General features: G+C 46.1%; 1 long non-coding RNA gene across 1 annotated transcript; it reads left to right on the top strand.

The window, feature by feature from the left end:
* Positions 1–74,442: 74,442 nt before the first annotated feature.
* On the top strand, positions 74,443–137,958 carry LOC118239270. Its single transcript, XR_004771091.1, has 3 exons — positions 74,443–75,090; positions 136,437–136,542; positions 136,899–137,958. It is a non-coding gene; the product is annotated as an uncharacterized LOC118239270 (long non-coding RNA).
* The last annotated feature ends 6,221 nt before the right edge of the window (positions 137,959–144,179 follow it).

Here is a 144,179-nt window from a genome sequence, read left to right as displayed (position 1 = left end):
TGGCCCTTTTTCCAGGCCTGTTTCTGGGGAATCCAGGACCCTGGGCCCAGACTTCCCTTTTCTTAGGCCAGGACTCCAGGGCCCACATGACACTTTCACACATGTGTATAATTTCGTGGTTTATATTGGTCGTTTTCTGTCTTTAATTAAATTCCTTTTTGGAAAAAAAATCTGTCTTCACAAAACCAGGGGATTAACTTTTTGTTAAGTTTTGTTTTTGATTTTTGTTTTTTGCTCTGTCTGTGCCATGGTTTGGGGCCTTTTGTAACTGGTGTTTATGTTGGGAGCAGGAAGCACCTGCCTAAGCTATGGGAGGGAGGTGCAGTGGGGTACAGAGTAAGGTGACAACTCGAGACAAGGCAGGTGACAGAGCCAGTGAGAATTCCTGTCCCTTGAGCTTATACAATTTATGCTTAGATGCCCATTTTAAGGAGACTCTCAAAGCATCAAGACCCCCAAAACTCCCATCCCCTTTGGCGTCCCTCCTCCCTCATCCTGTGTGGTCAGATCTCAGCCTGGATGTTCTACCATCAAAGGCAGAAAGACAAAACTGGCCTGTCATGCTGTATTTGTCTTGGGAGAGCTTGTTCCTAGGAGGGCCTCCTTGTGCCTCCCCAGCCAGGAATAGCACAGAGTCTACATGATCAGCCCGCCCACCTGCCTGCCCGCCAGACCTTCTGAATTGCTTGTTTTTATTAAAATTCTTTTTGCACGCGCAGCCCTGGGTTGTATGTGGATCTTGGATGAGGCCGTGTGTAGGACCCGAGGAAAGGAAGGCCACAGGCTTAGTTGGCCTGCCATCCCAGGGTAACAGAGAATGGAAGCCCATGAAAGAAACCCAAGAGTGATGTCCAAGAGCTGGACAGGGCATGACACTAGAGCCACAACAGGCAGGTGTTGGCTGGGCCTGAGCCCCCAGACTCCAGAGGTACTAAGCACTAAGTGCCAAGGAGCACCATAGGAGCAGGAGAGTGGCACCCTTCCTCAGAGCGACCTCTGCTCCCAAGCAAGCCAATCACAGAGGAGGTATGGCTATTTGGGCCCTTTCTAGGGTTTCCCATGTGCTTGTATGGTTCCTGGATCTGAAGTCCACGTTCCTCGGGACTTTGGGTGTCACTTCCCCAGGCCCAGACATTCCTTGTTTGGGCTTGGCGGGGAGTAATGGTCCCAGACTCCAGAGTCAAATGTGTTTTGTATTGTTGGGCTTATGCACAAAAAATGTCTCTACACATCACTCAGTCCAATTTACCTGGAGACTGATTTCTTTCTTACCTCTTCATGTCTACCCTCCTGGGCACCCAACTCAGTGCTTCTCTAGGGAAGGTCCTAGGTGGGCCAGAAAAAGCATAGCAGACCATGGCATGAGGACTTCTCACCAAAGTGGATGCTTTGAGTCAAAGGGTCAGGTCTCTGTTCCCAACCATCTGGGTTGTGAGCCCCTGCTGGTGTGATCCCCTATACAGGCCTACCAGCTGGGGTAGAGGGTACAGAGTGGGGAACAGTCTTCAAGTCAGGAAATTGCAAATGTTCCAAGATTCTCAGCCAAATGTACAGTGTGGAAAAGTGTGGGCTCCAAGCTGGCTCCTAAGGTGGAGGAGAGAAGTAGTGGGGTCAAGATGCTTGTCCCAGGCGTGGACCCTCCCCTTGGGTAGAAGAGGTGTGTAGGCACAGCCATTGTGTTCTGGTGAAAAACCATGTAGAGTCAGCACCTTCCCCACCAGGCAGTCCTGGTTCCTAGGAGAATACTGCAAGAGAATCCTGGTTCTCAGTGTGTGAGGAAACTGAGGTACAGCGAGATGGAATATTTGGGGTGTGCAACAGAGAAAGGGCAGTTTTAGCACAGGGGGATGGGGTAAGGGAGATGGGCTTGGTGTGATCCTTCCCCCATCCAGGAGAGCTGGGGCTTTGAGGGTCCCCCATCTAAGAGAACTTGGGTTTTGGGGTCCCACATGCAGGAGAGCCAGGATAATGATGTGATGAGGTGAAATGGTATGAGGGGCACAGGCAAGGGGGAGCAGCTGCCAGACAAGACTTTGTCTTTGTCCCTACTTAGCAGGCATGTTTCGAGCAGCAGGGTTTCTTTCTACCTATCATCAGGAATCAGCAAGGCCCTCCAGGCACCATACTGACCTGGATACAGGCTGGGACGGTGCTGGCCTGGCCTGGGAGAGATTTGTGTGCCACCAACACCACCAGCTGCCTATCCCCTTCCTCAGGTTCCTAGAGCCAGAGCCAGGCTTTAGAGCATGCAGCCTGCCTGATGGCAGCGGGGTATTTCACTGGGGAGGGGGTTGGTGAGAGCCTCTGCATTTGGAACCTATTATTTAATCACTAATTTCCTCCTCCCATCAACCCCTTCCACTTCGTCTCAGCTTGGTGCCCCCACCCCAGATTAAATCTCCATGTGGTGCTTTGCAGTGATCCCTGACAGGGCTTCTGTGCTGGGAGGGGGAGAGAGTAGCCATACTGTGACCCAGAGCTGCTTAGTCTGCAGGTACAGAGAGGAGACAGAGTGGTCCAGCCCTGGATCCAGGACTGGAGGGTACCATGGGGCCCAGACCATGACCCCAGGAACTTGGGTTTGAGCCATGCCTGCCCAGGACATAGCTGCTATCCCCAGAAGCCAACACCCAGAAACTTCATTGCCTCCAAGCCCCACCTCCTTGAAGCTGAGTGAGGGAGCCAGCCTGTTTTCAGTAAGGATGGATGCAGTCCCTTGTAATGTACTGAGGGCCTTCCCCCACATCCTGCCCAGGCCTACACCAGTTCCAGGCGTAGCTCCCCTTAGAGACTCCCTAGTCATTGAAGAATGGATTAGACCTGGAGATGGAGGAGAGCACTGACCTCAACACAGGTCTCTTCAGGACACAGGAGTGCTGAGGGGGTGGTGTATTATTCCTCTCTTCACAGCCCTCTCCATGAGGGGATCAGAAAGGGCATTGGCATCAGAAAAGAGGGAATGAGAAATATTCACTTGGTACCTCATGCGTACCTGGCCTTGATCACATTTGGTAGTATTTATATCATCATCAGTCACCATCCCCACGACTATCATCGCCATTATCATCATCGCCATCCTTACCACAACTACTATATTCACCATCACCCTAAAGCCACCCCACCCCCAAACCACCACCACTGCCACCACCATCCTCTTCCTCGTTCCACCTTCACCATTATTGTAACTACCATCACCAAATTGTCACTAGCCTTACCTCACCATCACTATCACCACCACCATCGTGCCATCCCTGTCACTGCTGTCAGCAGCAGGAGAGCAGTGGTACCAACCTTTGTGGACTGTTTCTGTGTGCCAAACAGCGTCCTGAACTCTTTACATTGTCACCTCACTGTGACCCTCCAGTAGATCCATGAAATTCTGTTTACTAATGCTTACTCTGACTGGGCACACTTAGGCTCTGCTTGGTAACTGTGTCAGAGTCAGAAGTGACAGGAACAGACTCTGATGACCACAATTTTCCCAGCATCTCAAGGGCTTCAAGCCAGGGATCTCATGAAAGAAAGTTTGCCTTTCTTTCCCTGAAGACCCAGAAATGTCTGGTCAGTTTAAGGACATACAGGAGAATCTCAAGACAAACTAGGAGGGGGACAAAAGAGTCCTTTAGCCTATGTCCCCATGCATAGCAAGTCCCCCCTTCCTCCCCCCACCCCAACGCACACTAATTTCTTCCCAGGACCAGCTCATCCTGACACTCTTTACTCCTTCTCTCAAACACATTCCTTTGAGGTTAAGACTCATCACTTGCCCTTTATTTATCTTCATGTTCCTAGAGATGAGACTTTGCTCTCCCACCTGAGAAATTCTTGAAGGGAAACATAGCAGGAGGGGCAAGGATGAGGTGAGGGTTGCAGGATAAATGGGCTTCTACTCTGCACTCCATTGCCTCCCACGATGTGGGAGTGAGAGCCCAGAGGGCAAGGTCTCCTCGGTCTCTCATCCACTCACCATACCCATCTCTGTTTGCCAGCGGAGCCTGTGAACAAATGATGATGGCTACAGTGAAGACAATGGAGAAGACGGTAGCGGTGGTGATGGTGGTGGTGTTGGTGATTATTGTGAAGAAGATGATATGATTATGAAGAATATTATGATTATGAAGAAGAAGGTGGTGGTGGCGGTGGTGACGATGATGAAGATGATGATGATGGTGGTGACAATGATTATGAAGATGATAATGATAATAATTATGAAGGTGATGGTGATTGTTTCTTAGCCTTGAGCACTAACTAATAGTCCTGGTACAAGATGGGCCTCATCTCCCACTCCTGCTGTAGATGCTTAAGCTAGGTACTTTCTTCCTGAAAGGAAGCTGAAATCTAGATTTGATAACTGGGGCATAGCTATGTGACCAGGTCCAGAGACACCCAGCCTGGACTTCAAAGCCAGGTTGAAGAAGACTTATTCTGAGGATGACAGAAGCAACCTCTAGTGCAAGGAATAGCAGTGATACAGGGAAGTACCAGAGGCTTGCAGTTCCTAAGGTCTCTGCAGCATCTCTGATTGTGCTCTGGATTCCTGGGCCTGTTTTTTATATCCTTGTGTGCAATTCTGGGCGAAGCTGAGTAGTCTTTCTCCGCTTGGATCGTCCTGACTTGGATTCTGTCATTTTGGGGTCTCGGAGCCTTTTTTCACTGGCCTCCCACCTGTACTGTTTCCCATTTAGCCTGCAATCCATACATAAACAAAGCACTAAGTTGACATTCTGCCTGGCTCCAGTGCTGGCCTCTTCTCAGACATGTGTGGTTTCCTACAAGAGCCTGGGGTGAGAATGAAGACAAGTGGTGTCATGAACAGATGGCCTTTTGGAGGTCAGAACCAGAACCCAGCCCTACCCTTTCACAAGAGGTAGAGCCTGCAACCAATATGAGCCACTGTTTTCAAATCAGCATAGCAAATGCTGCTCCGTACTAATTGTTGCAAAGGTCCATTGAGATGGCTAATCACCAAAAAGCCCCTGAGGGAATGTTCAGCTCTTAATGGCGCTAGCATCTATTCCTCTAACCACTGTCTCTGGTTTCCCTCCCCTCTGCCTATTCTCTTTGCCATAGAAGCTTCTTGTTGTTCTCACTGTAGCTGGGTGAACCCTTGCTAACCTTCAACAATCCCCATGACTCTGTGGTTCACGGGACACTAGAGGGGAGATGTAGGTTGCATATCCTTTCCCCAAAATGCTTGGCAGAGTTCCAGACTTTGAAGCTGTTAAAATTCTGAAATATTTGCACATATGTAATGAGATACCTTGGGGACAGAAGCCAAGTCTACACACAACATACATTTACACTTCATAGGCTGTAGACACATCAGCTGTAAGTAATTATATATGATATTTTAAATGACTTTGTGCATGAGTCCAAGTTTCATGGTATGGGATTTTCTACTTGTGGCATTTTGGCACAAAGAAAATTTTGGATTTCTTTTCTTTTACTATTTTGGATTTTAGATCTTTGGATTAAAGATTGTCAATACTTACAAGCAGAGATTTGAAATCCTCTTTCACAGTTGACTCTACCTTCCTGGAATTCTATCATTAAGACAAGAGCATGCTTTAGGTAGGTGCTAATCCAGAGGATGAGTGGGCAGGGCTTGAAGCACACAAAACAGATCTATCTGAAGCTTGGAGCTAAGGCCAGATGATCCTCAGCTATACAAGTGAGAAGAAATGATAATAGCTTTAAACCATTGACTTTTTGAGATCATTTGTTATGCAGCATCCCTGAGACAATTGCTGACTGATACATTCACTATTGAGGAGCACGATGATAGATAATACAGATGCTATGAAGACTTATCATTTATCTACTACTCTTCCTTTCTGTCCTTACATATGAAAACTCCACCTGGATCCCGCACCTCTGTACACGATGTCCACATTTCAGGTGGCAAAGCAGAGGAAAGGTCAAGGGTGAAGGGTTAGGGCAAAAGCTTGCAAAGAACACCTATTGGTCTGTTGCTTGAGTAGGCTTCCCCAGAAGCTCCTTGTACTATATATTTTTCTTGTTCTGCTTGTGTTACCCAGAATGATGTTTTAATGCCACTCAATATGCTAGGAGTTCTAGTAAGCTTCCTTATTTCCAAAGTTTCAAATGTGTTCATATGGAGGCCAGAAGAAAAGTTTGGGTGTCATCTACAGGAATGCCATTCACCTCCTTTTGAGATAGGTCTCTCTCTGGCCTGGAGTTAGCAGTTAGCCTAGGATGACTGGCCAGTGAGACCCAGAGATATCCACCTAACCAACACTGGGATTTCAGATGCATGCCACCATACTCAGCATTTGTGTGTGGGTTTTGGGGATTGAATTCAGGTCCTTGTGCTTTAAGACAAATACTGTATGGGCTGTCTCTACAGCCCAGAATCTGGTGACTGTTAATGAACCTTGTGGCTTCCCTGAACAGACCAGAGGTTCTGCTGGTGAGGGAGTATAGGTGCCCTGGATTTACCAAGAGCCTATTACTATAAGGTTATTGCTGAGGATTCACTTTGCTCTGGGATACTGACCTGGTGCTGAGGAGAGAATAAAAGACAGAAGATAATAAATGGTAAACATGCCCCTGCTGAGGTCCTGCTGCAGTGGGCGTGGCTCTGCCAAATGTAAAATGTGTCTGGGAACCATTCCTTCTCAGTTCTTCTGCCCCACTTTCCCTTTCCAATCCCCCATAGCCATGAGATACAGCCATGATAGTGAAGGTCTACTCCCAATAAGTTAGATGCAGACTGACCAGCTTCAAAGCCCTTTCTTTCCACTCAGAATAAGTATCCTGGCTGCTGCCTGGAGCAGCTGCTGTCCAGAGGCCAAAGGTCAGAGGTCCACCTTCCATCACTCAAGTGGAGACAGGGCACTTGGAGTTGCACCAAACACCCCGTTCCTCACAGTGGCTTGGTTCTGATCATGAATGAGACCTAAAACAAAAGCGATGGGTCTTTCCAGATGTGGGGTCCACTTCTAGATCTATGTTTTCAACCTGTGCGGCATGTTCCTGCTCTGGACCCTCTGTCCTCTCCTCCTGCCTCCTTTGTTCTCCAATCCTAGACTATCACTTCCTCCATGCCCTCAGATATAACCTACAACAGGCTCCTGCTTTCTACTAAAGCAGCCCTTCCCTGTGCATCAATGCCTTGTAGTGAATGACACAGACATTTCAGTAGAAAGGCACAGGCTGAAAATAAACACTGAGCTGAATAACTATATGCACAAGGATATTGAAATTCTACCACCTGTATTGGTGGCCATATCTCTCTCTCTCTCTCTCTCTCTCTCTCCCTCTCTCTCTCTCTCTGTGTGTGTGTGTGTGTGTGTGTGTGTGTGTGTGTGTGTGTGTGTGATGGTGCTTGTGCAGGTACATGTGTGTGCATAGATATGTGAAGGCCAGAGGGCAATTTTGAGTATCATTCCCCACAAGTCTACTTTGTTGTTGTTTTTGAGAGAGTCTTTCACTGGGACCTGGGGAAGTCCCAAATCCACTTCTCCCCTTCTTTCTCTCTTCTCAACCCTAGAGCTATAAGCATGAGCCTCTAAGTCTTTTTTTTAAAAAAACAAACAAACAAACAAACATGGACTCTGGGGATCAATCTCATATTTTTAAAGTAAACACTTTACAGATTGAGCCATCTCCCCAACCCCTGGTGGTCATATATTTCAGTGTAACATGAGCAAGGCCAGGGAAGCCTACCCTAACTAAAGTGCTACTTAGTCCTAAACTGGTACAGGGAAGGAGGGCAGAGACTGGGGGATGCAATCAGCTCATCATGATGTCTTGGTGTCTGCTGTGCCAGGCGCTGTCCTTGGTGCTGGGACCCAAGGCAGGAACCAGGTGTTCCTTGGGTACTGTCCTGGTTGAGAGGCATCCAGAGCAGGGCAGGGAGATTACAGAACCCTCAGAAAGTCACCAGTGGTACACAGTAGGAAGAACTCATGGGAGCTGAGTTTGTCTGGATATGCTGTAGTGGGGGGATGAAGGAGCCCTATTAGAGATTAGGCAGGACTTTGTGGTCATTTTAGGAATCTGGACTTTGTCCTGAGAGCCAAGGACCAACAGTGATGAGAGGCAGGGGGTCATATCTAGGGAACAGAGATAACAAAAGTTGTGGCATAAGAGATCAATGTGATGCAGGTCTGAAGCCCCAACAACATTAGGTTAGGAAGTTCTCTTTGCCTTGCGGTGTGTCATGTTCCCAGCAAAGCTAGGAGTGAATGGACAAGAGAAGCCAGTAAGTCAGCACAGCTTCCACAATGGCATGAATCTTCTTTAAAAAAAAAAAAAGGAAGCAGAGGCCAGAGACCCCAATCCTCCTTCCCAACCCTTCTACCACTGTTCCTTGCTTGGGGCCTGGCTTAATGTTTCTCAGAGGGAGACTGCAGTGGGCATGGGAACACAGGTATAGACAGGAGACCTGGACATAACTGAGCTCCAGGCCAGAGTGGATAGAGACAAGACCAGATTGGGAGCAGGGTTAAACATTATAGAGCCCTCTTCCCTCCAAGCCTGCCCACCACCCTCACATCCTGCATCCCCTGAGTCTGCTGACCGTCTTCTGTCTCTGGGTTCCCTGAGGAGCCTTAGAGACTTTCATTTAGAAGAGTCACCGCATTATGGCTGGATGACATATTCTGGCTCTAACAGTAGCTATAGAGCCCCAGCAGCTCCCTATGGAACACCTACCCCTAATTTGCATTCCCCCCTCTTTTCTGAAGCCAGACAGAATCACACTTTTTTAGGCCCTTAGTTCAGGGCCTCCTGCAGATCCCTGCCCGTGGCCTCCATCTGGCCTTCAAGGCATGGCTTCATTTTCTTTGGCTGTCTTCTTTTCCTCTTTCCACGTACCTGGTTGGTTTCCAGGATCAGCTGAGGTTCAGACTTGACTCCATGGAAATAGAGATAGACACAGTCCCTTTTTATTTAATTTAGTAAAGAATAAGAAAAAGAAAGAAAAGAGAATTCTTGGCAGCGGTGGTACCTTGCAAGCCAGAGCTAGGAGACTTCACGAAGATGCTGGAAATAGCCAGCAAGGTTCTCCTGTCCTACCTCCAGTGTCCTCCCCACCTCCTCTAAGGTCTCCTGCTCTGGCAGACTTCAGGCCTCACACTGCCCTCGGTCTCTCACCTCCCAGGCGTTTCCTTGCTCCCAGAACCCCCCTGCCATGGTCATAGTCCTTGCCAAGTCCTGGCACTGACACATGGCTCAGCCCCTGCCTGGGGCCCTCTCAGCTCCAGCGACCTCTGGATGCCCCTCCCAGGCCCACCACACACCGTGGGCTGTTCCAGCCGAAATTCCCTTGCACCGTGGAAAGAGGAAATGAGAGCAGGGGTGGGGGCAATGGATGGCGGAAAAAAAAGAAAACGAGATGGGACTGAGTCCTGAAAGAGGGAGGGCTGAGGGAAGAAGAGGAATCCAGGGTTGGCTCCTAAGCTGCGGCTGCGCTGGGGCTGTGGTGGGAACTTGTTGGACAGACCCTGAGGAGTCCAGTCCCACCTTCCCATGGCAATGTCCAAGGTCTTGCTTTGGCCTGCCACTTGGGCCTGGTTCTGCCCTGAGTTTTCAGGAATGCCAAAACACCCAGGGATATCTGAACTGCTGAGGAGGCAAGGAAGACTGTGTGGGCTGGACGGGACCAGAGAGTGGGGCTCTCACAGGAAGAGCCGAGAGAGAGTCATGTGTCCTTGTTGCTTGGCTTCTCTCTTCACTCGTTCTGGTCATTTCCTCCCAGATCCTTCAATCCAACTTCCCACCCTTAGGGCCTTTGATACTTCATTGTCCTCACTCCCTGCCCTGGAGAGAGCTGTAATTGCTAAGCTTCACAAGGCCTTGTCCCTCTGTAAGCTTGTGCATGTGTGAGTGAGACTGGGGGAGGGTGTGGTTCACTTATATATTGGTATGTTGGTACACAAGTTCCTGTGGGCTTGCATGCACATGTGTTCATGTGGTAGGGGCATAGGTGTTTTGCCTTCATGTATGTACGTGTACCATGTGCATGCCTGGTACCTGTGAAGGTAGGTCAAGAGAGGGTGTCAAATCCTTGGTAGTTGTGAGTCATCAGGTGGGCCTCGGGAACCTTTGCAAGAGTAGCCATCTTATTTTATTTTATTTTTTGATAAAGGGGCTCTCATTCTCATTAGGTTGGGCTTGCTGGCCAACAAACCTTAGAGGCCCTCTAGTCTTCCTGTTTCCATCTCTTCAGTCACAGGTGCACACCACAGATGCCTGGCTCTTTTAGGTGGTGGCCAGGGATAGAACTCAGGTCTTTGTGCATGGGCACAATCATTTTATCTGGGGAACCAGTTCCCTACTATGTGCTTTCTAAAGTGCACCTACTATGATACTCCTATGAGGTTTTAGATCTGAGACAATGGTCTCATCACCCACCTCTGTTCCCAAATACACCATTACCTGACATGTCTGCCCCGTGGATGAGAACAGGGTATGCTTTCTCTTCACCCTAGAGAATGGCAAGGTTATTTCATGCATGGAGCTGACACTCAGCTGAGGGGCCCAGAGAACACGGCTTTCCACCAGCAGCTCCCTCAAGTCTTCCAATGAAAATAGCTTCAGGATAAAGTTAGATGACTAGCTTCATCTTTGGGTTTTTTTAAAAGGCTTTATTATGACATAATTTACATGCCATAAAATTCACTCCTAACATCAGTGTCATTAGTGACTTTAGTAAATTCACTGAGTTGTGCAATCCCCACCACAACCCAGTTCCAGAAGTTTCTGTCACCTGCTCAGTTTTCCCAGCATGAGGAGTTTCCTTCCTGTCCCATGTCTTCATCATAAATAGGATCATTTTCTACTGGGAGAGAAATGTAATTGAGTCGTTTTCACCTCCATGTAAATTAATTGACTGCATTTATTTTTTTACAAACTCATTAAGTAAATATTTGGTACTGTTTCTAGTATTGGTGTTAGAATCCTTAGCCGGGAGCAGGTTTCCAGTGCTGAAATGGCTACAAGCATGGGGATGATGAAATGGCTCAATCAGTAAAGCCTTTGCCTCTCAAGTTTGAGGACCTGAGCTGAGCTCCAGCACCCATGTGAGAAATTCTAGTGTGTTTGGATGTGCTTATATTCCCAACACTGAGGAGGCAGAGACAGATTGATCCTGGGGCTTCATGGATCCCAGCCTAGCCTATTTGCTGAGTAACTGGCCAGTGAGAGTCCTTGTCTGAAAAATACAAGATGTATACAATGGAGGAACAACAGCACACACTTTCCACCCACATGTCTTTAATCTGTTGAGATCTTTTCTCCCATTTTAAAAGTTGACTTACTTTCTTATTGTTAAGTTTTAAAGCTTCCTGTATATTTTCAATAACAATACTTTATCAGATATTTTGCATAAAATGGTCCTTTTGTAATTATTTTCCCCCAGTCTCATTTTTGACACAGCTTTTTTTTTGTTTTTTTTTTTTTTTTTTCAGAAAACAGTAAGTCTATGAAGCATTTCTTCCATAGACTGGTGTTACATTTTGAAGGTCCCAAGATCGTCTATGGTTTCTTCTCCATTATCTTCAGGGATTCTACAGCGGACAGTTACCATTTAAGTCTCTGAGTCATTTTGAGCTAAACTGGGGTGTGTGTGGAGTGATTTAGATAATGAACCATCCTCTCCCCTTCCTCCTGTTTTCTCATGAATGACCACACGTCCCAGCACTTTGTTGAAAAACCTTTGCTTTTTTTTGCACTGCCTCCTTATCTTTGTTAACATCTGCTTGTCATTTTTTCATCATGATGACCCTGTCTTGGTTATTGTAACTTTATATTCAGTCTTTCTAAAAAAGTGTTTTATGTGCATGTGCATAGATGCGGCCACATTTGTGCCAGGTGCCAGAGGCAGCCAGAAGAAGGCATTGCATCCACCGGAACTGGAGTTACAAGCAGTTCTCAGCACCAGATAGGGGTGTTGAGAACTGAACCTGGCTCTTCTGCAACAGCAGCAAGTACTCTTAACCACTGAATCATCTCTCAGGCCCACTTTATGGTGCGCATGCAAGCCCGTTGGTGTCATCTTCAGATGCCATCTTCACTTCTAATGCTCTGTTGGCTTTCTTGGAGCATCTGTCACTCCATATAAATTTTAGAATTGGGTTATTAATATCCAGGAAATAGCTCGCTGGTGTTTACATTAAGGTTGTATTGAGTCAAATTCAAGGTCAACCCGGAAACCACTGGCATCTCGAACATGTCTCTCTACCCACAAATACCTCTATTCTCTTTTAATTGTTCTGTTTCTGTGATGGCTGTTCTTGGTTCTCAGCTTGACTACCTCTGGAATTCACTAAAACCCAAGTATCTGGATACAGCCATGAGGGATTTTTTTCTTGATATGATCATTTGATGTTGGAAGACCCACCCTAAATCTTAGCAGCACCTTCCAGTGGCAGCCTGTGTAAAGGACACTAAAGAGGGAAGTTTTTGCTTTCTGCCTGCTTGCCCTTATTCTCTCTAGTAAGCCCATTCCATCAGAAACATTAGAGACAACTTTGGGATTCCAGTAATACTGAAGACCAACTGAGACATCCAGCCTTGTGGACTGAACAAATACTGGATTCGGGGACTTTCCATTGGGAGACAGATATTATTGGACTAGCCAGAGTACAGCCTTAGACATTATAATAAATTTTGTGTATATATACTAATTTCATATTTATATATTTCACATATATAAATCTACATATTTATATATTCATTTATGTATATGAAATAATGTATACATATAAATATAACACACAGTATATATATTGCTCCTGTCAGTTCTGTTCCTCTAGAGAGCTTGACTAATATGATTTCCTTATTTTCTCATAGGAACAGCCCCCATACCAGGTTAAAAGAAAATCTAGCTTCCTTCTATGGATCAGCTCACTGCTTACGGCTTTGGAGTAGACTGTATCTACTCCAAAATTCATGTTGAAGCATAACCCTCATGGTGGTGACATTAGAAGATTGAGCCTGCCAGGAAGGGCAGTGAACTCCTGCAATCCTAGCAGTCTGGAGGCAGAGACAGGAGTGAGTTCATTACAAGACTGTCATATACCTCCTGACAAAGAGCCAGGTCCTTTGGAAGAAGCATCAAAGTCACAGTGGCTCTCCTCCACGATGGAGGCGCAAACTCCATTGTCCCTCTGCAGGATGCCACTGCCATTCAAGTCTCTTGCAGGCCTCTACACCTGTTTTGCTCTGTAGTGTACAAAGTGTTTACTGGCTCCTCCAAACCTCATCCTGCAAAACAGAACTGTGGTGAGGTCTGCAGCTGTCCTACTCAGGCCTGTGGGGTGGCTTATTCCCTGGAGGCTTCCTGCAGGGTCACATGCATTTATAACGTTCCCTGGGTGTTTGGGCTGTGATTGCTTTTCATCTGTGTTGACTCTGCACTGACTCTGCACATTCCCTGTGTCTATTACCTATTAGTCACTGTGTTGAGAATTTTGAGGAAATATGAATCAGCGGTAAGGATTACAATGTGGCCTTCTTCAGAACTCTGAGTCGGTCTACCTGTCCATCCATCTAGTTAACTCTTCAAGAGGGTCAGATTTCAGTGAGTTTGGATCAAGAATCCTTCTCTTTGCTTCTAACTCAGCTCTCTTGATCTCATCTTCTCTTTCCCAAACCAGGAACTCAGCTTCAGGGTACCAGATGTGTTTCCACCTGTTTAAGGGTTATCTTATGTGGTATTTTGCCTAGAAGAAATAAGGTCAAGGCAACAGAAATGTGGTTGGCCAAGAGACACCGGCCTAGAGAAGAGAAAACTCTGTCTGGGAGGTGAGGGAGGAATGCTGGCCAAGCTCCTGTGTCCACCTCTAATAGGCTGGGATGTCCCAAGAAACAGCCCTCTTTCAGGGGACCAGGGTGTCCCCAATTAGTTCTCCTTTGTCATATGGAAGCATTCAGTCTCAAGATCATCCTCCTGTGGTAACTGTAGATTTTACTGTGAGTCGTAGCTAGGGTTCAGGTTTCCAGTGAAAGCGTCAAGACTTACAATCCCAGCATTTGGGAGGTAGCTGGAGGAAGGTCAAGAGTTTGAGGTTATCCCTGGCTACACAAGACCCCTGCATCAAATAAAGTAAGACAAAGCAAACAGACAAAAGATGCAAGACTAGCAGTTTCATGGGCTTAGGAAGCCCTGCGGTGTCAGGTAATACATTTTGTGGAAAAGGCACGGGATACTGAAGACTTGGCTGGGAAAAAAGAAAGGAAGGGACTAACAGGGGACATGGAGAGATCGAAGAGACATGGTGCTGAAAACAAGAAAATCCAGGAGAAAAGGAGAATGAGAAGGGAGTGTGCCAGAGGGAGAGTGGGAGAATGTTCTGAACCACTGTGGTGGTATCTGCAGAAGCCAGCCAGCCTGGGGAGAAGTGGAGGGGTGGCTGGGGATTCTACTGTCTCAAGTGACACATAGAGGTTCCAAATGTCCTCATGGTAACTGCTGCCCACGCATTTTACCACTCAAATCCCCCTGCCCACCCAAGTATGAGATACAGTGATGCAGTGACATTGGGATACCACTAGGTGGCCTCTGGCTCCGAGCTTAGCAGGGGAATTCCTGCCCCTGTAACTGGAGCCCATTTCCTATTTCCTCTGCTCCCTGTAGAAGATAGGATGGAATTGCAATGAAAGTGCCTCAAAATAGAATAAAGCAAGCATGCAGATAGACTTTGTGGGAGCGGTTATTGCATGTCAAGACTAACCGTTGCAGAGGGTGGAGGCTGGCCCCAGGGTTCCTCTCTTAAAGCAACAAGTAGAGTTGGAACATGTGAGTCCAACCTTGGTGGCAAAGTTTAGGTCAGTCTATGGTCAGCACCAAGGATATTAGGTCAATGTTCGCTTGAGGTCAGGGCTGGGGATGCAGTTCAGTCAGTAAATTACTTGGGAGACAAGCCTGAGAATTTGAATCCAAACCCCAGAGCCCTTGTTAAAAGCCAGGTATGGGGTGTGCTTGCGATGCATATGCTAGGGAAATGAAGACAGGAGGATCCCCAGAGCTCACTGTCCAGCCAGCTGAGCCTAATTGGTAAACCTTAGACCCCAGTGAGAGACTGACCCTGTCTCAAATAAAAGGCAATAGCTTTGGGGCAATGACGCCCAAAGTTGACATTTGACCTCCACATGCACATGCTCCTGAGTACATAACATGTATGCACATGTACACACACATAAAAAATGAATGGAAATTTGGAGTGTACCCTCTAAGGGGGGGGGTGTTGGGAACAACAACAAAACAAACAAAACCCCCAGAAACCAGGGATAGGTCCTGGAAAGGGTAAGCCTGTAGTGAAACTTTTTGAAGGAGAAACCTGGGAAGGTGGAGTGAGACTTTGAGGGTCTTAACAGAATGGCAACACACAACTACGTTTAGCGATGGTGGACTAATGTAAAGACACCACAGTCCACAATGGTTCCTCTTGGTCAGCATTCAGCTTGTCCCCGGGTACAAGGTGACGTGCCTCCTGGATAAGAGGGCAGAATGCAGATACCTGTTGTGTCTGGCCATGGGCACCTCTCCACACATCCCTGGCCCCTAGTGCCCCAGGCCCTGTGTCTGCACTTGGTCTGCCAGGACAGGAGCTGGCGCCGGGTGTGGTGGACACAACCTGGAAACAGGGAGCGGCCGTGGAAACAACATGAATCTGGCACATGCCCACAGCCGCTCCCAGGCTGCAAAAGGGCTGGGCCATCTCTGGGGAAGCCAGAGCCTTGAGACACAGAGCCAAAGGGCTTATTCAGCTTAAGGGCACCTTCAGGAGACCTCACTAGCAGGTCCATTGATCTACTGACTGCTGGAGACCTAAGGTCCATTCCCCTGTGCAACCTGGCACTTTCTACTGTGGTCTGTAGTGTGCATTTTAGCTGTTTTTTCAATACTAACCACTGAAAAGCATTGCCTTTGACACCTGACCTCTTCCTTCTATGTCTGCCAGCAACCTCTGGCTTCTATGAGAGGGTGGCTTCACCAGCCAGTCTAGGGCTTTCCCGAGAGACTCTACCTTCATCAGCATGGGCTTCTCTGAGAAAGTTCTTTCCCATTAGTAGGAGGAAGCAAACATCCTGAGGAACTGATCCCCAAGAGGATACTTCCCTCAGGAGTCTCTATTGGCATGGACTATCACTGGAAGATTTTCAATAGGTCTTCCAGGACATTACATCCCAAAGTGTGAGGAACCCAAGAAATGCTCCTAGCAAATGTAAGATCCTGAGGATGCCTCTACAGTGAGGCAGAGTGGGGTCCTCCAGGAGTGTGGGGTTCCTGAGGGTCATCATCCTCAGCTGACTGGGAAACTCATGACAGTTCTTGCATAGTCAAAGCAGAATGGGTGTACCAAGAAAGAACTGGGTCAGGTTCAAGTCAGAGGCTGCTAGTCCAGAGGCCATGGCCACAGGTCTTTGAAAAGGAATTATGGTCAATGTGATCATGCATGCATAGCTGTGATCATGGGAGCAGAGATGCCTGCTGGTAGCAGGAGATGGTATGAAGCTGGAGGTGATGGTGGTAACTGATAAGGGTGTTGTTTTAGGCAGTGGTAATGATGGTTACAGAATTATAGTGATGGGGCTGGAGGCTCAGTAGTTAAGAGAGTAAATGGCTCTTGCAGAAGATCTGAATTTGGTTCTTAGCACCCATGTCTGGCAGTTTACAATTGCCTGTGACTTCAGCTGCAGGGGATCTAGCGCCCTCTTCTGGTCTCTGGACTCATGTACACCACACACACACACACACACACACACACACACACACACACACACACACACACACCCTTTTTTTTAACCTACAGTGCTGAGCAAAGCAGTAGTAATGGTGGGGGTGTGAACTAGAGTGATGGCATTGATGGTGCTTTGCATGGGGATGAACTTAGATGACAGCCATGCTAGGGGTCCCAAGAGACCTGATAGAGAAAAAGAGAGAGTGAGTCCTGGGAGCAAGGGGAAGTAAAAAGTTTAGGGAGGAAAGGATATAGGTATTCACAATAGCCAGGAGAGAATCTAAGTCACAAAGAGGGAAACAAAATCTGTATTCAAAAGTGGTCAAAATTGGGCCTGAAACTGGGACACCAAAAATGGAATCCAAAGATGCACACCTCAAGGAGCAAGGGAGGAACAAGCAGATGCCAACCACACCAGAGGAGGAGAGAAGGCTTTCAGTGATGGAGCCTGGCAAGGATGGGTATGATGGTAAAGAAGGTGAACCTCAGCATGCACACTCTAGAGAGGTCATATGGGCCAGAGCCTGGCGCTGCACCTGACCAGACAGGAAAGATTGACAGCTCTCTCACCCCTCAACCTGTTTCCAACTGGGAGGGTGGGGCTGTGGAAGGATTGTTAGAAGCAGTCAGAGAACATTTGAAAAATAGCACATGGTGTATCCTGGGTACTCTGACTCAGTTTCTCTAGGGTGGGGCCTGGACATAGGTATTTTGAAATAAGTTCCCACGTATTTCTGATCTAGACACATTCTCTCTCTCCCCCCCCCTCAGACCTGTGGGACCTCCAGCTATTTTCAGAAACCCCACTGCTGCACCCCATCCTGAGGTTATTTGCAGTAGAGGCAGGAGGATTATTTCCATGACATCAGCTCTCCACCTGCCACACCCAAAGGGTCTTGGATGGTTTGACAGCCATGACATGGAGCCTGGGCCGTAGCCAGGGCACACATGCCTATTTCTCAACAAGGATCCAATGCTAGGGCCAGAGAGGAAAGGGGAGGTATTGCCATCCAGTACTTCTTGTCCCCGTACAACTCTGCATAGATTCCTGGATGCCCTTGAGAGGAACTTCGTGGCAGGAGGGTACAGAATGGGGGAGGAGGTTAGGAGCGCTGCGTGAGTCTGAGAAGGAAGAAGGCTGAGTGGAGGTTGATGATGAGGGGAGCTGGGTCAGGAGAACCCGGGCCAGGCCTACTGTCACTTGGAGGAGGTTGTGCTGTTGAATTCTGGGCCTTTCTGTGTCACTCTCTGGTGAATGACCTTGCCTCTAGGCCAGTTCTCCTGACTTTGTCTTCATGAAACCATCCCAGGTCCCAGGTCCCAGGTCCTACAGGACTTCTTGTTTGCTAGACTCCTGGCCCATAACCTTGTTGTTTCCCAACCATCTCACTAACAACAGATCTCAAAGCCCAGGGCAGATCCAGCATGGCCTCTGCCCTTCTCTGGTCCTGGACTCCTAGAATGCCACATAAAGCTTGGAAGAGTATGCATTCACTATGTGAGTTCAAAGCAAGACAAGCGTGAGTGAGTCCCATGGGAAGCCAGGGCCCTGGAGTTCAGTCTCCATTGTGGCCCCTTTTCTGGCTTTTAGAGACCTAACTTCGGAATGGAGACATGAGTACAGCTAATTCCAGTGACCCTTCTCTCCATCAGGCTATGCAGAACCTGTTCCCTGGTCCTACAGTAGTATCTGAGACCTCCTGCTACAGAACAGTGAGCCAAGTGCCTGGCTCAGGCAGCCAGAGGCTTCTCTGAGGGTCTGACTGGTCTGTGTGCATTCCCTGAGACCTGACGAGGAGGCCACCTCAAGACACTTGAAAAGGGTGAAGATTGGCACATCAGGTGAAGGGAGTGACTACAACTGATTAAAGGAACCTTCCCAGAATGGAGGGAAGTAAGGCAGGCCTTGGGAAAGGGGTCCATGGACCAGAATGGTCTTTGAAGGTGGGAGAGCCTATGGTGAAGGAGTGGGTAGCCTATGGTAGAGGCTGTGAGACTTGCTTGTTTTGAGGAGGAGACAGGGATTCCAGAGATTGCTGGGACCCAGGTCCAAGAGTTGAAAGAAAGGGTGTAGTTGGGGGACTCAAAGCAGTGACAGCACCCATGGAGCTTTGTGCCCTATATAGCTCAACTTCCTCTCTGGCCTGTGGATCCTTGGGAACTTGAGGTAAGACTAAAAGCTCTCCCAGGTCAGAGAAGGAGTATGAAGACAAAGCCACTTCTCTGCTAGGGCGTGAACGGTTTCTTAGGTCCTAGGTCCCCTCTCTATCTGTGGTCCATTCTACTGTCAAGGACTCATGTGTGATTATGTGGTTGCTTAGGACCGGAGGGTGGTGTGGGTTCTGGGGAGAGAAGAGAGTCCCTGCCTCCTGCCCAGTGCTGTAGAAACGTTGTTAGAAATCCCTGCATTGGGGCTGGGGAGATAACACAGTGAGATGCTTTTACTCAAGCAGGAAGACCTGGGTTTGATCCTCAGACACATGGGGTGAGGGGACAAGCCAGGAGTGGGCTGGGGAGAGGGGTCAGTGGTTGAAGTACTTGCCATGCAAACACGAAGTCAGAGTTCAGACCTCCAAAACCCATGTCTTAGTTTGTTTCCTGTTGCTGCAATAAAGACCATGACCAAAAGGAATTTGGGAAGGAGAGGGTTTATTTGGCTTACACAACCCAGTCATAATCCATCATTGATGGAAACCAAGGCAGGAAATTGAGAAAAGCAGGAAACTAGAGCTAGAAACTGAAGCAGAGACCGTGGAAGAACCCTGCTTAATGGCTTACTACTCAGGGTTTGTTCAGTTTGCTTTCCTGTAAGACCTGGTCCCGACTGCCTTGTGGTGGCAGTGTCCACAGTGGGCTCACCCCTCCCATATCAATCATTAATCAAGAAGATTTCCCACAGATATGCCTGCAGACAGGTCAGTCTGGTAGAGGCAATTCCTTAAGTGAAGTTCCCTCTTCCCAGATGACGCTAGTTTGTATCAAGTTAGCAAAACTCTCTCACTACATCACAGCATTCAAATGTCAGGTGGGCCATAGTTACTATAGCACTCAAAGGGCAGAGGTAACAAATCCCTAGAACAAGCAGGCTGGCTAGGCTAGCTTTAGAGGTGACCTCTGGTTCAACTGATGCTCCTTGCCTCAACAAATAAGGTGGAGAGTGATTAAGGAAGACATCCACCTCAACTTTAGACCTCTATGTGTATCACACACACACACACACACACACACACACACACACACACACACACACACACACACACACACACACACGTCTTATTCAAGGGACAAGTGCAAGTGGAGAAGCTTCTAGAACATTAGTCCCTAGCAGCCTCAGATCCACACTGAGATGATAAGACAGGGTACCTCTGTCGTGAATGATTGTGTGAACACAGGCCTTCTCTGAGAATTTGGAACCATATTTTCACTTCCTGTGAACTTGCACAGGACACAAGTCTGCCCCATACTTCCTCTTGCCCTTTTGGGCCATTCATGGTTTTATCATACGGGAAGCAGCACTTAGAAACCTAGAAGCATACACCACACAAAACTGCACAAGGACCCTAGGCATGTGTTGAGCAGTTTCATCTGTGATATCTTGAAACTGGAAACAACCCAAAGATCCACCAGCAGGTGTGTGGGAAACCCTCTCTGGTATATCCAGTCAGTGGTTAAAAAGAAGTGAGCTACTGAGTCATGCAATAGCTTGCACAGGTCTTGATATAATTATGCTGAACGAAAGAGGTCAGGCCCCTAAATAGTACAGTGCCTTATCCCATTTACATAAAGCTCTGGAAAATGTAAACAAAGTCATGGTGACAGAAAGCAGAACCAAAAGCAGGGATGAGGCTGGAAGGGATGGCTCTCTGTCTTCAGCACCTGTACAGGGCACACTATGCAGCAAGCAGGCAGTAAGCTGTCCCTACAGCCACCTCGACGATGACAAGACATTGTGTGATAAACCTTAAACTACTAGAATCCAAGGAGGCCTGGCGAAACAAGCCTGACAGACAGCTCTAAAGGTATCCTGGGGTAGTTGGGTCTAGACTGACCTTGAGGACTAAGTGAGGATAACTGTGCAAACGAGGCTGGGATGGGGAGGAGTATTCCAAGTGTGTGTGTGATGAGTACAGAGATAGACTAGAGGGTGATGGTGGTGCCGTGGAGGTTCCCTGAGCTTGCCTGTACCATCATAAGTGATGTCTACTCTGTTCCTAGTCAATTGGAAGTAGAAAGAAGGATGCTCAGGTTTGCAAAAATGCCCCAGCCCTCACCTGTCTCCCGCAGGCTGAGTGTGACTTCAGAAATCACGCTGGAAGGTGGGCTCCTCTGGACTCCATTATGAACCCCATTGAACTCCTGCACTGGGATCTTCATGTGTGGACAAAGCTGGGGAGAAAGGAGTAAACAAGGCTAGCAAGGGGAGGGGGCTGTTTGCTGAGTGTCTTAGCTGACCGACCTGAGCTGCCCTGATGGTCCCTAAGGGCCACAGGAATGAATCAATCTGGGAGAGTGCAGACCTTGCTGGGCTCTTTAGGGACAAGCCAGCTGTGCTCCTCACACACAGGGTGGCCTTGTGCAGCAGAGACAAACCATGTTGCAGGCTGTGTGTGGCCACAGCCGACCTAGCTCATGACCTGCCCTGAGTCCCCCCTCAGCCAGATTTCATGAGGTACGGCCTCTCGCCAAGGCAGACTTGCCACCCACCCTGAAGCATCAGAGTCCTCTGATACTACAGAGACCAGCTGTCCATGGGCAAGGAAGACCCACCCAGTGGCTTTGTCCTGACATGCCCTTCCCTGGTGGATTTACCATGGTTCCCAAAACCACTCTCCCCGTCTACACAGACATTCCCTGTCATCTATGAGCTCTACCTAATCAACAACCAGCAACAAAGAAAGGGAAATGGCTGCCACTGAAGTACCTGCTACATCAGCATGAGAACCTGAGTATGGTCTCTAGAACCCCTGTAGAGAGAAGCAGAGACAGGAGGATCCCTGGGGCTCGAAGGCAGACAGTTTAGCTGACTTACTAAGCTCCAAGTTCAATGAGAGACTCCATCTCAAAAATAAGGTGAAAAGCAATAGAGGAAAATACCTCAGTATGATACTGCTCTATAGGCATATGTACATAAGCCCCTCCCCACGCACACTCCAGTTACCACTAGCCCCATCCATCCTGTGTGGCTGGGGTCCTGCCCCTATGCTGTTCAACTCCTTAGTTTTTGTTTTTTTAAAGTGGAATTATCATTCTAAGGCTATGAGCCCCTCTTTCTCCATGGCTGCTGTTTGGTTAAACTAGCCTTAGACAGACCCAAAGTCTCTGTCACCGGAAAAATGGTTCCCTGAAGCTTTCAAGGGCAAGCTCATAAACCTACCTGGAGATCCTTCTATCTGCCATCTCCCTGGAGGTTCATCCTGGTGCAAAGCTTGCTTTTCCAGTCATCTCCTCACCCCAGGGAAGGCCAGAGTTGTTCTTTTCTATGGCAATCTGTATGTGGAAGGGCAGGCAGGACCTAGGGGCCATTTGTCTGCAAAGTGGATGGCTGTAGAAAGCTGGGCACACAAAGCAGGGCATACGCTCCTTGTGGAGGAGTTTGGCCCTGCCAGTTCTGACAGAGCTTCTGAAAGCAAGGGCTTGTGTACCTTAAGGAAGGAAGGCTTTATCTTGGCTCATAGTCGAGAGTACTGTCTATCATGGTGAATAGGGCACAGGAGCTTGAGGCAACTAGTCACATCATATCCTTATTCAGGAAACAAAGGGAAATAAATGCTGATGCTAAGCCTGCATCTGTTTCCATGCTGATCCTAAATTCCATCAGCTTGGTAGTCAAGACTGACTATCATACCCTGGAATTTCTTTTCCCAGCTCCCTCTGTACACACATAGACAGGCACAGTTCAGCCGTTGTGCATGTCTCTCCATAGGACACAAAGTGTCAGAAGGTTTAGTGAAATCTGACAATTCATAGCATAGTATAGGCAGACCCACATGTGGCCTTCCATTTGTTCTTCTGGAATAAAGAAAATGGGATTAAGCTCTTTGTGAGCTAAAGATGTCAGGGATATCAGGAAGATGGATTAAACAGTGTTTGTGGCAATACCAGAATGGTCCCTGGAAGAGAATCTTTGAGCTCTAGCCATGTCAGTTGCTGTGGGTAGCCCAGGTTTGGAGGCTGGGAGATGGAAAAGCCCTGCCCCCACCATGCCACACTCAGAAAAGGGAGGATACTGCAGAAAAAGGTCTTGGACCAAAAGTTTTTCCACTGGTGAATCAGTGGAGAGTGGTAACAGGAGCCAGACTGGCCTGACCCCAGCCACCTCTGAGTCACAGCTGAGGTCCCTTGCTAATCTTAACCCCTTGAGATGGCATGTTGGGACTTGTCACCCTGCCTTGACCACCAAAATACCCTTAGGATTGATGTAGCTCTGGAAAGGCTTGGCTCATGCAGGCAGGAGCCAGAGAATGGAGTGAGGGTTGAGAGAGCCGCCCTGGGCTCTGTTCCCCACAGACCCATGACCTTGAGCAGGATGAGCACCCTGGTCCCAGGCAGATCTGGCATGCTCCCAGGTCAGAGCTGAGCTAGGCCCTGGAGAAAAAGGATCAGGGCTAGAAACTACAGGTAGCCTTAGGCAGGGTCTGACCCTACCCTTATCCCAGAAGTAGCTCCCCAAGTACTCGCCCTTCAAGGATGGGCAGAAAGTGACAGCCACCACGGTTTTAGGATCAGATGAGTTTATGTGCTGTGTGTGGTTTAGGACAAGTTGCTCCCCAAGTCCCCTTCCTATGGTTCAGACACACAGCCAAGGCTTAAGACATTAGACTCTGAAGTCATGCTGCCTGGGTGAGGAGTTAGGTTCTGACCATGGCACCCTGGAACAAGTAATCTGCTCTCACCAATTCTGTCTGCTTGTGTGTGACGCATAATGATAACACTCCACTCAGAAGAGCATTGTGAGAGGTGGGGAAGCATACATGCAATGCTCAGGGCAAGCCATGGCACATAATGGAGCTGTGGGCTTCACTGGTTCTATAAGGAAATTGAGGACACCAAAGATGACAACTCTCAGTCATTTTTCCTCCAACCAGCCAGCGCCTTTTCCTGTACAGTGTCGTCTTAGATGGGTTAGACAGCTCCTCCCATAGAGAAAAGGAATTGGAGATGCACAGCTAAGGGCTGGCAGAGCATAGGTGAAGTCTGGGAGACTTGGTGCAGGAGCAGAAGCCAACCAGGTGCTGAGGCTGGGGACAAAGGGCCTCAAGCTGTCCTTTGGGCAATAGCCTGAGTCCTAGAGGGCTGGGAGAAGCCAGTGCCCAGCCTGTCTGAGTCCCAGGTTTCCACCTCACTCTGAACAGAGATCCTACCCTTTACAGACCTTCCCTGGGTTCTAGTTTCATAGTTATAGTCTGATTAGCCATCATGGCAAACTATCTGAAGACTCTCGAGTAGGGCTGGGAGTGGCCAGTGCCTGCCCAGTGCATAGGTAGCCTTGGGTTTGATTCCCAGCACTGCATAAACCGGGTTGGGGTAGCACACGCTTTGTTTAGAACACTGAAGCCCAGAAAGACTGGACTAACACAGGTCAGCCACACCTCTGGTTCCTCTCCAACTCAGTGCTATAGCCCTATTGTCCCAGCAGTCCTTGAAGCTCGGCAGAGAACAGGAGCCCTCTTCTACCTGGGGATGAGTGTGAGGATATAAATTCCCCACCCAAGGAACTTGGAGGAGGCCAGGAGGGATGAAAGTGTCTCCTCCTGAGAGATGAAATAAGCATCTCATTCTTGGGGGTGTGTTGAGAGTCTCTCACCTGGGTGGGTATCATCATCATCACCTTTCCATCAGGTGAACCCTGGAGCTCATGGAAATCTCGGGTGCCTGATGAGAGATACTATGACATGGGAAGCAGGTACTGAGAGTGTAGTGTTGCAGAAGACTGGAGCTGGCAGACAGTTTGGTAGTGGGGAGTGGGAGAGAAAATTACAGTGCAAAAGGAACTCCAAGTTCCTCACAATTCTAGGTGGGACCCCTCAATAGCCCCCCTCCCTGAAGTTCAGAAGGCTTCCAGACTACAGGAGAGAGCAGCTAAAATGGAAGGAGGGAGGGGGGATGAGCAATCCCTTGACAGAGAGAGCTTTGACTGGGGTCAAGGGAACAGCTGGGAACGCCACAGGCACATCTGGCCGCCGGACTAAGGGAGGGTGTGCCTGTAGCCGGCTTGGAGCCAGGGACGTGGTGGAGACAGATAGAGCCCAGTTTACTGTCCAGCGGAGGTGTTGCGACAGGAAGGCGGCTGGGGAGGAGGAGGTTCCCCGGGCGGAAACAATTTATCTGGGGCACGAGGAGCAGCTGGAGAGGGAGGCCAACACGGCTTGCTTGCTTCCAAGGCCAAGCAGGACGTGAGGAAGGACTGACCCGTGCCAAAGTGGGCCAGCAGAGCTGCCTTCTGCTCACGGCTGTGGCTCCATCAGCCACAGAGAGAGAGAGAGCTGGGCCTTCTTCTCTTCCCCGTCTGGGGCTGCCTTCTCTCAGGGACACCCCCTAGACTGCAGACTTTGTCTGCTACCGAGAGCGCAGTGAGCAGCCACCACAGGTCCAAGATGGAGAAGAACTAGCCGGGCCAGACTTCACCTCACCTCTACTCTTAAAACCCACTGGTCAAACATTGGAATGGTGTCCCCTACCCCCAGGAATGTCTCCCCTCTGAAGGGATTTCATGTATCTCATCTTATCCATGCCTTAGGAGACACTTGGGCCTCTTGGAAGTCAGGGACCCTGCCCTTTCATCTCTTTGTATCTCACTTGAGACAAGAGAAAGAAATGAGCAAGAATGGAACATCTAATACATGTCTTTTTCAGTCCTTGTGCCAATCCTGAGGAACATCCACTCCATGTTTAATATGAAGAAATTGAGACTTAGAGATGAACAGACAAGCCTAATGTCACATGAGCTAAGGTAAGGATCTGTTGATCTCAAAGCTCAGATCCAGAATCCATAACAGTGCCCCTGTGCTTTAGTAAAGTCAACAGAAACCATGCTACAGAAACAAACAACCCTGCATCCTACTAAAGCAAAAGTTGGTTTCTCTCACTTAAGATTCACTTGTTTATTTTTAAAGATTTTAAACATTCTGTGCAGGCACTTGTACCTGTGTGTGCTTATGTGCACCTGGGTGCAGTCATTTGGAGAGGTTAGAAGAGGGCATCGGATTCCCTGGAGCTGGAGGTACAGACAGTTGTGAGCTGACCTTGTGGATGCTGAGAGCTGAACTTTGTTCCTCTGCAAGAGTAGAAAGCACTTTTGACCATTGAGTCATCTCTCTAGCCTCACAAAATCTGAAGCTGAGCCTACCAAGACAATCTTCTAACATCTTCTTTTTTGGGCTATTCTGAGACAAAAGTGGCTTTTCCTGTCACCTCACTCATTAGGAGCAGGTGACAAGCCAGGTCTCTGCTTAGAGCTATCCTTTTGATTCCACTCATTTACAGCACCCCATTAGCCAGCCTGGGCACTGCAGGAGTCCCTGTACCTCTGATATGCTTACATGATGCAGGACCTTTGGGGGCCCTTGGGTTTTACAGCAATCACCAACAGATACTATGCTGACCCCCATCAGCTGAGGAGAGCTGAAAGAATCCTATGGGAGAATTCAAACAGGTTCAAGTCCACATTCTTTGTTTTGTGTCATGACCCAGAATGTCTCAGCCTTAGTCCATGAGGTTCTACCTGAGTGGGGGTGTGTGGACTTGGAAGCTCTGAGCAACCCAACGGCGATAAAGACCAAACACAGGCATCTTGTCATCTTTAGAGAGCTCTCAGTTCCATATTGTGGAACTAGAGTCATTTCTTTATTAGCCATCTTTTCTGGTGTCTCTTAACCATCCTGCTAATACCACGAGGCAACCATTTCTCTCTTTGTTCCCTCACTGCTCTGGCCGCTTGCCTCTTCTCCTAACCTTCTGTCCTCAACTTACTCACACACCTCTAGCTCCTCCACCCAGGTGAGGGCCTATCCAGATGCTTAGGCACATACAGATGCAAATAAGAGGCATATTACCCTAAGGCTATGGTAAACAGTAGTAGCCTTACTGGCATTAACAATACAATAGTGGGCTGGAGCTTTCCGGTGTTCCATGTTTAGTGAAACCAAAGGTCGGATCTCAAAATATTCCATAGCAGAAAGGTTTTGGTCCCCCACAATTCCTCTCTCTTAAATTAATAAAAAGAAACCTGTGCTTCTGCATCAGGACAGATGACTGTGCCTGTTTTAGGAGGCTCCCTTCAACCTACCAGGGGTGCCCATCATGGAATCACGCATTCCGTCATGCGTGTTCTGTCTTAGGATTCCCTGAAGGCAAGGAAAACCGTACCCATCTTTGGCTGGAACCAGTCTCTGTAAAACAAATAAGGTTAGTGGGGGATGGGCCATAGTCCCACTCCAAGCGTTCCGAATCTGCAAGAAACCTCCAGGAGAATAGCATCTCAGCTTGGCTGCAAACCTTCTCCTGTGGATGAAGACAAGTAAAGGTTTAAAATGGCCTTTTTAAAATCTCTGTGGCAATGCCTCTAGTGCCTCTGATACGGACCTTATTAAAGTTTGCTCCCTAAAACATACTTCTATCCTAAGGCTTGTAAACTGCATGTTACATTCCTGTAAGAATGAACTCTGACTTCTAGTTTCTAATAACATTTGTATAACACATATAGCAAAATTATAAACATTAACAATTTCATCATGAACATACATTAGGGTGAGTTACAAAACAATCAAAAGACAATCACAATCTGTAGGGTGTGAACAATTTCACAATTGTAAACCCTCTTTTCTTTATTCCCTACCTGGGACTCAATGCCCCTTGAAACTTATCTATTTTTTGCTCAAAGTCCGAAGTTCTAACATCAGGTTTGTAATATCAGTCTTTGAAAGTTAACTAAAAAGTCTTTTGTCCATGTCTTGTTTAAGCATTGTGAAGGAGCTTCTGTCGCTTTGGGTTATGCCAGTATCCGACTGTCCTAAATGGGTCCTTTCTCCCAATGGGAAAACTGGCAAAACAGTTTTGTGTGTCTGTTTGTGGCAAGAAAGCAAGCTGTTTTTTTTTTTTTATCAAGTTCTTAGTCTGCTCCTGGATGAGCACTCACGGATTCAGAGAGGTGAATGTAGTCCTCTGTAGAGAAGCTAGAACTCTGGAAAGTATCTTGAAACTGGAACTGGGTGTGTCTGCCTTCTTCCTCCGGCTGTTAGTCGGATGTCCTCAAGGTTCAGGAAATACAGGTCCAGTATTTCACTCCAGCTGTTTCAGATGGTCTCCTGTGGGCCCAGGTCCCGTTTTTCTCTGTTCCACGAATCTCACCAATCCTTCCAGTAGCCAGCAAAACTCGTTCTCCTCCTGCAAGAAAACACAGACATGCCCTCGACCCCCAAAGAATTACGGGGCCTGGTCCCCTCTATTTGTCTCTCCATTTGACCTGAGCAAAATTTGCTCAAGTTCCTTTATGCCAGAATCTGACTGCATCAGATTGCTCATTGGCATCCATATTTAAAAAGTTTAAGATAAACAGTACATTCTTTAATGCACCATGTGGAGACTGGGGGCACAGCTCCCCTCTTTTTATCTTAGAAGCTGTGTTTTTAGGGCACTATGGGCCTCCTCTCTTATTCCTTGTTCTTGGAGATATATAAGGAATACATGTTTTTTGATTAATTTTTCATTAAGCACAAAATTGCTGGAAAGCTTTGCTGGTATATCCAGACCCATTATCTGTTTTTATAACTTTTGGCACCCCCATGTAAGCAAAACATCTTAAACAGTGACTTATAACATGCCTGGTGGCTTCTTCTGTTTGTGGAGTGGCACATTTTTAACTTGCCAAGCTCTGTAATGTGAGTCACATCTATTCGCCATAAATGGTTGGGGAGCAGGCCTTGGGGATTCATCCTTAAATTAGCCATAGACATATTGTGGACATATTTCCACCACATTGTTTGATGATTTGACCAGCAGTCTCTCTGGTTAAGCCAAATTTCTTACTTAGACTTTTGCTATTATGATGAAGAAAGTTACAAGCCTGTCGAGCTTTTTCTATTTGAGGCAAATCAACCAATTTTGTTAATCAGTTAATTCATTCCCCTTTGGCTAGTAATCAGGGAAAGGCCTATTTAATAGGTTCCCAGTATGACCCATGAACATGGTAATTCTCTTAGGTGAATAACATTTTGAATTTGCTCAAATAATACTTTAATCTAATATTGGATCCTATGTATGGAATTGTCCCTATTACCTCAAGAGCTTTAAAGACATAGTGACTGTCAGTATATAAATTAAATGAATTATTTACCAGGATCTGAAAGGCCATTGCAACAGCTCACAATTTGATTATTTGAGCTGAAGCCAGAGCTGTCTGCTCTATCTATTCCTTTCTATTAATAACCTATGTAAGTGACTCTCCCAATAGAACCATTGGTAAAAACTAACATAGCATATTTTTACAGGACTGCTTTTTACAATTTTGGAAATACAAAAGGATGCATTATTGTAAATTGTAACAGCCCATGAGCTAGAAACTGATTATCAATTCTTCCTGAAAATCGAGCAAAGACAATCGCCCATGACTCATTGTTCTGAAACAACCAATTAAACTGTTGCTTAGAGTAGGAGACATGTATCATAGTTGGTTCTCTCCTAAAATACTTCTTAGAATCTATATGGCATTTCTGTACCATGTGGGCTAATGCTTTAAAATAAGGGCTTAAAATATTTAGGCTGTTGAAGCATAGTAATGGTTCCTTCTGCCATAAAACAGAAGTCGGACTATGCTTTGTGGGGAGTACATACGCTTCCCATGGTTTTGCATAGTCAATATATCTGATGATGCTGAATCACCTCCTCTAATTATAGAACTTGTCTACCTTTTTAGTTAGCTGTTTGGGTACATCTGGATCATTATCTCCTTATAGAATCTTATTTAAAGGATTTAAATCATCATTAGATGTTCCAAAAAAGGTACTTAACCAATGAATATTTTATAACAATTTTTTTAAAATTCATTTAAAGATTTTAAACTATCTTTCCCAATTGCTATTTATTAAGCCTTAATTTCTTTAGAATACAACATATGTCTTTAACAATTTTTTAGATTTATTTAGAGTTTCTGAGTGGCCTTTTTAAATCTAACCTTTGAGGCCGACAAGCTGATAAGACCTCATTTGCATGTTAGCCGACCTGCCTTAATTTGCATTTGCAAAGACATAATCAAGCTGTGAACCTAACAGGTTAGCTCTCTCCTGAGGCTTTTCATAAACCCTTTTAAAAATCATGTATCAATTTTTATTTTCTAGATTTTCTTTTTTAACCATAAAAATTTAGGAAGATCCGTATCCTCTCATCTGTCAAATTTTACAGAATCATAGATTCCTCATGTCTCTAAGCTAATGCTATAGGCTTTTGCTAATTTTTTAATTGACTGTCTCCTAGGGCTGAAATCATAATTTTTCCTGCTAAGACATTGACTGACTGACTGGATGCTCTTTTTGACCATGTTAAAGTGGTTTTGATATTTTTAAAACTATATCCAAGGCAATGTAAATATCTCTCTAATCATATCCAAGGCAATTTAGGCATTTCCATTCATCCGCATTTATAAATTCACAATCACATCATGCATCCAGGTGTGGCCACACCATTCATTTATAGCTTTCATACATCTCACATTTCTCCTTTTGCCTAGGTTATGATCAATGTTTTAGAAAAGAAAAATCCCTAATTGAAACTTCTAACATAGTAGCTATAGTCAATCATTGAAATATGATCATTCAAAATTTGAACAATTCTAAGCTTAAATATGTTGCCCTTTCTTCTCTATAAGTCTCAAAAACAGTTTCTGTCTGCTGTATCCATAGCATTTATATACATTGACTAGCCATTAGCCCTGGCGGCATTTCCCAAGGCTGTAAGTTATCCTGAGGAGGCAGGCTGTTGGCTGCCCCATCAGCCATTTTGTCTAGCCTGCCGCAGACGCCTGCACGAGGTGGCACCAAGCCGCTGGCTGAGGGCCTGCAGACCGTGGCCGTTGCCATGGCTGACCTTGGCCTTAGCTCGACTATGCCCTCTGGGCCGCTGAAAAATCTGCAGCTGTATTTTGGGCACAAGCCTGATCCCTTATTTTCTCTTTTGTTGGGACTCTGTCTGACCTGGTGCTCTTCCTGAATATATCCAAAGCAACCTCTAGAAGGCTCTGTGCATTTCTTCCTCCCTACGCCTTGCTTTCTGTGTTCCTGGAATAACTTATTTTTAACTGAATTTCCTGTAAGGCAGGCACCATCGCTAATCCCTGAGTGTAAGCTAGGTCCATATCTGAACAATTCTTAACAAACTCGCCATATCAGTCCTCTTCCTGTGAGGCCTTAGCATGGTCTGGCATGCAGTACCAACCTTCTCATAAGCTAGCTGGTATATAATCAAAGTTCCAACACCTGTGTCTCTAACTTTTTTGTATAATGTCCATACAGGCCTAGAAACCAATTCTGAACTAACTCCCTAGGTCCCTGCCTGCTCTCTATAACAAATTTCCTCCTCCTGACCGTCAGGCCTTGGTTACCCATTTTCAATTTCCTAGAGGTGAGGCTTCTACAGCAATATTCCCTATCAGCCTCTGTTGGTCCATACTGGACATAAGCCATTATTAGTTCCTGGAGCTGGTTAAATGGTATTGGCACATGTGTCCTGCTATGTTCCCCTAGCCACTCTCTCTGATCCAAGGAAACCTGTAAATTTCTTATCTCCTGTAAGCAATTTCGCTAAAATTTCCAATTCTCTTAGCTCATGTTGAATTTTACCATTGAGTATTTGTCTTTCTGTATTTCCAGCTTAAAAAGAAAGAAGGAGGCGAAGACTCTCCATTTTGGTACTTATTAATTCTCTCTCCTTGCTCATCCCAATCATTTGTCCTGTATATTCTTTACTATCCAGCTGCCCCTAAGTAGGTGCAGAGATTTCTGTTCTCCATTACATTCCTAGATAACTCCTGAGGGCCTGCATGTATGCGAGGCCGCATCTATGTCTTCCCAAGCCCCTGCACAACTCAAAATGCTGCATCATGGCGGTGGCTTTTGCAATCGGGAAGGATCCTTTTAAAACTTTTATACTCAAAAATCTCCTGTATTTGCTTTTATTTTGTTTTAGCTCTCCTAGCTATTAAACTATACCCAAGTAAATATACAATCATCTGACTAACAATTACCTGCCTGATTTCTCTAACTATATACATTTTTATTTTCAAGGCTAACTTACTTCTCTTTTCCATCTGGCTAACATTCCTGTTTTATATTTATAATTACCTGCATTTTTCATTCCGGAGTTTGACACATTATATTTTACTACTTTATCACCTGACTGAAATTTCAGTCTCACACCTACTGTGTGCATTCTCTCTTACTTTAAGGGTTAAATAACCCGCTTTACCTATTCTCATCAGCTGCTGGCTGACATTTTTTTATTTGCCCATCTTCCATTACTTTAAGGGTTAAATAACCCGCTTTACCTTCCTTGTCAGCTGCTGGCTGACATTTTTGTCTTATATATATTTTGTGCACATTTCTGCTTTAAGGGTTAAATAACCCGATTTATCCTTTTTTGTCAGCTGCTGGCTGATGTCTTCCTATTTTATATTACATATATCTGTTTCCTATTTCTACAATTATATACAGTTTTATTCCTGACTTAATGCTGTTCACTCACCACATTCAGCCACTTCTTTCTTCTTTTTCCTGCGCGTGCTTCTTCTCCAATCAGTTCGCCTGCGACAACTATCTCTTCGAATTGTCCAAGCCTCTGCCTTGTCCGTTTCTTCGTGGTGTCCATGGCTTCTTCCCTCGTTCTCAGGCCCCACGTTGGGCACCATTTTGTCATGGCCCAGCATGTCTCAGCCTTAGTCCATGAGGTTCTACCTGAGTGGGGGTGTGTGGACTTGGAAGCTCTGAGCAACCCAACGGCAATAAAGACCAAACACAGACATCTTGTCATCTTTAGAGAGCTCTCAGTTCCATGTTGTGGAACTAGAGTCATTTCTTTATTAGCCATCTTTTCTGGTGTCTCTTAACCATCCTGCTAATACCACGAGGCAACCATTTCTCTCTTTGTTCCCTCACTGCTCTGGCCGCTTGCCTCTTCTCCTAACCTTCTGTCCTCAACTTACTCACACACCTCTAGCTCCTCCACCCAAGTGAGGGCCTATCCAGATGCTTAGGCACATACAGATACAAATGAGAGGCATATTACCTTAAGGCTATGGTAAACAGTAGTAGCCTTACTGGCATTAACAATACAATAGTGGGCTGGAGCTTTCCGGTGATCCAAGTTTAGTGAAACCAAAGGTCGGATCTCAAAATATTCCATAGTGGAAAGGTTTGGTCCCCCACAGTTTTGTTTGTTTGTTTGTTTGTTCTGAGGTCCTGGCTGATCCCAAACAGTCTATGAACTATTGATTCTCCTGCTGCCACCTCCTGAGTATCGTGATCGTAGATGAGCAGCATAGTGACCAGGTTATGTGAGACTGGGGATCAAATCTAGGGCTTCATGCATGTTAAACAACTACCAACTGAGCCATGGTCCAGTCATGTTTTCTTACTTATATTTTAAGGTTTTTTTATTATGTGCATGCAGGGATGTGTGTGTGTGTGTGTGTGTGTGTGTGTGTGTGTGTGTGTGTGTGTGTGTGTGTGTGTGCATCTGAGTGCCATTGTCTGCTGAGGGCAGAAGAAGACACCATTTTTTCTTCTGTTAGTAACATCTTCTGGTCACCACCTACCTGGAGCACCTCCAGATCTCTCAGCAACTGGTCCTTCTTGTGACCTAATCCATGACAAGGGCATCATGCCCCCTACCCTTGTGTTAGTATGTGGAATATGGAGGGAGACCCCTAATTGTGAGAAGATAGACCAATGCTGTGATTGAGCTTATCCTCAGCCATGAGAAGGCCTCAGTTGCCTTTTCCTCCTCCTCTTTCTCTTCCTCCTCCTCTTCCTCTTCCCCCCTCCTCTTCTTCTATCTTGGTCCTGCTTCATAGCCACATCTTGATCAATAGACCTAAAGACACCTTGGGATGCCATCTTTTCTGTTCAGATAGGTACAGGAATGGAAATTTGGCTCACCTTTGGCCAGAAATTAGTTTAAGAGGAAGTGTCTAGATCTCTACCAGCCATTTTGAGACAACGGGGATAAGCGTGATGTACAAGATTGGCAGGCCCAAAGGTTGGAAGAGTGTAGTAAAATTCCTTCTGCTTCTGTCCACTCCCCTCTGTGGTCCCCATCTGAACATGCTTACCCTCAGTCACGTCCCCAGGACATAGAAGTGATGAGATAAAGGGGTAGATTATTTAATCTACTTTAATCCAAAAACAGTTATTAATCTCAAAATATTTTACATTGGTATGGATTTTGGTTTATTGATACAAATTTAAGGTTAATTTTGTTATGCTGTATGCATGTTTCTACTCTTGTTTGGGGTATTGTGTTTATGCATCTCACTTTAAAATGTAATGTATAATTAAGAAATACAGATTAGCCATGCCATGGTGGCACACAGCTTTAATCCCAACACTCGGGAGGCAGAGATAGACTGATCTCTGTGAGTTTGAGGCCAGCCTGGTCTACAGAGCAAGTTCCAGGCCTTTTTCAAAGCTACAGAGAAACCCTGTCTCAAAAAAGAAAGAAAGAAAGAAAGAAAGAAAGAAAGAAATACAGATTAATAGTCATCTGTAATAACCAAACTTATAGTCAAGTTAGGTTTATTTTCAAGGTCATATGCAGATATATTTAGACAGATAGATAGATAGATAGATAGATAGATAGATAGATAGATAGATAGTCTTCAAACATTTCAAAGACCTACAGAATAGGGCATTTAATAAGGTTTTTCACGATAGTGAGACACATCTGCTCCTAACAGCATCAATTTACTTCAAAAAGATGATTATGGGCATGGAAGAATCTCAGTACTGGAGTTTACTTTTTGTGGCAAAAGCTAGTCATTTGGTCAAGAAACTGCCTTTGCCCCAACTGCTGACATTATGCTGTTCAAACCGGACAAGTAGGTAGAGCACAAGAAGAGTGACTGCCCAACTTTGCCAAGATAGGGTAGGAAGGTCCTTCAAAATTTCCTGCTTCTTTGAAATGTCTGTTAGATATTCTAGGCCTGTAGGCTGAAGTTGGATGCCTAAACATTACAGAAGAACTTTGTGTGGCTGTTCAGGCAGCCAGATGCCCCTGTTGTTGGGTAACATTACACCCTTCTGGGGTCTGTGAGGCAATTAAGGACTAAACAATTAAACTTTCAATTGTCCTTAGTTATGATAAAAAGGTAAATTAGGCATAAAACTAGACTTACAAAGATAAGATAGCTAGTATTTTCTCTAAATTTGCCAAACACAAATGTACTGAATAGTGTATCTGTAATTCTTACTTGATAACTTTTGTTGTATATATTTTTACTGTGTTAAAGTTAAAACCTTCCTTTTTAATTAGACAAAAAGGTGGATGTGGAATATGCCTTTACACTGTGTCACTGTAATTGGTTTAATAAAAAGCTAAATAGCCAATAACTAGGCAGGATTTTGGGGGTAGAGAGAAATCTGGGAAGAAGAAAGGCAGAGAAGCCAAACAGACATGGAATGAGCTGGACACACAAAATGGGATAGAGGTAAAAGCCACATGGTAGAAGATAGAGTAATAAAAATAGGGGTTAATTTAAGTTATGAAAGCTAGTTAGGACCAAACCTAAGCTATCAGATGAGCTTTCATAATTAATAAGAAGTTCCATGTCAGTTATTTGGGAGCTGGCTGACGGGACAGAGAGAGACTGGCTCCATCTCTATCCTGGCACAGGCCCTTCCCCTGTCCAAAGGCCTTCCTTGCTCCTTTACAGAAATTCTCGTTCATCTAAAGAGTCCAGCAGTGCAACTATTTATTTTATTACCCAAACCAGTTAGACCGTGATTAATTTGCTTCATTTTTCTGTAGTTCTATTTTTAGCCCTCATTACCCATTGCAGAAACTGTAACCTGAACAAGAGTACAAGTTCCTTGAGGTAGGGATGGGAGTCTCAGTCACCTTTGAGTTTCTAGGACACATGCAGTTTCCAGAGAGAAGCTTCATAGATGTTCCCAGCAGAGTGGGTGCCCAGCCATGTAGAAGCCATTGCCTTCCCCTTGGGTATGGGTTTCTGTCCCCATAATTTACTGCAGGGTGACAAAACCTGGGTGGAGAAAAAAGATGGCACATATTTGTTGAATTACAGATTGAAAACTGTTCTAGACCTCAGAGGAATCAGCTGATCTCTGTTCCATCCAATGTCAGTCTGGTTGAGCCAAAAGTCAGGTCTCAAGCAACCTTAGGCCTGTCCATATGCTTGTCTGGAAGGTGATGCTGACTATGGCTGAGTTCTTGACTTCATCCAAGCTGGGCTTACTCAGACATGGAGGTCCAGGTGCTACAGGCTAGCCTTCTAAGGGAGTCAGCACGGGTTGTATAGATTCAGATGACCTCATAGCAGCAACCATGCAGCATCATTTCTATCCATTGCAGCTTCCTCATCAAGATTTCACAAGAGCTAGCTCAAATTCAAGGGTGAAGGAAAGCACGTGCCCCTTCTTAATTTGAGAACAAGGTCCAGGAAGCACACACCTGGCCAGAAATGTGTGGTTGTGTTTCAGGAAAACACAATGGCATCTGATTTTGAAAGGTTTTGTTACTTATTTTTATTTTATGTGTATGGATTTTTGCTCGTATCTATGTCTGTGAACCATGTGCATGCAGTGCCCCAGGAGGCAAGAAGAGGATGTTGGGTCTCCTGGGACTGGAGTTACAGATGGTTGTGAGCCACCGTGTGGGTGCTGGGAATTGAACTCGGGTCCTCTGGAAAAGCAGCCAGTGCTCTTAACTTCTGAGCCATCGCTCCAGCACCATAATGAGATCTGTTAAGCCAGCTCTTGCCTGTTTTTCCCTGAAGACTCTTTGGTCCCCCCTCTGGGAAGGTGTATCCAGTCTCCGTGCCCTGGTGATATGCTTCTTTGAATACAGTTTGTGGGTTGGTAGAGTCAGCCAGTGATAAACCGACAGAACTGTGTTCAAGACCCAGCCAAGCCACATTCTGATTGAGTGAACTTTGGGGTTTTCTGGACCTCATTCTTTTTCTCTACAAACAAAGAACTAATGATACCTCATCAACACCAGGGAGTTGTGCTAAGGGCGTGGAGAGGCCCAGGAACCAGGATAAGACAGAGAAGGAGTGAATCTCCATCGGGGTTTGATTTCAGGAAGCATAAGACGCTGGTGCTCTGCTCAGCACAGAGGAAGCAAACACGGGAGCAGGATGGAGGATGGTCTGGGAGATGCTTCCTGGATATGGTGAAGTGTCAGGAGGCTGCTTCCAGTTCAGGCCCAGGAAGTCATCATCACCCTTGGTACCCTGCCACTGAGCTTCAGCATGCAGGAAGTTGATGACTGCTGCAGTGGTCATGGGAGCTCACTACATCTTCCCAGGCCTCCCGAGACACACATTTAGACTTTTCTTCCCTTTCCTCTGGATTCAAGAGACCATAAGGCTCCATAGAACACAGGCCAGTCCCCAGCAGAAGCACAAAGGCCATGCCTGGGATTTTCTTTGTCTTTGCCTTCCTTATCACACCTCATATGACAACAGGTTTCTCTGATCATGTATTTGGGTCTCCAAGTGTGCAAAACAGGAACCAGTCATTCCAGCCACCTGTGTGACATGAAAATTGTCTGTCACTCAGCTTAGTAATGCCCATCCTAATGGCCGTGCCTGAACACAGGAATGTGGCTTGTCCAGAGCTAGACTTGCAGTAGTGGGCAAGGTAGGGTTAGACTCTGAGACTACCTTCCAAGTCTAGTTTGCATCAGCTTCAGGACAGCCGAGAATGTAACTGCAGCTCCCTAGGCTCTTCAGTAGCAGCAGGGACCATCCTGGGATGGATGCTGAAGGCCTACTGAACACACTCATCACAGAAAACTAGTCCTGGGATTTCAGAGGCACTGCAGCCCAGAGGCATTTGGAGAGGGTCTGCAAGCTGAGAGGAGGGCAGAACAGGATAGAGATGGGAAATGAGGCTCAAAAGCCACAGGTCTTGAGAAGTCAGGGTTAAGGGGTATGTGTATGTGTGCATATGTGTGCTTTGTGTGTCTATGCTCTCTCTCTCCCCCCTCCGTCTCTGAGACCTACATGATGTTTTAAATACTTCTGTGTCTAAGATGCACCTCAGTTGGTAGCAGGCTTGCCCAGTGTGCACATTCAATCTGTGGTACTGCTGAAATCTGGCATGGTGACACATGCCTGTAACCCCAGCATTTTGGTAGGTAGAGACAGGAGAACCAAAAGCTGAAGGCCACCCTTAGCTACAGAGCAAGGGGCCACCATGGACCACATGACAGCCTGTCTCAAAACAGAATTCTACTCACAGCTGAGCAAATGCACTGTGCTTGTCATTTCTTCAATGTAATGTGAAATACAGCACGAGGACCCTTTCCACTGGACTGGAAACTGTGTGTGTGGTCAGGGAAAATGTCTCATTCACCTCCACCATGGTGCTGGGCACCCAAGAAATCTCTTGTAAAGAAAGGGGCCTGAGTTGGAGAAAAAGACCCAATGTCCTTCCCAGTGTGGTCTGATTAATCAGAGCCTGGTGGGAACGCCTCCTCCCTGGGTCTCAATACTTCTCTTAACGTGGCCCAAGATTATATTAGTCTCCTTGGCAGCCACAGCACACAGATGATTCATATTGAGCTTGAGGTCAACTGTAGTCTCTGGGTCTGTTTCACATGAACAGCTATTAAGTAAGGCAGGGCTTCCCCATCCGTCCATATGCAGTTGATTTCTTGAGCTAAATGTCTTATGTAACATTTCATCTGACCGGGTGATGGCCCCCTTTCCAGATTCTCAAGATCTACTCAAATCCTCAGTCCGTTGACTCAGTGCGCTTACTCATCCCTTCAGCCTGCATCCTCCACCTCTGTACCACAAAGGACTTCTGTCTTTAGATGACAAAACTATTGAGCAAGATGGACTGGAGACTGAGATTGACTTGTTTCCTAGTGTAGACTGGGGGAAATAATTTATCTATAACGGTGCATCTTCATGGCCAACTTGGCTGGGTTTGGGACTGTCTAGAAGACATCTTTGAGCTTGTCTGTGAAGGAGTTTCAAGAGAGCTTGAACTGGGGAGGAGAAACCCACCCTGGGTGTAGGTGGCCCATCCCATGGCCTGGGGTCTCTGAATGAGTAAGACAGAAGAAGAAAGCAAGATGGCAAGCACTAGCTCGACTTCCTCCCTCTGCTTCCTGTCCTGAGTGCCGTGTGACCAGCCATCCCCTGCTCCTGTTAGCATCCCTTCCCCACCATGATGGTGCCTCAAACTGTGAGCCAAAGCAATCCCTTCATTTCTTATGTTGGTCTTTTTAGGCATTGAATAGCAGTGGACAGAGAATCGAATACATTAGCTATGCAGAATTTTGTCTGTCCTCATCCATTCTATCTACAGACTATGACAGGGACTGACATGATGATATAACCAATAACAGAAAGCTGCCTAGACCTCTGGGGGTCCATAGCTAAGTAGGAATGAATTCAGCCAGTGGCATTTGCTCTTCACAAAACTGGCTTGTGCTGGCATCTCCATCCCACTCCAGGGCGATCAGAGACAGTTCTTCGCTTGCTCAATATCTATCGAGAGTCATGAAGATGTAAATTCTGAGACCTAGTAACCCCACAGCCATGTTAAGTAGAAATCCAAATCTCGGAAATAGCAATGTGAAGCTCCCTAAGTCCTTTTCTCTGTGGACAAACAACTGAGCCATTAAAACAACTGAAGCCAGCCCAAAGGCCCTGACATGACATGCTGTCACAGAGAAAAATCTGGAGAAAAAATATCAAAGAAAAAAAAAACCCCAGCATTTAAGACAAAGGTCAAATGAAGACATATGATGGAGGAGTGGAGCATATTTGGGGAAGGCAGTGAGGTGGAGTGTGAAGTTGCCTCCAGTGAGTGATTGCTGGTTTCCACAGGACTGACCAGAAGCCTCCTGTGGTGTACCTCAGGGCTGCTCCCTGTGGAGACCTGTGGGAGGCAGTCACCAGCTACTGCTTTACCCTGGTGGAGTTTTACCATGGCTCACTCCTCTGCACTTGGCAGTTATTCTGTGAGAGAAGCTAGGAGGCGCTGGGGAGCATCTGGCAATGTCCCCTATGGGTGTGGGATGGAGGGTCCACTATTATTGTACACCCAAACCTGTTTCCTAGGGCAGTGCTGATGGGACAGAATGTCTGAGTGAGGAGCTGGGGATGTGTGGGACTGGTCTGGGTACATTGGCAAACCCAGCTCTGTCTTAGAACTGGGGACTGATCTCCCAATCTCTAGCACCCAAAGTCCACCTTGAAGATCCACCTTCAGCTTCCACCTTTTATCTCCATCTAAAGTTTAGATTCTAAAGGTTCAGTGGCCATTTGTCCCAGAGCTGACGCCCAGTGCAGTGTCTCTGAGAGAGACACCTGCCTTTCCTACACCCATTGGGACTCTCAAGATGTTTTCTGGAAAACACCTCCACTGCAGATGGCTATCAGATGCTCCATTCTGATGGGCACAAGGAAGGATCGAGCCTTGTCGCTCCTCCTGAAGTGTCCCTGAAACACTGTGTTTCTGATTTAGGGGCACGTGTGGGCTTTTCATGGAAGGAGATTATTTTTGTCCTGGCTATCTGGACTCTTCCTCCTCCACCACCTTGTTCTCTGTTTGGTGGGGTGTAGTATCTGGTTTGCTTTTTTGTATAGAGCCACTGGTGTTCTGTTGAGTCATCTGCTTTGGGGTTATATTTTCTCCACTGGAAAGCAATCTACTTTCTCAAGGTCCACCCTGCACAACTGGCTTTGGGGCCACTCCCTTCCTGAGACATTGTCAATGCCAGGGTGATAAAGCTCTTTTTCCCAAGTCCCTATCACTTTCTTCTCTGCAAGCACATGCCTCTCAGTTGATCAGCCTTGGGTGAATCCCACCGGTTCCTTGTGTGGCTTTTTCAGCGATTAAGTTATCAACTAGGCAAGAAGGCAGCAAGTGCTTTGTAGATGTCCTTGTGGCCAAGAGCTCACTTCTTTCTGTCAGTGTGAGATCTATGCTAGGACTTGGAGAAAGTTTCCCTTAGTCCTTCCATGAAAGGCCAGAGGCTTCATCAGCTCCTGAGGAGAGGTCTGAGACAGGGAACTCACTTGACACAGTCAGCTCTTGAAGCCAGTCTCATAATTTGTTAGAAACAGAGAGCAAGTCCAGTCAGGCCTCTATCACTTATTGGCTGTGTGGCTTGGGGTCAGTTACTCAGCCTCTGTAGACACTGGAGCTTTCTTGATCATTCCTCCACATTTTGAAGGAAGTTTTTTGGCTTTGTTTTCTTTTTTAGTATTTTTTTTTAACGCAGTCACCATGGCTTATGGTCAAGTGCAAGACATCACGGGCTATGTCTTAGTGACAGAGAGGCTGTAGGTATGTTGAGGGAGAATGCATCTTAGAATCGATAAAACTGATATTTTCCATTGGGTGTTTTGTAAGACTGACATGATTTATAATATGCAAAGTACCAAGAGCTGTGATAGGCACATAGTGCCGCACATGTGTTAGCTTTTTGGGATGTACTCATAACCAGTGTGACATCAACAATATGTGGGGTCACTTTCCAGCTAAAAGGGCTTCAAAACAGAGTATGCCCTGTCCAGCCCTGCTCACCCACTACATTGGAAGCCCCATGGGATGATAATGCTTCAAGACAGAGGAAGCTAAGATCCCCAAATACCAGGTGGAGGGAAGTCAGGAACCAACCAGGAACACCCTGACAGACAAAGAGCAGCTGACGAAGGCAGTAAAACCTAGGGCTGACAGAAGACAACACCTTCGCTATGCATTCAGTGAAGTCTGCAGACACTCAGGAAAGGAACACCTGTGGAAGGAGCTTGGAGAAAACCAGGAGCTTGATGTCTAAGTTGTGACTCACTTCTGCTCCAGCGCCTCAGAAAAACAGTTGACAGCACGCAGCCTCCACTGGCCTCCCCATGCACTGCTGACTCCATTTTGAAGTTTTCATCAAGGTACTGTCCATCTGACATGGGATATGTCTCTATCAGGAGTTATCCCCAAGCTCTAGTCTGTTGGGGCTCCACCGGGTGTGGTCCCTGCACAGCCCCCCACGCTGTGGTCAGGCCTGCTCCTGCAGCCCATATATCATCCTGACATGAAGAATAGACTCCATTAATCACAACACCTCACTTCATCGGGCTGCACTAAGCCAAGGAGGAAGCCCCCACAGAGCTGTGGTGGTGACTGGGGGTCAAGGACAGCAGCCTACTCCCCAGGGACCAAAACCAGAGGGGGCTCCCAGGCTCTTGCAGACTCCATCTGTGAGTGACAGGGCTCCTCTGTATCCCTGCAAGGATTCCTCAGGAAGCCATCAGGAGGTCAGTCCTGGGAGTGAGAGGCTTGCAGATCTCAGCACCATTACCTGAAGTGAGCTATGAGTCTTGTTTCTATTTATTTAATTTTTTGTTGAAAAAACTAAACCCCAATGTACAAGGTTGGTCTGCATTTTTGTTCAGTGTGTACAAGATTTCCTATGCAGCTGCTCCCCGGTTCACCTCTCAGATCATAAAACGGCCAGTGACTGAACACAGAAGTCCATCAAGTAGCTTTCAGGTCCTCTCCCCCAACTCCTCAGGGCTAGTTCCAAGGAATCCAAGTGACAAAGTACAGGTACCCTGCAGCCAGGCCCCTGATGGTCTCACAGGTTTCTTGGCCTGAGGCAGGTTTCTCATAACTTCAGGCTCACAATTGGATACGACATGTTGACCTAGGTTGACCTTCCCAGACTCCCCAGAGCATGGCAACTGAACATCCCTCCTCCCAACCCTGGCCCTTGCCTGGTCCAGTGGTGGCTGAGCTCTGAGAGGCCAGCTGGAATAAAGACTGTCCACAAGGAAATGGTCTGGCTTGGAGATGAGACAAACTCTGTGCACAGAGGCTTGTGTCTCTATTCCTCCCAGAGCTGTTTCTTATAAACTCTCAGCTACATTTTGGGTCCATAACCTCTTTATTCAGCAAAACATAATGAATAGAAGAAAATAAATTTGATCCCAAAATATAGAAGATGAAAATTGGGAATAATAGATAATTCATGAATACACCCTAACTTCATTAATGGGGCCCATTGCAAACTTGTGGGATTTTCCTTCCATTTGAAAACAATTTGTACCTTAGATTTTCTCGCCTTGCATAGATTCCTGAGTATGAGGGTGGCTGGGAAGCTAGGGGTGATCGTAAACTGAGCCTGTAAACTATAGCCAAATCATTTCAAAAGCAAAATTATAAAAATTCTTTCCAAGTATTTTATAGCAAAATAATTCTGTTTAATGTGGGATTTGGGTGCATTTTAATTCTTTTATATACTCTGGGGTGGAACCTACAAAAGCTAGACTGTCTGGTACCCAGGAAGGCCTCACATCCCCTGTTCTCCTTACTCTCCTCCCTCTCTTTCCCCACCCCCTTTCCTTCCTTCTCTTCAAACCCTCATCTTCTACAGTTTCAAAAAAGCAGCCACTGAGGGCTAAGAATTTCATGCTAAGAATATTTCCTTCTACAAAGACAGTGATTTCTGGGGATGTGGTGGGGGTACACACATGTGCACATACGTGTGGGAGCCACAGGACGACCTTGGCTGTCCTTCCTCAGGTACTCCACCTTTTTTTGAGACATGACCTCTCATCACTGGCCTGGAACTTGCCAAGTAGGCTAGGGTTGGCTGGCCAGTGAGCCCAGGGGACCTACCTGCTTTCCCTGAACACTCCCTAGGCACTGGCATTACAAGCACATGCTTCCATGCTCTGTTCTTTAAAAAAATAATTAAAAAACTCCATTCCCCAAGATAAACACTCCACTGGCTGAACTAGTTCTTAATTTCCAACAACACTTCTCAGATTTTCCCCAGGGGTGTACACAGCACCAGGTGGGTTCCCCATTTCTCTCTCCCTGGGTCAGCAAATGCTCTGTAGTAGATAGATAGATGATAGGTAGGTAGAAAGATATATAATAGATAGATTATAGATAGATAGACAGATAGATAGATGATTGATAGATGATAGATAGAAGATAGATAGAAGATAGATAGATAGATAGATAGATAGATAGATAGAAAGAAAGATAGATAGATAGATGACTCTAGGTATACTGAGGACAGCCAGATGAATAAAATACGATAGATAGACAGCTGGTCGGCAGGTAGATGGTGGGCAGATGGGTAGATAAAGGATGGAAGGATGGGTAGGTGGATATACAGACTAACAGATATTTCCCCTGGGGTAGATATCAAAGCAGTGACTTGGACCATTGACCATGGTTCTGATTCAGCAGGTCTGAGATGGGACTGTGACACTGAAATTTTCACCAATACCCTGTGCCGTATCTTCTTTGTCTCAAATCCCTGCACTGTGTGGGAGCCTCACTCAATCCCCAGCCACACATACTTGGGCCACCTGAGGAACACTGGCCTACACCAGAGTGAAGTCCAGTGGATACATGGGTACACGTTTGGGGCAGGGGGTAAGGCCAGTTGAACATTTGAAAGTAGCTCCTTGCTGAGGCAGAACTTGGCTGTATCTGTGAGCCCTGCAGAATCTGAGTGGAGGAAGAGATGAGCAGAAGTCCCCAGGCCTGGGGACAGGGCCTTGATGGCTCCCTGGGTCAGCCTTGGCAGGATTAGTGAAAAGAAAAGGAAATGGGAGGAAGGAGGAGAATTGATTCCAAGAGAGGCTCAAGGCAACTGTCCCAAGGATCTGAGTGGACTCCAGACTCTGAGTTCTGATGCTACTTTGGAGTTTTAGTCACTAGTCAGGGCTGTGTAGATAGTGAGGCCCCATTAAAAGCATTGGCCAAGTGTTTTCTGGGTCCTGGCCACCCAGGTAGGGAATCTCCAGGTGGCACACTGGCCTTGGCCTGGATGTCAGCCTGCTGGGAAAGCCGATCTCCCTGTGACCACCTAAGCCTGGAGTCTGGCTTGATCTTCTCATGAGCAATCCCTTCTTCTTCCCCTCTTCATTCCACACTCAGCTTTGCTAAGCACCCTCTCTCCTGCCCAAGCTCAGGGGATACAGGGAAACCTGGTACTCAACAGTGATTACAAAGATAGAGGGAGAAATGAGGAAGAAAGTACCCCAGATCCTCAGGAGTGGAAACCTGGCCCTAGGCACCGGCCAGCTCTCTGATCTTGGGTCTGAGTGTGGAGATAGACTGCTTGTTTTCCCTGCCCGAGCTCCAATCTCTCTGTGAACTCAAAGTGTTGAGATACCTCAGAAATCCATGTCTGCCCAGGGAAAACCTATAGGACCTGTGTGGTGAGAGACCTAGAAGCATATGTGGAACTGACTTGGGAAGGTTACAGGGAAGAGGTTGGTTCCTGAGCTGGAGGCAGAAGTCTCAGCAGCCTTGAAGGAAGCAGCTGAGGGTATTTTCCAAAACTGGCTGGATGTTCACTGCCAGGCAATGAACAGCAAAGCCTGGTGGGTGATACCATATCCTTACAGTGTGAACAGCCTGGGATGTCGGTGCCACCTGCAGGATGTGATACTCTGAGTCTGTATTCATATACCCAAACTCAAGTGAGGGGACCAGGACCCTTGTCTGCGTTTGACAAAGCCAGAAAGACTCAAGAAAGACTCTAGCAAACATTGGGGACTTCTGTGGATCTTCCATGAAAACCTTACTTTCCTTTGCCTCGGGGCTAAGTCAGAGGGGCCTGGAGCTGCCTCTGACTTGTTGGGCTACACTTATAAACTCTCTGGGAGACACTTTGCCCAAGAAGGCACTGGTAACCATCCTCTGAGGCCACATACCATGTGGTTCTAAGACAAGGACTTACAAAAGCATTTATATTGTAACCCTAATGGGCTGGGAGCCTGGGAGTAGCCCAGTCATGAAGTTCTGACACGGGGACTCCTTGAGATGACTGTGGGTACACTTTTCTCCATAGACTCCACTGGGAAGAGAGAACAGGCTCTGAAGGTGACTCTGGAGAATGACTAGGGGCTGGGCCCTTGGTTTCTCATAGCAGGGACTTCAGTGCACTCCAAACACTACCTGGTCCTCCTTTGAGAGAAGCCCACTATCTTTAGTGACCTAGGTGTGGAAGTTATCATTAGCCTTCTGCCACATGCTACTACTGGTCAACAGTAGCCCCCTGAGTCCAGCCCTCATTCCAGGGGAAGAGAAATAGGCTCTAATCTTTTTTGTGTATGTTTTTCTGCTATTTTTAATTAGTTTTGAGAAGTTTGTATAATACATGTTATCATAGCCATTCCCCTACCGGATTCCTCCCAGATCTACCCCTCTCCCAAACTTTGTGTCTTCTTTAAAAATCCATCAATTCCCATCTACCTGTCCATATACTCTTGGGTGTGTGGCCCTACCCTGGAGCATGGTTGACTTAGCTACCAAGGGCCACACCATAATGAAAACAGACTCCTCCCTTCCCAGCAGCTGCCAACTGCCAATAGCTCCCCAGTTAATGTGGGACTTTGTGTCCACCTCCTGTCTCCATGCTGGAATTTGGACTGGCTTGAGCTTGCACAGGTTATGTGCATGCTGTCACAACTGCTGTGAGTTCATGCGTGCAGCTGCCCTAGAAAGCACTGCTCCCTTGTAGTCATCCATTGCCTCTGTCTTACAGTCTTTCTGCCTGTCTGCAGTCATCCCCAAGCCTTTGGAGGAGGAGGAGGTGTGATAGAGATTAGGGCTGAGTACTCTGCAGTCTCTTATTCTGGGCGCTTAGACCAGTTGTGTGTTTCCATGTTATTCATTCTCTATTGCTAGGAGAAACTGCTCTGGTGAGGGTTGAGAATGCACCCATCTTCAGGTGTAATTAAATTATTATTATTAAATAAGTCATTAGGTATCAGCCAACACTGTCCATTTATTGGAATAACAGAGGTAGGTTCTCCTTTGGGCTCTACTCCTTAGGCACAGGTGTTGAGTTGTTCTAGACATATTTAAAAACTATTACAGTGCTCCAGTCCTGGAGTAACCCATATCCACTATGATCACCTGGAAAGATGACAACTAAGTCCCTTCTCCCGACTTGGATAGGACAGCTCTGAAGGGCCATCCAGGCTTAACACCCCCCACCGTGGGGTCAGCTGAAGCTCTTACTTAGTTGTTCAGCTTCCCACACCCCCTCCTCCCTCCTCCCTCTCTTTTCCCTCCCATTTTCCAAGAGCAACCCCTTCTACATCTCCCTCACTCATTTCCTCCTGTGAAAATGAAGGCTTTGGTTACTGCGTTAATGTGTTTTCATAAATGTTAAATTGTTTTTGTGGTTATGTTCCTGTAAATGGTTTCAGGAAGGCCTTCCAATCCCCAGCTTCAATGAGCCCTAGACTTTATTCTAGGGTACCTGAGACTTCAAACTGTACTCTTAATCATTTAATGTAATTGAAGGGTGTGTGTGTGTGTGTGTGTGTGTGTGTGTGTGTGTGTGTGTGTGTGTTTGTGTGTGTGTGTGTGTGTGTGTGTGTGTGTGTGTGTCTGTAAATACCGTGAGAAAGGGGTTTAATTTCATTTTTCTCCAATTGTTCATCAACTGATAGAACAATAAGACTTTTTGAACATTGCTGCTATGTGTGTGACGTGCACATGTTTGTGGGGATAGGCATGTACACAGCATGCATGTGGAAGTCAGAGAACGACACACCCGGGCCTGCAGGCCCTCCATCTTTAGTTAGGCAGGGTTCCTCGCTAGCCTGGAATGTTACCTCATGGAGTCTCCACCTCCCATCTTTCAGTGCCCGAGTAGCAGTCACATTTCACCACACTTGCCTTTTTATTGGGGTTCTGAGGATCCAAACCCAGGTCCTCATGCTCACAAGGCAAGCACTTTACTGACTGAACCTTCTCCCTAGCCCTTGTTCTATTGATTTAAAATCACACCTTTGCCTGTGCACCACCAAAGTGGACTGGTTTCTGAGCTCTCTCTCTCTTCTAGTCTGGACTCCAGATCCATTATTTTGGTTTGTGGGGTTTTAAGGTGGACACTGATGTTTGATAAGCCTAGCTGCTTTGCCTTCTTCTCCTTAGATATCCCCATGAACATATTCTTTTAGGAGAGTGGGGTTTTGAATGGTATAATATTTAATGTATTCATGTTAGTTCTTTTAAATGGCTTTACTATACTAAAGCTTCCTTCAGAGAATGAGTACCTCAGTTTAGGAAAGTCTCTCTTTCAGCTTCTTGCTGAAGTTTCTTCTGGATTGAGCTTGAAGAAGAAGGTGTGTGTACTAAGGGCTCATTCAGGGTGAGTGTAATGCAATTGCAATTTTCGTTAGTCCCTGGTTCAAGCAGCTTAAGGAAGGGTTTGTTCTGGCTCACAGGTTGAGAGTGCACTGGGGAGAGGGTAGAACAGCAGAAGCATGAGGCGCTGGTCACACATCCACAGTCAGGAAGCAGAGACAGGAATGCAGAGGCTGAGCTCTTTGTATCCAATCTGTAGCCTCAGGCCACGGACTGGTGCTGCCCAATTTAGGGTAAATCTCCCCACCTTGATGTAACAGGCCCAGAAAAGTGTCTCCTAGATGGTTCAAAGCCCAGCCAAGTTGCTGGTAAGAATGGGCCATCAATGCTTGTTAAGCTTATTCCTCAGTAAGGTTTCCATGAAATCTATGATTCATTTTTTCTTCACTGTGGCTCTTTTTTTTATGCCAGGACTTGAACCCAGGATTTTGTGTGTGCTGTGACCGAACTCTACCACTAGGCTACACTCCCAGCCCTCTTTTCTTCATTGTGTTTCCTACTTTGTTATTTCTGGTACACAGTAAGGCTTATGGAATTGTGAATACCTATTCGTTTTAGCAGCCACTGTCTGCTTTTACTGTTTCCACTACTTCACTCATCAAGTTGCTTTGGTTTTCTTGAGCAAACAGTGCCATGCAAATAATGGCAAGTTCCTCTTCCTTTCCAATATTGAGACTGCTGAGGAGGACAGGGTGACCCTGAAGAGGAGGAATACATGGCTTCCTCATGCTTGGTCTGTTTCTTTTATTGCAGATAAGCAATGTATGAGTCAACAAGTTAACAAGTTCAACAAGTTAAACTCAGTTATAATATAAGCATAAGTGAACATGTCAAATATTTTTTCTTAGAATGTTTCATATGCATGCATGCATGCATGCATGTGTGGGATCCTGTATGCATACGTGTGTGTGTATGTGTGTGTGTGTGTGTGTGTGTGTGTGTGTGATGGAAACAATCCCCCCAACCGCCTACCCAGATAATTGACGAATTCCCAAGGCTCCAGATAGTTCAGGATCTCATAATTATGTAGATGACATTTTATCCTATACATGTGATGAATTCACAAGTGAGGCACAGAAACTAACAAACAGCAATATCTAATTATAAAATAGAATAATTAGAACAATATGCTACAATAAAAGTTATTTAAGATTCATCAAATGCTTGTTTCTAGAATTTTCCATTTAATGTTTCAACCCTTAGTTGACCATGAATAGCTGAAACTGTTGAAAGTGATATACCAGAAGAGGGAACCACTGTGTCTCAAAATATAGAAACTTGTAGTTATTATTAAAATACACACTACTTGTGGGATTTTTAGGATTTGTTTTTATTTCATGTATATAAGTGTTTGCCTGCATGTCTACATCGTGTTAGTGCTGGGACTTAAACCTGAGTCCTCGGTGAGAACAACCAGGGCTATTAACGCTGAGCCATCTCTCCAACCCCAATAGACACTGCTTGTAAGTTCAGTGCTAAATTTTCTGTCTCATAAAAATATTTCCAGAAAAATCAATGCATGAACACCACACTTCTATGTTGACGTGTCTTTCTGCCGGGTCTATACAATGAAGCTTCCAGTTCTGGATGCCTGGTTGTCCAAGTCTCCCAGTAAACATCCTTCTGAGATACATTTCTAGGAATGAGATTTGTGATTTATACAGCATTGTTGTGCCAGCTTCCTGCGGGGCTCACAGCCTGTGAGTCTGATTGGAGCTGGCCTCATCTTTACAGCCTAAAGGAATCGTGGCTTACTCCAATCTGAGTTCCTTTGAATAATGAGCTGGACACGAACTCAAATCCTTCTTCCAGGAATGTCACATTTAGATGATGAGATGGGCCATTGTGAAATTGTGTGGTTGAATGTCAAGCATTTTTGTCATATATATTATAAATATTTTCTCATAGTTGCATTATGACATACAGAAAGCCACAGGCAAAAAATTGTATCATCCATACATGTATTCCTTCATATGGCTTTCTTCTAAAAAGTTTGTTGATATTTCTACATCAACAGATTGTCAATTTGCCTCAGCGCTTTTAATCTAGTGAAACATTGTATTGCACTTGCAAGAGTCTACATTTCTCTGCTCCACTGCGTTCCCTTCCTCTCTTTCCAAATCTAATCATGACTAATTTGTTTGTAATCAGTTCTGTTCTTCAGCTTTGCATCACTATTACAAAATACCAGGGATAATTAAGTTACCAAGAGACAAGGTTTATTTAGCATACAGTTTTAGAGGTTCCAACAAAAGACCAAGTGGAACTAGTGCCTTGGATGTCTGGTAGAGGTCTCAGGCAGCAGGCACGGAGCAAGACTTCTTCCCTTGTGATGCAAAAGACAAGAGGGAAGGCAAGGCCACGAGTCCTGGAGTACTCCTGTAACCCCAATACTCAGGAGCTTAAGGCAGGAGGATTGTCATGAGTTCAAGTCAAGTCCACTCTGGAGTACATACAGAGTACCAGGGCTACATAGCAAGACCCTATGTTTAGAGAGAGAGAGAGAGAGAGAGAGAGAGAGAGAGAGAGAGAGAGAGAGAGAAGAGAGGAGAAGACAAGTAAAGGGGAAGGGAAAAACTCAGGGGAGGGGGAAGAGAAGGAAAGGGGAAGGAAAGAGAAGGAAAGGAGGAGGGGAGGAAGGTGGAGAAAAGAAGAGGGGAGAAGGAAGAAATGTATATGGTTTCCACAATGCCATTTGAGGCTAAGTCCTAAATAATAGACTTCCCATCAGGCCACACTTTCCAGTTTCCCCTTTCAATAGTGTCACCTTGAGTGACCAAGACTTTGATGCATGAACTTTGGGAACACTCACTTATACTATAGAATGTCTCATGTGTGTTTTACTCTCCACACTACAGGTATGTCCCATGAGTGATGTGTACTGAGATTCTTTTGTGTTTCATGTTTTGGACCCTTACAGAATCAGCATCAACCCATGGGTATCTTTTGCTCAGTGTCATATTCTGAAAATGCATTCATCTTAAAATTCGTACTTGGGATCCTTTTATTTTTAACAGAGGTGTGACAAGCCTCATTTATAAACACTCTGCCATCAACCCACTATCTTGTGGTTAGATATTTAGGCTTTCTTCTACCTTCTCATGTCAGAGTGATGTTTCTATAGACAACTGTGTGCAAACAAGCATCTCTCCAGTGTATGGCAAGCTGCATACAATCTGGGGACCACACACCATCAGCATCCCACAGTTCTAAGGATGTACCATTTTATCTCTTACAAGAGCATCTGTGCTGCCTCACTCTGCACAGTGCTATTGGATTTTACATCATCAATACTATTGGTTAAGAGGGGCCATCTCACTGTTTTACTCCTACATTTCCCTCCATCCTGATGATTTAAAATTTTTTTCTTAGCCTCTATGAACCCCTGGGCTCTCTTTTCTGTACATCCTCCAGGCTTTGTCCATTCTGCTATTCATCTGAGCGGATGATGGTCTTACTTCATAATTCAACATTATTATAGATTATTTATCAGTTGGTGATTGACTTAGTAAATCTGTATGATGTCTCTGCTGACCCATATCTTAAATTTTAAGGGAATCACACCTCATTCTTTCCTGAAAAACTTAGGATTCTAAAAACATTCTTATTTTTTAAATTATTTTGTGCATGTGTGTTGTTGATGTGTTTGTGCATGTGCACACATGTGTGTATGTATCCACAAGCATGTGTGTGTATGAGTATACATGCATATGCATGCATGTGCATTTGGAGGCCAGAGATTAACATGAGATGTCTTCCTAAGTTGCTCTCCACCTTGTTTTTTTAGACAGGGTCTCTCACTGAACATGACTCCTGGGTTGTATAAGAAAGCTAGTTAAGTCTGAGCCTATGCTCCAGCTAGCCTATGCTCCATTGTCCCTGCTGTGCTTGTTCAGCTGTCAGTGAGTTCACCAGGTTGGAGGGAATGTTGCATGGAATAGCAAGAAGGCCTGTCCTCCTGTCTGTCCTGAGTTCCTGCTCTGACTTTCCTCAGTGATGTGTTGTGACCCAGAAGTGTTAGCTAAATAAAACCTTTCTACCCCTGAATTGTTTTAGGTCATAATGTTTTGTCATGCAAAGAAAGGAGTAGAAGACACTTCCAAACCTCTAATCTTTTTTCTATCCTGTCCCATGAGTCCCTTTCCAAGAAAGTTTCTCCCTAAGACCACATGTACATACATGATTTGATGTATCTCTATAAAACCTAACCATATTTTTTCATCTTAACAGACAGAATCACAGCGCCAGAGAGACCAGAAGCATGCACATGTTGCTCTCTGCTCCCTCCTCAGCACCATGCGCTAAGCCTCCCTCATTCATTCTGGTACAGACTGTGTTTTGACTTTCACAAACTCGATCCTCCAACAACTACACTGCAGAGTAAATTCAGGTGTGCTGACTGAACAAATCCATCTTTACCTCAAAGCCTCAAAACGCCGTTTCTATCTCGAAATATGGTCTTGGATGGTTTTGGTCTCGTGGAGCTTTCTTGTCTGTCCCAGCCAGCAATCTGTTTTGTCTACCCCTGCACAGTTCCATCCAACTGTGGTTATTCTAACTCATTATACATTTCAGTGTCTGGTTTGGAAACTCCCATTTCATTACTCCCTCTTTTCAAAAGCTCCCTGGATCTTCTCAAACGTTAGTCAATGGAATCATATTGCCTACCTCTGGAAAAAAAATCCCACATGGCCGTTGACAAGGATCACAAATAATTTACAGTTTAATTTGTGGGAAATGGACAGCATCCCGGTGGTGAGTGCTCACAAATGAACACAATACTCTCCCTGGTTATTTAAAAATGCATAGACCTGTTGTTCCACCGAACTTTGTAATTTCATTTACACAGTTTATTTCTGTCTATTTTCCTAAACCTAAAACTATATGAGTCTGATATTGTAGTCCATGGTCTGCTGCTGCTGCTACAATGAAGAACATTTTACCATTATATTTTACTTTGTATTGATATATGGGAATCCTTTTTCGAACAGCCTTGCTATTTCTAGCCATTTTTCCTTCATTTTCTTGGACTTTCTAAATTGTGAATCATATCATCTGCAAGTGACCACAATGCCCCTAACTTCACTGCAAGATTTATACTATCTACTAATTTTGCTTATTCAAGTCCCAAATTCCCATACTCACCCACTACAAAGTTAAATTTGAAAAAACTCCTAAGTGTCACTAAATATGGACCAACACTACACGACATAATAAAATACCAGTAGTGGTTAATTTCTTTGTCCAAAGCTTTGAATTTTAGTAAGCTTATTGTCATCAAATCCTCAAAATTAACTTCTGCAACTTATTTGAGTCTGCACTGTTTTTTGTTACATTTATTGGTGGCAGGAGCATATACAAATGTGGAGATCCAAGGACAATTTGTGGGACTAGGTTCTCTCCTTCCATCATGTGGGTCCTGCCGGGGTTGTCAAGCAAGCTCTTTTACCTAATGAGCCATTTGCCAGCCTTTGAGTCTGTTGTTTCTCAGTTGTCCAAGTCAAGATGGAAAGAGTGTCTATTCTTTCTCTTCTAGTGATAAAGGATTATCCTTCCTGCTTCAGCAATTAGGAATTAGAAAACTATATACAACAACTGGTTTCAGATGTCAGACAATAGATGGCTCCAAAGCACAGAGCAGGTCAGAAACTTCAGAATGCTATGGTGTCTCAGGGGTGAGAAGGTGGAGTCAGAGTGCAGGGGCCAAGACAACTAAGTACTGAGGGGAAGAGTTACCAGGTGAAGTAAGTCATCTAGCCAGAGCCACAGACTTCATAAGCCTCCCCCTCCCAGGTCTTGGATCATGAGAAGAGCAAGGCTCTATGAGGCTGTGGAAAGAATTATCAGGGGCCATGAGCTGGATGATTCTAGAATATTAGATAGAGTCCCAGAAGAATACATAGATCATCAGAAACACGAGACTCTAGTGGTCTGACTTAGTGCTTTAGTATGACCCACCAGAAAAACACTTAAAAGGAAGCTTTGACAGGCTTCAACTAAATTGTCAGTGATGTAACTACTGAGCTTAACCAAAAGTCTCAACAATGTGTGGTTGACAAGGTCCATCCAGTCCCCAATATAAAATTTCCAGACATCCTGTGTCATGGAGATGCTGCCATTTTGGATCTGTGGGGTCTCCATGACACAGGACAGCAAAAGGATATCCAACAGGAGCCCCAGTGAGAGCCCATTATCAGTGGTGTAGCACAAACCAGAGGCCTCAAGCCAGACCAATGTGGTAATGAATTCTTACAAATGAAGATAAACAGGCTAAAGGGTAAACCGTATGTCTCAATGGGTCACACTACAGCTTTTGTGAAAATAATCTTCTCCTTTTGTTGTTGTTAGTTTTGTCTTCTTTTTCTTTTAAATTTGGTATTCTTTTAGGGAGGAGGTTGCAAAGGCAGAGGGCATATTTGAGGGGATGGGGAGATAAGTGGGATTAGAATACATGATGTGAAATCCACAAAAAGTCAAAAGTAAAAAAGAAAGAATTCCAGACATCACAAGGAGCATAAAATACTACCCAAACACAGAAAAAATCAAAATATCCAACAACAATAAAAGAACTTCATCTGATAGAGAGAACCATCAAACAATGCATACTCAGCCAGCTAGATGATATAATCAGGAATTTAATAAAATGACACAGACAGAGAAGGGATGATGTTTACACACACACACACACACACACACACACACACACACACACACACACACACAAATACACACAAGTCTGAAGTGGGGAATTTATTGGACAGGACTAAGAACACATAACACATTAGAAACACTAGAAGAAAAGTTGGAAAGCTTGAATTTACAGCAAAGGAAACTTCAAATAAATTCACAGAGAAGCTGTGGAAGAGCTCAGCAGATTCCCAGCTGTTGGGGCTCAGAGTGGGGGACAGGGCAGAAAAGTGTTCAAAGCATTGGGTTAGAAGATTTGCCGAATTTCATGAAAATCAGAGACCCACAGATCCAGGAAAGGAAAGAAAATCCCAGGAAAGAGCAAAACAAAGACAATCATATCACCACAAAACTTTTGAAAACACATGATAAAGTGAAAACCTTAAAGACAGTCGGTGGGGGAAGTACAAACAGAGCAAGACAAGCATTACTGAAGATTTCTTGTCAAAGACTATTCAAGCCAATAAACAATGGAGCGTTTTTAAAGTGCCTAAACAAAGTGCCAATCTAGCATTCTGAATCCGGTAACTATTTAAAATGTTAAGTACAGTTAAGTCATATTCAGATATATAATCTTACTACAAGAAATGTTAAAAAAAATTAGTTCAACTTCTTTAGAAAATTGTACCAGACACAAAGTAGGAGTCAACCTTATTTAAAAGTCAATTGATTATTTAGGGGAAAATGGGAGTTTCACTGGGGGCGGGGGGGGGGCAGAGAATGAGCATAGCGGAAAGCTTTATACAATCCATGAAGCAGTGAGATGCCATCTGAACAGACTGTGATCGTTAAAGAGGTGTATAATAAACCCCACAGTGATCTCTAACAAAGCAGTGCAGCTTATAACCCAATGATGGGAACAAGTGGAATCATAAAAAAATGATTGACTCAAAATAGGAAAAGCACCATAAATGGTAGGTAGAAAATAAATAGTAAGACAGCAGTAAGCATGGCCACAGTCATGCTTCACTGAATGGAGTGTCAAAAGTACAACTGGAGAGTTTTTCTAGTAAGATCCAGACAGTGCACGTTTTGGGCTTCTGTGAGCCGTATATTCTTTGTTAAAGTGGCTCAGCTCTGTACTGAGGTGGTAGCACATTTGTCCACAATACAGGTGTAGATGGTGTGGCTGAATTGGGCCACAGTGTGTAGTTTACTGATTGTTGGTCTAGAACACTTCAAGTCAAAGACATGCATTGTCTGCCCAGGTGGAAGAACCATCCCCAACTATGGACAATTTTAAGAACTGAATTGCAGATAGATGGAGAGTAAGGAATGGGAAAGACAAGATATTCTGGGGGTGAAGAGACGGCTTCATTGTTAAGGGGCTTGCTGCTCCTGAGAGGACCATGTTAGGAGTTTCAGAATTGCTGTAACTCCAATCCCAGGGGATCTGATGCCCTCTTCCGGACCCAAAGGCACTGCCCTCAAGTTCATGTAGACATATAAAATTTAGATAATAAAGCCAATCTTAAAAACTAAGTATTTAGAAGGAAAACTGCAGACCAAACTTTCACTGTCTTGACTTGGCTAAAGACATTAATCGTGGTGTCTTGAAAATAGGCATTTAATGCCAGGCATTGGTGGCGCACGCCTTTAATCCCAGCACTCGGGAGGCAGAAGCAGGTGGATCTCTGTGAGTTAGAGGCCAGCCTGGTCTACAAGAGCTAGTTCCAGGACAGCCTCCAAAACCACAGAGAAACCCTGTCTCGAAAAAACAAAATAAATAAATAAATAAATAAATAAATAAATAAATAAATAAATAAAAAGAAAGAAAATAGGCATTAAGTAAAATCCCAAGACAAGAAAAAAAGCTGTTTAATCATGTTATAGAGAACATGAATGAAATGGAATGAGGCTTAGGTTGTATATGCAAGAGGAGAGGATGGTAAAAAGCAGAAACAGTAATGGGAAGGGGCTTAGCTGGTGAAAACATATGCTTCCCAAGCCTGATAACTAGAGTTCTATCCCCAGAGCCCATGCAAGAAAAAGCCAAATGTGGTGGCACACATCTGTAATCCCAGTACTCTTAAGGCAATATGGGATGTGGAAACATGGCTCTGGGCACCTAACCTGTAATGTGCAGTTCAGTGGCAAAAGTAAGAGAGACCCTGCCTCAACTAGTAGAAGGGGAGAATTAACTCTTGAAAATTGTCCTACAGCCTCCACGTGTGCAGCATCATGGCATGTGCATGTCTGCATGCCTGCATGCATGTGCACACACACAATCATAGGCTTGTGTTATGATTTGAATATGAAATGCTCCAAAAGTATCATATGTTTGAAAACTTGGTTCCCAGATAGTAGAACTTGTTTTGGAAGGTTGTAGAACCTTTGGATATAGAACTTTGCAGGAGGAAGTGGATCACTGAGGGCAGGCCTTAAGATGTCATAGCCTGGCCCATTGTATGTGCAATGTGATCAACCACCACCATGACTTTTCCTGCATGAAGGACTGTATCGCTTCAAACTGTGAGCCAAAATAATCCCTTTCTCCCTTAAGTGGCTTCTTGTCAGATGTTCTATACCAGCAATTAAAGTAACTACTACAGCCTAGAAGTACCTGTACAAAATGCTCACAGAGTAATTTGCAGATATGGGTTTTAGCTTAGCTCTTACTTAAGGCTGTGCAAAAGACAAAAAAAAAAAGATTGTGATAACTATAGAGTAGAAGAGAGACAATGAATGTGATTTAAACAGTAGAAGACCCAGGCTCATCATAAAGATTACCTCCTTGTGGGCACTCCATCCTGAGACTGGGGCCAAGCCCTCTATTCTGATGGTGTTCTTCAGATGGTACCCCCTCACTCTAGCTCTGTCTTCTCCTCCCCACTCACAGCCTCAGACGTCTAAGCTGAACTGATAGGCTGCCTCCGGGGCAAAGCCTGCTGCAGCCCCACCAACCATCCTGGATGACAGCCAGAGGGAGTCCCAGAGCATCCAGCCCCCCCCCCCCCCGCCAAGGCTGGCTCTGACAGCCCTGGCCCTGAATCCTTAGCTGGACACAGACAATAAGACCCTGTTCTCCCAGCCTGGGACTGCCGAGGTATGTAGGAGGACAGCCAGGCACAGGAAGTGGTGACAGAAGTTAACAGAAATGAAAAAGACCCACATGAGGGAGCCATGTCTTTCCTCCCCAGACCCCGTCTTCCCTCCCTGGGCCATGTTCAAACCCTGCTGTCTTTGGAGGGAAATCCATTCCATGTGTTTTTTATTCATTTATGCTTAACTCATCCGAATCCTGTTTTGAAAGAGGCCATTGGATGGGCTACAAAGCTGTAGGAAAGCTCCCTGCCGCCACGCCTGCTTGTGAACTCACCAAATACCCTTCTAATCCTCCAGGCTGTGGGGAAGGCTGGCCCAGCATCTGCCTGTTCTCCACCCCTTGGAGTTCTTCCTCACTGTTCCTGCTGTCTGGTGAGTTCTGGGGCTGGAAACCCACCTACCCGAAGGAGAGTAAAGTGAGCCAGATAAGATCAGACAAGTAAACCTGGAGAGAATATGCTAGAGATGCCTAGAGCAAAGTGCAGCAGGGCAGAGTTGCCCATAGGAACCTCTGTCCAGAGGGTACACTATACATGGTGGGCTAGTACCGGGGGAAAGCAGTGCCTTCCCAGACCTGTCACCAACCAGAGTCTGAACCAACTCAGACTTCTTAGAGTGGACTTGATGGATGAGAGCATATTCCAGCTAGAGCAAGACACTTGGTTCCTATCTTCGGGTCAAGAAGGTTCTGTTCAGTACACTTGGGTGTGTGCAGTGTAAGCCATGGAGGCATAAGCAAGTTGTCCCAAGAAGACATTTGGAAGTCATTAAGTCAAAAGATGGTTGACTCAGACACAAAGCATGCCAGAGCTAGAAAAGACCTTAGTGAATGTTGTGTTCCACCCTGATTCTCTACCCTGTTTCTGTAGACCCTGCTTTGCTGGAACCCCCTTCTGGCTCTGAAGATGCCTAAACACCTTCAGCTTCTGCTTTTGGAAAAAGCATTGAGTGGTCACAAAAGGCCAAGTCTGTTCCACACAAAGTCTAAGATTAAACTCAAGGGAAGCAAAAGATAGACAGGAGTGGAGGAATCCGAGTCCTTCTGTGTGACCATCAAAATGTACTTGAACTATTCCCAAAGCATCTCCCTTTTCTCACTGTCACTGTCAGGGATGAATTCTTCTGAACCTGCCAAGATGGTGTATGCAGTTGGGACCATAGGTAAATGGTACCCTACAGACAGCTCAGGGAGCATCTGAGGCTGCTGGAGGGAAGATGGCCAGAGTTAGAACAATTTGGGGGACCTGTGGTTGTAAAGCTTAAAGGCTTCTGTAAGTTGTCATACAGCTACTAGTGTGAACACCAGAGTATGTATAGTCCTGTCTTTAAAATCCATGCAACCAAAGGCATAGCTGGGGGATGGGTGGAGAGAAGGGAGGCTAAAGAAGGTTCTGTGCTCGCTGCTGTGCAGGCTCCATCATCAAGGAGATGTGTGCAGAGATGGAAGGAACATGACTGCCCATGGCAAGAGGGAAGACAGACCACGGGGGTGGGGAGATGGGAGAGATGGGAGGACGTAGGAGCTCAGTAGCTACAGCCCTAATGGTACATGGTGGCTGCACTTAGAAGCTACCAGCAGATGGCAGTATTTCAGAACAAGAAGGTTGGGACTGGTACAGAGAGAAGACTCTGGGCTTATGCAAAACAGGCATGGCTGTCAACATCTTGTGGAATCATCACTGGACTATCATTAGTCTCACTCTGCACACAAGAAGGTTTAGTGGCTTGCTTGAGGAAACGGAAAGTACAAGAACAAAAAGTCTAACCCAGCTGTCTAATTCCAAACCTAAGCTGGCTACTGAAGAGCATAATTCATTCCATTTGAGTCCCTCTAAATTTCCACCATGTACTAAGATCTCGTTAGGAATTGATACTCAAAGCTATTCAGACCACACCCTGCTCCAGGAACCAGACAGACTATTGGTTTCACCAGTGGCCTGATGGATACCCAGTGACCACGGCTCTGAGGTCATCCAGGACAACAGGTAACACATTAAGCCCCAGGCCTGGTCCTGGCTCACACATGTGCACTGGCTGGGTGGCCTTGGGTGTGACCATTGCTGTCTTAGGGCCTCTGTGTTCCTGTCTATATGTGACTGAGTATAATGTCAGCTTTGTGAGAACACGGTGAGAGAACACGTCTGGAGAATTGGCCTTGGAGTTGGTAGTGTGCTTTACTGAAACATCAAATATCAAACATGGCAAGCAACAGGAGCCAGAAGAGGGGCAATTAAAATATGTTTACCAGGCTGAACAATTTGGCTGACAGAGGGGAACATGGCTTCCAGCAGGAGAAGAACATGGGTGTGGAGACTTGACAGCCCAAGATGCCCAAGAGCTCAGTACCCACTTCATTCCTAGGAACCTTAATTTCCCTGCGTGTCTCACAGCTGGGAAATATAAACTCCCATGGGTCTCAGCTTCAACCAGACTCAACTAGATTGTGTGTGTGTGTGTGTGTGTGTGTGTTATATACATTCATGTAGTCATATGCATACTCATGTAGAGTGTATTGTATATCTACATGTGCATATGGTGGCTAATGGTTGGTGACCAGTGTCCTCCACTGTTCCCCACCCTGTTTGTTAGACAAGCTCTCTCACTAACCCTGGTACCAGTGCAGCTAAACTGGCTGGCTTCTGGACTATCTCCACCACCTGACCCTGCCCTAGCACTGGGGTTACAGGTGTAACCCTCCTTAATTCAGCTTTTATGTAGGATGCTGGCATTCTGAACTTAGGTCCTCACGGTTGTGGGGCAGGGACATTATCAACTGGGCCACTTCTAGTCATTACGATATCTTCATGCAGTCCTACTAAGCACCTAGGGCTACCCCTGACTGGCCTCCTCTGGGGCTCTCCCTGCCACATTGTCTTGGTGTCTTTGGTACTTCTTAAAACACAGCTCTGACCCTCCCTAGGCCAAGTCCATTGACGCCCTTTCCATCAGCCCCTCACAGGCCCACCTCCAATCTCTGCCTCGCACATGGCATCACCATGGCTCTTGTCAGACGCTCCCAACAGGCTCCACCCATCTGTCCATCTGTGGCTCCATCAAGAGGAGTGGGAACCCAGTAGGGCAGAAGGTAACATGACCGTTTGTGTCCTCCTGGGTAGGTGAAACTATCCAGAGAAGATGCTGCCCAGGGTCATTCCGGAGGAGGATTGTTGAGAGGCAGAGTCCAGGTCCCAGGGATGCAGACAGGTGTCATCGGAGGGCAGTCTCAGAGGAAAGACGAGAAGGACTGAGATCACAGGCCCTTGCAGCCCCTTCTCCCCACCTTCGCTTCTGATTCCAAGTCCTCAGAAGTGGCAGCAGCGACATCTTTGTGCTCGGCTCCCAGCTCTTGCATCCCCCAGCCCTGCCTTCCCTCCCCTGCTCTTCCTTTCCAGAAGAGATGGAAACAAAAGCAAGTGGCTCTTCAGGGTGGGCGGGGGTTGATGGGAAGCCCTCTCTCTGTGCAGAGGTGCATTCCTGGCCTTGACCCTCAGCCCCTCAAACACCATCACTCATTCCATCACACACAGCTGGAGCTGGGGGAGACCATGACAGGTGGGCCAGCAGGGAGGAGGAGATGGGGCGTCATGGCCTCCTACCCATCCCCCAACAAGACAGATATGTCCCCTCTGGACGTGCTGGGGGAGATTATTTTAACAAGCACTTTTGTACCAGGAAATCAGTGTGTTTAACCTAACAAGCAAAGCACGGCCCAGCGGGGCCCATAAATCTAGTTCCCACCTATTAATTTTACGGCCTACATAAAGCAGTGTTGAAGTCCAAAGTATATGTGACCTAAAAGGGGATCGCTCATTCTGACACATATACGACGTGGCCAGGACTCGAACCCTGACCCTGACCCTCACTCCAGGAAGCCAGCTCCCAAGCCTTGCGGGGCGCAGAAGATCAGACTACAGAATCCCGCCCAGGCTCTTCCTGGAAGGAAGAGACAGCTGGTGTAGGCAACTGTGCAGGGGATGTGGATACTGCTGAAGGGAGCAAGCAATAGACCTCGTATCCAATGATGCCCACTGCCCATGGGTAGCTGTGTGCTGGTCACTTCCTAAAGCCACCCAGAGGAGAGAACAAGAGGGAACAGAAACCTAGCCAGTGCTGCACGATTCCTTCCTGTAGCCTAGGACAGGGCTGTGTGCGTCCAAGGAGAGGGCATCTAGTGTCCTTGAATGAATCCTGGTCTCTCCTCTGACTTCTTGAACTATCACCCCAAAATTCTGAGTCACTATCCCACCAAGCAAGCCACACAGCCCTCCCAAGGAAACCCACGACAATGGTTGACGTCGAACTGGACTTGCATGCCCTCTTCCTCAGTGTCAAGCATGTTTCAATTGTCTCTATCACCACACACTGACCACAACTGGGCCACTCCAGCCAGCCCACAGCAACTACAGGCTGATCCCCAGAGTCATTGGGACATGGACCACCCCGACACAATGGAACCCTGAAGTCGAGCCACCTCAATCCCACACTGACCTTGCAGTAAAAGAATCAATCAGAGAAACCCAATTCCAGAACATACTTGCTGCATCCCTGGCGCCAAGCCGACCTCCCAAATCCCAGATCTCAGAGTGCTTGGTACCATCTGAACTGTCACTCAGCCTTTCTCTAAGCTGCCTGATCTGAGGACTGATGTCTAGGAACTACATCTGTCCTGTCTCTTTGCGTTTGAGGGTCTTTCTGGGACTCTCAAAGTAGAACCCTCATTCCTGAGTTAAGGGGGGGAGGGTACACCACTACCAGGGGCATGGGCTCTATGAAGTCATGTGCTTTATCTTGAAGGGGCATGTGGAATTCATGCCCACTACATATTTATTAGCTGTATTATGAAAATATTTCTCTTAGGCTGGGGTCCTCAGGTACAGGGCTAAGACAGGATGTGAGGGCAAGAAAGTTGGCATGGGCTGTAATTCCAGGAAGCACCACAAGGGAGTGAAGATGAAAGCTGGGGAAGAGAGAAAGCCCATCCAGTATATGCGGTTAAGAAAAGACTATAGTGTACTGTGAGAAGAGACCACTGTGTACAGTGAGAGGAAGAACTGTCTATGGTGAGAAGGGGCCACTATATACCTCAAGATGAGGCCACTGCACCCAGGAAGAGGAGGCTGCTGAGCCCTGAGAGGAGGTGGATGTGTAATGCAAATGGAGGCTTCCACCACTCAGCAGGTGTTGCACTCATGGTGTAGAAAGTTGAATGCATGGATGATACCATTTGCAGTTTTATTTTTACCTAGTTATTCATATAAGCTTGGCTCCTGAATCCTCCTGGCTTCTACATTCTGAGAAGCCCAGTTTAAGAAGTCAAGGCCTAGAACTCTCTATCCAGCACAAAGGGCCAACTATCCATACTCGCTTTCCACCAGCCCCTATGGTTTATCCTCACCTTTGTGATCATACATTGACCTCTCTCTAATCCTCACCACATGAGAAACCTACAGGCTGTGTCAGTCACTAATGTACTATGAACTTAGCCACACACTAACCTCCAATGCAATCGAGAAGTGAACAACTCAAAACATGCTGGCCAGTTCAAAACTAGTTGCATCCTGACTCTTAGATCTTCAATCCCAGCTTAGCCCAAAACATACTGATCCCCTAATCAAATTCTGACCATCCCTAGCTTTGTACTGACCCATGACACAGCCACTCTGGGAATATTTAGCAGGCCACATGTTTATCTCTGACTCAGTGACACATGGAGATGTACCAATTCCTAATGCACACTGGCTCCCCGGTTGCAAACAACACACGAGCTAATGCTAGACTCCACAAGACACTGATCCCCAAGCCCCAAAAGGTACTTGTGCCAGCTTTCCAACCGCACATTGACCCCAATCCCAACTGTTGCCTGTCATTCCCCAGCCAAAGCCTTACATGGACTCTCACCACCCAATGAAAACCACTGGCATGGATGCCGCAGGCTAAACACTAACCCCATGAACCTCAACCAAACAATGACCTCAATCCCAGCTACCCCAAGACCAGGCATTCTGATTCCAAAACAAGGCTGCATCCATAACTCCAGACCTTTACTTACCCTCAGCCCTAAACAAAGGCTGATCCATCAATTTAACATCAGAGAGACTCAGTCTCACTCACACACAAGCCCTCAAACCTGTCTATAGCCTTCCATCAGCGCATGCCTCTCAAAAGAGGGACCCTACCTCATCTTTACATGCATCCTCAGTGACCTCTGCTTTCCCCCCTTAGCCCACACATTTCAACAACATGATGACACAAAACAAGTTGCCTGTCATAATTAATTCAGCTTTCTTGACCCAAACTTAGAGTCACCTGGAAAGAAAGAACCTTGACTAAAGAATTGCTATAACCAGATGGACCTATGGTCAAGTCTGAGAGTTATTTTCTTAATTACTAATTGATGGTGTCAGGCCCAACCCACTATGGGTGGTGCCATCTCTAGGAAGGTGGCTAAGGAGAAGCCAGGAGAGACAAGCCAGGAAGCAGCAATCTGCCATGGTCTCTGCTGCAGTTTCTGCTTCAGACTCCTGCCTTGAGTTCCTGTCTTAGCTTCCCTGGATGATGGTCTGTAACCTACAAGATGAAATAAACCCTTCATTCCTCAAACTGTTTTTGGTTAGAGTGCTTTATCACAGTAACAGAAAAGCTAACAAACCTCATTGTCCCTCCACTTAAAGAGGCTACTCTAATAGCAGCCCAGGCCCTCTGATGATCCTGGTCCTCCAGTTCCACTGGGTGTTCAGTCCTGCACACAGGAATCCAACCCAGCCTCACCTTTCCCCTTCCACCCTCCCTGTACCTGAAGATTCTGACCTCTGGTTTCAACACATCCTGATTCCCCAACATGGTCTTATCCAGAGGCTATGCCCCCACACATGTCCATACACAGGGAGAGTATCTGGACAGCACCAACAAACCCCAGTGTCCTGTATCTGCACAGCTCCGGCGAAGGCACCCAAAGTCTTGCCCAGCATGGGCAGCCCCACTGAACTCTCACTTTTATTTTAAACTATCAGATTCTTCTGCAACATGTGACTTCTTCCTTCACCACCTCCTTGTGCCATGGTTGGCTTTTCCCAGGACTTGGTGTGTTCAGTGAATTTGCTCACACCGGTCTGTAACATGCAGGGCAGAAGGATCAGGAGCCTGAGCAACTGTCTTCAGCTGCCCACAAGGGGGACAAAAGATCTTGGTTAGTCTCTCCACCTCTCTGGTGTTTATTTAATCCTGAATATATCACAGGTTAGCAAATCTCTGCCAGACAGTCAAGTTGGCCCATGCTCACCCATCTACTGATTATAGATGATGTGACTGCCTCTGGCTATGGTGACAGAGTGGAGGAGCTTTGAAAGAAACTGTGTGGATTCAAAATCGAAAATTAGTACTATGTGTCCCTTTCAGGAAGGATTCTCACCCCACTTCTGTGCACCCCCACCTTCCTCTCATATGGTAGACTCAGGATGAAGAGTGTGTGTGGAGGCCTCCCTTCTTTTGGGGGGTCTTTCCATAAACACACTCTTCCATGATGTTTTTATCATAATGGTGGTAATTGACAATCGTGAGATGCCTGCCCATTCCCCACCCTTCCCCCCATTCTCATCCTGCACTCTAAAGAGGAACGGCTGAAGTAACATCCCAGGATCCAAGGCAAGGCCCCCCCCTGTGTTTGGGTAGCAACACTAAGATTCCCGTCTTTCTGTGGACTACGGAGACTCTTCTAACTTTAGTGCTTTTGTTTATTGAAACCCAACCCCTTGGTGCTCACCACCCTTGGCCTTGGGCCCAGACCTGCCAAGGCCCTAGCTTGCCAGCCCTGGCCAAGAAGTGGGGGGTATGGGGACTAGAAGGAGCTCTAGCCAGGATCCATTCCACAGTACTGCTTGCTTATAGCCTAAGGCGCTCCCAGCCCCTCCCTTCTTAACGTCTTGCTTACAAGACAGCATTTGGAGACAATTTCTCATCAGACCCTCTTGTAAACATCCTCCTGGGTGAAGCAAGCCTGAAGGAGCACTTATTAGAAACACCTGTGCCAGACAGCAGGCCTGGTGAATGACAGCTTGCAGACCCACAATGGGCCCCCTGCCAATTCAGGCTGGTCAATTGGGTGGGATGGGCAGGCAACAGGGATGAGGTTTGGGTGGGGATCTGTCTGTTCCCTCCCAACACCTCCCTGCTAATCCTCCATATGGTCAGTAAGCTGCTGAGGCAGGGCCCTTCTATCCTTATGAGAGAGACCTAGATGTCCCAGGGATCCCTGGGTCCACTCATCACCTGTTAGCATAGCATTAACACAATTCTTACCGAGCATGGTGGCATATGGCTGTAATCCTAGCACTTGAGAGACAGAGAAATGAAGAATAATTCATCTTCAGCTATATAGTTCAAGACCAATCTATGCCATGCTTCAAAAACCAAAATAATAATAATAATAATAATAATAATAATAATAATAAGCCAATTAATCAAACAACACGATCACCAACGTGTACACACATCACTGCTACCATCACCATCACCATCACCACCACCAACAGAACTAGGCTCCTCATTCAGTTTCTCTAGTAAAACAACAATCCCTTTGTTTTCACAGCGACACCTAGCAGAGAGGCCATTCAGGATTTCTTGTTATTTTATTAAATTTTTAAGATGTATTTATTTCATTATTTTATGTGTGGGAATGTTTTGCCTCTGTGTGTGTGTGTGTGTGTGTGTGTGTGTGTGTGTGTGTGTGTGTGTGTGCGCGCACACTACATTCACACCTATTGCCTGCAGAGGTCAGAAGAGGGTATCAGATTCTCTGGAAGTGTAGTTACAGACGGTTTCGAGCCATCATGTGAGTGCTGGCAACTAAACCTGGATCCTCTGCAACAGTGACAAGTGCTCTTAAGCACTGAACCATCTCTCTAGACTGTTTACTGTCATAAGTGACTGGGAGTTTTCAAGGTTTTTATCAGTGAGCAGGTTTGAGAGGCAGTATCTCAGACATCTCAGGCTATGAGTAACCTTGACTTACTAACAAGGCCCCCCAAAAGTCATGGCACAGTGTTGGGGGCTACAGGGAAATTCTAAGCAGCTTCATCAAACACCATAATTGGTGCTGAGTCAAATTCCCTGTTTACTGGGAGAAAGCAGAAGAGGAGGGGGGAAGTCTCTGAATTGCTAACACACCAACTCTTGTGCTGTGGATGTTCCTCTACCAGTCTTTGTGTGTGTGTGTGTGTGTGTGTGTGTGTGTGTGTGTGTGTGTGTGTGGTGTGTGTGTGTGTGTGTGTGTGTGTGTGTGTGTGTGTGTGTGTGTGTGTGTTGTGTAGGTGCACATGTGTGCAGGTGCAGGTGAAGGTTTATGTGGAGGTTAGCATTTGATGCCTGATGTCTTCTTCAATTTTTGCCTTAGCTTTTGAGACAGGGTCTCTCACCAAACCTGAAGCTCACTGATTTGGCTAGCCTGGCTGGCCAAGAAGCTACCAGGATCCTCCTGTCTCTGTCTCTCAGTGCTATAATTACAGGGGAATGATGTGCTGGGGATCTGAACTCAGGTCCTCATCCTTGTGTAGCAGGCACTTTAATCATGGAGCCATCTTCCTGGCCCTCTGTTGACTTGTTTATTGTTATTTTATGTGTACAGATATTTTGCCTGCAGGTATGTCTGTGTACCACATGACTGCAGTTTCCACGGAGACCAGAAGAAAGCACTAAAGTCCCTGGACCTGGAATTACAGATAGTTTTTATCTGACATTTGGATGCTGGGAATCTATGTAGTCTGGAAGGGCAAAGCCATCTCTCCAGCCCCTGCTTCTGGTCTTTGATTTTGTTAGACACGTCTGCTGTTCCCTGTGGCCCCCACAGCCATTCTCTGGGTTCTCCAGGACAAGCTCTGAGCCTCTCCTGGCTCATGTTTGCAGAGTCCCTTTATTAGCCTGTAAGGAATGGGACCAACTTCAGCCAGGTACTGCCTTGGGTCATCTTTGAGCCCAGATGGGAGCCTAGAAAGGAACTTTCTTTCTGTTTCTGGGTAGGGCATCCCACGGTAGTACTTAGTACTTTGTTCTTTAAAGATCATTGCCAAGGGTGTCTCAGAGCCTACCCCAGGCAGCCCAAGTCCATCCAGCCCTAGAGCTAGCATGGGACAGAAGCATTGGATTCCAGGGCAGCTGGAAGGCGGCTTCTTCAGTGAGCTGGGCAGAAGGAGAAAGCACCGGACTCCACGAAATAAATCAGTGAGATCTCAATTCCGATAAATCCAGTTTAAAAAAAAAAGCAGCAACTGGTAGAAAAAGAAAATGTAATTTATGCCCATTGAAAGGAGGCCAGGTTTAGATTGATGAAGTCTCCTGTTTACGTAATAAATCCATTTTCATTCATGTCACCAATATATTTATCCACACATCCTGGTCCAAGTCAAATCTTCATTATTTTATTATTCAACAGGGGGCAGAGGGGAGGGCAGGGGGACAGAGTTCTGTGTCGAATTAATAAAGTCTCACTCTCTCCCCCAGATGTCTCCTCACACAGGGACGATTTATTCCTAAGAAGGACAGAGAGGAACTGGGCGCAATTTATGTGCTTTGAAAGGGACCCAAACGTAATTAGGCAAAGTCTCAAGTTCAGGGAGAAATAAATCCCAGAGAAAGTAGCCGGGGGTAAAATTTACGCTCTCTGAAAGTCTGGAAGCCTCTCCCCAACCTGCTCCTCCCCTCCCCCAGGCCACCGTGCTTGGTGCGCCAGGCCCACCAGGACTAGGTGTATACTCCCAACCTCAGCTTCCAGAAGACTCACTGCTCATGGGGTTCCCCAGAGGGGTACTGGCCCTTCCTCTGCTTCTCTCCCCAAGCAAGTCACTGTTCTCAAGAGAATGGGATAACTCGGGTCCTTTGAGGGGCTAGGAGTGGCAGATGAGAAGCCTGGGACCCTGCCTAGGCATGTACCCGGAAAAAATGAAGTATTCCCAGGGAAGATTCTGGAGCAAGGACCAGCCAGTCCTCAGAGTGCAGGGGAGCCCCCTTTCCTTTCCCTCCTACATCCAGGTGGCACTCACCTGGGAATGAGGGGATCCCAAAAAGCTGGGCACTGAGTTGTTGGGCCAAGGTCAATCAGGATTTCTGAACCCACCCATTGGGAGATTCCAGATGCCTGTACTAGGAGACAAGGCCAAGGGGACTATGACAATGCAGAAGAGACTTTGAGTGGGTAGAAGAGTAGAGCACTCTAGCCATTCTAGCCTCTTCTGGATATAAGAGAATTGAGAGGGGGCTCCCTTAGGAAGCGTTCATCCACCAAGGTTCCTTTTATCCCTCTGCTGTGATTGGCCATGGGAATAAATATGCTGCTCCAGGAGTTTTCTCTGCTAGGAAGTATCCCACAGGACCTAGCAAGCAGCAGAATTCTATCCTGAATAGAGGGTCACATCTCTCTGAAGACTGTGGGACCTTCTCTCCGGTCCAGGTGTCCCAGCAAACAGGCCCATGATTCCTCCCACAGTAAACAAGCATCTACTCCCTGCAATCAGGCAAAAAGCACCCCAGGAGGGACCTGGAAACAGATAAGGTCTGGCCAATGCTAGGCTCTGGCCTCAGAAATGTAGGACACATGTGTCAAAATGAGTGAGATGTAGAAAAACTGACAGCATGCCTTCAGAAGGGCGAGTGGGTGGGAAGGAGCTGGATAGTGCCAGATTTCTGGCTTGATTAGCTAAGCCACTCTTGGGCCATTTGCTGCAGTGGGGTACATTTAAGGCCAAGCAGATATCCAAAATGAGTTTCCCTGAAGAGGAGTAGGTTTAGGGAACAGCAAGGATTGGATAAGTTTTGTGAGGTGGTTGAGACTTTGCCATAGCTTCCAGATGGTGTCTAGTGGGAACTGGGCTGACTTGTAGAGAAAAGTGTGCAGCAAGGAGAAAGGGGCTGGAGGCTGAGCCTTACCAGGATCACAGTACATAGACCTTGCAGGGGATCAGGGAATGAATACCCAGGGGAGTGAGGGGACACAGGGATGGGCACAGATGCACTATGGTTCACTCTTGAGAGAGAATAAGTTAATGAAGACTGAAGACTAGGGACTGAGAAGATGGCTTGAGCATGAAAACCCGACTTTGATCCCAATGCCACTTATGATCCCAATGCTGGGACGTCCTTGGGGCTTGCTAGCCTGTCAGGCTACCCTAACTGATGAGTGTCCTGATTGCTGGGTAATGTCTACAGTGGTGGAAGGTGCTATGAGGCTGCTGGAGGAGAAAAGCCATCAACTGTATTTCTCATTTGTGGACACAGCTCTGAGGTACCAGCCAAGATGTTCCCAATGGCACAACAGTAGCTTGACTGTTATGAGGGTTGCCAATCACTCTCTGACCAGATTGGAGAACTAAGAGTGAACATATGCCTGGTACTGAAAGCGTGGTCAAGAACCTATGGCTGGGAGGTTCTTGACCACCCAGGGGAGAATGAATACTGATGTTTTGCTAAGTGGGCATGTAGCCAAACTTCCTCCTTGGCATCCATGTTTGTACCCATAGAATAGGGGGGCTGTCAATTCTGGTCAGAGAGGCCTTTTTTTTGAAGAAGAAGAAGTTTATGGTAAATGATCTTATAACTGGGCAATATGCTGTAAATAATTGACAGTGGAGAGAATGGGTCACAGCAAGACATCTTTCACCCTCTCCAAGGCCCAGAGAACATCATCAGAGAGAGGGTAGAAAGCTTGCAAGAGCTGCCACATCTTCTAGATATGGCATGGCCATCACAGTCCTAAGTACCCAGCAGGTATGGTTATCTGCACAGACCTGTCTGTGCACACACATAAATAGGGGTGAGTGGGGGCAAGAAGGGACTCACTGGAAAGTCAGCAAGAGCTGGGGAGGGATAAAGAGAGGATTATGGAGGACACGATCACAATACATTATATACAGATGTATAATTGTCAAAAAAAATTACAAAACACTCTCTTAGGGCTAGAAAGATGGCTCAGTCAGGAAAGTCCTTGTCCCAGAACTGATGTTAAAAAGCCAGGCATGGCAGTGTTTCTAACACTGGTGGAGGTGGAGAAAAGCATCTCTGGGTCGTGTTGACCATCTATCCCAGTCAATTTGAATAAAATAAACAACTTTAGCTTATACACACACACACAGACACACACACACACACACACAGACACACACACACACACACACACACACACACACACACACACACGCGCGCGCAACCACTCCCTTAGAACTGCAAGGGAACTGCAAGGCCAGAAACAGGCCCCAGCCCTCTTTCCAATCCAAGAACCTGGAATCCAGCCCTTGCTGCCACTGGCTAACAAGGTGACCTGTTGAAAGTTGTTCACTGCTGGAGAGTATCAGGTCTCTAGTCGTCCCTGACAGGACCAGTTCCAGCCTTATTCCTTTGCTATGGTTGAGAGAGAGCTCCTTAGCCCATGGTCCCAAGCTGTAGAAGCCACACGAGCTTTCCATATCTAGCTCATCCCCAACAGCCACACAGATCTATAGAGAACTGGAAATAAAGGAATGTTGTCGCCTCAAAAAAGGCCCAGCCAGGGCACCCTCTCTGGCATTCGGACTCCAGAAGGCATCTGCAGGGGCCTCACCTCTGAGAGATTCATCAGTGCCTCAGGGGGGCATCTGATTCAACTTACACATCATTACTCAACTGTAGCTCACAACACATGCCGATGAAAGTAGAGTCGAGGTTCAGGCAAAGGCCTGTTGTCTGATGATGCAACAGTTGCCGTATGTATGACAAGGAGCCGTTCCGCCCTCCAGCTTGCATTGCCTGGAAGTGGCCTCAGGCTGAGGCTGGTGACCTGGCAGGTCTGACCTGGTGTTTGTAAGAATTCTGGAAGGAGTGTGTGGGGGGGGGGGCTTGTGGGTCTAAGGTGGAGAGTATGTGCAGCTGTCACCTCTGTGGTGTGGCACTTTATCTGTAATCCTGTTACTCCTACGGGGATTGTCGCCTCTCATCTGATTTCCCTGAACTAGACAGCAGAGACTCTGGCCATAAACTCAATGCTTTTACAAGCTTCTCTGGGAAGCCAAGACTCCCCTGGCAGGCAAACCAGGGCAGCCCAGAGGAGCTCAGCAAAGCAAGTCAGGAGCTAGGATGCATTCCATCTTGGTCATTCAGCAAGTCACTTGCTTCTCACAAAAGCCAGACACCCACAGCTGCCATTGGAGAGTCCCACTTGCAGGATGGGATGGCAGTTAATAAAGGCCCTGGGGATCCTACTACCCCTAACTCAGGCACTATGAGAGCATAGAGTGCAAGCTGAGGGAAGCTGCAGCCAGCCACAGCAGCCCTAGGAGGCTCTTGCTGGGCCTGTTGTCTGACAGACCCTGGGAAGACTCTTGTACAAGTGGAGAAAGACAGGATAGAAGAAGACAGGGAAGAGGCTAAGGCAGTGCCTCGGTCTACCCCTGCAGGGTGCAGTGCATTCCAGTGCTATGCTGGCAGAGACAGGGAGTCTGACCATTTGCTTTCCTACGCCAATGGGTACTTAAGAGTCAGACTCACTCTCAGCACTTGGGTCTCCACAGTCTGCATGAAGTGATCCTGGAGATCCAAGCAGGCTTCCAAGTCACAAGCTCTTAGGAATGAAGCTCTTGGGAGCTGGAAGCTGGCAAAGGGCATTTCTGTGCAGCATCATTTGCACCTGCCCATGCCATTGGATCAAGATTATCTATTGGCTTTCAGAGCTCTGCCCTGAGTGTTAGGCAAAGCTTCCTTCAAACTGCTGGACCCCACAGGACTGGCCAGCTCATCTGTTCTGTAACTCAAGCAGAGTTGTTACCTTTATGCTGAGCAGTAAATGGCAGCACCTGCTTCAGGAAACTTCTCACTTCAGATAATAATAAAGAGCTCCTCCTACTGATTCAAGTCACCCTGTTCTATCCAAGAGAAAAGCAGTTGGAAATTATCCATTCTCCTCCCAATGTGGACCACAAGGCCTTTGCCTCCCAGGCAGGAGCCATGTCTGGGTCCTTTACAGGGTTTGAATGTAACTTGGATTTGCCCCATCACTCTAGAAATCACAAATGACAGAGTTCTTTTTGAAATTGGATCAACAAGTCTGAATTCTAGCTCCTTCTTTGTGCTTGGGATTGGTTATGCTGTGCCAGTTTTGCTATGATGTGGTCAAGAGCTCACTTCTCTGGGGACCCATGTTTTTCTCATGAACTATCAAAGCTATGCACTGGGGCCAGGTCATGACTCTTCAGTACTATGGTCAATGAACTTTGAACCTGAGGCTGAACTCTCGTGGAGAAATAATACAGGGCAGAACTCCAGTCTCATTGTCTTATTTATTTATTTATTTATTTATTTATTTATTTATTTATTTATGCTGCTGGGAAGCTCCCATCAAATTTTTTTGGAAGATGAACCAAGGCCAGTTTGTGTCTGTGTGTATTTTCTTGCTACTACCCCTCCCTGGACATTTTAACTCTCCCCTCATACCCCTGAACTAGCCTACCTGTCCAGCCCCTGTTCCTGCTGAATCTTCACTTACATGGATTGGCAGCAGCTGCTTTGCCCATGTTGCCAGTGCAGCTCATGTCTATGCCTTAAAATCACAAGAGGGTATTTTACTCTGGCTGTGTGCTTGAAGTTGTAACCTATACTGTCTTCTCCTTGGCTCTGTTTAAAATCTCCTTTGAGAGTAATGGTCATCATGGAATAGGGGTTTCCCCTTGCTGCTAAAATGTTCATCCTGAGCCTTCTGAGAGCTCAGATGTGGGCCCCACAGCTTTGCACTCTCTACAACTGTTCTCACTAAACCATCTTTTGGTCCTCAGCTCACATTTCACCCTCACAATCAACAGTGTGCTTTATGAACTGTGTATGCATTTCAAAATCATTGCATGGAATCTACTATTCATTTTGGATAAGTTACCTAAGTGCTCATTCATTGGAGTGCCTATTGTCCTCAGGAACAACCCACAGAAGCACACTGTCTTTGATCTCAGAACCAGAAAGCCAGCACTGCTGACCTGCTATCTTGTTGCAGTGGTATTGAGGGTTCTGAAAGCAACTTTCAGCTTCTCTATGCTCTGGGAGCTGCGCTGAGGCAGGGTATCATGGCAGCAGTCACTTGGGCACAAAAGCCTTCCTCTTATAGAGACTAACATCAGAGAGGGAAGGGGTTGAGGACCAGCTATGTTTTTCAAAACCTTAGCTTCAGTGTTCTATTTGCCATCTCCAAGCTAGCAATACCACCATTATCATCTATAGATGGTCGATGGATGAAGTCAGGGTCTTCACACTCCAATAACTTCCTAAAAGCCCCACCTCTAAAGACTGCACTGGGGACCAGTTATATCTAAATTTTGGAGGGAGACACGTTATATCTAAATCATACCATCCTCTTTGTTTAGTTTCCCAAGAAGCTCAGAGCCAAGATATTCTCTCTCCACCAAATGTGCAAACATGAGCATGTCCACAGCCTAGCTGAGTGGATAGAATTCTTGTTTTCAGCATTACTGGATATTACTAAGCTACTGTTGGTAGAAGTTGCAGTGATTTCTATTTCCGATGGGTGATTCAGAGTTTGTGCTTCAGTCTGTGAGGCTCAGCACTGGGTTTGGCCATAATAGTTCATTTTGCTAAGTTAAGGGATTTAAAGTGGTATCTCACCCTTTAAGTGTACATTTCCTCATCACTAAGAGGCCTCCCTTTGTGTATTCTCTGACCTCATAAATTACCTCTTCAGACCCTTTCTCTTTCCTCCTTACTTGTATTTTTGATGTTTGCTGGATTGGCAAGACCTTCTGTCTACTTCCTTTTTGCTGCTGATTTCCTGGGACTTCCCATATCTGCTTTGGCCTGTTTTGATTTCTTTAGGCATCTCTGTATGCATTCATGCAAATTACACAGAAAGCCTAAGGGTTTTATTAATCAGGGGCAGCTGACTCTGTAATAAACAAGCCCAAATTGAAATGGCTTAACAGAAATGAGCAATTCAAATGCCTGCTTTGCCGGTTGGTGACTCTTCCGAGCATCTCTGTAGGTCACAGAGTTCCCAGCTTGCTCTTCCATCCAGTTAGGGGAGGTTCTCAGGCACAAGCCCTAGGTCATGTACTCTTGCCCATTTCCCTGGCCTGGAACTTAGTCACCCAGTCCCATATCCCTCCAAGAGAAGCTGGAGATGCCTGGCCCAGGAGTCAGAGGAAGTGAGGTTTGGAGGCAGGCCTCCACATCCCTGCATTAGATGGCTGTTAACACTTGTTTTGCTGCCAGTGGTGATGGAAAGGTCTGCCTGTGTTTCCTCCCCTGATGTCACTTCAGTAAAGGTAAATGAATGCAAATGGGGTGGGGCTGTCAGGAATACCTGGCCCAAAGTAGGAAGAGTTTGAACTTGCTCAGTGCTGCCTCAAAAGGGAATCACTTAAAGTCTTATAAATAGTCCCCTATGCTAAAAAAGACAATGAAAGGTCAAACAATGGAGAAATCTGGGGTTGTGGAGACTGCCTACACAGAGGAGATTTGCTTCTAGAAGAAAAGAGTGGCTTGCATTGCTGGGTAGAGGCAGTCAGTCTAATAAAATTTTATATATATATATATATATATATATTATATATAATAATATATATCAATGGTGTCCAGGTTTGCAGGCAACAAAACAGGCTCGAGAGCAAGTCAGGGAGTGAGGGGCCCTAGAAGACTTGGAATGTCGAGACTAGAGGCTTCTCCCTTGAGAAGACAGTCTGTGGAAGAGTGCTTAGGCAAATGGCTGTGCCAAATGATAAGTGGGGAATAAACAGAAGTAGACACCAGTCCTGTCCTTGTGGGGTTTATAATGTGGAAAGGCAGACAGGCCTCAGCTCATTATAGTTAGATCCTGCTATCAAATGTGTGAGCTGTTAAGGTCCTGTGAGCAGAACAGAAGGCAGAGGACAAGGACCACACTCAGGAGGATGAAGAGCTGTTAGATTGGGCCACACTGGCCGAGCAGAGGACAGCAAAGGAGGGTGAACAACAGAAGGAGTTTGCAGGCCACAGTGCCTGGGAGTTAGGCATTTTAAGATAGGCCCCTACAGATGGCTCCCCTACAGAGGACCTGAGTTTAATCTCCAGCACCCAGATAAAAAGCTGGACATTGTGGTAGACATTTGCCATCCCAGTGCAGTTGGATGGCAGAGACAGGTAGATATGGGGTTCATTGGCTAGCCAGCATAGCCTAATTGAAATGTCCAGTCCCAGTAAGAGATCTTGCTTCACAAAATAAGGTTGATAGCTTCTAAGGAATGACAACCAAGGTTAGTGTATGTATGTTCGAGTGTGCACTCACACACGCATACACACACACATACACACACACACACACACACACACACACACACACACACACACACGCATGTGTGTGTGCATCAGGCCTCTGCTCAGCATCATATTACTCATTTCCCACAAACAGCTTGTGCTTGTGTTAGCCCTACTTTGCACAGAAGGACATCTGAGTGTGAAGCTAAGTGAGAAGTGTCCACAACCTCAGCCTGAAAGTGGACTTACCTCAGGAAGTGGGATGGGGTGGGGTGGAGCCAGAAATCACGTGGTATGTTTGAAGTACAGCATCATCCAACTTCCTCCTCTGCATAGACTGTGAACCAACCACTCTGCCTGAGAGGGAGAGTCCAGGTCCTGTGATGCCAATATGTCTGTAGGACCAGGGCCTGGAATAAGACCTTCTGCCTACTCTCCTGTTCTCATCCACATAGAAAACAGGTCTGTGGACCAGTTTTGTGTCCTCTCTCTCTCAGAAAAGAGAGCAGGGCTCTGAGAGTTAAAAAGGCCTGAATTCAAAATCAGCTGCTAGAAGCTGCTTCTGCTGCTGCTTCTGGTCTACCATTCCCCAGTCACACAATAAATAAAACAATGATGTTAATGCCTGGACTGCACAAAGAAAAATAGGACCCTGGCTGTAGGAGTCTTCTATGGTCACCCAAACCTTGTAGGGACTGGAAGGCAGTGGGGTATGTGTGTTTGATCTATGAGATTTCTGAACAGAGGTCTTTCCAGGTCCCGTTGTGTTTCAAGGGCTAACAATTCTTCTGACCTCCCCAGCACTGTACAGCCCTTTCACTCCTCCTCTGGGGGAGGAACCACTCACTGCAGACAGCTGTCCTGAGTCTCCTATCAGTCGAGGGACTGTAGATCATCACCTGTAGGACAGTCACACAGCATCCTTTCTCACACCCTATGGTGACCTCTTCCTCTGGATTCTGATGGAACAACTCTGCCAGGGCTGAGACCTTACCCCCTTTCATCCTTCCACAGCCTGCCCTGTCTCCAGCAGGTGTCTCTGCTCTCTGTTTCAGTACCTCACTCAATGGCCATGCATGTACCTGGGACAGATGTAAAGCCACACCTAAGACCTTCCCAGGGTTATCCTTTATTGAGTATTCCTGAGTGAACCCTCTCTCTCTTGCCTTTCTCCCTCAAAACCTTTCTTTCTAGTAGGGCACCCAGTCAAGGGTCCAGGTGAAAACTCCTCTTGTGCTGGGGAAATAGTTGGTAGTGCTTGCTCTGTAAGCAGGAGAACTTGAGTGTGATTCCCTGCACCTATGCCAAAATGTCTAGGCATAGTGGCATGCACTTGTAACCCCAGAACTGGGAAGGCAGAGAGAGACCAGAGGATCCCTAGGTCTCACTCGCCAGCCAGTCTAAGTGAATCAGCAAGTTCCAGGCCAGTAAGAGACCCCATCTCAAAAGACAGGGTGGATGGCTTCTGAAGAGTGACACCAGAAATTGACCTCTGACCTCCACCTGCACATGTACATTCATGTTTATGCTCTCTCTGTCTCTGTCTCTCTGTCTCTGTCTCTGTGTCTCTGTCTCTGTCTGTGTCTCTGTCTGTGTCTCTGTCTCTGTCTCTCTCTCTCTCTCTCTCTCTCTCTCTCTCTCTCTCTCTCTCTCTCTCTCTCTCTCGGCCAGGCACTGGGCTGGAGCTGTGACCTGCTAGAGGAGAGACCCTATCTAGAATGTGCGTTGTGCTGGGTGAGCTAGGAGCAGCCCCATCTCATCCTATCCTAAACCCTAACCCTAACCCTAACCCTAACCCTAACCCTAACCCTAAACCCTGACCCTAACCCTGACCCTAACCCTAAACCCTAACCCTAACCCTAAACCCTAACCCTAACCCTGACCCTAACCCTAAACCCTAAACCCTAACCCTAACCCTAACTCTGACCCTAACCCTGACCCTGACCCTGACCCTGACCCTGACTCTAACTCTGACCCTAACCCTGATATGCTGAGTTCAGGGTGGGAAGGATACTGAGGGGATCATGAATACCCAGGCTGCAGTCCCGCTCTGCAGCCACTAGGCCATGCTGCTCCCCTGGGAAGAGCTCCAGCAGCTATTCCTGCGGGAGGTGGCAATGCCAGTCAAGCCTCTAGGGCAGGCCAGGAAGCACTGAGAGGACAGCCAAACAGGAGGTGGCCACAGAAAACAGCTCCCAGAGTGTTGAATACATGTTGCTATCCTATGACAGAGAGGTGAGCTGAAATTCACAAGGTCTAGTGTAGAGACCCCAGAGAAGGGGCAAATATTCCCTCAGGAGCCCAGTAGCTTTCTAACCTCACCTTGACTCCATTTCCTGCTCCTTTTCTGGCCTGAGATGGAAGGAAGTCATTTCCCAGATGGCCAAGGTGCCTTCTACAACTCCTTGACTGCCCCCTGAGATCCTGGGTTGTAACCATGGAGCAGCACCCCTTCCCTCTGTCTACTTCCCCTGGACCTCTTCTCTCCTACCAACTTGCCAGAGCTTACCTAGATGTCTGCTCTTCCCCGGGTAGTCTGAAGCTTGGAGAGGTGAATAAGACATCTTCTGCCTCCAGCCTTGGAGCTCAGATCTCCAGCCAGAACACTGGGCAGAAGAAACAGAGGCTGGCAGAAGGAATGAGGCTGTCCCTTGTTGCATTAGGAGGAGCCCATGAGCCCAGGCTCAGGCTCACATACAGTTAGCCATGGCAGACTCCTGGCCATAGACTCTTATTTGAAAACTATGAATGGCTCTGAGCTGCCCTAAGAAAAGACAGACAGAGGCTGCGAATGGTTTAGCTTTAACAACATAAAATTTTATGTTCCTTAAACATACCAATCACCCTAAATGGCCATTAAGACATCACGGTCAAGGGAACAGTCTGGCTGCTTCATAGATAAGGTCAGAGTTCCCCTGTGATTGACAGGCTAACTGCTCCCAAGCAAGCTGGTGTTGTGCAAGTTTTCTGTACTAGGGACAGTGATCGCTGCCATCTGGAACAGGCTGTGCACCCGGAGGCCGACAGGGCCTGGTGTGATCACCTCTGTCCCCCAGGAGTTTGTTCAGCACACATTCCATCAGCAGGGCCCAGTTCCTCTCTAGCCTTGTAAAAAGCATCACAAATTCTAAATTAGATGTGTCTGAGTGAAGGAGGGCCTCTCTGTCTACCTCTAAAGCTGCTTCCATCCATTGTGTGATGCTCGCCACACCACCACCCCGGTTAGAACTGCAGTTCCACAGGGACTTGGACAGCTTCTTCTGTTTCATCAATTCAACCATTATTGATTGGCCACCTGTCATGGGCTCTACCTGCTGCTTCAGAGAATGCAAACATGGCAGGGACATGGGCTCTACCCTCAAGAAAGAAGATGTAGTTTCTGGCTTGTGGATCCATTAGTATTTGATGCTATTTTAGATGCTTTTACAGCCACAATATTCTTGAGAAAGGGGCAGAGCTACTATTGTTCCCATTTGTCCGGAGAATAAACTGAGGTCCAGAGAGGTGGACTACCTCCCCCCAAGCCATATGGTACATTCAGGATGGATCATAGCAAGAACCCCTTATCTCTGTATGCTCTGCAGTCCCTTCTGTCACCTTGTGCCAGGGACTGGGTCTTGCTTCTTCTATTTGTGGCTTTGTTAACTGTAGCCACTAACACCCTATCTACCCCCAGGTATTCAGCTTAACCAGAACTGCACAGCAGTAGGAGCTACAAGCCTTCACTGGAGACTCACCTCAGAAAATCTTGAATGCAGGGGAATACATCTGAAAGCTTTAGTCTTTGCTCTTAGCCAAATACTCTATAGGAAGGAGGGTATCACAGACAAGAAGCAAATTCCACTCTGTGCCAAGTTTCATGGAAGGAGGGAACTGTGTTCAGCTGAGGAGACTATGTTCAGTGGAGGGGTCAGTGTTCAGTGAAGGGGTGTGTGTTCAGTGGAGGGGTCTGTGTTCATTATAGGGGGTCTGTGTTAGGTGGAGGGGGGTCTGTGTTCAGTGGAAGAGTCTATGTTGAGTGGAGGGGGTCTGTGTTCAGTGCTGGGGGGGCGTCTGTGTTCATCAGAAGGTTCAATGAGGGATCTAATTTATTGGTTTAGAGCCAACCATTTTCCATGGTTGGCTCCACACTGGCCTCTGAGCTCCTTGAGGGTGACATGTTCCCTTCTCAGAAGTTAGCCATCAGACAACTGGTTTTGTATCTGAACACACAGCCTTTTATGTCTAAGCCAGGGGGCAAGAATCAGTTTTCTGTACTAGGGACAGAATTCTGAGTGGAAAAAAAAAGGAAGCCAGATGACCTAAACCAGATGCGAGCTTTGGGCAGCTTTGCTGTAATGCTGCCTCCCTATTGGTTCTCCTGCACGGGGATGTGCTCCTTGGATGGCACTGGCTCTCCTGAATACAGTTCATAGATGTGGCAGAATTGGCTGCAGATGGGGAGGGAGGGTGAGAAGAAGGCAGATGCTGCCACCTGGCCCAGGGGAGGTGGGCAATAAGCTTAGAACGCTGGAGTCCATGTGGGAGAAAAATGGCTCCTAGGGGTGATGCAGTGGGAGCCCAGGGGTGGGGTGGGGGCTCCTGCAGAAACTTCCACTCACAGCATCAGCAGACGAGAGCTTCTTCACTGGTCTGCACAAGTTTGGCTTCTCCAGTGTGGGTGTGTATCAGGACCCCTCAGAGTGGGCATGAGAATCCAGATCTCAGGCCTGAGTCTCCAGTTCTGCTCAGAGGGGCTGGGATTACAATTCTCTTATAATCCCAGGTAGTGTTAGTGTTGCTGGACAGGATCTGAAGTTTAAAAACCACTGGAGCTTTTTAGAATAGTCAAGTTGGCCTACTCAACACACTCCTGTGTGTGTGTGTGTGTGTGTGTGTGTGTGTGTGTGTGTGTGTGTGTATGGAAACTAAACCAGTGGGTGTCTTCAAAGGCCTCTTGGTTAGATCTCTGGTTATGGTCTGGACAGAGGAGAAAATGGCACCTTCTACCTTGACAGGGAAGAGAAATATCAAATCTGGGATTAGGGATTGGGTACAATAAAGTAGGGCCTCCTAGGAGAGAAAGAAAGAGAGAGGCATGATACATGTATGTGTGTGTGTCTGTGTGGGGTGTGATGGATGTGTATGTGTGGGGTTTGATGCATGAGGTGTATACGTGTACACTGGTGTATGTGGGTGGGGTGTGATGTGTGTGTGTGTGTGTGTGTGTGTGTGTGTGTGTGTGTGCGCGCGCGCGTACATGCGTGTATGTTTGGGTGGTATGAGTGGGGGGGGGCATTCACACACATGCCCATCACATGGGGGGAAGATGCAAATACTGGCTCTACCCACAGTTTCTACTATATTTGTCCTCAAATAAGTGCCCATGGCTTTCTACAACTCTTCCTACCATGAAAGCAAATCTGTGGGATTCCTCTTCCTGTGTCTTCCACCTGCCATACTTATCCTTCAGGCCACACCAAAGCCCCATCCCCTCCAAGGAATCTCCCTAGCTGCTTCCACTGTTCCCTCCTGTGTCTTTGGCTCTCCACTGGTGAGGAAGGCTGGACCCTCATGCTCCTCACTGAGACACTGGTAGTCCTCTTACAAGCAGGCCAGTACAGGCACTCAGTGAGTCAGGTTCAGCACAGTGGACTTGACGCACAGCACAGCAGAAGTAAGAGAACCAGGAGTGGGTGGCGAGGGATGGTAAGGCCACATGCTCCCAACTGTGGTGCTAAAAGTGGAAAGTGGGATGGCAGCCACACAAGTTTGGCCTTCTTCCTTCCCTCGCCATCTGCCTTGCAAGGAAGGGAGCAGGAAGAGGCCACTGCATGGTCCTCACTCGTTAAGTCCTGACTTGAAGCAGCCAGGGACAGAGTTAAGGAAGGCAGCCTGTGCTACAAATTCAATAAGATACGCCCCCACAGGCTCATGAGTAGATTGCTTGCCTCCCAGCTGGTGTGCTATTCTGGGAAGTTCTGTAAACTTTAGGAAGTGGGGCCTATTTAGAGGAAGTAGGCCACAGGGCAAGTCTTTGAAGGTCACACCTGGTCTCTAGGCTCTTCCTCACAGTTTCTGCCATTAAGTGACCAGCTACCCACAATACCCTTCTACCATCCTGACTTCTGCCTAGTCACACAGGACCAAACAACCATAGACCCAAACAACCTAAAACCATTAGGCAGAATCAGTAATTCCTCCAATAACCTGTTGCTGTCAGGTACTTTGATCATGAGGACACAGAAGTCATCAAAACAGACCTTCTTCCAGCCACCTTGGTTATTCTAATTGTACTACTTGGGGACTCACTCACATGTCATTTACAGTGTCAGGACACTATGTTACTAGAGACCATGCTAACGCAAGAGGGGCTCAAAAAGAAAGCAACCTGCCCCACAGCAGACAGGAAGGAGAAAGATAAAAAAGTAAGAGGGTGCCCCGGTTTCAGCCCTCCTGATAGGAGACTCTGAGCTCTGAACTCTGAATGAACGAGGATTCCTTGCTGTCTTCTGGAAGGGTCGGAAGTTCTCCTGCTGTGGTAGGTTATCAGAAACAGGCAGGGGGGAGATGAGGCTGTCATCAACACAGCAATCCATGCAAACAGTCCCCTGGTGCTCTTGAGCACAGTCTAGAGAGCCCCATGCTGTACTGTCTGGAAGTCATCCAGAGTGTCTTTATCTCAGAGAGCTGGGAGGGAGACCAATGATGCCTTTTCATTGGGAGGAGGCAAGAGAGAAGAAACGAAAGTGATGTTCAAGTTCATGTTTGCACGGGATGCTTTGTGTAAGAGGAGTGGAAGGCAATGCTGGGAAAAGGAGAGGCCACTTGGATGTCAGTATCTCAATAAATCTGTTGAATTCCCTAAGAGTCAGCTTTGTTTCATGTGTCAGTTGCTTTAAGGGTCTCTCACTGTGATGCTTAATCCAATTCAGTTAATATGAAGCACAGAGATCATGTCTGGTCCCTATATTCCCATTCTTACCTGTCATCCTGCATCTCTCCTGTGGGACGATGAGTTTGATGGACCAACACTTCTGTCATTCAGGGGGTGCTGGAACACTTAGGCAAGTGAACAGCTAAACACCCATAGCATGGCCACAAGCAGAGCTCTATTGTCATGGGTCCTGTGGGTGAGACCAGGGTGGAGCAGGGATTTTGGAACAAAAAGACTTGCTGGCACCTCTGAAATTATACTCCAAAGAGAAAAAAAAATTGGCAGAAAGCTCAGAAAGGGTGGGAGGGCACGTCACTGTTTGCTTCCAATTTGGAAACAGGCAGAAGCTGGGAGACTGTGTAGCTGGGTGGGTCTGGAAGTTCATCAGTAGGCTGCAGCCTGTTTCCTCTTCCCTCTGCCTCTATTTCCCTTCTGTATACCAAGGGGTCAAGAGGATGCCCACCCCCTACCGAGGCCAGCTCCTGCCCAAAGCTAACTAAGAGTCTGGGATTCTATTTAAGATTGTTCAGTCCATCTGTTTCCCATTGAGGAGGCTGCGTTTTCTCAAGTGCCGCCTCCCCCTCCTCTGCAATCCACAGATTCCCACCATGTGACCCCTGTTCTCCCAATGGTGTGCTGTTTTATGGCTTGTTGTTCTGTGTGCGTGATTTGAGTTTGGGGACTTTTTTTTTCATCCCCCACACACAGATTTCCCCTCCCTCTTCCAGAAAACATAGTCTGAACTTTTCGCTGCCAGAAACCCTCAGGAGGACGGTGCTGAGGACAGGGGGCAGAGGGAGATGGATGTCTGCACTGTCTCCCACTGCTGCTCTCCCAGCTTCTTCATTTGTTTCTTCCCTGCTTGAAGTGCTGGCCCTGATGTCCTAGTACATGAATCAGTGGGATCTGAGGCCAGAGGGGAGGCTGGGGAGAAAGAATCAAGGCAGTTCAACAGTTCAACCTGCTTTTATTGAGCCACCAGGGCCTGTGTGCTGGAGTTGCTGGAGGGGAGAGGCCTGGCTGAAGTAGGCCACCTGGGAGGGTTAGGCTCCCAGGCAAAGAAGCCAGCCTGAGGCTGAATGTTTGCAGGGGGACATTCGGAGGGAAGATGGGAATTCCTCTAGCAAGGGAGACCATAGACAAGGCTTCATTGAAGATATGGCATTCAATCATTCACTTAGCTACTCCACACTAGGTCCTTTGTAGGAGTCAAGCCCTGTAATCATATTAGTTTATAGGCTTTGGGAAGAAGACAGCAAACAGAAAGAAGCATGCATGCCTATATTCATTATATTCATGCACATGCAAGTGGGTGCACACATACATGCACACACACACACATACACACGCACGCACGCACGCGCACAGATATACACACCACACACTTTTAAGGTACAAAATTCTAAGAGCCACTCTACAGGGGTTTCATGTAAAGCATCTAATCCTTAAGGAAGTGACATTTAAACAAGACAGAAAGAGCAGGAACACACAGAGGGTGCCCCTGGGGGACTGACTGGAGCATGCATTTGAAGGCGCTGAAGCCTGAGAGGGCTTTGCACCTCCAAATAACTGCAAGGGGAGGTGTGAGAAGGCGGAATGGGAGTCAGATGAGCAAATGATCAGAATGAGGAGGCACTGGGGTGCAGGTGAGGCAGGGCTTAGTCTGAAGTCAGAGGCAGGGGTCATTTTGAGGTTAAGATTAAGGGTCATTTGAAGCCAGGCTCAGTGTTCAGGCACTGGAGTGAGAGGCTGGGTCAGGCTGTGGCCAGGGTTAGGTCTCTGATGCCAGAATTAAGCGCTGGTCTGTGGCCAGGGTTAGAGTCAGTTTGAGGGCAAGTACAGGGGTCAGTCCGGGGACAGTGTTAGGATCAGTCACTCATTAAACATTCAGTGAGCATCTCTGAGGCCCCCTCTAGGGCAATGATGATCCTGAAAGCATTTTGCTCTCCCAAATGTGGAGTTGAATGGAAAAATAATCCTCAAGGACCCGCCTGCTGGCTCACCAATTCCCATTGCTGTGAGTGATGCAGGGAGAGTGCCAGGCACCCTGAGACCTCAGAGCAGGGTTACCACGGCCACACTGCAAATGATGCCACCGCCTGCCAGGATAAAGCAGCCATTTATGGTGCTCCAGGTTCTGGGGGTTAGAAAGAGTGTGCCAGGGTGTACCATGTTTGAGGCAATTCAGTGGGGGCAGACCCAACAGCTGGATCCAGGGACTGTGTCAATCTGAAGGTTCTTCATACACACACACATTCTCACACACAACACTCACACACACACCTAGGCATGCCACCAAGAGTGACAGTTTCTTCCTGTGGCTTCCTCAAAGCACAGCAGCCTCAAGACCATGAGTGCTCACCAAGAATGAAGGAAGAGAACATAGTTAGACTGGGCATGCCATAGGAGGGCATGTGGACATCTGTGGAAATCCCATCTTCCACAGGTAACAGAATAGAGTAGTTCATGTGGGGCAATGGCAGGGTTCCATCCTTAGAAGAGGAAAGACAAGAGAGTTTGCACCTGAAGTGTTCCCTACCTTCTCACTCAGTGAAACTAAGCCCTTAGCTAGGTAACCACAGGCCTGTAGGACACTGGGAGATCCAGGGGACGATTCAGGATTGAGGATGCTTCTGCAGCAGGTGGGGCTCAGCATCCACCCTCCTGAGTACAGTAGGACAACATCCACCCTCCTGAGTACAGTGGGGCAGCATCCACTCTCCTGGGCACAGTGGGACAGCATCCACCCTCCTGGGCACAGTGGGACAGCATCCACCCTCCTGGGCACAGTGGAGATGGCTATCAGCTCTGGGACACTGGCTTTAATCTTTAACTCTCAGCTTTCCTTTTACCAAAAGGAGTTTAGGAACCAAGCTTGGTGGTCTGGGCCTGTCAATCCAGCTATTTCAGAAGCAGTGGCAGAGGCAGGAAGGTTGAAAGCCCAAGGTTGATTTACACTAGAATGAGTTCAAGCCAGGCCTCTACAGTTTAGTGAGCTCTTATCTCAGAATTTAAAACAGAAAAAAAAGTGAGGCTGAGGATGTAGCTCAGTTGGTAGAGTGCATGCCTAGCATACATGAAGCCCTGGGTTCCTTCCTCCACAATGCACAATTGGATGCAGTGGCATACCCCTGTAATCTCAGCAAATGGGAGATAGAATTAGGAACATCAAAAGTTTAAGGTAATCCTGGGCTACAAAGTTGGAGGCCAGTGTGTGTAATGAGAAATCCATGTGTGTCTGTTAAAAAGGGTATGAAGGATTTATTAAGATATGAAAGGGAGAAAAGTACACTTGTGAATACAGGACATGATAAATCCAGTTACAGAGTCCTTGGAAAGCTGGGGACCCATCACAGGCTGCTTCACACAGCCTGACCCAGTCATCACCACCCAAGAGAGTGTGACCCCTCACTTCCTCCTTATAAGAGGACATGGTGGTAGACAAGAAGCACCACCTTCTTCTATCAGGCCAGATAACTCAAAGCCATGGGCAGAATAAATACCCACTACACTTGACTGTTTTGTCTAAACAAGAAGGTTCTAAACCTAATACAAAACTATATACAATAAGAACCATTTTCAAGTATTGTCCAGCAGAATGAAAGGGCAATAACATAAACAAAAATGGAACTACAACCAACAAGAACAATGTCAAGTAAGAAACACATGCTAAATGTCCAGATCATAAGTAAATGGCAAATTACAGAGATTACTCCAGTAGCTGTCCTATCTCGAAGAATCTGAGTCTTGTAGCTGATATGTTCTTAGTTAAGCTATGAGAGGATGATAACTGTGACCATCTAATCTTCAGTCCCATCAAAGACCTGAGAAGGAAAATAATATTACCTGAGTAAACAGGAAGTGTGAGCAAGCAACTTCCGAAAAATGCAAGAAATGACAGAGACAGCTGGCTGGCTTCCTGGACAGTTACCCAATGTTTCTCTGTGATGTTGGGGCATCCACTTTCGGCTAAAGGCATAGAATATGACAGACCATTTTCAGAAGCAGGAAATTTTGAAAGACTGTCCCACAGAAGCAATCCTGTCTCACATCATCAGAATTCCAAGTTATTAAAACATTTAAGTGCCATATTCTCTAGGTCTGTGAAGTGTTGAAGATTACCTATCCATCTGATATATATTTCTGTATATCTATAAAGCCTAATTAACATGACTATCAGTATGACAAGCATAGGTAACTATTAACCTATATATCTTACCAACCTAAATATATTAAAGACTAAGGCTTTATAAAAATAAACAATCTGTAAACAGATGTACAGTATAAGGACAATGACTTGAAAGTGTGACAATATACAAAAAATCCTAATCAGAAGTAGAAATATATAACACAATATGACAACATCCTTAATATGCATCAATATACAAAATATCCTATACAGAAGTAGAACATGCATACAGCATGACAAGTATAATTTATGTTTTTATCAATATATAAAAATATTTTAAACAGGAATAGAAACATATGTACAATATGACAAACACAGTTTTGCATCTGTATTAATATATAAATTATCTTAGATATGAATAGAAAATTAACTTTACATTTGTATCAATATAAAAAATCCACACAAATGCAAATTATCTAAAGCTGATAATTGCTGAATTAATTTACAAGTAGGTATAATAGTTTATCTTATTATCCTATCTTATCTAGTCCCTTTTTTCTTTTCCAAAAGAGATTCCTAAGTCTAAACTTCATTGTTCCACTCCAACCCTATTACAACTTATAACCAAGACCTAACAGATAACAATTATTGATAACCCACTGAACAACCAAATACCACCCACCCCACCTCTTGGGAATGTGGGCATCATATATTAAATTTACTTCCTACTGCCTTGGGGTGACAGCATCTTTAGGGGATCCTGACAAGAAAAATTTGGGCTAATTGTCAAGTCCTGAGAGACATAGGCGTATCATTTGTTGTCCAGTCTCTGCATAATTCCAGCAAATGGGAGGTAGAATTAGGAACATGAAAAGTTTAAGGCTATAGACCTTATGAAAATAAATAAATAAAGTGTAAAAGAATTGGGAATGTGGCTGGGTGGTGTAACTATAACTCTTTCCACCAGTTGCCTGAGTTCCACTGCCATGTCAGGGCCCCCAAATAACACACAGAGTCTTATATTAGTTACAATACTGCTGGCCAATGACTAGGATTTCTTATTTGCTAACTCAGTCTTAATTATCAACCATAACTACTAGTTTATATATTTTATAAAGACTTATCGAGGATGCCAGCCTTGCGTCCTCTCTTCCTGGGATCACATCGCAACTCCTTCTTTACTACATTTCCCAGAATCCTCCTTCTCTCCTAGTCCTGCCTATCTTGCTTCCCTATTGGCCAACAGTGCTTTATTTATCAACCAATAAGAGAAACATATACACAGAAGGACTTCCCCCATCAGAGTGGTAGAATGTTTATATAGCTTAAGGCATATGGAAGATCCTGTGTCTAATCCCCATTGCCTAAAAGTGGTCGGGAGGGAGAGCTTACTCCTGGCCTAAGCAGATTGGGGCTAGCACAGTTCAACTGATTGGGGGGTTCAGTTGAACTAAAGCTTGAGGAACCCAAAGATGGGTCTAATTTTGACTGGATCTTGTGTGCAAAAGCCTTTGATGCCTTGACGGTGGCAGTTATGATGTTTCTGTCTTGTGTTCTGTGAGAACCTCTTCTTTCACGGACTCCAAGGTCTCCTCTTTTCCCAAACTCTCCCAGGCAGGTATCTGAAAGGTTCAGAATGTCTTTCAGTGTGGGTGTTTTGAAAATGCAGACTGCTGTTCTGGGGACTTGCTGTGTGTGTGCACGGAGGCTTTCCTTGAACACCGGCTTCCAGGCAGACCCTTCCTTGGCTCTCCTGGGTCTTCCTTTGTTGTTTGGGGCTCTACTTTCTAAGACAGGATTTAAATCTGATGAGGTGGGTTGAGTTATATTGCAGACAGCCAAAGGTACCAACCTGGAGATGGGCAGGAGGCCTCAGAAAACTGTGGTATCTGGATTAGAAAGGCCTGGTCTCTGGGTTCTATGTGCATTTGTCCAGAAAACCTCCCAAGTGACCGGTGTCTGGGTCTTGGTTTCTAGGTCTCATTAGGTCTCCTCTGAAGCCAACTCCACTCTGCTCTTGGTCCCCAGCAGCAGCCACATCTACACACTTGGCTGTCACAGCACTGCAGTGGCTCTGGCATGAATGACCCTCTTCCTCACTGGCTTTGGGAAACTCCCTGAACTTGGCCCCAGGACTGGGGTCAGGCGGGAAGTATGACCTAGATGACCTCATGTCCTTACCCTTGCAGCTGGTGACTCACCTCCGGGGTGGGAGACGACTCAGGATTATAGAGCCAAAGTCATTTAAAAACTGAAAGCCTTGTAAGGCTCCTCCCTTTCAAAGCTCCAAGAACTGACTTGGCAACTCTTAGCCCTTCCTTCCTCAGGGACACAGAATGATAGACTAGATATTTCCAATGGGGCCTTCAGCCTGCCTTCTTCTAGCTTCTCTGAGGTACAGTCTGGCTGTGTGTTGGTGGCTAGACTCCTTGCCTCCTCTAGGCCTGTGTCCCTGACTCTAATCCCACTAATCAGCAGAGATTAGCATCTCTGGTTTCAGAACCCTGTGCTCTCTCTCTGTCCCTGCCTCCTCTCCAGCTGGATGTCAGTGCCCAGTACCTCACACATTTTAGCTTGGCATACCTGTGGCAAACCTTGGAATACCTGTGCCCTGAGTATCCATGTGTTTCTCCTTTTCATCAAGGTGGTCACTTTTGACCTTCTCTGCCTGGCTGGGCAGAGAAGAGCAGGTGAAAAGTCCCCTGGGCACCCCCCTCCTGATGCCTGGGGGTGAACAAAAAGACCTCGGAAGCCTCCGGTTACAAGTAGATGCTGTGCAGTATGGGAGCCATGAGTCACATATGACCACTTAAGACATATAACATGAAATGAAATTGGGCCGGGGAGATGGCTCAGTCTGTAAACTGCTTGCCTTGCAAGCATGAGGACCTGAATTTGATCACTAAAACCCACTTATAGAGGGAAAAAAAAAACAGGAATGGCAGTTTACATGTATGATCCCAGGAGCAGGAAGTAAGTGGATCCCTGGGTTTGCTGGCCATCCAGCCTAGCCACTTTGGAAGTCCCAGGACGATCAACGAGAGACCCTGTCTCAATAAAAAAAAAAAAAAAAAAGTGGGCCTACCTGAAGAACTGCAGCTGAAGTTGTCTTTTGACCTCCACATGTGCACATGTATGCATGCATGCATGCATGCATGCATGCGCGCACAAGCACACACAAACACACACACACACACACACACACACACACACACACACACACACCCCAATATATCTACACACAGAGAGAGACAGAGACAGGGACAGAGAGAAATGAAATGAAAACTCCATTCCTTAGTTATGATAGCCACAATTCAGTTTCTGAAGGGTCCAATGTGACTAGAAGCTCCTCTGGCATTCTCCATAATTCTAGAAAGCTCTGATAGATCATTCTAGAAAGTTCTATTGTACAATAACTTCCAAATGGTGAATCTAAAAGATGTCAAGTCAGCTTCAACCTTGCCCCTCAAGCAAGCTTAAGGAGAGGGTAGACACAACAAGGCATGAACTCATACTGTCTGAAGCTCCTGAGGCTTGCAAGTGGGGTGCCTGCTTCTGCAAGTGACTCTCTTCTGCCTGGCACAGCCAGCCTGTGTGAACTAAACAAGGGACAGGGAGAGCAAATGAAGACAACCAAATTCTAGCTTGTTGCGTAAATGCCATCTGTGATCTAAACAGCCAGTGTGTTAGGTGATCCATCCAGAACCAGTCCCTCAAAGGCCATGTTGGAGCAGCTGGGTGCAGCTTGGAAGACTCTCTGGAGGAAGCTAACTGGGGGCTGTGGCTTGGAAATTGAACACGGCTTTCACAAGGCTTGTAGTTGATTATAATACTTTTGACAGCTTACCTGGGAAAGCTGAGGTTGCCCAGGAGACTGGCAGGCCTTCCAGCTGTAAGAGCAGAATGGAGAAAACACAAGACAAGTGTTGGTAGGAATAGAACGGTGCTGGTCCTCTTTAGGGTTATCAGAGAACCTTGGAGAAGCTATGGAGGTGAGTCTGAGTGGGGACTGAGAATCAGTTCCCTACATCTTTCTGCCCAGAGTTGGCAGAGAGCACAGAGTGGAATGCATACAAAATGAAGGGTGAGTTGATGTTATCACCACTGATAGCCTAGGGTGGAGCTCCTCCAAAGACTGACAGACTGGAATAAAGTAGCTGGGGTTGCAGAATCTGACTGGGAACCAGGGGTACTTACCAGCAGCAATCTGCATGGCAGGGAGGGGGGCGGGGAGGTGATCAGTTCTTGGTGATTAATCCAAAGCAGAAGTTGACAAATTCCAGAGCCCTTCCGGAGGTCCAGGATGAGTTTCTCAATGCCTCATTTGGCTTTCCCAGCTATGTATCCTCTCAACACCTCACCCCAACTTCCAGACAACCTGGGTCAAGGGTCATGGCAATCCAAAGCTCTCATCACTTCTGTCTTCCAAGCCCCTGCTAGGATGGCCCATTAAGCCACTGCCTTTTTAGTTCAAAATCCCAAGGTCTTCTGTGTTCATTCATGAGTCTTCACAGCAATAGGCTATTTCCTGATGCCACCTTTTGTCTTAGTACTTTTCTATTGCTGTGATAACACCATGATCAAGGAAACTTATAAAAGAACGTGTTAAATAGGGCTACGGTTCCTGAGGGTGAGAGTCCACGGAGCAAAGGCGTGGCGGCAGGTGGCCGGAACAGCTGAGTGCTCACATCTTATAGCTGTAAGCAGGAGTCAGAGAGCATGCTGTGGATGGCAGGAGGCTTCCGAAGCCTCAAAGTCCACCCCTGAGACACACCTCCTCCTTCTAATTAGTCACTTCTAATCCTTCCCAAACAGTTTCACCAACTTTGGACCAAGGATTCAAACATTAAGTCTACAGGGGCCATTTTTATTCAAACCATCACATAGAGCATTTGGCTGTAGCCTTGGAATTCTGTCACTCATGCGCATGCGCGCACACACACACACACACACACACACACACACACACACACACACACACACACACACACACACACACACACACACACACACACACACACACACACACACACACACACACACACACACACACACACACACACACACACACACACACACACACACACACACACACACACACACACACACAAAGTCTTGCTGGGGCCTCTTCCAGCAAAGCCACAACTTCTCCTCCTTCCCCAACCTCTCTGGCATTCCCACAGTCACACCTCAGCTGTAGTATCCTCAGAGCTGCTGGCCCTGCCTCTTGGTTCTATGTGCTATCATTAATCTTTTAACCCAGGGGAACTGGAGGACTGAAGCATGGGACATGCTTCTCTACTTCCTGGCTTGTGACTTTAGGTCAGTCACTCAACCTTTCTGAATGTCAGTCTCCTTACCCCCTAAGGGAAGACACTATGAATGTCACAGAGTAGCCTATATTTGGGAAACTGCTTTTGTGACTCTAAAGTAAGCTAGGTGACAGGGCTTTCTGACTCTCTTCTTTTAGATTTATCTCTATCTTATGTGTATCAGTGTATATTTGCCTGCATGTGTGTCTGTGCATCACACATGTGCAGTGCCTGTGGAGGCCAGGATAAGGGGCTGGAGCCTCTAAAAATGGAGTTACAGACAGTTGTCAGCCACTCTGTGGGTGCTGGGAACCAAGTCCATAGACTCTGCAAGAGCAACAAATGTTCTTAACCATTCCAACCCGAAGATTTAACTTTGTAAGAGTGGTTTATTGCCACCCAAAACTGAGAAGATATAGAAATTTCCCTCAGTACAGTGGTGGTTCAAGCCTTTAATCCCAGCACTCAGGCAGCAGAGGCAGGCAGAGCTCTTTGAGTTCGAGACCAGCCTAATCCAGGACAGGCTCCAAAGCTACACAGAAACCCTGCCTCCAAAACAAAAAGAAAGAAAGAAAAAAGAAAGAAGGGAGGGAGAGAGGGAGGGAGGAAGGGAAGAAGGAAGGAAAAACTTCCCACTTAGCTCAACACATGCAAAGCTTCTGAGTTATGGACATCCCCTACCAAAGTGTCACATTTGTCATAGTCAATGAACTGCCATGACTCAGCAGAATTGGCCAGCGACGCTCTTGGTGGTGTACTCTCTACGGTTAAGAAAACCATATAAAAGTACATACTGACTAAGTACTGTGACGAGTGTTTCCACACCCTGCCCCATCCTCGGTGCAAACCTATCTAGCTGCCTTCTCTGCTCTCTCTCTGGCATTGATCCAGATATCTACCTGGTCTCCATAGTTTTGTATTCTCCAGAATGTCATGTACTTGGGATCAAAAGTACCTTTTTGGGTTGATTTTACTTAACATACATATTTAATACTCCAGTATCTTCTCAATAGTTCACTTCCTTTTTAACCGTATATCAGCACTTGGTGTTATCCGTGTTCTGGATTTCAGGCATGTTACCGGAGTGAGGTGCTACTGTGTTGTTGGAATGTACATCTCCTCTCTGGCATGTAGTAGGGAATATGGTCTTACTCACATAATGCCATGTGTGTGCATCTGCATTAGTGAGGCGCTAATGAAGGTCTTTAGCCTACTTTTAATTAGGCTGCTTGTTTTGTCTTTTTTTTTTAATGATTGTTTACACATTGTGGATGTGGTAGTTCGGATGAGAGGTGTCCCCAGACTCAAGTGCTTAAACACTTGAACAAGATCAGTTGTTCGTACTGTCTAGGGAGGTCATTGGAACCTTAAAAAGGCGAAGCCTGGCTAGAGAAAGTACATCACTAGGGTTCTTAGGCCAGCCTCACTTCCTGCTCCCTCTCAACATTTCCTGTGTGTGGATAAAGATGTGAGTGTACAGCTTCTACTCCAGCAACTATGTATGCCTGGTGCCGTGCCTTCCCAGCCATGATGGACTCCCTCTAGAGAACCATAAACTAAAACAAACCCTTTCTTCCTTAAGTTGCTTTTGGCTGTGGGATTTTTTTTTTTAATCACAGCAACAGAAAAGTAACTAACATAATGGATAAAAGGATGTGTCTTTTGAAAACATTTTCCCCGAGTCTGAGGCTTCTCTCTCACCCAGCATCCTCTCCCACAGGGCAGAACTTTCCAATGTTACTGAAATCCATAGCGCCCGCCCGTTATCTCCTCCTCCACAGCTTGTTTGGTTTGCATCTCACATTAGCATTTTAATTTCCATTCAGAATGAGGTGTTGTGTAGACAGGGGCCCCGCCTACTCCCTCCTCTACTACATAATTCTCTCTAGTGAGCCTGACATAGAATAAGTAGTGAATAAAGATTTGAAGAATTGGGGGCAGGCAAGATGGATTGGAGTATGAAGGCACTTGCTGCCAAGCCTGACAACCTGAATTTGATTCCAAGCACTCACATGGTAAGAGAGAACTAACTCCTGCAAGTTGTCCTCTGTCCTACACATACAATAAGTAATGTAATTTTTGAAGCTTTTTTTTTTTAATGTTTGAAAGATGAATGAATGGTTCCAGAAGAAAAGACCATTTGTGTGTGTGTAGGAGCAGATGTTCTGAGTCACCTTGGGTGTTGTTCTGCAGTTGCTGTCCACTATGGTCTCTCACTAGGACCTGGGGCTTGCCATTTAGGCTACACTGGCTGTTCAGCAAGCCTTAGGGGTCTATCTGTCTGTCCATGTTTTTTCCCACTCCTGGGATGACAATGTTTGTGCAATAAGAATTTGAGTAGCTGAGCTATCTTCCAGACCCCTGGAGAAGTTTTTAATCTCAAGGAAGAAGCGACATGGCCTACCACCCTATGGTCCTATGTCCCACCATCTTCTCTGCAGGAAGAAGCAACATGGCCTACCACCCTATGGTCCTGTGTCCCTCTGTCTTCTCTACACTCCACCTTCACCCACTCCCTACGGCGGCTACCACTCTACACTGCCACACCAGGCATGGGAACGGACTGCCATGTGTGGCCTCTACTAGCCTGGACCTCACACTGCAGCTGGCAGAACTGTATCTATGGAGAATACGTAAACTCCATCAAGACAGGCCTTGCTTTGCCCAAGAATTGGGTCTAGAAACAGAATTCTGTGACTATGATTTCCCCAAGCTGTTGCCTCTCACTGGGCCTCTGGATAGGAGCCAGGACTCTGCCACCCTCAGGGTCTTTTGCCTCCCACAGTTCTCAGGCCCCTCAATGCATAATCTCTCCTCCAGGACATAAAAATATGTTTCAAGGCAGTAACTAGGGAGGCCATTACTTCAAAGACCTTCTTGGCAAATTCTTTTATTGGTCCCAGTTTAAAAAGCCAGAGTCTTCTTATAAAGGGGCTTCTTAAGGCAAAGCCCACCTGTGAAAATACTGCCCTCTTTAGGAGTGGAGCCAGGCAGGGAAGGGCAGGCATCAGGCCCCTGGGCTGCTCCCAGAGGAAGGGTGGGAGGAGGCTCAGAGGAGCTTAAGGAATTGGTTCTTCCTAAGACAAAGAAAGTGCTCCAGGCCCCACACTCCAGATGGGAATTAACACTTTCCCAGCCTCCTCGGGGCTCTCATCAGCATCCTCATTGGTGCAGAACTCTTACAACTTCTAAATAGTTATTCAATGTGCCAAAGGGGTGTGTCCAAACCAAACACATTCATGGCTTCCTCCACAACCCTCTGAGCAAATGGCCTTGCTTCCAACCCTCACCCCACCCCCATAAGGAGGAAGGATGGAATAAAGACCCCAGATCTGCTGCCCCCATGAACAAACTCCTTGAGCCTGGCCCCATGTGGCCTCAGTCCCTCCCCTCTGGTTAATATGGGGGAGCTGTCTGCTTTAAGCCTCACATCCCTGGGAGTGGGGTCGTTACAGAGAACCCAAGTCTTCGAAGAGAGCTGTGGTCAAATCTTTCTGCTTTCCCAGGGTATGGCTCTTGCAGTTAGCACCCTGGCCTCATTATTCACTCCGTCACTCTCCATTTTCCACTCCCATCAGCATTTATGGTGCTCAAGTGCCTGACAATTTAAGACTAAGCAGCTCCAGCTGCAGCCCAGCTCCCTTCTCCCATCCAAGGCACTTCTTACAAGTGAGCACACTGGCTGCCTTCCCCTCCTCTTCGTTTTTCTCCTTGGCATTAACCTACATTTTGTCTCTGTACCAAAATGCCTGAAAAAAAAAAAAAAGCCACCTGTGACTGAGTACCTTGTAAAGGAAAGAGATTTATTTAGCTTACAGTCCTTCCGGCTAAAGGTCCAAGACGGGATAGACCCAGGTGGTCAGTCTCTGTGAGGACATCGTTGCTGTTATCAAAATGGTGAGGGCACATGCTCATGAAATAACACGGCTAACACAGAAGCCAGAGACATTAGGTAGGAGTCAAGCTTAGATTGTGTGTGTGTGTGTGTGTGTGTGTGTGTGTGTGATGAACAATCTCAGGTATCAGTCCTCACCTTCCATCTTGTTTGAGACAGGGTCTCTCTTTTTGGTTTTTACCACTGTGTCTGTCAGACTGTCTGACCCAAGAGCTTTCTGGGGTTCTCCTGTGTCCCCCTCTCATCTCACCATAAGAAGACTGGATTACAATTTCTTGCTTCTGTACCCAGGTTTAAGTAGGTCTGGGGATTCAAACTCAGGCCTTCATACATAGCAAGTGCTTTACTAACTGAGCCATCTCTCCGGCCTAAGTAAGATGCTAAAGAATATTCTACAATACTCATTTATTTCCATTTTATGAGTGCAGGTGTTCTGCCTGTGTGTGTATGTGCACCACAGGAGTGCAGTGCCCACGGAGGCCAGAAATGGTTGTTGGGACCCCTGGAACTGGAGTTACAGCTGTGAGCTGCGCCCATAGTGTTGGAAAGTGAATCCCCATTCTCCACAAGAGCAGCACTTGCTCTTAACTGCTGAGCTCCGCTCGGCTCTGCCAGCATGTGCTTGGACGTTTGATGACAACTTGCTCTCTCAATCCCTGAGTCTAGGACACAGTATCCATCCCTTCTGAGACTGGAGTCTTATGACCTAATTACGTTGCTTGAGACCCACCCCTAAAACACACACTGTCTCTTTCCAGGGTCTTGCTGTGTGATTCAGGCTGGCCTTGAACTTGCAATCTTCCAGCCTCTGCTTCCCAGATGCTGAGCTGACGGGCGTAGGCCATCATTTCCTACTTATACCGCTCCTAACACTCCATTCTGGGGACCAAGTCTCCAGCACATGGACTCTTCGGGAACAAAGAGCATACCAATCATAACTTTCTCCACCTGTGGCAGTGTGGCTCCATCACCACATTCTCCTGCAGCTGCTCCCTCAAGGCTCTGGCATTACTAACTCCCAGTGCAGCAGCAGACGACCTTACCTCTCTGTCATGACAGTCTATCCGTCACCCTTCTCAGTTCCCATGACTGGAGTTGGCTCCTACCCTCAGACTGCACCTTTCCACTCTCAGCTGTGTTCCATTCAGAGTTCCATTATTTAAATTCTCTAATCTTACCTGGGTAATTTCATCCAGTTCCACATCTTCAGTAATTCTAACACATGAATCAACATCATGACATTCATATGCTCTGGAGCAGCTGTGAATGTGACCCAATACAAGGGCATTAACTCAAACATCCAGAGATGGCTTTTATTTTTTTATTTTATTTTGTAACTTCATTGTATGGTTGGCAAGAGTGCATTTTGCAAATGATGGTGTCATATCACAACGTCACACAAAATATATGTATACTCTCAAAACTGGTTGCCTCAGGCTGGACACCCCTGAACTTAATGTGTAGCTGAAGACAATTTTGTCCTACATAGCCCAGAAGCCATACTGCTCTAGGATCTTTGTCAGCTCAGTCTCTCTCTCTCTCTCTCTCTCTCTCTCTCTCTCTCTCTCTCTCTCTCTCTCTCTCTCGTTTAGATGTATAAAAACTCATCCATTCATCCATTTATCCTGACATTCATTTACTCACTAAGCAGATTGAACACAATGTGAACACAATGATATGCTAGCCACTGTTTTCAAGAACAAGACAGACCAAGTGTCTGCTCCTGGGAGTTTAGCAGTGCAGTGACAACAATATATATTAGTATATAAGAACTCATGGCTGCTTGTGCACAGCAAGGGCCTGCAGAGTAATGGGTCAGGTAACCTGGGGCCAAGGAAGCTGCACAGGTCAGGGTTTAACTAGGAAGCAAAGTCACAGTGAGTTATTAGGAACTAGGTCTGGAAAGATGGTGCAGTGTCCAATAGCACTTACTTCTGCAGAGGACCTGGCCTTGGTTGCCAGTACCCACAAGGTGGCTCACAACTGCTCATAACTCCAGCCCCAGGGTATTCAATCCCTCCTCTGGCCTCTGAGGGTGCCTGAATGTATGTGATGCACCTCAACTCCTACAAGCACATACATACAGGCATTGAAATAAATAAACAAATAAATAATACGTTTTAAAAGAAAAGGTTTGAAGAGATAGTTCAGTTAGTATAGTGTTTGTCTCTTGTGAGCATGGGATCCTGAGTTCAAAACCCAGAACCCATGTATATATATTTAAAAGCCAGTGTGGTGGTGCACACTTGTAATCCTAGCACCAGGGAGGCAGTGATAGCCAGATCTCAGAGCTCACTGGCTGGCCAGGCTACCCTTCTTAACATGAGCCAGGCTGATGAGAGATGCCGTCTCAACATGAAAAGTGCATAGCTCCTGAAGAATGACCATGAAGATTGTCCTCTTGCCTCCACACCACGTGATCACATCTGTACAGCCCCGCCCCCCACACACACATACTGCCCCCCAAATAGGGTGCATATAAGAATATAAAATCACACAACTGTGGAGCAAGCTAAGGAAACAGTGTGCCCAAACTGGGAAATGGAGGATGAGAAGAAAGTTGTCCATCTATCCCACAACCAGCCAGGCATGCCCAGGGGGAACCCCAGCATCAAAGCTGCTGGGGAAGTCTGTTGGGTAAAGCAGGGATGAAGAAAGAGAAGAGAGCTCAGGTTCTGTCCCACCTGGACTGCACCAGGGCCTCCTAACCAGTCTTGCTAAGGCTGCCCTTAACCCTTTCCATTTGTGTGTGACAGCACAGGCAAGGCAGTGTCAAAATTCCCACTCATTTCCTAAGTCACTACTACTCTGTGGCCTTGACGGTGCTGTTTGAGTATCTTGGCAAGGTCTGTGCACTGACAGGACCCTGGGGACCCTGAGCCCACCCTGTTTCCTCTCCTGCTCTCCCATCTCTTGGCTTCTGCCTCTATTCCACAGTCACCAGGAAATCCCCAGAAGTTAGCTCATCTTTCCATTCCTGCAGTCTTCCAGACCTCAGGGCCCTCTGTCCCTAACCTTCTCCTTGCTAGTCTTACCTTCCAGGACTTGCCCAGGCCTACCCCAGGATCCTCTCTTGGCTTGTATCTCACTCTTGGGGAACTACAGGCTTACTTGTCGGTGTGCCTCCCTTGGTTGTAAGGGCCTGGAGGAAGGAGCTGGGGCCCAGGGCACTTCAAGTACCTGGTATGATTTTGTTCTAAATAAACAAAGATTTGCAAGAGCTGCACAAGAAAACATAAATGTGAGTTTTTCTGCAATATTGATGGTACACTAATTTTTGTCTATAGGAAGATCACAATTCGTAAAAGAAATAGTTGAAAAAACTGTGCATCCTGGGATGTAGTGGGCGAGCAGGAGGGTGTAGCTATCAGCAGGGGCTCATCTCCTGGGATTGCTAGTGACTTTTTCTTCCTACAGTTCAGTTTTATTCTGTTGCTTTGAAGTTGGAGAGGAAAACGGCCTTCTAAACTTCTTTCTGGAAAGCAACAAATTACTCTCTTACCACCCCGTCCTATTTTCACACTCACGCTCTTCCTAATTTTCTCAGAATGAGAGCTCTGGCTTGGACAGGAAAAGCCAAATTTTCCTTTCAGTGGGAGCTGCCTGACCTGTCTCCTCCCTGTCATCTGTTCTCAGGCACCATCTGCCAGGAAACATGTTCTCGCTTCTTCCTCCTCTTCTCGCTTGGTGTGGTAAAAGTTTTCAGAGGGAGGGGCTGGCATTCATCAAGAGGGAGCACTGATGGGTATTTATAGAGACATAAACAGCCCAGGTGTGGGTTTCCAAATCCCACTCTTTGTCCCCCAAAGAATAATATAATCTCAGAAGATAAAACCGGGAAAAGGAGTGCATTGTTCCCAGGTGGTATTTTGTCCTCAATCCTGGTGTAGAACTGAACCAGGTCTCCCAGGCTGGGTGACCATCTCCTTTCTGATTACAGTCCTTCTCAGATGCTAGTCATCTCACCAGGCAAGGAAGCTGACATTGTAGGCTGGGGAGAAGAGGTGGGCAGTGTGTGGGTGCCCCAAGCAGCAGTGATACAGAATGACCCACTGTATCAGCCTAGTGAGAGTAAGTAACCACCCAGAGACCAAGTGTCTGAAGGACCAACTTTTGATGGTGAGCATCTCCATTATGGGAGGAAGAAGAGAGCAGAAAAGAAAAGGAGTTTCATCCTCTTACCAGAGAACAGTCTTTTAAGTTCACTTTTTACACACCCCCAAGTCTGAGTTCACTGTGAAATTAGGCTGTCTTTAGAAATCTAACTCTCCATTTTTTTTGGTCTGGATTATATTGTACCAGTTCTCATTAGCCAAACTGCCTTGAAAGCTTTGGGTGAAACCTGTTTTGAATAATTTAGTGCTTTCCCATACCTGTTAGAATGTCATATCATCTGCAAATAGTGAGAGTTTGACTTCTTCCTTTCTGATTTGTATTCCCTTGATCTCCTTTTGTTTCTTATCGTTCTAGCTAGAACTTCAAGGACAATATTGAAGAGGTATGGAGAGAGTGGACAGCCTTGTCTTGTTTCTGATTTTAGAGGAATTGCATTGAGTTTCTCAAGAGACAAACTTTGTCCCCTGGAGAAGGGGAAAGGGTCACAATCCCCTGAGCAAACTGAGAGCATGGGAAGAGGGGGGAAGGAGCTACGAGAATGAGAAGGGAAGAAGAGGAAGGATGCAGAGGTCATGAGGGAGCAGAAAGGCTGAGTCAGGGGAAAGAATAGAAGAAAGGATATGCGATAGGTAGGGTTTTAGTTGGGGGGGTGGTAGGGGAGGAAGGGAGGGAGAAGGGAACTGGGATTGTCATGTAATTCAATCTTGTTTGTAATTCAAATAAAAAAAGAAAATGAAAAAAATACAATTTAAAAACAGTACCATTTTTGATACACATATACTCCTGTGTGTGAGGTCTACCTATGAAGACCTATAAAGAAAACAGACTCTCCCTCTCCCAGAAGCCATCAACTGTTTATACTTCCTCAGTTAAGGGTGGAGGTTCATGAACCCCTTTCCAGTCTATGATGGCTTAATCTTGTACAGGTCTTGTGCAGGTGACCACAGCTGCTGTGAGTTCATGAGTGCAGCGATCCTTTCATATCTAGAAGACACTGTTTCACCTAGTCTTCCCTGACCTCCAGATCTTAAAATCCTTCTTTCCCCTTTACCACAATGGCCTCTGAGACTTTGTAGGTACTCAGATGTCCCCATTCATGACTGAGTAGGGAATGGTTTTCTCCCCAAAGCAAGGTCTTTCTAGCTTGCTTATACTGCTTCTTCATGTGAAGCCAATCACCAAGTTGAATGTAGAAAGAAGCCCCACCAGCAAAACTATTGATAGGGCCTTGCTCCTGAACCTTTTAAACTCCAAAAGCATACCCTCAAAAATATCTAATCTTGATAAATTATCTGGTCTCAAGTATTTTGTAATATGAGAGGTACAGGCAGAATGAGAGATAGACAGATCTACATGTATCTTAATAAGGAATAATAAAAACCTAAACCAAGATGACAGCAAAAATTTCCCAAGGAAGAAATTCATGATAATAGCTGAATATGTGGCTTCCTATTGTGTACATCCTACCTGTTGTGTACATTGATACCAGATTAATCTTCTCAGGACTTTAAATCAACTGAAACTATCTAAAAACTAGCAACTTTCATGACTCACCTTTACCTCATGGGGTCAAGTACAAGTAACAGATGATATGTGACAAAATATGTAGCCAGCTAAAAGTTATTCAAAACACTTGAATCTTGATATCTGGAAGGAGACCTGGTCCTACTGGAAAAAACAAAAAGAGCTATGCAGTGAAGAGAGACCAGCTTTGTTGTTGTTGCCTTTGAGATGAAAATGTGATGTGATGTGATCTGTTGGCAGCCATATTGCTGAGCAGACACAGGACCAGAAGTCTGTCCGGAGATATAGACCTTGGAATCATAAAACCACAATATGTAAGAGTTTTGAGGAATTTGGGACCAATCTAATCCAATCTCCTTTGCTCAGATGAGACAATCAAGAACTAGGTAAAGGAAGGTGCTTCTGGACCAGGGGAACAAATACTTCTCAGAGATGATTCTTGCATGCATCTCATCTCTATGAGAGCTTGCTTCTCAAGCTGGCTTCATACACAGTAGAGAACAGGGTTGCAGGCACTTCTTCTGGCTGAATGGGATAGGAGCCAACAATGAAGAAGCTATGACTGGCCAGTTTATTTTATATCCCAATACTTAACCAAAACATCCTGATCCAGTAAACAGTTTGCCTAAGAGCTGGAATTCCTTCATTCAGAAGAGAAGGCTGAGAAAAGGGGTACCTGGGAGAAAGAAGTAATGACCCTTCTAATGTCCTCAAGAAAAGCTTTGAACAAAGACCTGAGGGTCTCAGCATGAGGAGGGAGGAGAAGGAGAAGGATGGGAAGTTAGGAAATATATATGATGAGGCAGGGAAGTGAAGACAGCTTCTATTGAAGCACAGCAAGCAGGAGCAGAGAATGGGAAAGGCCACGGGGAGTAAGGGGAGAGAGGAAGACAAAAAACAGACAATTCATATGCCAGACACCACTTAGTACACAGGTAAAATGATACAAAGAACTGCCAGGATCTACCGCTACCTGACTCCCAAACTCTGGAAGTCCATGGTCTCATCATGTCTCCCTATCTGGAATTCAGACTATCTTGGTAAACCTACACCAGGGTATCTGAGATACAGGAGTTTTATGCAAGCATGTTGAGAAGAAAAATTCAGGAGCTATACTTAGAAAAGAACCGGAAGAATTATATGTCCTTCAAAAGCGGGGGAGTATGGAAAAGTGCCACAGTTGACCAGATGGACAATCAGAAACTGTATAAGCCAAGGAGAGAGGCAGAAGAAAGACCATTGACAAACTTCTGTAGGAAATCAAAATATAATTAAAGCCCCTAGGATATGAACCATCAGCTAAGACACACTTCAAGAAACATGGAGCATTCCCTAGGAAACATAGACCACTCCCTAGGAAACATGGACCATTCTCTAAGAAACGTGGACCATTATCCAAGAAACAAGGACTATTCCCTAGGAAATACAGATCATCCTCTAGGAAACATGGACTATTCCCTGGGAAACATGAGCCACTCCCTAGGACACATGGACTATCCCCTGGGAAATAACAGGAAACATGAATATTTTTCGGTAGGGCTACTGGATCTTGCAGTTTGACTGTATCTCCTCCAAAACTGTGCCTTGGACAGTTCTAAGAGTGAGAGTCTTTGATGGAAGTGCTCAATCCATGTGGATGTGAGCTCAGATGCCTTATAAAAGGACTTTGTGGTGGGAGTTGGTCCTATCTCTCCCCCTGCTTTCTGCTGTCTAAGGACCCAGCAAGTCATCTCTCCCCAGATAGCACGTGCTCCGCCTTGATCTCAGGTTTCCCAGCTCCCAGCATGTAAGAAACAAAAATATGAAAAGATTCTACTCTGGAAGCGCAAAACTGACTAAGACATTATACAATTAACTAAAGAAGAAAATATAGAAACATAAAGACCTACGCACACACACACACACACACACACACACACACACACACACACACACACACACCAAACCCAACAACTGAAATCACAATTTTGAATTTTAGAGTTCACTTTATATAGGTATATGTGTTTTAAAGAAATACATATATAGCCGTCACTCATTTACCCTTTGATTTTATGCATTGTGATGCTAATCTTTATATTTCTATAACAATATTTTACTGGCTGCATGTAATTTTATTGTATCGTGTCCCATCATTCCTAGTCCCTGCTGGAGCCATTTAGGCAGTATACATGCTCTTAAAATATTCTATAACTAACAATCAGCTTTTGAACAAATTCCTGGACATGCAATTTCTTAGGGAAGTAATTTGTGCCAAATGGCCCTTCAGAAGGGGTAATACCCATTCATATTCCCAACAGAGCTTGAAGGCACCGTGCCTAGTCTTATGCTAGTAGTTAGTCTTTCTCACTGGTACTGCTAAAACAATATATCTGTTTATTACTGAAAATAGGCTATAAGAATTTCTTTTTTAATATTTGAGAGCTAGATGATTAATAGGGAAAAAGCATTATATTTTATTGATTTTTCTTAGCAACCAGTTCTAAGAATTTCTTTGCAGTATAAAAATGAGTCCTTTGTCCTACATATGTATTCACATAGTTTTCTCCCACACTGTGGCTTTTTATCCATTTTCTTTTAAAGCTTTTAAATTGCATTTATCTATTTATTTGGAGGTCAATGGACAACTTGTGGGAGTTCCTTCTCACATCACATCATGTGAGTATCGAGGATCAAACTTGGGTTGTCAGGCTTGGTGGCAAGTGCCTTAACCCACAGAACCATCTTGCTAGCCCCTCTTAATGGTATTTTTACAAAGCAGAACCTTTATGTCACAATAGAGTATAAATAAAAAAAAAACTCTTTAAAATTTTTTTTGAGACAGCCTCACCTCACATCCAGGCTGGCTCATGATCCTCCTGTCTCAGAGCCCAAACTGCTGTGGTAAGAGGCATGTATCACTGCACCACACCAGCAGTGCTGGGGATGGAACCTAGGGTCTTGTACATGCTGGATAAGCACCCTACCCACAGAACTAAAGCCACAGCCCTCAGTGGACACATTTAGAACAATAGGCTCGACTTTGCACAAAGATTTGGGTGCTTCTTCATTCAGAAACCACCAGGCATTAGTAAGTTTCTCAAAATTGAAATAACTAAAACCTCCATCAGAGATCCCCCAAAAGGATGGTCTAGTATTCAGAAGAAAAATAGAATTTAGAAGGGACGGGTTAAAAAAATAAAGTAGTGGAATAACAGTAATCATGCTAGATAAAATCCTGCCCTTTGTAGCACCAGCTCTAGGTCTCAGGCCTGCTGACATTCCTACAAATCCATCTGTGGTGCTGGCACTCCATCACTCTAAAGGTTTAAGATGCTGGTAGCAACCTCACATGGTCCATTGCCCCCACCTGCCCTGCCTCTACCAGGTGCGCTGTTGTGGGTAAACTCTCCTGTTCCTCTGGGCCACACTGGGGAAGCTCCAGTTCATGTTTTTCCCTTCCCCGGGTGCTTTTCTGGGTGGTTCATCTTGTTGCCCATTGCTTTCATCCAAACCCAACCAGGCTAGCTCAAGTTAAAGCCCTTCTCAGGGCAGGTGTGGCATCATAAGACCTGACTGTTTTCCTACACACGGCTCCTGAACCCCTTGGAAGGCCTGGGTAACAAGAGTACCTTTTGTGTGCATAATGAGATGAGTGGTAACTAGGGTCCCTTTCCAGGATGGGTGTGGTCATCAGGAGGACCAAAGAAGATAAGAAAGTTGGGACTTCTAGCTCCAGGCCCCAATTTAGGAAGAGGGGACAGACAGACAGACAGACAGACAGACAGACAGACAGACACACACACACACACACACACACACACACACACACACACACAGAGAGAGAGAGAGAGAGAGAGAGAGAGAGAGAGAGAGAGAGAGAGAGACTACAGATTGAGTTGATCACCTGCTGCCAATGGTGCCTGTCTACTAAAAGCCCCATAAAAAACAAACAAACAAATAAAAGAACCACTAAGACAGGGTTAGAGGAATTCTGGATAGCTGAATAGGGAGGATTCAGAAAGAGGGACACTCAGAGGGGTCAGAGGCTCTGTACCCTTCCCATGTGCCTCACCTGTGCTTCTTTTCCATCTTCTCTCTCTAAAATGAATGGGCATTTCTGGATGTCCTGCCCCTTTAAGAACACACAGCATGTGACAGTGTGCACCCTCAGAAAGATGAAGAAAAGTGATGAAGAGCTGTAATTAATCCAGTTGTATAAGCACTTGACACATTTCAGGGATATTCTTCATTTAATTGAGATTCAAACTTTATCTGCCATTCTAACCTCTGCCTATTACGAGTTAATTTCTGGGGGACTGGTGCCCCATTTAAGCAAATTGTCTTTTTCAGTCCTGGAGATTTTGGAAGCCAGGGCAGGGCTTAGTGCCAGGCAGGGACTCTGCCACTGAGGCACATCCGGAAAGTGCCTTTCATCTTTAACTTTTTAGAAAGCTCAGTTTTAACGTTTGTGTAATTGTCCATTGGTGTAACGAGGCCCTTCAAGCATGAGTGTCAATAAAGACGTGGAGAGATGAGAACCCCCACTTACTACTGAGAAGAGGGTCGTGTGGCCAGCCACTGTGGAAAGCAGGTTAGCAGTCACTTGGTGACTTAAATACAGCTGCTGGGTAGCACAGTTACTCCACTTCCAGGTGTAGACCCTGGGTTATCTGCGTTTCATTTCTGAAACCAATTACCAGACAAGAGCAGCTCCAGGGAGGAAGGACTCACTTAGCCTGCTGTCTGAAGGACAGTCCCTCATGCCACGGTGGTGTAGTGACAGTAGCACTCACAGCCGTGGCTGTGGGAGTTTGCTCACATTTGCACACACAGAGAGCAGAGCAGCAGGGCTGCCCATGCACGGCTGCCTCTCTCCTTTCTTTCCTTTTGCTTAGTCTGGGTGCCGCTTACATTCAGGACACATTTTACCCAATCAGTGTCTAGAAATGTCCTCACAGACACACCCAAAGGTGTGCCTCACAGACACAAACTATCACATGCCTAAAGAATGAAAGAAACACACACACACACACACACACACACACACACACACACACACACACACACACACGTGACTTAGAGGTTCAAAACAGCCTTGCTTATAACCCACATGCACAGCAACCAATAGATAGGTAAATAAAATAAGACATACAAGTGCAAAATTCAGGCATAGAAAAGAATAGGGCAGTAACACATTACAACACAAACCATGGAAGAATAGGACACTCAGCTGAAATATTCAGAAAAGGCAAATCCTCAGGGATAGAAATCAGATCCATGGTTGTGAGCAGGTCAAGATAGAGGATGACTACCTGGTGACTACAGTTTCCTTCTGGTGGCTTATTATATGACACAAATCTATGTAGAAAAGAATGGAGAAGCTACATGTCATGATGTGAAGGAATCTTGCCAGTTAGTGGTAAGAGTAAGCATGTAGACTGTGTGAATATGCTTATAAATTTTTCAAAAACAGGCAAAAGTAACTTTTGGAGATAAAGTTGAAATGGTGGCTTTGCTTGGTGAGGGCTGGCCATGGCGACTGTCAGGGATCATGAAGGGACTTCTGCAATCAGCTGGTAACTTTATTTTTCGGTGTGTGTGTGTGTGTGTGTGTGTGTGTGTGTGTGTGTGTGTGTGTGTGTGTGTTTGTGTGTAGAGGCCCAAGTTGATGTCCTGAATCATCACCAATTGCTCTTCCACCTTATTCCCTGAGGCAGGATTTTTTTTCAGATTTTTAAATTTGAATTAGAAACAAGATTGTTTTACGTGACAATCCCAGTTCCCTTCTCCCTACGTCCTCCCCTACCACCACCCCACAACTAAAACCCTACCTATCACATAGCCTTTCTACTCCCCCTGGATGGTGAGGCCTTCCATAGGGTGTCATCAGAGTCTATTGTATCCTTTGGGATAGGGGCCTAGGCCCACCCCCATGTGTCTTGGCTCAGGGAGTATTCCACTATGTGGAATGGGCTCCCAAAGTCCACACCTATGGTGGGGATAAGTACTGAACTACTACAGGAGGTCCTGTAGATTTCTGAGTTTCCTCAATGAAATCCATGTTCCTGGGGTCCATGCTGGTACCCAGCTATAAGTCTGGGGAACAAGAGTTCCCCGATATTCAGGTCAGCTATTTCTATGGGTTTCACCAGCCTGGTCTGGACCCCTGTGCTCTTCATTTGTCCTTCTCTGCATCTGGATTCCAGTTCAGTTCAGTGATTAGTTGTGGATGTCGGCTTCTACTTCCACCAGCTGCTGGATGAGTGCTATCGGAAGGCATATAAGTCAGTCATCAATCTCATTATCAGGGGAGAGCATTTAAGGTAGCCTCTTCTCTGTTGCTTAGATTGTTAGCTGGTGTCATCTTTGTAGATCTGCAGACATTTCTCTAGTGCCTGATTTCTCTGTAAACCTAAAATGTCTCCCTCTATTATGGTATCTCCATTCTTGTTATCGTCTATTCTTTGCCTGACTCAAGTTTTCTGCTCCCTCATGTCCTCTGCATCCCTCCTCTTCTCCCCTTCTCATTCTCCTAGCTCCCTCCCCCCTCTTCCCGTGCTCCCAATTTGCTCAGGGGATCTTGACCCTTTCCTCTTCTCCAGGAGACCATATATGTCTCTCTTAGGGCCCTCCTTGTTTACTAGCTTCTCTGGTAGTGTGGATTGTAGGCTGGTAATCTTTTACTCTATGTCTAAAATCCACATATGTGTGAATACATATCATGTTTGTCTTTTTGTGATTGGGTTATCTCGCTCAGAATGGTTTCTTCTAGTTCCATCCATTTTCCTGCAAATTTCAAGATTCCATTGTTTTTTCCCGCTGAGTAGTACTTCATTGTGTAAATGTACCACATTTTCTCTATCCATTCTTCGGCATCTAGGCTGCTTCCAGTTTCTGTCTATTACAAATAGTGCTGCTATGAACATGGTTGAACAGATGTCCTTGTTGTATGAATGTGCTTCTTTGGGGTATATGCCTAAGAGTGGAATTGCTGAATCTTGTGGTAGACTGATTCCCATTTTCTTGAGGAGTTGCCATACTGATTTCCATAGTAGCTGTACAAGTTGGCACTCCCACCAGCAATGGAGGAGTGATCCCCTTTCTCCACATCCTCTCCAGCATAAACAGCATTGGTGTTATAGATTTTGGCCATTCTGACAGGAGTAAGATTACCATATCAGAGTTGTTTTGATTTGCATTTCCCTGATGACTAAGGATGTTGAACACTTTCTTATGTGTCTTTCAGCCATTTTAGATTCCTCTACTGAGAATTGTCTATTTAGTTCTATACCCCACTTTTTAATTGGATTGTTTGGTGTTTTGGAGACTAGCTTCTTGAGTTCTTTGTATATTTTGGAGATCAGCCCTCTGTCAGATGTGGGGTTGGTGAATATCTTTTCCCATTCTGTGGGGTGCCGTTTTGTCTTGCTGACTGTGTCCTTTGCCTTACAGAAGCTTCTCAGTTTCAGGAGGTCCCATCTATCAATTGTTGATCTCAGTGTCTGTGCTACTGGTGTAATGTTTTGGAAGAGGATTCCTGTACCAATTAATTCAAGGGTATTTCCCACTTTGTCTTCTAATAGGTTCAATGTGGCTGGATTTATGTCGAGGTCTTTGATCCATTTTGACTTAAGTTTTGTGCATGGCGATAGTCTTGGGTCTATCTGCAGTCTTCCACATGTCCGCATCCAGTTAGAGGCAGGACTTTTCAATCAAACCCAGAGCTCAATGATCTTGTTAGTCTTGCTACCAGCTTATTCTAGGGATTCCTTATCTGCTCCTTCTGAAGCTGGAATCACAGGCTGGCCGTCGTGCCCACCAGGCAGATTCTGAGGATCCAAATTCTGGTTCTCAAGCTTGAGAATCAAGTGCTTAACTGCTGAACCATCTAGCCAGATCTCAATTATCTGTTCTTGACTTGGACACTGATTCCAGGAGTTTGTTTCTTGGCCCAACCCTCTTAATCCTCTCTCCCAGTCATCTCTGTGCAGTAGATGTCTATGTCCCAGGGAGGGTTGTATTGGATGTAGAGTAGGATTTGTAGGTTTCAGGGTTTAGTGGGGGGGCTATTGGTGTAGCCTGTCTGCAGGAGTCTTTCTTGCGGACCTAGAGGTTCTAGTATAGGGAATGAGAAAGAGGATATTGCAGACCCCACAGGTACATGATGAGTTCCACAGACCTCTTCAATGGCTCAGCAACTCCTCAGCAGTTCCTTACAGCCTCTCTTCTAGGGATTTGTACACTAGGCTGCATACGGGAAGTTACTTTTCTGTGTATGTGTGGTGGGGCACACCACACCCAAAAGGCTGAGGTAGGAGGGATATAAGTTTAAGGCCAGCCTACAGTACAGGGCAAGACCCCGTAACAAAAATGTAAATCCACATTCAGAGAGACATTCCTCTTGGGACTGGGAAAAAAAGACACTAAAGACATAGAGAATCTTCTGTGTTTCAGTTAGAAACAGGAGACCCTATGTAGCCAGAGTCACATTGGACACAAAGAATGAAGCTGGGACTTCATACTGCCCGATTCAAGGCATATGAGGAAACTGTAAGAATGAACACAGCATGGGACCAGGTGTCAAAACAAACTCAGGGAGCATATAGAAGGGACAGTATGGAGAGTCCAGAAAGGAGGTCACAGATCCACAGCCAACAAAGGCATCCAAAATCCACATTGGCAGGACATAGGGCAGAAGCCTTATCACCCCAGCACTTGGGACAAGGCAGGAGGATGTGGAGTTTAAGGTCACACTGGGCAACATAGTGGGTTCAAGGCCAGTCTGAGTTATAAAGTGAGATACACTGTCTTGGCGGAGGGAGCAATCCAAGAATTAGGGATGTAACTCATTAGTCAGTTCTAGAGTGCTTGCTTAGCATGCACAGTGCCCCAGATTCTATACCAGCATTGCAGAGGATATGAAGGAAGAAAAGGAAGGGGGCAGCCTGGAAGAATAGACAGCCTCCTGAATAAACAATACTGAGAAAACTGGATTACCTATGCAGGTGTGCTCTTGACCCAAGTCAGCTCAAAGTGGATCAAATCTCAAAGTTAAGATACCAAGACTATGAAATTATTCTAAGAAAAAAGTGTGTGTGTGTGTGGGGGGGAATACTCCAATACATTGGCAAAGGCAACCATTTGGGGATAAAACCTCCAAGCACCAGCAATGAAAATAAAAGCCAACAAAAGGGATTCCATTAATGCAAGAAACTTGGTGCAGCAGAAGGGACCCATCACAGAAGGTGTGTGCAAATCATTCACCTCAGTGGGGTGTATCTACAATATGCAAGAAACACAGATAGTTGGACAAAACTCTGAACAATACATTTTAAATGGCAAAATATCTGAGACGATACTTTTCAAAAGAAGAAACACACATGGCCAAGAAATATCTGAAAAACAACCTATAGGCACCCATAATATATGTATGTGGGACAAATGTATGCATGTGTCCTGAGCACTAGACTGTTGGGACCCTAGCCACAGACCTCATATATAAGCACATATATTTAATGATATTTGCAATATTGCTATTTGGGCAATAATAATAAATCCATTGCTATAACTAGGGGAATAGCAGATAAAAGATGGCTCAGACATGTCATGGAATATTATTTAACTGTTTTTATTTTATTTTGTTTTGTTTTAGTGTGACTAGAAATAATTTTTTTCTCTAGAGGTATTTACATATAGTTTTATTGATCACAGTATAGAAAGGGTTAAACAATATCCTCTATTTTCTTATTAAAAAATCAACAGAGAAACAAACTCTCAAGCATAATTTTGAATGCACCTAACAGTCTACACACACAAAATAAATGATCAGATTAACAGGGAGACGAATGCTGAAGCAGCATACTGGGTCCTGAACACAGATCAGGCTGCTTCTGCAGAAAGAGAGAAATGAAATGGGGGGGGTGACAAACACATTTATACTCTTCTTGTAAAATTAGCTAGCCTTGGATCAATAGAACTATGAAAGATAAAGACCAATAGTGGAGTCATTTAAGGGAGATTAAATAAGTTAGTGACTGAGTTTCTTCTGTTATCATCTCAGAGATCAAATTCAGGGCTATAGACAGTGTTACCTACTTCTAAAACATGCCTGAGATGTTTTCTCCTTTTTTGTCTTGTAATTTTATTTACATTTCCACCAATTTTTCTTAAATTTCTTGTTTGAAAACAAGTCCTTAAAATGTCTGGTGGAGAAGCAATGGCTCAACCGCACACACGCGCGTGTTTGTGTGTAGGTGCTCAGTCATTGCTTAACATGGTTAGAAGGAATTAGCTCTAGTGAATGAATAAATGAATGTGTTTTGTATTCCGACTTCTCTGTACTTGAATTCATACAATAACTCACAGATTTACTTAACACAGGCTTAAGAAAAATTGCTGCATTGAAGGATAAACAATGAACCAGAAGTAGGAATAAACAAAGGAAGAAGCCATGACCTACATACACCTACACACACACACACACACACACACACACACACACACACACACACACACACACACACACCAGATGTTCCAGTGGGAGGCCAGAAGGCAAGTGATGTGGAATGACATACACTGGCCTTAATGTCACCTATTGTGAGGGTCAGATAACCGCACAAAGAAAGGCACTGTGATTGAGGAGCACCCACATCTGGGGACAGCATGAGGGCTCCATTTCCAAAGCTGTGTGCCCAAGGAAAGAACTAGCGAGTACAGGAGTCTGGCCAAGGAAAGGAGCTAGAGGGTGCAGGAGGTGTGTCCAAGGAAGGAGCTAGAGGGTACAGGGGTGTGGCCAAGGAACTAGAGGGTACAGGGGTGTGGCTAAGGAATTAGAGGGTACAGGTGTGTGGCCAAGGAAGGAGCTAAAAGATAGGGGGGTGTGCCCAAGGAAGGAGCTAGAAGGTATGGGGGTGTGCCCAAGGAAGGAGCTAGAGGGAACAGGGGTGTGCCCAAAGAAAGAACTAGAGACTGAAAACAGGGTGTTCTCAAGGAAGGAGATAGAAGGTATTGGATAATGCCCAAGGAAAGAGGTAGAGGGAGGCACTGGGCCTGCTGGGAGGGACTTTTGAAGTTGCTTCCACCAAAGCCGACTTGGAGGTAGGGGCAGCGTCGGCTCAGCTCACAACACCAGTTTCCAGTAGGTCAGATCTCCTGCTTGACTTAACTCTAGGAAGTGAGACTTGTAACTTAAAGATGCTACTGTAAGATTGTATAGTTGGCAGGGAAGGACCAGGCAGGACACTGCAGTAGAATTTCTCATCTCAGAGTCCTGAGGTGCCAAGAATGCTTCTCTTCCTACACTTGGGTGATTCTGGAAAACATTTATAGGGGATCTTTGCTTAATGCTCTCAATCCCCTTCCCCAGCATTTCTGAGGTTAACAAGAATGATATTAATAGCCTCTATGTATTAGGTTATTCCTCTGGGTCATTTATGGTGAGAATCCTAGGAGATAGGTATTATCATTTATACATATTTCCTAGACTGAGAAGTTGATAAAGACACTAGCTTAGTGCAGTCTGTACTAGGCAATGTTCCTCTTCCTAACAGCCAGGCAGTGCAGATGCAGGAAACCACATCTCACCTTAGCCCTCAAACCACAGGAGGCTGAGATACTGCCCCCACCAGCTCTATTCTTGGTGAAACTGGTCCCCAGGGTCATGTTTTTCCCCTGCATTGGCAGGTTCTAGGATGCTGCTTCTTTTACTTCAAGCTGCCCTTTGCAGGCTCAAAGTCAGCTTCCCATCTTCCCATGAAGGTGGGAGCAGAGCACCTTCCTCTGCTGAGACCAGCATGAGATGGAGAATGCAAACCCAGTTAACACACTGAAACAACACACGGAGTTTCCACCAAATATCTTCAGTGGCTGCTTCGCTCAATAATAGGAACCATCAAATGGACAGGATCTAAGATCACACAGGAGACGCCCCTCTGAGCATGTCTGTGAGGGAATTTTTAGACTTGTTAACTGAGGTGGGAAGACAATCCATGTGGGTGACATTATTCCATGGGCTGCAGTTCCCAGACAGAATCAAAAGGAGAGAGTTGTAAGAACTAATCTCAGTTGTCAACTTAACTACATTTGGAATCAACTAAAACCCAAGCCGCTGGACACTCCTGCAGGGATCAGGTTATTTGCAGTAGAAAGACACACACACCCTAAATCTGAGCCACATCATCTAGAGGCAGCTCACATAAACGGACATGAGAGATGGAAGTTTTTTGCCTGCTTGCCCTTGCTCTTGCTGGCAAATTCATCTATCCTGCTGCTGAAGCTTCATGTGTGTTAGAACTAGGATGCCAATGTAGACTGAAGACCAGTAGCTCTCCAGGGATTCTCTAGGACCCCAGGGCCAGATTGAGCCTCTGCGATCTCCAGCTCCATGGGCTGAACAACTACTGGATGCTCTGTCAATGCTCTGCCCAGACCACAGTCTATAAACCAGCCTAATCTCTCTCTCTCTCCCTCCTCCCTCTCTCTCTCCCTCTCCCCCTCTCTCTTTCCCTGCCCCCCCTCTCTCCCTCTCTCTCTCTCTCTCTCTCTCTCTCTCTCTCTCTCTCTCTCTCTCTCTCTCTCCCTCTCTCTCTGAGCTGAACTCCCACAATATTCCAACTCTCTGCTTCCTGACTGCAGATGCAATGTGACCAACTGCTTCCCACCCCTGTTGCCATGGCTTCCCCACTCAAGATGAACTGTCCTCTCAGACCATGAGCCAAAAGAATCCCTTCCACCTTTAAGTTGATTTTGTTAGATCTTTCATCCCAGAGATGTTTAAAGTCTCTACTACAGCGGGCCTCACAGGCCCAGGTTCCTTTACAGGAGTCAGCAGCTGCCCCTCTTGCCCTGGTTCTGTCCCGCCTCGATGAGGTGGAAGTTGGTTCTTCGTCCTCACTTCACTCTGCTCCCTATCACTAGGTCTAACTCAAAATTAATATCCTTCAGCCTGAAGCCTAGGACAAGAGCCAGTTCATTCATATCTCTGGACCTCTAACTTAATCCTGTGTCCCATCTTCCATGTTCATATTCTCCTTCTTGGAAAACAGGAAGGGCCTTTCAAAAAGGTTTTTTTTTTTGTTTTTTGGTTTTCAGACAGGGTTTCTCTGTGTAGCTTTGGAGCCTATCCTGGCACTTGCTCTGGAGACCAGGCTGTCCTCGAACTCACAGAGATCTGCCTGCCTCTGCCTCCCGAGTATTGGGATTAAAGGCATGCACCACCAACGCCCGGCCAAAAACATGGTTTTAAGTAGAAAAAAATCAGCTCTCTTAAAGAAAATCTTAGACTCCACTCCTCAAAACAGTCTCTCTCAATTGCCTTTAAAATATATCTAAACTTGGGAGCCAGGGCGTTGACCCGGTAGACAAGAGCACTTCCTGCACAAATGTGAGGACCTGGGTTTGCAACCCAAGTACCAAGTAAAAAGCCACACATGGCTATGGGCATCTGCAACCCTGCTGCTGGGGGATGGGAGGTGACAGGGTCAGTGGCAGACTCTGTCTCAAGGGAATAAGGTGGAAAGTGATAAAGGATGCCACTCAGTGTCCTCTGGCTTCCATAGCACACATACTACGCACATACATACGCAATACACATATAAACACACCTTGCCTCCACACATATAAACACAAAAAAAGTGCCTCCACCAAGTGTATGAACCTATGAAGCTGGGGAGATGGCTCAGCTAATAAAGTGTTTACCTTACATACACAAGAACCTGAATTTAATTCCAGAACCTGTGTTAAAAATAAATAATTCTCTTAGAGCTGGGTGTGTGTGGTGTCGTGCACATGTAATCCCAGCACTGGGGGGAAAGAAAGGCAAACAGTACCTGAGAAACCACACCTGAGATTTTCCTATCTCTCTCTCTCTCTCTCTCTCTCTCTCTCTCTCTCTCTCTCTCTCTCTCACACACACACACACACACACACACACACACACACACACACACACACAATACCGGAGCCTAAAGTTATAAACAAAGGTATTTCCCAAACTAGCTTATTCTGTACTGGAAAGGCTGCATGTAACCACTAACAGAACAAGTTGGCAGGCCCAAACCATTTCGCCCCATCTTCCCTCTCCCATCTGTGCTGACAGGCTCTCACAGGCTTGCTGATGCCTGCAGGGTCTCCTAAGGCCTGTGACCTAAGGCGTGAAGGTCACATAGAAATGAGAATAAGAATAAGCAATGTTTTATCAAGGAAGAGCCCAACCCAGTGGTTGCAAAAGCAGTTTCTTTCAAGGAAGTCCCTATATCTGCAGAGGTGCGACTCCATCCACACCTCCCCACCTGTATCAGCCCCGGCCAGGGGAACCTGTGAGCAGTTGTCATACTGAGAAATGAAACTCTTTGGAAATGTGGGATCATGCTTTGCTTAATCAAAAGGGTCATTGCCCAAGAATAAATCCATTAACCAGCCTCCAGCAACAAAGAAGGATGCTGGAACCTTTGAAATCGTGGCAATTGAGGCTGCCAATACTTCATACTTCCTGATCTTGATGACTTGGGCACTGCCCATTTTTACTTGGAAGCTCAGAATGCCTTGACCTTCTCTACCCATCAAAGCCTCTACAAGGAGGAAGTTTCCAAAGCTGGTGATTCAATGCTGGCAGGAGCTGAACAATCTGCACGTATTTCCAGAGAAAAGAAAAAAAAAATCTCAGGAAGGTTAGGTGGCTCTGCCAGTGTCCCACAGCAAAGAGCCATGAAAGCCATTATGTGAGCCATATATATCTGACTCTAGCTCTCTTCTCCATGGCTTACATTGCTTCCCATATGAAGAATCCAATCCAGTGCAGGGAGAAGAGTGCAGAGTATAGGTATCCCACATTCTCCTGGTATACCCAGAAAAGCCATCATCCTTCAGATGACAACTGATCACCCTCAACCTACAGCCCTTCCCTTGTCCCATCCTAAACCTGAAGAAGAAGGTAGCTTTGGGTCCAGCCTCCATTTCCCACTGTTCAGGAGAACTGTGGGGCCTTCCTTAGGTCTGTTTCTCATGTTGTTAGTTCTCATGGTGTTGGCTTATTGGGGGCTGGCATCAAATGTACATGGGCAGTTTTGACAACCCATGCTATCACTACAGGGCTGTTAACTGCTGTCTTAGTCTGTTTTCTATTGGTAAAGATTCAACACCACAGACTAAGTTGTGAAGAAAAGAAATTCATCTGGGCCCAGGCCATGTAGTGATGGCCTGCTTCCTCTCAGTGTCCTGAGATAGCACATCACATTGTAAAAGACAGGGAGTGTGAGAGAGAGCTGGTGGAACCGGCTTTTATAGCAGACCCACTCTCCAGATAAACCCGTTAGGCCTTTAATTTGTTCATCCATTAAATCACATGAGTGGGATTAACCCACCCAAGAGAGCAAGACCCTAATCACTTTTCCAAGGTCCCACCTGACTCCATCTCCTAATATCTCATAATGACAATTCAATTTCTATGTGATCTTAGAAGGAACAAATCATCTCTAGACCATAGCACCTAAGATTCCTATCAGTACATGGCAGCTCTGTGATTGAACTCTGGAAGGGGAAGTTGTTGTTGGTCAGGTAAAGAATAAGTGGAACTAAATTCCAAATTAGTGGAGGTTGGCAAACTGGAACTCATTTTTTAATGTACTTTGTGTGTGTGTTCGTTTATTCATGCATATGTGCACATGGGTGCATATGTCCATGCAGAGGTCAATGTCAAGTGTCTTCCTCAATCACTCTCCAGCTTATGTTTTCTGAACCCAAAGCTCACAGATTTGGCTGATGGCTGAGCTTGGAGGCCCAGGGATCCACCTGTTTCCACCTGCCTCCCGATCCCAGGGCTGGGCTTAAAGACAGGAGCTGTGACCCTGGTTTTTACATTGGGACTGAAGATATACTTTACACACTGAGCCTTTCCCCAGCCCAGATGAAAACAGGTTCCACTTTCCTTTCTCTGTAGAGTCCTGGCTTGTGTCTACAGGGCTTACACAGGTACAAGGCCTCTCTCTCCCCTTAGTTTGCCAAACATCAAGGCCACTTGTTTTGGATGCAGAGGCAGAGCTCAGTAGCACTTCAGGCTGTTTCTTCACCCCACTTCATCAGCACTGTGTGTAGTAGACACATCTTTGAATCTGTGATGTTTTATTAAGTATATAGTTCCCTTTACTTAAAGGCTTTTTTACCCACGAGGTGGCTTTAAATGGCTCCAAATCTTGGATGCCTTAACTTACAAAGCATCCAACATGACTGCCAACGTGATTGCTAACCCATTGCTGAAGCACCTCTGAGGTCAGGAAGAGCTAGAAATGAGCCATAAGACAGGAAATTGGTAAGTGTTGAGTACTGCATATTGGCCAGATGGGAGACATATGGGGAAAGCGCAGGCTGGCGAGGGTGTCATCTTTTACCCGGAAGACACTGGAATGCGCTAATGAGTAGATAGTTCTTGCACACTAAATCACCCAACATAATCATTGGTTCTTGGGGAACAGCTCACTCTGAATGAAATGGTGTTCCATGTGGCCGTTTGACTTATGGATTAGGGAGTACCATGGGCACAGCTCTTCCCGGGTCTTGTGAGACAAATGATGGAGCCTCTGTGGAAGAGTCAGCCTCTGGCAACTTAAGTTATAACCCACTAAACAGCTATCCCTGAAGGGTGCAGATATGATGTGGTTACATTTTCATTTTATTTATTTGTGTGTATATACATGTGCCACATGTATGAAGGTGTCCCCAGAAGTCAGATGAGGGTGTCCAATGCCTGGAGCTGGAGTTACAGGTGGTTGCGTGGGTGTTGGGAAGCAAACAACTGAGTCGTTTTTTTCTAGCCCCAACCTAATACTCTTTAATCAGCAACTTGGACAAAAATATGTATGACCTTGGCAAATTTTCAAATGATGCTGAGTTACAAGGGCATAAAATCAGGCCTCCAAAGTCCCCTGCTGGACTGGAACTTGAGTTGGAACAGTCACAGAGCAAAGGAGATGGTGTGACGCAGGAACAAAGCACTCGGGAAGTGTGGGCGTGAGTTTCTGGGTGATTTCTTACATTGGGTAGGGTTGGCTTTGGGATGCAAGTGACAGCCTGACTCAAGATGGACGTGTCTGTGCATCACGTCCTGTGAGAGGGGAGACATGGGACAGCAGAAGGGAGGCAAACTTTGCATCCGAGGCTCTGCACTGGCACTGGCACAAGTTAACCCGGAAGGGACATTTGGCAATGACTAAAGCCATGTTTTTATACTGTCATACTGATGGAATGGGATGATCTGCTGGCATTCAATGGATAGAGGGAAGCCGGTGGTGCTGCTGAATGCCTACTGTGTGCAGCATAGCCATGTCAACAAAGAGTTTCCTGGCCCTAAATGGCAGGAGTTCAAGACTGAGAAACTCTGACTTGCAGTAATAAATACCTACCCTTGAATGTGGAAGGATTACATTTTCCACATGGGATGTTTAACAAAGGAGAGTGACAGAGCAAAGATTTCCATACAGCAAGCCATGCATGTTGAATAAGATTTATCCTCTCTTCTTCCCTTCTCCTCCCTCCCCAGTCCATGTGTGTGTGCATGTGTGTGTGTGTGTGTGTGTGTGTGTGTGTGTGTGTGTGTGTGTGTGTGCATGTGCACACATGCAAGTTTATGAAAGTCAGAGGTCAGCTGCTGTATTGTTCCTCAGGATGTCTTGATTGTTTTTCCTGGAACTCACCAATTGGCTAGCCTACCCAGACAGGGAGTCCCACAGATCAGCCTGTCTCTGCCTCCCCAATACTGGATGGAGTCACAAACACACAGCACCACACCCAACGTTTTGATGTGGGTTCCGGGGATTAAACTGAGGTCCTCATGCATGCACAAGTACTTCATCAACTAAGCCATCTCATTAACTCCTGAAAAGGATATTTTTCCTTGGGTTGACTTTGAGCCAGACACTGCTGACCCATAGGTCTTTGCATGAAGTGGGAAAGGCTCCTTAGACACTGTACTGCCACCTTCTGGGAAATCATTAAAAGGAATCAATAAATCTAGAGTGTACTATAAACAGAGCCCCCCAGAGGTGTGCAGAACATAAGTTCACAATAGTTGACAATGTCTTTCTGGTAGTCTAATGTGATCCAGCTGTGAAAATGGCTGCTACCAACATAGCTTAGGATTTTATAGACAGAAACTATATGGACTTAGTAAGACAAGCCAGATTCCACTGTGCTCTATGCTGATGTGGGTCAAAACCATGTAGAATCTGTCAGACAGAATTCTTGATTTCATCGTTGAGATTAAAAACATAAGAGACCAAAAGGTATTGAAATGGAAGAGCAAAGAAGTCAAATGAAGTGTTCTTAAAGAAAAAGAAGCAGGGCTGGTGATATGGCTCAGTGGTAAGGGCCCTGCTGCCAAGTGGGTGACCCTAGTTCCAGCCCCAAGACCCACAGTGGGTGGGAGAGAAATGACTCCCACAAGTTGTTCTCTGATCTCCACATGCATGCCCTGGCATGCATATGCCCACACAATGAATGCATGCATGAATGAATGAATGAATGAATGAATGAAATGTATCTGTGTAAGAACTGCAACAACAAAAAACTCTAAATAAGGGAGACTGGAATGTGGAGGGTTTAATACAAACACTAGCCACAAATTAGAGCATTATCTCCAAATACCTGATGGGTGATGGAAGAGGAGGCATCCAATCAAATCTGTTTTTCCAAACACCAAAACTGGGTCGAAGCCATGAAACCATTAAATTGTGAGGACCGGTGGCTGGAAGTGACCTTGGCCAACCAGCCTGCTTTCACTCAATATTCCTTCCAGAGTATTCGAAGCAATGAAGTGTGTGGACAACCATACCATCAGAGAAGAGCCAGTTCACCGGTCTTCAGCTGACACTGGTTTTCATCTGCCTCCTCTGCCTCCACCGTCCCCTCTCTCCTTGTCTGCACCCTGCCAGGAGGCTGAGGGTCGCTCCTTAAGGAGGAAGGTTTTCTCCAAAGGGCTTCAAATCCAAGATGAACGGTCCTCAGTCAGCCATCAGATCCCTTGCTATAAGACAAAGGACTGAAAGCTGACAGTGGCCAAGTTCTTCCTACTGTCCAGGTGGAGTGTGGCCCCCCAGTCACAGAGTAGGAAGTGCAGGACAGCCAGGCTCCCCTTGATTCCATGTGTCTCATGAGTACATTTGTGCCATTTAGTTTGGATTCAAACACCAAATTAATTTTACCAGACCCCAACTCAAGAACCTTCAGTTTATTTCCCATGATTCTTTTCAAGTCACACTATAATCAATACCTAATATCCCTTTGAGACACTTGAATTAATATCTTTACAGGGTAAGTTCCCAGGAGCAGACATGCAACCTGAATGGTCCTTAATGACCCACCAGTGTGTACCTGCACCCAGCCCACGGCAGGACCATCAGTTCCACTGAACAAAAACAACCTGAATTGGAATTTCATGATCCATCCAATTCAAGGCAGGACCATCAGTTCTACTGAACAAATGATGACCTGAATTTGAATTTCAAGATTAGCATGGAAGTTGACATCTTATGATTACTGAGTTTTTGTGAATTGTTCTTCTTAGTGTTCTTTTATTTTATTATTTTTTAAAAGTATATATGTGCACATGTGTGTCAAGCCCACAGAGGCCAGAAGTAGGTGTCAGATCCCCTGGAGCTGGAGTTATAGGCAGTTGTGAGCTGCTCAAAGTAAATGCTAGAATTTAACTTAGGTCCTTGAAAGAGCAGCAAGTACTCTTAACTGCTGAGCTATCTTTCCATCCCCCTAAGAGTTTCTCTTAAATCTTTGCCCATCTTATGAGTTGTCAATATTTTGTAAATGTTATTTACATATCTTTATTTAGATAAATGTTTCTACATATCCTTATATATCATGGGACACATATGCATCCATATAGTAAAGGATTATTTTAATGTTGTGTGTACAGGCATTTTACCTGTATGTATGTATATGCACCACAAGTGTGCAGTTCCTGCAGGCACCAGAAGAGGGCATTAGATCCCCTGAAACTAGAGGTACAGGTGGTTGTTGAGTATGAGTCCTCTGCAAGAAAACCTAGTGTTCGTAACTGCTGAGCCATCTCTCCAACCCCTAGTTTTATTTCTAGTTTTGCATTTATCTTTTAAATATATTTAGGAAAATTTTTTTCTAGACAGAACTTTATCAATAATACTGATTTAGTATCTGGAAAATTTTTGTTTTATGGTTTTATGACTTAAAGTTGTGCTCAAAAAGGTGTTTCAAATGGAAGATGATTTGTTCTCCAGTACCTTAGGTCAGGGTGTTTTACATTTAGTTATTTAATTAGTCTGTAAATGCTCTTGTGAGTAGTAAAAAGTAATTATGGATGCTATATTTCAAACATGTCTCCAAATATTCTGACCCCACTTACTTTGTAAAAACTTCTCCCCCACCTAATGCAGCTGGCACTTTACACACTCAGCCCCTGTGCACCTGCATGCATGCTTATTTTTATGTACTTTATTTTTGTCCTTTCAGCAACTGTTCTTTTTAGTGCCTCTTTCATATGGCTTTCATCTCAGTAGCTTTAGAATACTTTGAGCATGTGAAGAATAAAATTTCTCAGAATTTCTCCTCTTTTGCAAAAATGAGAATCAATTTGCCATGTCAGAATGTTAAGGATCCATTTAGCTTCTTATCTGAGTTAAATTAAATTGACAACTAATTTGGGAAGAGATGACATCTTTACACTATTAAATCTTCCCATCTAAAGACTCCCTGTATCTCTTTAATTCAAATATTTAAGCATCTTCTATGTACTTTAGTATAATTATGTAATTTTAGATGTCTGATGTGTTCTTCATTTATTGCTAGATCATGGTTAAGCATGCTCTCTGAATAATGTTTGAAATATTTCTCTAAAAAGAGTTTTTACTAATAAATTATTACCAATGTAGGAAGCCTATTGACTTGATAATTTAATATAAATGTAACCTGTCTTACGGAATTCACTGTTTACAAATCTGATGTCTTTGTTTGGGTGCTTCAGTTACTTCATCATCTATAACAATGGCAATTTCTCTCTCCCTTTTTTTTAAAGGTTTTAAAGTCTCTCTCTCTCTCTCTCTCTCTCTCTCTCTCTCTCTCTCTCTCTCTGTGTGTGTGTGTGTGTGTGTGTGTGTGTGTATGAAAGCCACATGTGAGGTACTTTCATAAGCTAGAAGAAATCACTGGATCCCTTAGAGCTAGGGTCACAGGCGATTGTGGTCCATCCCATGTGGATACTAGGAACTGAACCTGGGTCCTCTGGAAGAGCAGCCAGTGCTCTTTGTTGCTGAGTCATCTCTCCAGCTGGGTTTTCTCTCTTTATTTGCAAAGATGGCTTGGTTATTTTTTTCATTTTAGACTTATTTATCTTCTTTTCTGTGTATGAATGTTTTGGGTGAGTGTGTATATGTGTGTTCCTGGTGCTGTGGAGGGCATAAGAGGGCATGGGATCACCCTGAAACTAGAGTGGCAGATAGCTGGGAATTACCACACGGTTTCTGGGAATTGAACTCAGGTCCTTTGCAAGAACAGCCAGTGCTCTTAACCACTGAGCAATCTCTTCAACCCCATGGTTCAGACATTTTATGGTAGATAATGTTATCAAGTTTGTAAACTCACTTTATTCTCCTAGTTTATCAAGAACAAAATTTGAATCATGCCAAAGAATTTAATATCAACTATCATAACTATGTTTTTTAACCTATTAGTATAACTTAGTGGATTTCACCTTATATTTTATTTATTTATTTATTTATTTATTTACTTACTTACTTACTTACTTACTTACTTATACTGCTGGGGATTAAACCCAAGGCCTTGCACAAGCTAAATAAAAGCTCTGCTACTGAGTCACACCCCTTAATTTTAAATTAATGGATTTCTAACAACAAGCCTGTCTCAGATTCTCATGTTATTTTTTAATATTTTAATGCATTGCTATGCTGAAATTGCCAATAATTTATTTACAGTATTTATCTTCCATACTTTAGTCTGCATTTCTTGTTATCTTTTAGATTTTAGTAGCAGCACTAACAAGTCTCATAAAATTATTAACAGATAAAAATCACTTTACCTGTAGCCATAGATAAGGCCCTATTAGTCCTTTGGAGATAAGCGATACCTAGGTTCCACAGTCATTCTGCCTGAGGTCTTGTGAGTGTCAAATATTGTAGGCTTTTTATTTTCTTCTGTGATCTCTTAAGCTTTTCCGCCTTCTCCTGACTCATTTTGCCATTTATTAGGTATGAGACATGCTTGTCCAGCATCTCAAATTTCCTCATATAAATCTATGCATGGTATCACATCTTTTTTTTTTTTTAAATCTTTGGGGGGATGTTTATTTTTTATTTTTTAAACATTTTTTATTACAAAGAAAATTATTTTACATGTCAATCCCAGGTCCCTCTCCCTCCCCTCTTTCCCTGCCCCCCCCCAACTAATCATCCTATACCTTTTCTGCTCCCCAGGATGGGTGAGGCCTTCCATGGGAGGGTCTTCAAAGTCTGTCATATTCTTTGGGATAGGGCCTACGCCAACCCCCTTGTGTCTAGGCTCAGGGAGTATCTCTCCATGTGGGATGGGCTCCTAAAGTCCATTCCTATGGTAGCAATAAGTACTTATCCTCTACAAGAGGCCCCCTAGATTTCCAAGGTCTCCTCACTGACACCCACATTCAGAGGGTGTCATGCTGGTTTCCCAGCTATCAGTTTGGGGACCAAGAGTTTCCCCTTGTTCATGTCAGCTGTTTCTGTGGGTTTCACGAGCCTGGTATGGACCCCTTTGCTCATCAGTCCTCCTTCTCTGCATCTGGATTTCAGTTCAGTTCAAGGTTTAGCTGTGGGTGCCTGCTTCTACTTCCGCCAGCTGCTGGATGAAGGCCATACGATGGCATATGAATTAGTCATCAATCTCATTATCAGTGGAGGGCATTTAAGGTAGCCTCTCCTCTGTTGCTTAGATTGTTAGTTGGTGTCATCATTATATATCTGCAGACATTTCCCTAGTGCCTGATTTCTCTTTAAACTTATAATGTCTCCCTGTATTATAGTATCTCTTATCTTGCTCTCTTCTGTTCTTCCCCCAACTCAACCTCCCTGTCCCATCATGTCTTCCTCACCCCTCCTCTTCTCCCCTTCTCATTCTCCTGGTTCCTTCTCTCCTCCCCCATGCTCCCAAATTGCTCAGGAGATCTTGTCCCTTTCCCCTTCCCCAGGGGACCCTGTATGTCTCTCTTAGGGTCCTCCTTGTTTACCCGCCTCTGGGGGGGATGTTTATTATTTTTTATATCCCAACCACAATTTCCCCTCCTTTCTCTCCTCCCAGCCCCTCCCCTACATTCTTTCTATCCCCCCTCCAATCCATTCCTTCTCCACTTCTCTTAAGAAAAGGGCAGACCTCCCATGGATATCAACCAAACATGACTTATCAAGTTACAGTAAGACTAGGCGTCTCCCCTAGTATTAAGGCTGGACAAGACAACCCAGTATGAGGGAAAGGGTCCCAAAAACTGGCACAAGAGTCAGAGATAGCCTCAGTTAGGAGTCCCACAAGAAGATCAAGCTACACAACTGTAACATATATGCAGAGAGCCTAGGTCAATCCCAATAACACCACATCTTAAAATTGCCCTTCCATGCTTGTTATATCTGATCTCTTACTAGTCTCCTTTACTCCTTTTTTTTTCTTTTTCTTGATAGTCTTAAAAGAGTTCTCTTTAAGAGTGTACACATAGTTAGGTGTGGCAGGACACACCTTTCATCCCAAGCAGAGGCAGACAGATCTCTGTGAGTTGGAGGCCAGCCTGGTTTACCTAGTGAGTTCCAGGACAACCAGAGCTGTATAGTAAGACTCCATTAAAATACAGAAACAAATAAACAAAACTAGTGATTCCTCCTTTTGTTCATCTCAGCATCGCCCTGAGGGCACTGACTGACTAGACAGAGATGAATGTTTATTGACATGCTAAGTCCATAGGACCTTGTTCTCATCTTCCTTCATTAATTCCATTTCCTGCAAGATGGAGTTCCTCTCTCTATTCTCTCTGGCTCTTCCTTCTCTATCAGAAGTAAGTCATCAGAACAAAGGACTCAGTTAGTTCTTTCCCATTCTTAAAATGAATAACTAAATCCATAAATCCCTTTCTGAGAACCTCATGGGTTTTGCCACATATGATTTTATATATGTGTTATTAGGTGGAAAATAGTATTTTAATTGTGTGTGTGTGTGTGTGTACAATCCAGAAGAAGACACTGGATTCCCCTAAACCTGGTGTTACAGATGATTGTGAGATGCTGTGTGGGTGCTGGGAATTGAACCTGGGTCCTCTGCAAGAGCTGCCAGTGCTTGTAACCATGAAACCATCTCTCCAGCCCCTAAAAATAATTAGTGAAAGTTATTTCCAAGTGATTTGTTCACCCCTAGCTCCACTGTTGTTCAGTAGGTTTTAGAAATTGATGGATAATTCATTTATGTGTTTGTACACAATCAATTTTTATAGGCAATTCTGGAGAATTTGAAACGATTTTTTTTTCAGAATTTGGGGTATGGTTTTCTATTGTACATTGAACCAAACTTAGCAACTGTATCACTGTGAGGGAAGTGTGCTGTACTTGCCCCTGACACTAAGCAATGCTTGGACCTTCACTGGCTTCTTACATTTCTAGCAGTTTGTGTCTTTTTACACCTATCTGTTGGTATGTAAGGTTTCAATCCAATTCTTCATTGGACTTTTACAATCAAGCTGAAATTCTTTCTCTCTGGAATTTAGCTTGGTCACACTTACTATCATTTGTGCATTTGAGCTTGTCCCTCATAGCTTACCTTCTTGTTTTCAGATTTGCTTTTTATTTCTCCTTTCCAGAGCTTCGTTTCTTTAATTATTTCACCTTATTTGTTTATTCAGTGTGTGTGTGTGTGTGTGTGTGTGTGTGTGTGTGTGTGTGTGTGTCACTGGGCACATGTAGAGGCTAGAAGACAACTTGGGGGGGGTCAGTTCTCTATTTCCACCATGAAATCACCAACACCTGCACCAGCTGAGCCACAACATCAGCCTTCCTCCCTCCAGCTTAATGTCCTTTGTAGCTCTCCAATTTGGGCATTGAAATCTGAACAAAATTTAGACACTAAACAAAAAGTTTATCTCAGTAAACAAGAGGGACATTTATTTCAATGGTATTTTATTATATTTATTATTATTTTATTATATTTATTATAATTCATTTCTATTTTTATTATATTTATTATAATTCATTTCTATTTTTTATTATATTTATTATAATTCATTTCTATTTTATTATGATTTTCTTGTCTCACCCATGTTTTCCTCCCAGGTTTTTATATTCATGTTTTTCTTCAGTGTTCTATATTTAGTTACCTTCCTTAATCCCATGGCTGATACATCTTCTGCTGAACTGTTCCTTTTATACCGGATTTCATTTCCTTCTTACTAGATTTATTACCCTGGCCCTTTTAGGCTTGTCTTTCTCTTCCCTTCAGAATGGATTTGCAGCAGGTACAATGCCTTCTGATCCACAAACATCCTTCTCGGTCTCTCAAAAGTGGTCATCCAATGGGTGGGTTAAATGTCTAAGCAAAGGTGGTTGAGCTGTGTCTTCCACAATCCAGGCAGCCTACCTTGCACGAACTGGTGGGGACCTTCCTTTCAGGACACTGAGAACAGAGAGGTCCCGAGGTGCAGGAGGGTGGGTCCCAGGGTGGGGTTCTGCAGATAACCCCATGACCTCCCAGACGTGCGTTTTCTTAGGTGTGTCTGTCGGTGTGCTTGTTCTGGAGTAAAGTCACTTGTGTCAACAAAGAGAAGAAAAAGAGGTGCTTCTGTGGGTGCTGGGGCCTCCGGGGTTCTCACCAACTATGCGATTCCTTCCCAACCTCCAGAGCCAGAGTGCTGCACAGAGGTCACAGGGCACTGACCCACCCACTGCAAGCTCAGTCAGCTCTGAGACCCTGCCACTCTCATCAAGGCAAAGTGACCCACTCTCCCGGTTTCCAGTTCACCGACTTTGAATTCGTCAACAGGACCCGTCCCACCACACACCCTCCTTGGTCATCCGTGTTGCTCCAGCTGTTCCACTGGGATCCACAGGGAAGGCCAGCCCTCACTGCTGGGAACTACCCCCACCCCCCACTTGCTGGCTCCCGAAATCCCTTCCTTTCTCCTGTGGCCTGTGGTCAGTGCTACTACAGCTTCTCTGCCTTTGCTATTGGTAGTGTTAGAGAAGCTTAACAAGGCTTCTCTGACTTGCCACCCTGAATCTGAATATACTGGAAGTGCATAGGAAAACCCTGGAAGGACATGAAAGGGAGCTAGGGAGGGAACAGGCCACTGGAAGAGTAAGATGAAGTGAAAGAGGTATGACTCTATGTGGCCTGCAGGTGGTGACACCATAGGTATCACCTGCCCGGAGAAGAGGGTGTGTCCTGGGCCAGGGGCTGGAGGCAGGCAGGGCCTAGTCTTCAAAACCCAAAACGCCAGAGTATGACTTTGTTCTGGGAGTCATAGAAATGAGAAGGAAATCGGGTTTGTATTTTAGAAACTACTGCAGAGATGAGGTGGAGGAAGGCTGGGACCAGACATGGAAAAGAAAAGACCATTGCATCACAGAAAGCAGGAGATGCTGAACCCCTGAACTCGGGCAGTGGCCAGAAGGCTGAGAGAAGGAGATGGATCACCAAGATAATAGAAATAATGTTCACTTGAACCTGGAGACCTACTGGATACAGGGAAGAGCCAGGAATGACTCAGAGAGTTCTGGTTCAGGCAACTCAGAGGATTATGTTGCTATTCATCAGGAAGAGACTGCAGGGAGGAGAAGCAGGTTTGGAGGGAGAATATGAGCTTCGGCTTGAACTTACTGCTTCTGACTTGCAAAAATGATAAAGGGCTGACTAAGGTTAATAGTTTGATCCAACATGTGGGTCTAGGGCTCAAAAAACACAATACATGGGCGGGGGTTAGCCACATGTGTGGTTGTGACTGCAAGCATGGGTGAGATTGTTCTGGGAGCACACAGAGAAACTAGGGCTGGATTCATGGGCCCCATGCTATTTGCATAGCGATGTAGCCATCTGTCATCCCTTAATAACTGTGTGTGTGTGTGTGTGTGTGTGTGTGTGTGTGTGTGTGTGTATGTATGCATGTGCGTGCACGTGTATGTGCACTCTCCAGACGTCAGGGTTGGGTGTCTTCCACAATCACTTCTTCACATTATTTTTGGTACAGGGTCTGTCACTGACCCTGGAGCTCACAATTTCTGCTACCCTCACTAGCCAGAAAGCCCCTGGGATCCTCTTTCACTGGCCTTAGAGCTAGGGTTACAAGCATGTGCCACCACACGTTGTTTTTCTATGGGTTCTGAGGATCTGGAGTTGGGTCCCCATGCTTGTGTGGCAAGTACTTGATCCACCGAGCCATCTCCCCAGCCAAATTCTTTAGTAACATTTGAGGTAGGACCCCACAATTTCTCTGTGGCTGGGTCCTGAAAATGATGCAGTCATTTCTAAGATGATAGGGACAAAACCAGTCCTGAAACTATGCTAGGAAAGATTCACCACACAGAGAAGTCCAGAGGCTGTTACAGAACCCTGTGCCAAGTGGGAGGGGATGTTGGTGATCAGGGGACAAAAATGAGAGAGAGAAGGGCCCTGTGGGCATCATGACATGAAGAAGGGTCAGTGACCTAGGAGGAGATCTGGGCATCTTCTCCACAACACTATTTTAGGTAGAAAAGTAATAAACAGCATGCAATATGAGTGTGTAAAACCAACTGCAAAACTGAACTCTGGGGCTGAGATGGCTCCATGAGTAAAGAGTTTTCAATGCAAACATGAGACCTGAGTTCGATCACAGAATAAGTCACATCAGTCACAGAATAAGGCCAGTATTGTAATCCCAGCATGGGGAAGAAAGAGACAGAGGATCCCTGAGCCATACTGGACAGCCAGACTCACTTAGTTGTTGAGCTGCAGGTCCCTGAGAGACCCTGTCTTAAAAAACAAGATGAACAGCACCTGAGGGATGGATGGCACATGAGATTGACTTCTGGCCTCCACACACGCATGTACACCTGTGCACATACAGCCCCTCACACATAAGTGCATCCCAAACACAAACATAGACACACAGACACACAGACACACAGACACACAGACAGACAGACAGACAGACAGACAGACAGACACACACACACACACACACACACACACACACACACACACACACACCTGACTTCTAGAGGAGTCATAGAGTGTGGAGAATCCCCGATTCTTACCACTGTTGTTGTTTGGACCTCATCAACTGCTGTCTGGATTCTGCAGCTCCCCCACTTTGTCCTTGTGCCCTATGGGTCACAGGGATTGTGCTAGCAATTAAGTCTGATCATGTCAGGCCTCTGCCCAAACCCATAGGTAGTTTGTCGTGTCAGAGCACAGGTCTTTACTGCCTGAGAGGACCAGTCATCAGACTCCCCTTTGCTCACTCTGCTTGAGTGCACGGCCTTCATACTGGCACCATGCCCAGTTCTCCCCCTGCCTGCATACTCTTTTGTTATAGATGTCCCCCCCTCTGACTCTGCTCAGATGTTCCCTCTCAGTGTGTCCACCCACTGGGCAAACCATCTATGCCACTCTGCTTGCTTTTCCTTGCAGCCCAGTCACCACCTGACTTCCGGTGTTATGATTTGCTTTTTGCCTTTCTACTCCTAGGAGAGGAGACACTTGACTTTGTTTATCTGCTTGGCTAGTCCTGTTGGAGAACAACAGCCTTGGGGGACATTAGGAGCTATTGGGGATCCTGTCTCCCAAGCCAAAAATTATGATATGCTGTCTCGTAGAGAGAAAGGGTATTCCCTTGTTTGTTTGTCTGTCTGTTTGGGAAGGCATCCCTTTGTTTCACAGAAGGATTTAAGACAGCTTACAAAGCGCTCAGCAAGATGACATAAATTAGAAGCAGGTGGGAGGGGGGTGTCCTTGCAGGCTAACGCTATAAAGTGGAGCCAAGGATGGGACTAATACAAAATAAACATCCCATAAACTTTGATCCATTCATGAGGGGTGGGCCACAAATTTGGCTCTAATATTTCTTACTGCCAGTGCCAGGATGTAACATGATCCTCCCCGTGACTCCCAGGATCCTCAAGATTAAAGCAGACCACCAGCTCAGGACAGACAGCCACATTCCTGACGCCTGGAAAACGGAGCAGCATCTCCCTGATCCCACCCAGAGGGGACAGGGGAACTATGGGGAGGGCTCACAGACATCTCTGAGCTTGGCTTCTTATGTTTCCCAGCCAAGCATAGGGGAGTCCATTGTCTGGGGGACCAATGACAGGGTTTCAGTCCAGCCACACACATGTTTTAGCAGGTGGTGGACAGTGTGGTCTAAAGAACCCTGGAGCTATGCTTCTGGAATGTCCTAGACCAAGCTTTGGGGGGTAGCAGGGGACCAAAGGGTCTCATGATCAAAACTTCAACTGAAGCTATTCTAGGTGATCCCAAGAACCCACAGACATTGGGCTGAGGAAAGGTGGCCCTAGAAAGTTATGTTTTCTATCTGAGAATGAACAGATATCTTCCTGGAAATGAACAACTAGTGAAATAAAACATGGGTAGATGTGTGTGTGTGCACATTTGTGTGCACACATGTAGACGCCAGAGGTCAATGTCAGCCATCTTCCTTGATTGATCCCTGTCTTATTTTTAGTGTTTTGCTATGTTCATTTGAGACAGAGTCTCACTATGTAGCCTTGGCAGGCCTGAAGCTTGTGTAGACCAGGTTGGTCTCAGACTCACAGAGACCCACCTTCCTTTGCCTCCCAAGAACTGAGATTAGAGGTGTGTGCCACCACATCTAACTTCCATTTAATTTTTGAGACACTGAACCTGGAGTTTACCAGTTGATGGCTAGCCAGGAACTCCAGAGACCTTCCTGCCTTCACTTTTCCAGGACTGGGACTAAGACAATTACCACCAAACCCAGGTTGTTTTGTTTTGTTTTGTTAGTGCTGGGGATCCACACGACAGTCCTCATATTTGCTTACTAGGTGCTTTACTGACTGTACCCTCTTCCCGGGCTCAGCACAATTGTTGCCTGGGAACATTTTAGAGCAAACCCAGCCTAAAACCTATCGTGTGTGTGTGTGTGTGTGTGTGTGTGTGTGTGTGTGTGTGTGTGTGTGTGTGTGTAAAGTCATCTTCCTGTTCTTCCTTACAAGATAAACCATTTGTGAAACACACACCAAGTTAGCAATGAGGAGGTCTGCATGGAATGAAGGACTGTCTAAGAGCTGAGTGACAGCTACCAACAATGACAGCTAGCTGAGCGCCTGTTTGCTCTGAAGTCTCCTTTCTGGCAGTAAGTGAACAGTGAGATCAGCTGTATCCAGAGGTTCTGTACTGAAGCTGAATTTCCCCAGAAAATTCAGATCGCATGGCTGGAGCAGAGCTGGTTCCCATCCCCACCCCTGATAGGGATCCCAGCTGTCTGCATGTTTTCCTGGGTTGCTGAAAGTCTGGAGATAATGAAGTGCCCCTCCTCTGAGGTCCTGGCAAGGAAGGCAAAGCTTCTCTTCTTTCTCCTCCTTCTTAGCAGTTTGAGACTTTGTTTTACTTTATAACCTAAGCTGTCCTAACGGCGGTCCTCCATTCTACGTCAACACTCCCCCGCCCCCGTGTGTAACATATGTGCACATGTGTGTGCAGGTGTCCATGTCTGTGCATATGTGTAGATGCCATAGGAGTGCATGGGGAGTCTTGTTCCATCACATTCTACTGGGGCAGGGTCTCTCCCTGAGCCTGAAGCTAGACTGATGGCTAGGAAGTCCTGGCAATTCTCCTGCCCTCTGCCTCTAACAGCACTGGCTTTCAGGAGCATGCATGGCCATTGTCTACCTTTTTACATGGCCCCTGGGGATCACTTGGGTCCTCATGTTTGCCCAGCAAGTGCTCTTACCTACTCAGACATCTACCCAGGCCCCTAAACTCTTCTTGAGCCATGAAAGCACATGGCAGAGCCCACCAACACTGAGTACCTTCAAAGACCAAAGCAATGAAAAGACCTTTGTGCCATTCACCCTTCTTGCTGTCCACAGCTTCCTGGGCATTGCAGACCCTTCTCAGCAGACCCGTCCACTTCCCAGCCCTCGTCCATAGAAGCACAGTTCACCCTTGCACAAGCCCCTAGCCTCCTGGACCAGTCCCTCTGGCTGACCCCTGTCTCCTTCGTCTTACCCTCCAGCTTGCTCTTTAGGGTTAGTCATAATAACCCTCACATCAGCAGAGCAGAAGATCACCTTCCATCTGCCTCACAACCACAAGAAGGTGGGTGGTGGGAGGCTAATTATCATCTCAATTTTACAAATAAATAAACAGGCTCAGAATCGCCCATGTTTTCCCACAAGCATGCCTTAGTGAGTATCCAGAAAGGAAGCACAGCTCTATACTCCAAGCTCTGAACTGTGTTACACACTCCTAACCCTCCCAAAGCAGCCCCCTGAAAGCAGGAGGGAGTCAGCTGTATTAGGGAACTTACAGAGCACATAGTCTTAGGTATGTGTGTAGAGACACAAAGCAAAAAGGAAGGGGCCCTCTGGTACCCTATTATGTTATCAAGGAACCCAAGTGTCTCCATTCACCTCTTCACTTTACAGGTGTAGAAACTGAGGCTCAGAGAGAAGGAAGGCTCATGTGTTGAATGCTCAGCCTATTAGAATTGGCCACCAGTACCTAGGTGAGGGTCAGGGTGACAATCTCCCTCAGCCACACAAACCCCTGTCTGCCTCTCACCCTCCATCTTCTGTCTGTCTACCCTTGGGGGAACACAGGACTGAGCACTGCTGTCTCTTGGACCCCAATTTGGCAGCTGACCATCTCTCTAAGTCCAAGAGTTTATTATCAGTCTTTACCACAAAGTGAGTGTTGACCAGTATGAACTCCTGGGTCTAGAATGCTAGGACTTCTCACTGGAGATGTAAGCTGGGTCTGCATGAGATGGGATCCCATGGAGGGCAGTGTTTATGGAGGTGCATGTTGAATTGCCATGGGGGCAGGAAAAGCACCTTAAAGAAGGTGGAGAAGAGAGGCACCGAGGAGGCCCAGGAGACCCAGGCCAAGGAGGGGACTGAGGGCATGGAAGGATGGAGGTCCAATTGTGCTCCATGTGGCTGCAGCTCAGTCCAAGGCTTGTTGTCCAAAATGGTCCAATCCCTCCTTCCTCCAGAGAAGAACACAACCTGAATGTTAACTTGACCTGACCCTGAGCAATTTGTGCCAAACAAATTTCCCTGCAGGATCTCATTGCTGCTCCACAGCCTAATATGCCATTGGGATTAATGCTCCCTTTTTGCAGACAAGAAAACTGAGGCCAGAGAAGTAGGACCAGTGCAGAACTGCAACAGAAGCAGGCACTAAAGGGCCTGAACCAGTGCCTTCTCCACTGGAGAGATCTTGTTCCTAGGACATCATTCATTGGCTAGATCCTCCAGCTCAGAGCTAATGTGTATAAATGCTTGGGCCATAGAGAGAGGCATGATATCAAAAACTGCTTCCAGTTAGAATTTTTGCAGCACCCATTCTTTCCAGTTGCATGTGAGTGTGCATACGTGTGTGTGTGTGTGTGTGTGTGTGTGTGTGTGTGTGTGTGTGTGTGTGTGTACAGGAATTGAATCCAGGGCTTCGTGCACACTAGACAAGCACTGCATCTGAGTTCCATCTCCAGCCCTTGCTTCCAGTTAAGGAGTCAGCAGTGGTTCCGCCTCAGATGTCAACATTTCCTGCACAGTACTAAACTCATTTATATAGTGATTTTGAAAACTGCATTTCACCCATTAAACAAACACCTACTGGTTCTCCTATACACCAGTCTCCTGAGCTGTCATTTAGTTGGTTTTTTGTTTTGTTTTGTTTTTCAGGGTTTTGGGTGCTTGTGCATCTGTTGTTGCATCCTACTTGAGCATCATTGGAGTGTTTGGGGAGAAGTTTTCTAGCAGGCCTTGACCCATCCAGAAAGCTATGTCCACTGTGGGGCTCCATCAGCACTCTGAGTGGAGACTGTGGGAGTCGAGGAGGAGGGAACACAAAAGAGTCAAAGAGAGCTGTAAAGTCAGGAGTAATCGCTGGAGAAGTTCCTCTCCAGTCATTAAAGAGGATCTTAATTAAGGTCCCTGAAATAGATACTCAAAACAAGCAGCTGTGGGAACCAGATCCACAGGGGATAGCACAACCGCCCAGAGGTGCTGGGTGTTAGCTGGCTCCTCACCTGTCATTAGGGAGTGGGAAATCGCCCCACATCAAAGCCAGCCAGGAAGGAATGTGACAAATGCCATTCACCTTTAAAACAGTGTTGAAAATGAACACTAGAGCCTGCCAACCATTGTGTGCGAAAACTCCTGGGGCAGAAGGACAATCTCCAGAGAGTCAAGCAAGGTGTGTCCAGCCAGGAAGAAAAGTTAGATGCCTAGAACTGGGAACTGAGTCCACCTTGCCTGCTTGACTTGGATAGGCTTCTCCTGACCTTTGACCCCCCCAGTTTTTCTGGAACTGAGGCCCTATCGGCCTACCACCCTACCACCTTCTCTGCCTTTCTGCTTTGGGTCCAAAGCAATGTCATAGTGACAGAGAAACTAAGGAGACAGAAACAGGAGGACTGAAAGAACCAAATAGATTTAGTTCTCAGACAGTTCATAAAATGTCTGAGCTAAATCAGCTGTGAGAAGGCTCTCCTGAAATACCAGTTTCTCAAATACCTTTCCTTTATCCTTCACCTTCAAATCCAGCACATGGAACCCAGCTTACAAACTTGGGTCCTTTGAGCAAGTTCAAGCTCTCAAGTTCATTCTTTCAGAGCCAGTGCAGATGAGGCCCCATCCTCCATCATGGCTTTCAGCTCAGGAAGATGCTGAGGGCCAGTGGAGCAGTAGAGCAGGCCCCTTTCACGGTCTCTGAAGATACATGGCAACCTTTTGCTGTCTCATCCTGACCAGACATCAGCCATCACAGTGGGGAGGGGTAGGAGGAGTGAGGCCAGGGTGAGCCCAGCCAAACTTGGCCCTGCTTCATATTCACACCAGGAGCCAGAGAAGCTCTGGGATTCATGTGAACTAAAGTGGCCAGAGGGGGCTTCCAAGTGGAGACAGCATGGAAGCTGGGCCTTGAGGATGGACAGGAGTTGGCACAGAGAAAAGAAGGGACACCCTTTGCAATGTCAGCTGTATCTTTTCTGCCTTGGCCAGTTGCTGGGGGCAGGGGACACAGCTTAAATGTCCTAACCAAATGCATATTGAAATCTAATCTCTATTGTGACTGTTAAGAGGCAGGGCCAGGTGGGGCCTTCACGAGGTGGTGAAGTCATGAGGGCTCTGCCCTGGCTAACAGTTGGTTAATCCACTCATAGATTAATGGGCTATGAAGGTATATCAAGAGTGGATCTGTTATAATAGAAAGTGTGGTTCCATCTCTTGGATGAGTCCCTCTCTTCCCCATGATGCTCTGTGCTACTCCAGGACTTTACAGGTGTCCCTTCCACAACAAGATCCTCAGAAGATACATTCTCCCAACCTTGGACCTCCCAGCCTCCACAACGACGAGCTGGATGAGCCTCTATTCTTTGTAAGTTGTATAGTTCTTAGCACTTTGTTACAGCAAGAAACAAAGAGCTAAGACAAGGGACACATGCTCTGAATTGTGTTAGATGAGCCCTAACAGCCAAAGGCTGCTCTGTGGCAGGGAGTGGACAAGATGAGGTCCGTATCCAAAACCCCAGCGAGTACTCCATTTGGTGTTTGAGTAGCTGTATTGTTCTCACACCCTGGGTCACAACCCAAGATGGGGGTCAAGATGGTGCTAGGGAAATTCCCAAGAATCCATAAGAATGACCCCAGCTAAGATTCCTAGCAATAGTGGAGAGGGTGCCTGAACTTACCTACCTGTAATCAAATTGTTGACTACCCTAACTATCATCATAGAGCCTTCATCCAGTAATTGATGTACCCAGATGCAGAGATTCACAACCAAGCACCAGGCCAAACTCTAGGAATCCAGTCGAAGAGAGGGAGGAGGGAATACATGAACAAGGGAGATGAAGATCACGATGGAGCAATCTCTAGAGACAGCTGAACCAAACTGGTGGACACTCATAAAATCCAGACCAGCAGTTGTGGAGCCTCCAAGGGACTGAAGTAGGCCCATGGGAAATGTATAACTTGGTCTATCCGAGGATCACCCTGGCAGTAGGACCAGGATCTATCCCTGTTGCATGAGCTTGCTTGGGGAAGCCCATTCCCTAGGGTGGGATGCCATGCTCAGCCTTCATGCAGGGGGAGGGGCTCGGTCCTGCCTCAACTTAATGAGCCAGACTTTGTCAACTCCCCAGGGGAGCCCTTATCTGTTGGAAGGAATGGATAGGGAGTGGGCTGCAGGGGAGGGTCAGAGGAGGGGTAGGAGAGAGAATTTTGGTTGGAATGTAAAATGAAATAAAAAATAAAACAATGGGAAATAAAAAAGAGAATAACTCAGCTAAAAGACATCATTATAGTATTTATAACAACCAAACAATATTTGTAAATATAACAATACTTATAACAACTAAAAATTAACTTAAGTTCTGATGCAAAATGACTCATGGGTGGTTTTCACAGTACTCACTGGTGTATCACTGCAGTCCTGACTCTGAACAGACTTGCATGAACTTTCCGAGTGCATACAACCATTCCAGGCAATGTTGATAAGCGCTACCTCTAGAGCCATGGCTCAAAGTCAATACTACTGTCTGAGAACTGCCATGCTTTTATTGTGCCAAGGTTTCTGCTCTTATAGAAGCATAATGACTTCATTACAGAAAATAAAGACCTTTGCTATTTTTCTAGCATCATCCCTCAGCATGTATCAAATCAGAGTACCTTTCTATTTTATTGTGGTAGGTGGATAATCTATCTCATTAGCATAACAATTTACTTTTTGTCCTTAAAATGACAAAATTATATGTATAGCCAAAAAGTTGTCAAATACATTTCTTTATGACTTTGATCTGTTACCTGTTTACTAAGTGTTCCTGTGTGTGCACAAGTAGGCCATAGGTCAACAACGTTGGGTATCTTCCTCAACTGCTCTCCTCATTTTTGAAGACAGGGTCTCTCACTGAACCTGGAGTTCACTGAGTTTGGCCAGGCAAGCTGGCCAGCATATCCCAGGGAACATGTGCTGCTATGCCCAACTTTATTAACATGGGTGCTAAGGATTGACCTCAGCTCATGGAGACTGCACAAAAAGTGTTTTACCAACTGAGTCATCGCCCCAGCCTCCTATATGTCCTTAGACTTTATTTGTTTTATTTTATGTGTATGAATGTTTTGTCTGCATCTATGTCTAAGCCTGCTGTCTATGACAGTCAGAAGAGAGCACTGTATGGCCTTGAACTGGTGTTTCAGATAGTTGTGAGTCTCTCTACAAGAGTCCTCTACAAGAGCAACAAGTGTTCTTTGCTGCTGAGCCATCACCCCAGCATCTACCTACTCTATGAACCAATATACCCAGTGTAAAAGTGCCAGGGAAAAGGGGGCAGTGAGTGAACAAAGCTTAAGAACTACTCTATTGGATGGGTCCAAGAAGCCAGGACCATAGGTATCTGGGCATTAGACTGGAAGGGCCTCCAGGCCTCCTCTCTTATGTTCATGGGGATTCCTTGCAGTCTGCGAACCAGGCCAGTCTCCTCTGTATTGTGCATACAGGAAATACAGAGTGATTTGGCCACAAAGCACGGGCAAGAAGTCTGATCTAAGGGGAAACTTGGTTTGACAAACTCCTTAAGAGTTAGGGATGGTCTTAGAATCCTTTGCCCACAAGGGCTTAACCAGGAGCAGGGAGTGATGGACTGGGCCTGTGGCTCATCCTGTCCAGTTACTAAGGTGTTCTGAAGGGCAGACCCTCATTGCTCCCACTTAGTAAAGTGTTTAAACCAGGGGTAGTCACCATTCATAAGAGGGAGAAAAGGAATGTAGGTAAAATAGACAAACCAAGGAATAAAGCCCTAAGTAACCTTTGGGTCATCATTCAATTAAACAGCAGGGCTAGCACTGTAGCTCAGTGGCAGTATGCATGCCTAGCATGTGCCAAGCTCTGGGTTTGAATCCCTAGCAATTCACTGTAATCTAAGTCTTAAATCAGCCTGAATTTCCCTTCAGCATTTAGGTAATAAAGTGATTTTGGAAATTTGCCATTTAAAAACTGAAAAGCCCTCCACACCTGCCTGTCATGATGGGACTGAGAAAGGTCAGAGTTGAGCTTACCATCTGCACCATTCTAAAAGCCATAGTTGCTACTATAGCTATGGACACTCTAGGTTCCAGCACTGGTTTCCCAGGATCTTTGGACTGAGCTGTGTAATCCTCATATAGTCCTACAAGGTGCCCTCAATCATTTCTGCAGCTGAGAAAACTGTGGAGCAAAGACAAGGAGACCCAGAAGCAAAGAAGCAACAGAATCTGGGGTTTGAAGCCCTGTGCCTGCTCACTGCACACCTGCACGTCCTCACCAGCCTTTCCTACTGACCTCACCAGCATTCTCAGAAGGGAGCTTCATCCATAGCCAGCTGTACCAGAATCTAACATGAAAAAAAATCAACCCTCACAGTGATCAATCACATGCATGTCTGAGACGCTATGAGTCAGTCATGTGTAAAACAAAGTTTGGCACCCTAATAGAATAAATTAAGGGCCTCTTTTTCCAAATCCTACATGTGGGCCCACTGCCTGTCAAAGGGTTGAACTGAACACAAAAGCTTTCCAGGAAAGACAAGGGCATGTGATTCCGACCAGACTCATAGGGAAGCTGTGACAACACCTTAGAAAAGCCTTTGTAGAGGATGAGGGGTACTTCGCATGCTAGACACAAGCCAGGTGGTGTCACATTGGAGAATGAACATGGGGATGCTATTTCCCAGCAACCCCAGGGACCCTGAGTGTGTCTGTAGGAGAGTTTGCCAGGCAATGAATGGGCGGGGCTACCGTGCTGCTGTGCTGTCAAGTGGGCACCACAGCCAGGCATACTCTTGGGGTCATAGTATCTCAGAGTGATTTACAGAAAAAGTACACAGATAGAGACAAAATTCCTTTGGTCAATGCCAGACCCAGACATTGGCAGAGGTCATGCTGATGTCCCCATTGTTCCTACCCTGTGGCTACTGTCCTCATTGGAAAAACCAGAGTGACTCTTCAGCCTTCAAGACCTCCAACTTCCCAAGAGTAAAGACATCTGAAGAAGGGAGGAGTATCAGCTGCACAGTTGGCCTTCACTCAGGCAGCAGCAGAGTTTTAACGCACCACAAACTAGAAACTTGGGGCGGGGGGCAGTGGATGAAGCTGGGACAATGCATTGGGATGAGCTTTCTGGCAGAAGACTCCAAAAGCCTACCTGGCAAGTGGAAATTCCAGTCCCATCCTGGGAGAATGGGACATGCAGGCAATTAGCTCACTTGTTTTAACTATCCTCAAGTTTCCCCAACCCCCAAATCACAGCTGGGCAGGTCCCCAGCTGGGTGAGTATGGGCCAGAGGGTGTTAGCAAAGGGTGGAGGCCCCAGCCTTTCTCCGATGGAGAAAGCCACCTATGACCTCACAGGATAAAAGGAACCAACCCAGGCCTACCTAACTGTTATTACAACAATTACCAAGACCCATCACCTCCCTTTGGGAAAGGTCCTCTTTCAAGTTTCAAGGCCCTGGTGTCCCCTGGTTCACGGTAGATCTCAATCATTACTGGGTGCCCTGTGCAACTTATTAATTTGTTTTTTTCCCACGTGGATTAGTGGATCCTGTTGAAAGGTCTGCAGTTTTGCAAGGAACTCATATAGGGCCACTGCAAGGGGTGGTCAGGAAGCAAAAGCATGCATATACATGAGTGTGGGAGTGCTGTGAGGGAGCACATGTGTGTGCATGGGTGCATGTGTGCATGTGTGCATGTATGCATGGGTGCATGTGTGCATGGGTGTGTTCCAAGGCAATGCATGTGTGCATGGGTGTGGGGGTACTCTTCTGGTTCCAGCCCCCTCAGCCCCCTCCCTGGCTTATCCTGGTGTGAAGCATGGTGATGTCAAGAGGTGTGGCTGGCTTTGATCCTGCTCAACATCCCTACTCATGAGCAACAGGAGGAGGGAGGGAGGACTAGGGGAAGGTTTTCCTAATTTTTTTCCTTGTTAGATGACTCACTCCTGCCACACCCCAGGGGCAGAAGCTTCCAAATGCTTGGGTTGAGACTCCAGGACATTCAGGGACCCTATTTCCTTCTAGAAGTTTAATCAGGAAAGGAGTTCTCCCACATTGAGTCTCCTCTGCGTGGGGGAGATTGTCTGCTCAGACCCCAGCCACGCTGAGATTGTCTTCACTACCTTCGGCCAGCAGGGAAAAATGGCGAAAATGACTTCTTGAGGAAAGGCTGACACACAGACAGAAGCTTTAGACTCCTCTGTGATATCCACAAGTTCAGTTCCTCTTATAGAAGGGATCAGGAAAGCTCGCCAAGGCAAATGTCCCATAGAGGAGCACATGGCTGGTCAGCCAGAGAGAGTCCATTGTTCCCATTCTGGGGGACACAGTGGTAATTCCTTATAATCTTAGCACTAGGAAGGCAGAGACAGGAGGGTCTTTGGGGCTCCCTAGGCCAGCCAGCCAGCCTAGCTTGCCTAGTGAGCCACAGTAAGATACCCTGTCTCAAAACCCAAGTGGCTATCTCTTAAGGGATGACATCCAATTTTGACTCTGGCTTCTTCACACAATGAAACATGTGCATAAACATCCAAATACCCAATCATTTTTTTTAAATGGACCACTGAGTCAGGAATGGTGGTTTACTTTTAGTCTCAGCACTTGGAAGGTAAAAACAGGTATAGCTCTGTGAGTTCGAAGCCTTCCTGGTCTACATAGCAAGATCCAGGATAGCCAGGGCTACAAAGAAAGACCCTATCTCAAAACAACGACAAAAGCAATGAAAGCTTTTTGTAGTTTTTGAAGGTTCATATACACTGTAGCTGTCATTTGAGTATTGTGCTCACACCAAGAGATTGCCATGAAAATGACTCCATTTTCTAGATGAGAAGACCAAACCCCAGAGAGGCATATGCTCATCAGATTAGCACAGTCAGAAGGTGCTGGGATTCAAGGCCAGAAGGCCCGGGCCTGCTCTCTATGTCCTGTCACTGGGATTCCTATTCCTCTATCTCCTCTGAGGCAAACAGCTCTTTCGGAAGGCTTTCCCACTCCTGCCTGCAGTGGGCATGGCATTGTTCTCCATGGCCCTCTTGGGAGCCATCACAGGCCATGAACTATGGAGAACGGTGGTGTGGCTCTAGTTCTCCACACAACTACCACCCAAGTTTGGCAAAGTGTCTGTCTTCAGTGGATGTCCATGCCAGCACTTAAGTGGGCTGACAGGATACCTACCCTCTTTCTACTCAATGTTACTCCTCACAACACCTGGCTCACACAGCTTTGGGTTGTTTTAAAGCAGCAGATCACAACCTGTGGGTCACAATCCCATTGGGGGAGGTCAAATGACCCTTTCACAGGGGTCACCTAAGACCACTGAAAAACAAAGCTACTTATATTATGATTCATAATAATAGCAAAATTACACTTACAAGGTAGCAATGAAATTAATTTTACAGTTGTGGGTAAGCACATCATGAGGAACTTTGTTTAAAGGGCCGTAGCATTAGGAAGGTTGAGAACCACTATATTAAAGGCCAAAAAGAAACTATCCTCTACACTTGGGCTCACCTGGCTTCCAGGAAAGTCAAGGCAACAGTTGCTGACATATCTGGATCAAGCCCTCAACCTCTTCCCATGTGGATTCTGGAAGTTTCTGTCTCGGGTGTGAGGATGGTGCCAACGGAGAGGTCAGGGTTGTAAGACAGACTCAGCCAGAAAGATGGGGTCGGAGACAGAGAAAGAGAGGGAGAGAGAGAATCAGAGACACAGAGAGGAAAGAGAGCATGCTGGGGAATGTAGAGACATTGCTGGGGGGTAAGAAGAAGGTAGAGATGGAGGAAAGGAGGCAGTGGGGAAGGGGAAGGGAAGGCAAGGAGATGGAGGGGGTCGCAGAGGCCCTAGGGAGGAACAGTGGTGGTGGGGTCAAAGATGTGACTGATTGCTTGTGTCCTGGCTTGCCCTTAACAAAGCTGCCCCTGCCTGTGGTCAAATGAAAGCAGGAAAAAGAGCAAGTGAGGAGAGATGGTGGTGGGGAATGGTCTCCCCAGGAAGCCAGAGACACAGGAGTGAGAGGAAGAAGAGGGGAAAATCCACCTTAAGCTGGTTGGAATTGCCCATGGGAAGGTGTGCTGGAGATGCTAGGAGGTCCCAGAAATAAACCTCCCATGGCAGCCCCTCCTTGCACAAGGCCCCAAGAAACATCAGTGTCAAAACACTCAAATTCTTCAACCCACTCTACGGATGGGGAGAGTGAGTGGAGCTCCCAGGGACAGCCTGTCTTTCAGTGGCAGGGGCTGAAGATAGCCAGTACTCAGTACATGTCATCTCTGGGTGTCATTACTTCCCCAGGGTGTGCTATACCACATATCCCTCCCTGAGCCAGATCCTGGCTGCACTCTAGGGGTACTGGGCATCCAGAGAAACCTGCAGAGGTACTGACTGCAGAGGAGGGAGGGGACAGCAGCTCCAGATGCCCTGTGCCAAGCCCTCCATAGCTCTCAGTCCAGGCTTCTGGAAGTCCATATAGACCTCAAACACTTACTTCAATCCTGGTTTTCTATTTCATCATCTATAAAATGAAGTTGCTGATATGTTCTTAGAGGAATTAAGAGGAGCACCACAGAGCCATCACTGGCACCTGTAGAAGATGACAAACACTGGCAGACTCAGGGACCTCCCTTTACACAGTTAATGGTGGCTGTGTAAGTCAGTGATGCCCTTGAGAGGCCGGATCAAAAGCTGACAATGTGCTGAGACCTACCATGAAGCTGACCTGAGCCCTGTCCATGGCTGCTGATGGTTCCATTCGTGCCTAAGGACAGAAGACCATGAGATACACAAGTGTGGAAGGCAGACAGTGGTCCACTGGCCTCTCTCCATCCCCTGCCTCCTGACACCTTTCACAGGGCATACATAGGCAAAGGGAGGTCGGTGTAGGGAGCTCTGTAGGCTGAGGTGGCCAAGGAGGAGCCAGGGCATAGGCCTCCCTTGCAATAGCAGTTGCGAAATGCCTGTATCATTAGGAAAATGCGAACGCAGGAACATCTGC

This window comes from Cricetulus griseus, chromosome 8 (assembly GCF_003668045.3).
Source record: "Cricetulus griseus strain 17A/GY chromosome 8, alternate assembly CriGri-PICRH-1.0, whole genome shotgun sequence".
Taxonomy (NCBI): domain Eukaryota; kingdom Metazoa; phylum Chordata; class Mammalia; order Rodentia; family Cricetidae; genus Cricetulus; species Cricetulus griseus.
This window is presented reverse-complemented; position numbering and strand designations above follow the sequence as displayed.